The sequence below is a fragment of the Saccoglossus kowalevskii genome, chromosome 1, assembly GCF_978046115.1.
Source record: "Saccoglossus kowalevskii chromosome 1, keSacKowa6.1, whole genome shotgun sequence".
Classification (NCBI taxonomy): domain Eukaryota; kingdom Metazoa; phylum Hemichordata; class Enteropneusta; family Harrimaniidae; genus Saccoglossus; species Saccoglossus kowalevskii.
The window spans coordinates 26585475-26729653 of NC_140641.1; the positions used below are offsets into that span (position 1 = coordinate 26585475).

The 144179-nt window shown below is 36.1% G+C and overlaps 9 protein-coding genes and 3 long non-coding RNA genes across 12 annotated transcripts; 5 read left to right on the plus strand and 7 right to left on the minus strand.

The window, feature by feature from the left end:
* The first annotated feature begins 6655 nt into the window (after positions 1-6655).
* Positions 6656-15070, plus strand: LOC146750804 (uncharacterized). Its single transcript, XR_014929683.1, has 2 exons — positions 6656-7697; positions 14331-15070. It is a non-coding gene; the product is annotated as an uncharacterized LOC146750804 (long non-coding RNA).
* Positions 15071-16858: 1788 nt separating this feature from the next.
* LOC146750805 (epithelial sodium channel subunit beta-like) lies at positions 16859-24971 on the plus strand. The gene is made up of 10 exons (XM_085497395.1): positions 16859-16863; positions 19255-19358; positions 19702-19865; positions 20745-20837; positions 21255-21360; positions 21748-21820; positions 22810-22867; positions 22976-23046; positions 24523-24598; positions 24783-24971. Exons 1-10 carry the CDS (start codon positions 16859-16861, stop codon positions 24969-24971), a joined length of 939 nt encoding a protein of 312 aa, XP_085353521.1.
* A 2774-nt stretch (positions 24972-27745) lies between these two features.
* Positions 27746-40907, minus strand: LOC144351670 (uncharacterized). The gene is made up of 3 exons (XR_014931448.1): positions 40833-40907; positions 28401-28577; positions 27746-27891 (listed from the first exon to the last, which is right to left on the minus strand). It is a non-coding gene; the product is annotated as an uncharacterized LOC144351670 (long non-coding RNA).
* On the plus strand, positions 29630-34561 carry LOC146750806 (uncharacterized). The gene is made up of 3 exons (XM_085502804.1): positions 29630-29754; positions 29931-34515; positions 34541-34561. Exons 2-3 carry the CDS (start codon positions 30043-30045, stop codon positions 34559-34561), a joined length of 4494 nt encoding a protein of 1497 aa, XP_085358930.1. The 5' UTR covers positions 29630-29754; positions 29931-30042.
* LOC146750807 (uncharacterized) lies at positions 34687-36698 on the plus strand. Its single transcript, XM_085507447.1, has 2 exons — positions 34687-36471; positions 36648-36698. Exon 1 carries the CDS (start codon positions 34690-34692, stop codon positions 36139-36141), a length of 1452 nt encoding a protein of 483 aa, XP_085363573.1. The 5' UTR covers positions 34687-34689; the 3' UTR covers positions 36142-36471; positions 36648-36698.
* A 311-nt stretch (positions 40908-41218) lies between the features above and the next one.
* Positions 41219-71478, plus strand: LOC146750808 (uncharacterized). Its single transcript, XM_085507449.1, has 24 exons — positions 41219-41298; positions 48718-48983; positions 50147-50288; positions 50579-50698; positions 51627-51749; positions 51880-51999; positions 52807-53016; positions 54873-55085; positions 55235-55456; positions 55673-55885; positions 58177-58404; positions 58625-58840; positions 59162-59455; positions 59639-59788; positions 65845-66145; positions 66927-67030; positions 67213-67376; positions 68725-68826; positions 69022-69127; positions 69378-69450; positions 69786-69843; positions 69941-70011; positions 70206-70281; positions 70434-71478. Exons 2-24 carry the CDS (start codon positions 48762-48764, stop codon positions 70602-70604), a joined length of 3699 nt encoding a protein of 1232 aa, XP_085363575.1. The 5' UTR covers positions 41219-41298; positions 48718-48761; the 3' UTR covers positions 70605-71478.
* Positions 42150-45926, minus strand: LOC146750809 (uncharacterized). Its single transcript, XM_085497402.1, has one exon. It carries the CDS (start codon positions 45924-45926, stop codon positions 42150-42152), a length of 3777 nt encoding a protein of 1258 aa, XP_085353528.1.
* Positions 71479-82328: 10850 nt separating the features above from the next.
* Positions 82329-83334, minus strand: LOC146750810 (uncharacterized). Its single transcript, XM_085497409.1, has 2 exons — positions 82944-83334; positions 82329-82792 (listed from the first exon to the last, which is right to left on the minus strand). Exons 1-2 carry the CDS (start codon positions 83332-83334, stop codon positions 82329-82331), a joined length of 855 nt encoding a protein of 284 aa, XP_085353535.1.
* A 271-nt stretch (positions 83335-83605) lies between these two features.
* Positions 83606-85638, minus strand: LOC146750811 (uncharacterized). The gene is made up of 2 exons (XM_085497413.1): positions 84751-85638; positions 83606-84655 (listed from the first exon to the last, which is right to left on the minus strand). Exons 1-2 carry the CDS (start codon positions 85636-85638, stop codon positions 83606-83608), a joined length of 1938 nt encoding a protein of 645 aa, XP_085353539.1.
* Positions 85639-85674: 36 nt separating this feature from the next.
* LOC146750812 (uncharacterized) lies at positions 85675-87491 on the minus strand. The gene is made up of 2 exons (XM_085497418.1): positions 86529-87491; positions 85675-86397 (listed from the first exon to the last, which is right to left on the minus strand). Exons 1-2 carry the CDS (start codon positions 87489-87491, stop codon positions 85675-85677), a joined length of 1686 nt encoding a protein of 561 aa, XP_085353544.1.
* Positions 87492-88408: 917 nt separating this feature from the next.
* Positions 88409-88981, minus strand: LOC146750813 (uncharacterized). Its single transcript, XR_014931454.1, has 2 exons — positions 88899-88981; positions 88409-88509 (listed from the first exon to the last, which is right to left on the minus strand). It is a non-coding gene; the product is annotated as an uncharacterized LOC146750813 (long non-coding RNA).
* Positions 88982-134602: 45621 nt separating this feature from the next.
* Positions 134603-135604, minus strand: LOC102804492 (galanin receptor 2a-like). Its single transcript, XM_006811121.2, has one exon. It carries the CDS (start codon positions 135602-135604, stop codon positions 134603-134605), a length of 1002 nt encoding a protein of 333 aa, XP_006811184.2.
* Between the last annotated feature and the right edge of the window lie 8575 nt (positions 135605-144179).

The window sequence follows — 144179 nt, forward strand, 5'->3', positions numbered from 1 at the left end:
ATCCAATTAAAAAATAATAAAAAAAAAATTGATGGTAATTTATGCAAATGTATTCACGATGACCTCGACACGACCTCGTATTCACATCAATTTTATGTATGCAAATGTATTCACAATATCCCATTGTGACGTCATCCTCATTCAAATGAACCCTTTACATCCATTTATGCTAATTTATGCACGAAATCCTATTGTGACGTCATCATTTATGCTAATATATGCTTACAACCATTTATGCTAATTTATGCACGAAATCATATTGTGACGTCATCATTTATGCTAATCTATGCTTCCACCTCGGTACGACCATGAGGGCGCTGTTCATCATCGCTTCCAAGTATGACGTCACTTGTAAAAGACATGAATCAGATTTTAGACAATTTGACTATGGAAAAAAAAATATTTTGGAATACACATAAATCTCAGGATGACAAAAAAAGAAAATCATTGAAACATTGACAGGTAATTCGAACAATCCTTTAGAAATTCATAGCACAGAAACATTACATGATGCAAATAAAAGTACACATCATAAAAACAAGTTACGAACCTACAGAAAATTAAAACAGAATTTGCATATAAAAAAATATCTCACCACAATAAAAAATCTAAAACATAGTGCTGCGCTAAGGCGAAACTCGGAATAAAGGCTCATACCCTTCAAATGGAGAGGGGGTAGATATAATAACTTTATAGCTGAAGACTAAATTTGCCCAGTTTGTGACAACTAGAAAATTGAGAAAGAAAAACAACTTCTCAATTGTAATCTATACTTGGAGGAACGAAATAATCATGATTAAAATATTAAATACAATAAAATCAACTTTAGGACGGACGATGAACACCTAACAGATATACTAAGAAGTTAAAATGACAAAATAATCATTGAGCTAGGAAAATTCGTCTACATCTGTTTCAGGTTACGACAAGAAAAAAACTAAAATACCAGATGCCTAAACCAACCACAAAATAATTTTGTTTTTCTTTACATTCAAATGTTTGTGATTTTATTATTGTTACACATTGCTTATTTTTGTTACTTTATTGTATATAATCTTATAGCTGAAGACTGAATTTGCTCAGTTTGTGACAACTAGAAAATTGAGAACGAAAAAAAATATCTTCTCATTTGTAATCTATACAATAAGAAACAAAAAAAAATCATGATTAAAATATTAAATACAATAAAATCAACTTTAGGACAGATGGTGAACACCTAACAGGTATACTAAAAAGTTAAAATGACAAAACAATCATTGAGCTAGGAACATTCGTCCACATCTGATTCAGGGCACGATAAGAAAAAAAATCCTAAAATGCCAAATGCCTAAACCAACCACCAAATATTTTTTTTTTTTGCTTTACATTCACTTGTTTGTGATTTTATTATTGTTACACTTTGCTGGTTTTTTGTTGCTTCGTTGTATTTCCAACCAAGATCCCACGCATGAATACGGTTTCAATTTTAATTGTTATTGTGCAAATTAGATGGTTGGATATTGACATCATGGTCAGTTTACCACCTCAGTTATCACATCGTGCTTTGTAAATATTTGAAAAGCTCAGTGGTCACAGATAGCGTTTCAACACACGCACGCACTCTTTCGAAGGGGGAACTAGCCATGTTGTGTACGGCCGCAGTGAGTTGAATTGAAAAGCCCGCTTCAAGTTGTGTACGTAGAGTAATAGATTATTATACATTATATTAGACATAATCATAATCGCAATCAAGAAGCAGATCTTTCGTCACCGATAAAATAGCTACTTATTGCTGACCCGTGTTTACCATGTTGTTAGGACAATTTGATTCATGGCATTATTCAGGAGTTATGGAACGCGATCAGACCCCATTACAACAATATCACGCGTCGTGCGTTACTTCAATAATAACACCCAGCTGATTTGAAGACTATATAGTTGTGTCTTCAATTATTATTTCAAAGGCGAATATCTTTCACGTATACACTTATAAACATTACAAACGGTAACATCGGTGTAAAAGTATTTATTTCGAGAGCAAGTCAACACTGTTCATAATGAAAGAATCGACAAAAATGGCAAAATAAAAGAAATATCTAATCATTCGAACTACAACGTGCATACATACATACAGTATTTTGAGGATCGTCGATTGATATTACGCCATATTGCAAGTGATACTATTATGAATGAAAGTGTTGACGAAATGTAATGTGCACGCACGCATTCCTCGTCCACCGGTGCCCCAGTCACGTCAAACAGTCGATTTACGAAAGTGTAAACAATGCGGTCAGGATATTATACATGTAATTGTATAGTGGAATCCGTCTAATGGATAAGCGAGTGCTCTCTGTACATCTTGGGAATAATCAAAACTTAGCGCATTTTATTTAACATGAATTAGCATACAACGTGTATGGTATGCGTACGTGCTTACCGTCAAAGAACGAACTACGCAACATCTCTATAATATTAAACAATGTCATCCATTCTCTCCAGTATAACTAATTATTTTAAATTATTGGTGTCCCACTTTTCGACAGTCACCCTTTATGAAATCGTTGATGACCGACATGTCGTCACATCAGTTTAACGTGGAAATACACTCTTGGTCAATCCCAAGTAAAACAGCTTTTGATTGAGGGATCAAATAAGCAGTAAGTTTTGGAGTGAAAACAAGAAGTACATGTATATCGCAAAAATCCGTTTATCTGTGTGTACGAATTATTCAGAACGTGGTCAATCGAATCATGAATGATGGGCGGGGTAATGATTGGTAAAAACATAATCGAGTATAATTTATAAGCGGAGTCTGAATTTGTCAATGGTATACGTATAGTATATTATATGTACAGTGATTCAGTAGTTTGATGGTAAAAAAATAGTAAATTTAATATTAAAATATGTATAATTTCGAAATTTGGATAATATGGAGATGTCTAGTAATGCTGTTCTGATTTTTTTGGGTGAGACACAAATTCAATGGACTGATCATTATTAATTAATTAATGCATGAATACCTACTCAATGATTTTCAAATCGGAAAACCAATTCATTCATAAAAATGTGTTCTATCGACAGTTTCCAATCGTAAAGTAATTAACAGATATACTAAAATGTTGTCCTTCATCTTGTGGGTAGAAATGTCGTGTTCATGTCCACATGTTCTTGCAAGGAGCGTAGTTTAAGTATTATGTCAGGATTGTTCTTGTTGGAATTTGAGTCCACGAATTCATCAATCGGTTGTTTTGCTGAGGCGTACAGTCTCTGAGTCGATGTCTCGATGATGATCGGCTAGATGTCCCGTTTCAAAGTATTCAATTTGGCGAGCTAGTAACTTCCATTGTTTCTCTGTAGCGAAGCCTGTTACCTCAATGGTTAATTTTTTTCGTCGTTGATCGTTGATCGTGGAAATTCGAATCTGGTGGTGAGGTTAGTTGAGTGATTTCTTTTGCCAGGCTGTGAAGGATGTCATCGTAATTTGTGAAGAATCATAGTGCTTCATTTAATTTGGTTTCGAGCCATTGGAAGAGAAATTCGTTTTTTGAAGCATCCGCTATGGCTTTCAGTGTTTCGAGACTGGTTCTGTCGTTTAAATGGGTCAACACTAAAAAAGCGAAATATTGAATATGGTTGTATTTAATACATTCTGTTGCGCATTCAAGCGGGGTCAGCCCCTTGTCATTTGACCATTCAAATGTAACGTTCGTTCTTGCCTCTTCTAGAATTTCGAAATCGTGGATATTCGAAATCATGTTTAAAAAAACGACGAATGATAGTTTGCTGAGTACTGCCATTTCATTAGTGAAGAGAGAATGAACTGAATAGTCTTGATTTTCAGTCGGTTTTCCAGTCGTTGTAAAATAAACCTTCAAAAATGATACAAAAACGATCAGAGTAACTGAATGGTGTCAGGTCAGGAATCTTTAGCGCGTATGTGAAGACACTATATAACTACGCAAGACGTCACTGTGATGAGAAAAGTGATGAGAAGGAAGCGCTAATCCAAATTAACGCTAATCCAAATTAACGCTACTGTAATGAGTAAATCAATTGTAGCACTTGGATGGTAGCTGTGGAATGCCATTACACTCTGTGGGGGTGTGCCTTTTCAGAAAAGTGAATTGGTGATGGACAAGAACCATACTGATTCACGTTGACCGAATCAAGTTGACCCCGTGTTTCCAGTCCTGTTATCATTATCCCATACACGCAGGTATAGGGGTAATGCTTTCAACTTGAAACCCTATCCCTCAGGCTGTTTGCGAGTGTTCATGTTTTAGATAACATAAATATACAAATACACCAACATCTGTTGTTTATCATCTACGTGGGAGGTCTATTTCACATTAGGAACACTTATGACGAGCGATTTATAAGTAATCCTATGCGCTCACACTTAATCTTGTGATTGAGTTCAAACTGGCATTCACGGACAGTGCTTCGGAATAATACACATCGCTCGTATCAAACACCGTTGATATTCGCGGGTGGAACGCATTGGGCCACTTTCTGTCTGAAATACCCTTACCACGAAGACTATTTTGACTCGTACGGTAGTCATGTCACAGAATTTAAGAGATTTCTCGTACGTGGATCTACAATCATCAAATACTTTGATTTCAAGCAATGTGTAGCCAATACGTCATGTATGACTCGTTGTGTAGATATCCATGAGATGACCTTTCACAGAAGGTCAAACTTGGTCTACCGCCTTTGAATCTTCGGCAAGAAGGCGAGGACATATCTTCTTCGCCAAGGGAAAAACGAAAATCGCTACGTTACACCGTAAACTCATTCCGTGTGATGATTATGTATGTCAAAAGTTATTCTGTGAAATGATCAGGTAATTATATATTTTAACTCATCGTAGCGTAGTCCACCATTTTTGAAAAAAACAAACTGTACGTCGATCAACCGATTTTGCATACTTTGCATTTTAGCGGGGTTTATTACCGCAGTTTTACGGGGTGACTATTGGTTTTTAATATTATTCTCTCTCTCTCTTTTTTTCTTCTACGACAGATGAGCGATTCTGATTGGAGCGATGGAATAAAAAAAATGTACAGACTGCTTGACTCATTGAAAGGATGTAAGAAATGTAAAAATGAACATGTATATATAGAATGAATTATTATTTATTGTTCACTGTTTACTATTATTGACGTTTCCCTTTTCTGTGTTTTTAATCGAATCGTTTATGTACTCGTATTTTTTCGTGTCGTTAAAAATAATTTACTCAAACAAGATGTAGACTATAAAAAGTAGTGTTATTTTTGTGTATTGTGTTCGATGCATTTGAATAGTTACAGAAGCGCTATGAAAACAAATGGCGCCCTATATCAGTCGTTAGTGGCGTACTTTTCATTAACTGCCATTTCCGGTGAAAGTGGATCACTGTTGTATGCATCCGCCAACAGATTTTGTATCATTCAACTATAAGTTAATTGGTACATTGGTATTGTTTATTTGAAATTAAACCCTAATATCTGGTTTAGCTATAGAAAGACGTTTTAGTGCTTGCTTCGAATTAATATGTACGATTCATGGGTGGACTATTTGTGCCAACTTACTGTTGCGCCTTGATCAGTATACAAGTCCCTCGTGGAAAATTGAGATGCGTCCGAAGTGAAAAATCTGATGTCTACCTGTACTTTATTTGAAATGTCTATATAAAAAGTGCCTGTGGTGGTTCAAGACAACTGAATTGTATCAGATGAACACTTAGTGAAAGGTTTGGTTCCTGTCTGGGGAAAGCAACCCTCAGCAGAACGAACGTTCGCCGACTCTGAAGTTAGCGGGTTGCCGCGTCGGAAGATTCCAAGATGGCAACACACCAGTGATGTAATTAACCAAGGACTGACAACTCGGCGGCAAATAGGGAGCCAGCAGCAGCGGTGGTCAATCGTATGTATCAATAAAACTTCTGTTCTATGAAGTCACATTGAAGTGCATCGGACATTGCATCCATTGATAGCGGCAGTATGATAACGCCCATATCAATTTTATTCACATACTGATTTAACTTTGGGTGGTCGCTATTCGTTGATTCTGTGAAACCCACGTCATCTATTATGCTCATCGGCAGTGTTGTCGAACTATATATTACAACTTACAAGGAGAAGCTTGATATACATCTGTGACCTTATTATCACGCTGACTACCGTTAAAGAATATTACTGTTAGCAGTTACGGTGTATTGTCACACTATTGTTAAATATTACTGTTAGCAGTTACGGGGTATTGTCACACTACTGTTAAATATTACTGTTAGCAGTTACGGTGTATTGTCACACTACTGTTAAATATTACTGTTACCAGTTACGGTGTATTGTCACACTACTGTTAAATATTACTGTTAGCAGTTACGGTGTATTGTCACACTACTGTTAAATATTACTGTTACCAGTTACGGTGTATTGTCACACTACTGTTAAATATTACTGTTACCAGTTACGGTGTATTGTCACACTATTGTTAAATATTACTGTTAGCAGTTACGGGGTATTGTCACACTACTGTTAAATATTACTGTTAGCAGTTACGGTGTATTGTCACACTACTGTTAAATATTACTGTTACCAGTTACGGTGTATTGTCACACTACTGTTAAATATTACTGTTACCAGTTACGGTGTATTGTCACACTACTGTTAAATATTACTGTTACCAGTTACGGTGTATTGTCACACTATTGTTAAATATTACTGTTAGCAGTTACGGGGTATTGTCACACTACTGTTAAATATTACTGTTAGCAGTTACGGTGTATTGTCACACTACTGTTAAATATTACTGTTACCAGTTACGGTGTATTGTCACACTACTGTTAAATATTACTGTTACCAGTTACAGTGTATTGTCACACCATTGTTAAATATTATTGATAGCATTTATGATGTATTATCGTTACACTACTGTTGAACATTACTATAAGTGATTACGGTGCATTGCTTGGCCTTACTTGTGGGGATTGCTGTGCATGATAATTATTGCATTACTGTTAGTACATTTTTATTAGAACTTTGTTGGTCAGAGATTGTTACACATTGTAAGGAACTACATAATTGTTAACTTTTACTGTTGACTTACTGATTCACTTTCACTGTAATGATCAGTAATATAGTGTAGTTGTTAGGGATCATTAGTAGGTATCCAGGATTTATTTGTGCACGTGCATTAGTTAGGGAGTTTAATCTTTTGGATATATCAAGTTATGACACTTAATGAGAGGAGTGTAACTTCATTTATTGAGTATTGAATAGAAGTTCATGTTGTCTTTAAACAGATACCTGTGTTAGTGTGTTTGTTGTTCTCCCCTAAGACTCTTACTTGTACTGCGTAGGTATACCAACTACGAATTCCGCGAGCCCAGTGGAAATTGCGTGGTCAACTAGTTCGGACACTGTATTTATTTTGTGTATGGACTCGTGCCGGGTGAGTCCAGGCTACAAAAATTGGCGCCAAAACGTGGGGCTTGGAATTCTGTTTCGCTCTCGTGTGTTGGTATCGTACAAGTGGAAATTAGGGAGAGGGCAACAAGTGTGTACACATTTTGCTCTGTTCCGGGGTTAAAGGCATTTGCGATCTGGCGGTGGACGGTACTGGAGCTGCATGGTGCTTATGTTGGCAGACTTCCTGCAAACCAAGTGCTTCTTTATTTGAAGAAAGCGAATTTCAAGAGTAGCAGTGGTGATTGGTTCAGCATATTAATTAAGGTAGGAACAATTACAGAAATTTGTGTGTGTGAGAGGGAGATTGCTCCTTCACTGTGTGTATGTGTAGTATTATGGCTGAGCACGTGGATGATAGCATGCCAGAGATTAGTGGGCCAATGGTCACTCCTACAAGTGGGGCAGTTCCAAAGCGTGCAGAAGGGGTCTGGTCAGAGCCTACTGGGGTTTTTCCCTCAAGAAAAGGTAGAGGGCGTGGTCAGTACTGGGCAACTTTAGATAGATGGGGAACTACTGAGCCCCTGGGGGTCTTGAGAGACGTTCAGCTCCCATCTATGCATCCGGAACATGCAACCCGTGCCGCTGATGAAAGCCACAAAACCGGTTTTGATGTTCGTGTGACACCTAAGACGTATCGCGGTCGTTCTTTTTCTCCATCGAGCAGTTCTAGATCTCGTAGTCGGTCTCGGGAATTGGGCGATAGGCGAAATACTAGTGAGGATGGGTTGAAGGACACTCCTCATATTCCCCAGAACCCATCAGTCATAGGCAGAGAAGCTAATGCGTCATTATACAGGGGAACGCAGAGACCATGCAGTGAGAATGGCAATGAATATTACACTGCCAGGGACAACTTGCATGGCCCAGCAAATTACGGCTATGATCAAAACGTTATGCAATTGCATCCAGGTTGGGCTGCAGGCATGTACCAGTCTCCAAGGTTGGATACATTTTCAGGAGACCCATCTAGAAAAGGGGATGCTGAATTTGAGATATGGAAAGACCATGTGGAGGTCTTGTTGGAATCGGGAACATACCCTCACAGCATACTTCTGCCAGCAGTAAGACGGTCATTGAAGGGGCGTGCAGCATGGAAACTTGAAACACTACCACGTGATGCATCCGTAAAAGAAATCATAAATAAACTTGAGAGCAGTTTTGGGGAGATGGAAAAAGGCCCTGTTTTATTAGAACGCTTTTATCGAGACAGTCGCCAGAAAGAGGGAGAGACTATAGCAGAATTTGCTGACAGACTTGAAAGGAGCATCCATATTGTTAAAAGGCGGGGAGGTATAAAAGAATCAGCAGTTGATGAAGCCCTGAGGACTGTATTCTGGCAAAATATTCGAGAGGACAGAGTTGTTGATATCGCTCGACCAATGAAAGCACTGTGTACTACATTTGAAGAAATGAAGAGGCATGTAATGAGTGCTGAACAGGAGGTGAAAGATAGAACAACAATGAGTAGTACGTATAAAAGGTCAGCCACTGGACGAGCACTAACAGTACTTCCTGATGAAGAGACCAATACTGGACCAGACACAGAGGTAATGAAAATGATGAAACTGTGTGTTGAGGGTATGGTAACAGTTACAGAAACCCTGAAGAAACTGGAACTGGAGAGTCGTCGACAAAACGAACAGATTCAGAAACTAGAACAGACTGGAGCAGGCGTGACCCCAAGTGAGATTGATCACTCACAATCACATGATGATCACAAGACTAGGTCATGGAGATGCTACAATTGTGGACTCGAAGGCCACATCGCACGCGAGTGTTCTGAGCCCAAGAAAGCCCCCATTCGCTGCTACAATTGCAAGGAAGAAGGCCATAAGTCAAATAAATGTCCAAAACCCAAACAAAACACAAAAGAAAGATCTCAGGACCAATCGAGGTCTGCCCAATCAAGAAAGCAAGTCAAGAATGAAAATCGATGTGTCATGGTACAAACGCGCAGAGGACATTTGGTTGGAGATCCAGAAGAAGAGGAAATGTTTGTAGAAGGTATAACTTGCTGTTGTCTGGTCGATACAGGTTCACAGGTTACAACCATTTGCAAGAACTTTTATGATCAGCACTTGTCAAAACTGCCAATCCGGGCCATAGAAGAACAATTAACTGTGACAGGAGCCAATGGACAGCCAGTGCCTTTCCTTGGGTTTATTGAAGTGCGAATGTCATTCCCTAGACATGTCTTTGGAGATACACAAGAAAGTATCATTCCAGCGTTGGTGGTGGGAAATGATGACTATAACAGAGAGGTACCAGTGACGGTGGGAACCAATTTATTGGGTCTATACAAAGCTAAGCCATATACTGGAGGAAAAGGGAAAGCACGTTATATGCGCATTTCAGCCGTGATGCAGAAAGCTTTTCAAAGACTGGATGATCGTGACAAGTTTGTTGGCGTTCGAGGTGACATTGGTAATGTGCATGCTATGACAAAACATCCTGTTCAAATGGAACCACAGCATGCTATGATTATGTGGGGTCGTACTAAAAAGGGTCCGCCTGGTGATCAATTTGTTGTGGCCGTAGAACCTCGTCCAATGAAGACTGGCGGTGTTGTGATTAAACCAACAACAGCAGTGTTGAAGTGTATGCAAGGCAAATCTCGAGTGCCAGTCTGTCTCCATAATACGTCCACGCGACGAATCACAATCAGACCCGGACAGTTGTTAGCAAGGGCATATGCAGTCACATGGATTGGAAAACCTGATGAACTGGATTCAGAATTGCAAAAACAACTACAGAACCAACCACCAGTGACGCTGCGAGCAACCAGAAGGATATCAATCCATCCCGGGATTGAGTTTGATATGTCAGAATCACCCATAACAGAAACACAAATGCAGCAGGTTCATCAGCTACTGGAAAACAAATCATCTGTCTTTTCTAGACATGACAATGATTTGGGACATTGTACAGAAGAACAACATCACATTAGGTTGATGAGCAATGAACCGATCAGAGAGCGACACCGGAGGATTCCACCTGGAATGTATGAGGAAGCTCGACAGGTCTTGCGTGGTATGTTAGAGAGTAATGTGATCAGAGAATCACATAGCCCTTGGGCTGCACCAGTTGTTCTTGTCCGCAAACGTGACAATAAGCTGAGATTGTGCATCGATTATCGAAAGTTAAATGAGAGAACAATCAGAGATTCTTATCCGCTCCCTCGTATCGAAGAGAGTTTGGATGTGCTTAATGGTGCTCGATGGTTTTCATCCATTGACCTAAAGGCGGGGTACTGGCAATTGGATATGGCACCCGAAGATATTGAAAAGACGGCATTTGTAACCCCACTAGGACATTATGAGTGTCTGCGTATGAGTATGGGATTGACTGGTAGCCCTGCCACTTTCCAAAGGTGTATGGAGAAGTGTTTGGGGGACTTAAATTTCAACATTTGTTTGGTATATCTTGACGATATAATTGTGTTTAGCAAGACCTTTGATGAACATCTGAAAAGATTGAAGATGGTACTTGACAGATTGGAAGAGAAGGGGCTTAAGATTAAAGCTAGTAAATGTCAGTTGTTGCAACAACAGGTTAAGTATTTGGGCCATATAGTTTCAGAAGATGGGGTTGGCACAGACCCAGAGAAGACAAGAGCGCTCAAGGAATGGCGAATACCTACAAATATTAGGGAAGTCCGTAGGTTTCTTGGTTTTGCTGGGTATTTTCGACGTTTTGTGAAAGGGTATGCGGGAATTGTCAAACCGCTCACTGACTTAACTGCTGGGTTGCCGACAAGAAGACGAAGGAGTAGTAAGAAAGCCCAGAAGGTTAAGCTGCCGGAATTTGTGTGGACTGAAGCCTGTCAAACAGCTTTTGATACCATAATTGACAAGTTAACTAGTGCCCCAATCCTGGCCTATGCGGATTACACTCAGCCTTTCGAGTTGCATACAGATGCTAGCTTTATAGGGTTGGGGGCTGTATTGTACCAGGGACATGGTAAAGACAAGAAGGTGATCATGTATGCTAGTCGTGCACTATCGCGCAGTGAGCAAAATTATCCTGCTCATAAGCTTGAATTTTTGGCCTTAAAATGGGCAGTTACTCAAAAGATGCACGATTATTTGTATGGGAATGAGTTTGTTGTATTAACAGACAACAACCCCCTTACATATGTAAACACCACTGCCAAATTGGACGCCACTGGACATAGGTGGTTGGCTGCTTTGAGTGCATATAATTTCAAGTTGGTTTATAGATCTGGTAAAAAGAACGGAGATGCTGATGGCCTCTCAAGGATGCCTCACGCTGTTGACCAGGGTATTATTGAAGAGACTAGAGGGGAAGTACAGATGTCAGCTGGGGACATGCAGGCATTTTGCCAAGCTCACAAAGTTGCTGGTAATCCATGGGTTGAGGCTATGAGCCACGCCATAACTGCTGTGCCTGAATGTCTGGATGAACCTCCAATATGGCCTGAGAAGCATGCATTGCCTCCAGTGACTATGCAGGAATGGAAATTCTTGCAGGAACGCGATCCTGAGATAGAAAGATTAAGGTGGTATGCAAAACAAAATGAAGCACCGCGCCCGGAAACCACCAAACATGAGACACCGTCTGTCAGAAAAGGACTGCGGGAATGGAAACGTCTATGTTTTCGATGGAACGTATTGCATCGTACCAGACTAGATAAAGATGGTAACACTTATTACCAACTGGTTGTACCTTCGGAATACCGTGGTGTAGCATTAAAGGGAACACATGATGATGTTGGCCACCTAGGTAAAGACAGGGTGTTGGAATTATTGCAATCAAGGTTTTATTGGCCAGATATGTATCGTGATGTGCAACAAAAGATAGAAACCTGTCCAAGATGTAATGCACGAAAACTACACACTGAACAACAAGTCAAAGCCCCGTTAGTAAATATCAAAACTACACAACCACTGGAGTTGGTATGTATTGATTATCTTTCCATAGAAGACTATAAGAAAGGTGGTGCTAATAGTGTTCTTGTTATAACAGATCACTTTACCCGATATGCTGTTGCTATTGTGACTACTTCTCAGAAGGCCAAACAGACAGCTGATCATTTGTTAAATCACTTTCTAGTTCATTATGGCTTTCCGGAAAAGTTGCATTCAGATCAGGGCAGGGAGTTTGAATCTAAATTAATCAAGCGTCTATGTCAACATGTTGGTGTACAGAAAACGAGAAGCTCTCCCTACCACCCACAGGGCAACGGGAAATGTGAACGGTTTAATCGCACCTTGTTAGACATGTTGGGCACTCTTCCTCCAGAGAAGAAGGCTGATTGGAAGAAGTATGTCGCACCACTTGTACATGCGTACAATTGCACTGAGAATAGTAGCACTGGGTATACTCCTTATTTCCTTATGTATGGAAGGCAACCAAGGTTACCAATTGACATTTACTTAGGTTTACAACCAGAAAAAACAATTACAAGTAGCTACAGTGAATACGCTGACAAATTGAGGGAAAGATTAGCCACAGCATATGAGTTAGCTAGCGCTAAGTCCACACAAAAGGCTGCACAGAACAAGAAAAGATATGATCGCGGAGCTAAGGATGCTGTCCTTAGACCTGGTGACAGAGTGTTGGTTAAGAATGTTAGTGTGCGTGGAAAACATAAAATCGCGGATCGCTGGGATCCTCAACCTTACCGGGTAGAGAGGAGACTCAATCCCGATGTTCCTGTATATGTGGTTGTATCAGAAGGACGTGGCGGGAGGAGGACACTTCACCGCAACTTATTGTTGCCATGTAGTACACTGCCAATTCCATATCTGGCCCATCAAAGAGAAATTCCTCGGGTACAACATCCACAAAGGGCAACAATGCCAGACACTGTTGATATGGTTGAGGATGACTCGCATTCAGTCTCTGACTCTGATGAAGAAGATGATGGGATATTTGTTGCAGAACCGGTCGTACATGGAACTCATCCTGTGACGGTAACCCATTCTGAATCTCTACAGGTGGAAGACGTATTGAGTATAGAATCTTCTGAAAAAGCCCACGGAAGCAAGAATTCATTATTGGAAATTTCTAGTCCTATTATAGATGACTCGTCTGACGTTCCTTCTAGGGGGGAAACCTTGAGTCTTGATTCCCCCTTGGCCATAGATGAGTCAGTGTCTCCAAATCAGCAGGAGGACACTGAAGCATCAGAAGGAGATGTATCTGCCAGTAATGTAGGTGACAAAGAAACAGTTGATGGAAGTGAACGGTCAGCTAACACACCAGAAAACTTCAGTAGAAATCCGGAAGTGAATGAGGATGAAATTACAGAAGAAAACCTGATAGAAAGTGATCAGAGTAGTAATGAAGCAATTTGCGAAGAAACTGATATGCCAAGAAGATCAACACGAACTCGGAGACCCCCACTCCGTTATGGGTATGATCAATACTGTTTTGCGAAGAAGGTTTCACTGAATAGAGACCAGGAGATATCAAGTGCGATCATAACCTTAATCAGGAATAAGAATGAAGAGAAAATGAACAAGATTAGCTGCAATGCATAACTCGTGCAGCTCACCAATTACCTTCTATACTGTATCCAGATGAAATCGGAAATGGTACCAGGGATTGCGCAACACTGATTAGAAGCACATTGCTTATCTTGTGGAAGTGAATATTTGTACCTTCTTTCCAGTGTTGAATTGGTTACAGATGACTAGAATATATGATCTTGTTTTTCAATAAACTATATATGACTAAGTATTTAGGGTACAAAACACCTGTCTCAACCTTGACAGACATATGTTATGAAATGGGATTTGAATGAATTTGTTGAAGGATTGTATGTTGGGTTGTATGAATATAATCAGTGGAGTGTATCAGTATACGATAGGTGTGTGAGAGAGTACTAACGGGGACAGTTGTCGTTCCCTTCTTTTCTTCTTATTGCTGCAGGAGATGCTACATGAGCTGCCTTGTTGTGAACTCATACTGGACAAGACCGTCTACTGTAGCTTGGCATCTATGTGGCAACAGTCGCTGGCATCCCGCTTTGGTGCAAGTGGTGTGGCTGCTGGGTCAGAGCTTAATGTGACACAATATTTCATGTGAACTGGAACTGTGAGGTACTTGGTTTACCCCACAGCGAAGGTGACGCATGTAAGGATGGTACTGTTTTGATGAACTATTTGTATTGTTATCCAATTGTCACACATTTGTATGTGGTGTTACGGCTGAGGCAGCCTTCTCTGTGCCAGGGGAAAGATGTAGACTATAAAAAGTAGTGTTATTTTTGTGTATTGTGTTCGATGCATTTGAATAGTTACAGAAGCGCTATGAAAACAAATGGCGCCCTATATCAGTCGTTAGTGGCGTACTTTTCATTAACTGCCATTTCCGGTGAAAGTGGATCACTGTTGTATGCATCCGCCAACAGATTTTGTATCATTCAACTATAAGTTAATTGGTACATTGGTATTGTTTATTTGAAATTAAACCCTAATATCTGGTTTAGCTATAGAAAGACGTTTTAGTGCTTGCTTCGAATTAATATGTACGATTCATGGGTGGACTATTTGTGCCAACTTACTGTTGCGCCTTGATCAGTATACAAGTCCCTCGTGGAAAATTGAGATGCGTCCGAAGTGAAAAATCTGATGTCTACCTGTACTTTATTTGAAATGTCTATATAAAAAGTGCCTGTGGTGGTTCAAGACAACTGAATTGTATCAGATGAACACTTAGTGAAAGGTTTGGTTCCTGTCTGGGGAAAGCAACCCTCAGCAGAACGAACGTTCGCCGACTCTGAAGTTAGCGGGTTGCCGCGTCGGAAGATTCCAAGATGGCAACACACCAGTGATGTAATTAACCAAGGACTGACAACTCGGCGGCAAATAGGGAGCCAGCAGCAGCGGTGGTCAATCGTATGTATCAATAAAACTTCTGTTCTATGAAGTCACATTGAAGTGCATCGGACATTGCATCCATTGATAGCGGCAGTATGATAACGCCCATATCAATTTTATTCACATACTGATTTAACTTTGGGTGGTCGCTATTCGTTGATTCTGTGAAACCCACGTCATCTATTATGCTCATCGGCAGTGTTGTCGAACTATATATTACAACTTACAAGGAGAAGCTTGATATACATCTGTGACCTTATTATCACGCTGACTACCGTTAAAGAATATTACTGTTAGCAGTTACGGTGTATTGTCACACTATTGTTAAATATTACTGTTAGCAGTTACGGGGTATTGTCACACTACTGTTAAATATTACTGTTAGCAGTTACGGTGTATTGTCACACTACTGTTAAATATTACTGTTACCAGTTACGGTGTATTGTCACACTACTGTTAAATATTACTGTTAGCAGTTACGGTGTATTGTCACACTACTGTTAAATATTACTGTTACCAGTTACGGTGTATTGTCACACTACTGTTAAATATTACTGTTACCAGTTACGGTGTATTGTCACACTATTGTTAAATATTACTGTTAGCAGTTACGGGGTATTGTCACACTACTGTTAAATATTACTGTTAGCAGTTACGGTGTATTGTCACACTACTGTTAAATATTACTGTTACCAGTTACGGTGTATTGTCACACTACTGTTAAATATTACTGTTACCAGTTACGGTGTATTGTCACACTACTGTTAAATATTACTGTTACCAGTTACGGTGTATTGTCACACTATTGTTAAATATTACTGTTAGCAGTTACGGGGTATTGTCACACTACTGTTAAATATTACTGTTAGCAGTTACGGTGTATTGTCACACTACTGTTAAATATTACTGTTACCAGTTACGGTGTATTGTCACACTACTGTTAAATATTACTGTTACCAGTTACAGTGTATTGTCACACCATTGTTAAATATTATTGATAGCATTTATGATGTATTATCGTTACACTACTGTTGAACATTACTATAAGTGATTACGGTGCATTGCTTGGCCTTACTTGTGGGGATTGCTGTGCATGATAATTATTGCATTACTGTTAGTACATTATTATTAGAACTTTGTTGGTCAGAGATTGTTACACATTGTAAGGAACTACATAATTGTTAACTTTTACTGTTGACTTACTGATTCACTTTCACTGTAATGATCAGTAATATAGTGTAGTTGTTAGGGATCATTAGTAGGTATCCAGGATTTATTTGTGCACGTGCATTAGTTAGGGAGTTTAATCTTTTGGATATATCAAGTTATGACACTTAATGAGAGGAGTGTAACTTCATTTATTGAGTATTGAATAGAAGTTCATGTTGTCTTTAAACAGATACCTGTGTTAGTGTGTTTGTTGTTCTCCCCTAAGACTCTTACTTGTACTGCGTAGGTATACCAACTACGAATTCCGCGAGCCCAGTGGAAATTGCGTGGTCAACTAGTTCGGACACTGTATTTATTTTGTGTATGGACTCGTGCCGGGTGAGTCCAGGCTACAAAAACAAAGCAAATATGAGGTAAGAAAATATAAACGATGAACAACATATGTATATATAGAATGAATTATTTTTATTGTTCACTGTTTACTGTATAATTATTGACTTTTCACTCTTCCGTGTATTTAATCGAATCGTTTATGTACTCGTATTTCTCGTGACGTGAAAAATGAATTTAACCACGCCGCACATTTACATGTATGTACGTATTTTTCGAGGTGTTAAGAAATATTTTATCATGCTAAACATTTATACGCTACGCAACTATTTTCCTTACTCACATCGTATGTTTTTTTCGTGGCGTTAAAAAAAATACTCAACCACGCCATGAATGTATACTCCATGTCAATATTTCATTCTTGTTTACTTCTTTTGTGCAATAAACTCCGTTAGTTTTCAAAAATGCCGTGTATTTATTAGTGTGTGTGTGTGAGAGAGAGCGCCCTCTATGACACATTCTGAAAAATCTTTCGTCCACGCCTGTCCAATTAAAAAAAAATAATTAAAAATAATTAAAAAAAAAATAATTAAAAAAATGATGGTAATTTATGCAAATGTATTCACGATGACCTCGACACGACCTCGTATTCACATCAATTTTATGTATGCAAATGTATTCACAATATCCCATTGTGACGTCATCCTCATTCAAATGATCCCCTTTACGGCATTGGTCCTCATTTATGCTAATTTATATTTATGCAAATGTATTCACGATGACCTCGACACGACCTCGTATTCTCATCTATTTTATGTATGCAAATGTATGCACAATTTCCCATTGTGACGTCATCCTCATTCAAATGATCCCTTTTACGGCCATGGTCCTCATTTATGCTAATTTATGCACGAATTCCCATTGTGACGTCATTATTTATGCTAAGCTATGCACGGCCTCCCATTGTGACGTCATCCCTCCCCGTATGACGTCATCGCATCCGAGTTTGAACAGCGCCCTCATGGTCGTACCTATTTACATCCATTTATGCTAATTTATGCACGAAATCCTATTGTGACGTCATCATTTATGCTAATCTATGCTTCCACCTCGGATACACTATGGGTACGACCATGAGGGCGCTGTTCATTATGACGTCATCGCATCGCAATGTGAACAGCGCCCTCATGGTCGTCCCTATAGTGTCGCCTAAACTACTTCGGTTGACCACCTTAGTAGTTCGAATTCCGTTTGTGTGTATATTCTGAGCCAACACTGTGATGAAGTAATTGATAGCAGTAAAATCTGGATTGAAACTATTACTTGAACGAGTTCGTAACAAATTTTTGGCTAATCAAATTTGGTTATATTGCATTGCAGGTGTATATTTTTATTTTTGACGGATCCGATTCAGGATTGGTGTATTTTTCCTATGTCCCTTTTTCACACAGGCAATTATGTTAAAAAAACTATGCCATGAGACACAAATACATGTAATTATGATTTGTGATTTAGTCTAATTTTCTTAACCTACTCCAATTCGAATTACTAAATGCTATTCTGGCTACCATTTCTGTTATTTTAACTATACTCCTGCCTGTCAAGGTTAATAGCGTGAATTCGTATAGAATGTTATCGTTATGCAAAGCTTCTCGAAATAATGTGTTTATAATCAATGCTGGCTATTCAATTATAACGCTAAACAATAATGTGATGTTACCGTGTACGTATTAGCTAACAAACAAATACACATGTACATACACAAGTTGATTATTAAATGATTATATATGTTATTTTCAAATACAAACTTTGGACATTAAATCAATATAAACTTGTAATTTGCAGAGTCACATGAACTAGAACATGAACAAATGTCAGTATGGAAAGACGTTTTCAAAGACATCACACAAAATATACACGTGTATCAACACTTTTTTCAAAGTATATATCAAGACAGTCTATTTTACCGTGTCAAAGGCGAAGATCCCCCCGATTGGACGCGATTTAAGACGTTCAGCAAAACACCTGATCATAGTGACTTGCGAGCAGTTCTGAAATTAACTGAGGCAGAAATTTCCGCATACGGTCATCAAATCGACGACTTCATTCTGCAGTGCACTTTTACGTCAGAGGAATGTAAACTGAGGTAATGTTAATTAGGATTACACAGCTAAAGCAATGTCGAAATTCGGAATCCATAAAAAGGAAAATAGAACACAAACCAAACGTACGATTAGTAGTACAATACATGACCAAATTAGAAATACATACAAACTTCATGGCATATGCAAAGAAGTAAAGAGTGAACACATCCTAATTTATTCAACGTTGAACATATTTCGTTTGTATAATCAATATTTATACCATATGTGGTATAATATTTCTAAAAGCTCTTTCTACAGATGAAAATTGCTGACCACCAGTTTATACGTTTCAAAATTAACTACAACTAAAATTTGTATTAATATTTTCAGTGATTTCGTGACATTCCAAGATGATTTCTATGGAAACTGCTTCCAGTTTAATGTGGAAGGTATTGAGGAACAGAAGATAGCAATGGGAACCGGATCTTCATATGGTAAAATTATGAGAAAATAAAGTTGACAGCGAGAGCAAGATCTCCATACACTAAACGTTGACCAAATGAATAGTCCACACCATAAATCGAAGTTGCAGCTTCAGTGATTGATTCCAAAATAAATGACTAATCAGTGAACCCAACCCACGAGTTGTAATGTTTGGTAAAAATTATGAGAAAATAAAGTTGATAGCGAGAGCAAGATCTCCATATACTAAACGTTGACCAAATGAATAGTCCACACCATAAATCGAAGTTGCAGCTTCAGTGATTGATTCCAAAATAAACGACTAATCAGTGAACCCAACCCACGAGTTGTAATGTTTGGTGTTATTTATTTCAGGTTTACAACTAACCCTTTTCACGGAGCAAGAGGAGTATCTAAGTATATATGGACAAGATTCTGGTGCCAGGGTCGCAATCCTTCCACGTGACATTTTGTCTTTTCCAGTTGATGAGGGTATTACTGTGAAACCTGGAACGATCACTTCCATAGCTCTGAAAGAGGTATGATTAGCTACTACTCAGTAACTAATTAGGTTAACAATAAGACAACAAAATAAGGAAAATTCATTTTCTTCAAATCTTTTTGATTATGTAACAATTGTAGTCAGTTCTAATTTACTAGATGTAATGCATTTCAGTTTATTTTCAATATCCCTGCTGAGGGTAAACATTCCTCCTCCGTTACGCAGTAAAAACAATGTATTTAATTTGCATGCTTAATTAGGTTTTTTTGCATAATAAACAGTATTAAATTATTTACTGTCGATTTTTACATTTGCTGGGAAAACAATTTCACTACAGTCCTCTGATACTTGTTTGAAAAATATGATCGCAATTGCTATACATTATAAAATGATTGTACCTCGCGGTAAAATACTGCATTTGAAACTTCTATTTACCGGAAATTAAATGACGCTTCTTAGACGTATTCGTGAGCTTTGATTTTGACAACAAGATCACGAACACGCCAATACAATTATATATTGTATTAAAAAAAGAATTGTGTGTTTTGGTATATTTCTGATCCACAATGTATTTAGCAATTTTTACTTGTATGTTTTCACTAAAAAGAGCGAAGAGATATAATTTCAAATGTGAACAGAATATCAGCAGTCCAGAATAAAGAAACGCGGCGGTCGTCATTGTATCAGCAAAACATTTTCCGGTGATGAAACGTCATTCCCCTCTATACACATTAGATGTCAGAAATGTACAACATTGGTTTTACAATGAGGATGTAGATTAATGTGTTATGAATTTTGTGATATTTTACCAATGTATTCACAGTTAAAATATATGATACAAGAAATCCAGGTAGAAATACATATAACTATTTGCTACATAACAACAAAATTATTGTGGTTATTAACAATATTTCAGAAAGTTAATGTTCGCATGCCATGGCCATATGGCAGCTGTACAGATGGACAGACTGAACAGACGGTAAATAGTAATGATTCATACTCTTTACTTGTAAGTATTATCAGTTACATTGTGTTCAATTACCATCCTTTATTAGATACATATTAAATTGAGTACAGATATTTGCACATATGGTGTTCTAGAATGCACCCCCTGGGAAATATAGGATCGGTATGTAAAATGCAGATACCCCAAATTTACCACTAACGTTCACCAGTAGATGGTTTAGTAGAGATACTCCAGAGAGCGTTGAATGGCATAAACATGAAGTGATATGTACATTATGTTAATGTATATTTATTACGTTTCGGGGTGTTATTTTTGGTCGTTATCAAAATAAAATCGTCAGTTATCACGCTAGATAAAGAAAAAAAAACATAAAAAGACACAGAATACAGTAGTTTTGCTGAACATCTGTTATATCTTCAATCGATTTATTAATTTAACGTTAGTTTTTTTTTATTATAGTCATGTGAGAAGGCATGCTCAGAAAACGCATTAATACACTATTGTGGATGTGCTGAGTATTTATTTACCGACGCACCACGATGTCAACTTTTAAACGAAACGCAAGGTATGTTATTGGAAGCTATTATTATGTCCCAACCAATTGCCATCAACATACTACAAGACTTATGGTTGTGAACTTGTGTAAAATGTGCGTCATCACAACAAAAAGCAATAGTTGACAATTTGTCTACGGAACACAGCATTGAGAAATTTGACGTTAATAATGCATCATTATTGAATCATAAAATTGAGTCATGAACTTTTAAAGGGCGGCGATAGTCGTGCCGCGTCATGGTGGATATGGGGCTCATAGCGACGTACACAACGCGTGTAAAATACATTGTTTATTTACATGAAATTCGAACACGCGCTGCGCGACGACCACCGCGCTTTAAGCTTGATTTGTCTGTGTATCGATTTAATATATTATATATATGTTTCAATTACACAGATTTGTGTCGGCAGTTAACCAAATATTTGTATAACATCGGTAAGATAAAATGCAGCTGCCCTTCCCCGTGCAAGTAAGTATTACAATTTTCAAGAAGTAACAATTCCAGAAAATACCTAATTATTATACCACTGACTCCTTAACTACATATATACATCATGCACTCACTGGGTATTTGCATCCTATCTTATTACGAAATTATAACACGTTTTTCTCAACAGGAAAGTAATAGGCTCGTATTATTTTACACCGAATTTTGAAATATAAATCGCTCGTCTTAAAATATCGCGATTTTCTCTATTTTCACTGTGTTATCGATGTACAAAAGAACATCCAAAACAAATTTTATCACACGTTAGACATACACCGGTATTTACTATATAAGGGCAGCTATCTTAAACAAGACATGAAACCAAATAAAGAAACGGGAAACGGTTCCCTACAAATCCGGGAAGAAATATCGAACTTTCACAGCCGAACGATACGTTGGGTTAACATTAGGCCCGCCGCTAAAAAAAATCACCGAATTCTTCTTTATTGTGTGGAACATCCTTTGCATACGAACACTCCATCACAAAAAGAACATGGAACACTTCCCTGGGTATTTGAAACCGTTTAAGGCATAGTTGAAGTATCGTTATGTATTTTTGAAGCAAAACTGAAATAAATATTCGCCTGAAACATACAAAGGCTGTAAGAGGTATTAATGGAAGCGTTATAACTGCTTTGTAAAGTGGTTACAGAACCAAGTTTTTATTTGAGTTAATATGAATTTTAAACTGCAAACAAGAATGTTTCTAAAATTGAATCATCGTAATTTAACGACACTATATTCATACATATTTGCCAAATTAGCATACAAATACTGTCGTGTACAGATGTGGTGTGTACTACATAGTAACAAAATATCCAATTTATATTATCGCGAGTGGCCTGTCAAAAGTCCTAATACTTGTAGTATATTCCATAAATAACCTCCAAGCATTACACCCGCTGCGTAGTTTATATCAGTCTATTTTTTAATTTTTAATTTGTCTTAACCAATAACGTGTATTTTTTTAGAGAAACAAACTATGATATGACATTATCACAGTCACTGTGGCCATCAGATGTATATCTGGTATGTATTTGATAATTATTTGACAATATTATCAAGTGAAATTTCTATTTCTCATTATGTGAATGCTTATGTATTTATATAACTATGAATGGTATATATTTTATGTAGAATAAGCTTCTAAAGACGTTGAAATGGCAACATTCCAAGTTAAAGAACGTTAACGACATGCAGTCAGCTAGGTAATATGCATGTATCATATGACGTATAAATACTATACTATGTTTGCATGACACACTAACCAAATTAATCATATACTGATTCATAAGATGTCATAAACGGCGTTAGTGTGGATCAGGGATACACATCTCTCAAAACTGCGAGTTTTGCGATAAAGTCATACCAAATAATTCCATGATGAACAATCTTTACATAGAACACAAACATGGTACGCTATCAAATAATCATCATTAAACATTATCGAAATAAACTTTCGTCTTCTAATGCGTTGAATGCAAAAATGATGGCGACAATGAGACATTTTGGCAATTCATCAGTGTAATTTTACTTTTCGGCGCTTTTACTTCATGCTCAGACAATTGAGTGTAGTTTTTTTTTTTTTAATTGGGAGTATATTACAAAAATCATATTTTTATTTCATTATTCATTACCACGTACCTCGTTCTACTACTCCAACGCCGTAATTCACATCTTTGCTCTATTTCTCTTTTTATAAAACTCAAACTAGTTTTTTTTTCTCCATATTATTAAAACCAAGACATACTTGCAGTACCAAGGAATAATGAAACAATTAAATATGGCTAGACTAATAAGTTCACCTAAATTCCCATTGTGTTTGAGAGTCTTCAGGTACCTCGTTAATATCCACTAATTTTCTTCACAAATCAAATTGAATGATGGTTGGGAAGGTGATGAAAACTAAACCTAGACAAGCTAATAATCAAACATATTTCCCTCTAGTATTTCACTAAGTAAATATATTAACCATGAATGTCCAGGCGGGTTATTACATATTTTGTGAGATTGTAGGAGAAAAGGGGGAAGATGGTTGCTATGCAGCCATTTTAGAAGCCCGTTAATGTGAAGAGATATGAGCTGACTATACATTCGCACAGGTCACCAGACTTGATCATCTTTTTATTATGCTTCAATGTGAGGTTGACACAAGCTAGCTTGAAGGGGCCTACTTGGATAAGTATAAGTGGAGTTGAGAGCAACTGGTAAACAGTTTCTAGGTGTCCCTGGTAGCATTCTCATTAGGGAGGAAATAGTATTTGTCAGCTCTAATCCCATACCAAGTTCACTGTTGACAATGCTGTAGAGGCGGAAACATGAAGCTGTCCTGTCCTGAGCTAATAAGTACACCCATCAAGCGATGTGCCATATTCTACAAAAAAAATATATTATCGGATCTTTGCGATTCTCTCAAACATTCATTATTTTGAAAAAAATACTTTATGATTATCTTAGTTCTAATATTATGTCTAGGTTGTATGACTTAAGTACCAATGATATATTCTCGTTTATATGTATGTTGTATTGTTGGTAGTTTCATATTTAGTCACCACCAATTCATAGATAGTAAACTGCAACCATTAATTGTTCACGCTCTGTATATGTAACTTTTATTGTTGGTTGTCAATGCGCTATATATACAAAATAATTCACATACAGTTGTTATTATTGCTATAATCTAGGTCAAACCTGGTGCGACTAGAAATATACTTTGAAACACTGAACTACCAGTTGGTGAACGAACAAGCTGCATATGAGGTAGTAATTGAAACCTATATATGTATTTAAACCTGTATATGGTCTTCTGTTATGCTAGCTGCTCAACATATTTCGAGATGATACATTCATTGTATTTGATTTTGTTACTTGCAGTACAAAACCCGAATGAAAGGAAATATTTTTCATGAACTACTTCTTATTTTATTACTTATTATCATTTCAGTGGGAAGACGTCCTAAGTGACATCGGAGGGACATTGGGACTTTATGCAGGTATATCACTCATATCGGTTTGTGAATTTGTGAATTTTTTTGTTTTACTTTGTCGAAAATATCGGAAGGAGAGAAAGAACAAAGTTGGTCAATGGGCTTGGAGACCGTCACGTGTTGGGGAACAACCAGTAGTAACATAATTTAAATCAAAATTGATACACCATAATTCAACTAAATTTAGAAAAGCAGTAAATACATTGTTTTTTTAATATTGTACACATTAAAAAAAACAAGTATTAAAACTAATAAAATACTGTTTTTTATTTCGATTACCCACTTCAAAAATTCATGAATCACATATCCATTTTACATAACTTCATATTTGAGGTGAACGGCATTTCTGATTCAACATTGAATCAAAACCTCACAGTTTACCTAATTGTATCACTCATGTTATTTCATAATCTAGATTTTAGCAAATAATACATATTATGCAATATAAGAACTTTTTTATATATATCAACACCATATGACCTTATGTATAAATTGTTATCTATGTTTGTTTAAGCAGTTTATAATGTACAATTTAAGAAATTAATTTGAAGTCTGTAATTTATTATTATTACCAATTATATCAATGTTACAGTAAAAATTATGTCATATTCCAATGAAAAATGTATTAATTAACTAGTTCAAACTGAACATGTCAGATAAATGTTATGACGGCAAATTTATTTTATGTGACTAAGTTATACTACTGACCTCGGTACAACTTTTAAACCGTCAGGTCATTTTTTCCATTGAATTCCGTGTGTTTAAATTCGATTTTAATATAATGATATTGATATTTTTAATATTTTTGCGCATGGGTAGTTTATTTAAATTCAATTCAAATAAATTTATTATTATTAAATTTACTATTATTATTAATATAAAATTTATTATTATTATTATTATTATTATTATTATTATTTGTATTCGTATTTGATGGCTAGCTTAATAGTGTCACATTTGCAGTATAGATAGATATGAATCATAATATACCATGTTTTATCTATTATATTGTTATTAAAAATATAGGTATTATCTTCAACACATTTGGTGTGATTATTAATATTAGGAGAATTGGTATGATGTATCATATTATATGAATGATGTATGTAGTTGAAGTTATCTGTAAGTAATAATCAACTATGATATATTGTATTGTACAGTACATCATTAGTGTGTGTATTTTCTAGATATCATGTATGCTCAATCTTTTCAAAATTTGAACTTGTGAATATAGAATACATTAATTAAACGTTAACTCTGTTATAATGATAAGATTTCATTATAAACAACAACCTTCAGACGTTGTAATTACGTAATATGATATTGAAAGAAATGAGGCATTGTATTATTTACAGAGTGTCGAAACGTCTATTCACGTGGTTGCTGCGTTACGCGATACATACGGCAAAATAAATCTCAGTCATAATCAACGTTTGCAACTATATGAGCCGGTATCCCTTTGATATATGGCGTCCAGTTTCGAGATAACCTTGGAGCGCCGCAAATATGGGTATTGCCTGAATAGCTAAGTCGAGGTCTGTGAGTTTCGCGTAAATTTATATATGAATAAATTATTTTGGTTTAAGTGATGACACCGATCGAACACTGGTATATTATGTTGGGGAGACATCCAGTTATACATACTATTAGATAGCATTGGACGCGAATATCTAGTGTTTGCAGAATGTTAAACAAAAACTGGCACTGATAAAAACCTTCGCTATAACAAAAAAGTCGACCCAAAGATGCGGAACGCAAATGGATCGGCCCGTGGAATTCCGAAACAAGAGGAACTGTGGTAAAGGTAATTGACAGGTCATACTTGCTTTCAACTCTGGAAGGACAGTTGCAATATACCGGGTGTGCTTGTGATTGACATAACAAAGGGTGTTTACACTTTTGAGAGGACAATTGGAATCTACCAGGTGTGCTGCTATTTGAATAACAAAAGATGTTGTTTATGATCTTCTGGCTTGCCTACGTGACACATTCTGACCACATTCTGATTGGCTCATGTGGAAACCCAGGTAGTGTCACTGAATCTGGACCATTTATGCCTATAAATTGGGTGGACTGAGAACAATTGTTGTTCATCATTTTACTGTGTATCCTGTGTGTAGCTACTGCGATCTTGTGAGACAAGTGATACACGCTTCAACCATCATTCTGTGTGACTTGTAAGAACTGCTCTGCGATCTCTTGCTGTCAGCGGTGCCATCCAGAATAACAACGTTCCCATGTAAGCAAGACTCCTGTATTTCTTCGTTATTTTGTTGAACCCATTTCTACATCCTGGAACTATGAGTTATAACCAATGCACACTTTTAGTGAATTTATTCCTTGTATTTTTCTATGCTTTGTTTCGTGTAACAATTTTGAGAGGCATTAAAGCCAGGAGCTTTAACTCGATATTTCGGTGTATGTGTATTTCATTTCCAGTACTATTGTCTTGTCTACCACATTCCAGCAGTGAAAAAAAAACCTGTCCAGTGTGAGTTATGTGGGTAGTCCTCTCAATTGATATAAGCAGGCCTTACACTGTGACAATGACCATTTAAATTTAAAAAATAATAATTTACTATTTGATGGTGATGAGTTTCTACCAATCTGATTAAAATCTGATGTAGTGTACGGGCTTCAATTATTTTGGCTATAAACTTATTTTAATTTTATTTTTTATTATATTTTTTTATTAATGCCCTTTTATTTTATTATTTAACTTTGATTTTGATTTTTTTTTAATTCCGCCCTACCTACATCTGATCCGACGCCTATGTAAGTCCCGTTCAAATCTCGCGTAAGTAACAGCCAATCACAGCCCCCCTTTTATACAGGCTGTCGGTTGCTTACTTTTCAGTGTATACGGGCAATCTTTCTGTACATTATATTTTGCCCACTTGAATAAAGCATTAATAGAAAATTGCTAGTATATTTTTATTTACAAAAGAAATTCCACTGCATTTTACAATTTTTGTCATTACATTGAATATTTCCAGATACATCTTCGCCAGCCAAGGTTCGTTCATTCAGTCATCGCTTCAATTTTACATCACTGAGCATAATTATCTAGAATGGAAATAAGAATAAGAAATATAAGAATAAGAATAAGAAATAAGTAAATCGTAATGATTAGAACACTGTAAACAGCTATAGTAAACAATGCAAACTGATTTTAAATTGTATAACGGTCACCGGCCCACGGCATCGACACAGAAAATTGGAGCAAACAAATATTTCCTGATCAATTGCGATGTGTTCCAATAAAAAATATTGTATTCCAGTCCAAATCAGCTCAATTACTTTAATAAAGAGTTATTGTATAATGTACAAAATGTTGATGCAATTTGATGAATATTTACAGCTTCAATACCGTAGACGATTTTGGCCCGATCGTCAACAAAACATCAGCCGTCTCCAGGGCAGGCGACTGGAAAAAGACACTGGTGTTCGGTCGAACCGGTGGAAACAAAATCGTCACTCCCAGAATAACTATGCGAAATAACGATCTAAAGTCGAACCATTCGAGCCAAAATATTAACATAAAAACGACTTTCGTTTGACAATGATAAACTTACCGAAAAGCCGTGTTATTCACGGTCGCTAACGTCGGTATAATCCGCCATTTTATTTGAGTGTGTTTGCCACCTGACTCTGCCCGGTGACGTCATCATGTGCGCTATAGAAGGAGGTCTGTGATTCGTTGACTAACATCGTCGATAGTGGGTCTTGTTGAAATCTCGTTACATAGGCATCTGGTCAGATGTAGGTAGGGCGGAATTAAAAAAATCACAAAATCAAAATCAAAGTAAAATAATGAAATAAAAGGGCATCAATAACAAAAGTAATAAAAAATAAAATTAAAATAAGTTTATAGTCAAAATAACCAGCGGGAGCAATACAATCGCGCGAATTGGAAACAAACCTGTATGGCCACCACCTCTTACGGTTATCCAAAACATCTGCTTTACGCATCATGAATGACGATTTTCACCAATTAGTTTGTATTCTACATGTTTGAAACAAATGGCGACCACAACCAATGCGTAATCACAGTGAGATCAAAAGAAATTTACGCATTATGTAAGTGATGTTCAGCACCGTCAATGAGGTTTGTCAGTTAAACCGCATTGATGGTGCTGAACGTTGTGTTTGTATTCGAAGCCCACACACAAGCGACGCTACAAGATGTATACACAAGATAACAAGGCACGCCAGCCCAGCGAATGTATGCTCAACAAAAGATTTGTGAACACTTACCCATGTCCAACCATGTCATGAGGTTATATTGTTTAAATAAACAAGATTTATTTATACAATGAAACACAGTTAGTAATTAAAATGATATATATATTAGTTAATATTGTTAATTGTTTACAATTCATATTTGAAGTTTTGAAAACAATATTATAGCTATGAAATCATCATCATTAAAATTGAGGATTACATGAACCCCCCCCCCTCCCCTCACCCTGATATTTTGTGCATGTGCTAGGAGTTTGCATACAGCATTGACAACATTAAAACAACATGGCCGCCGTTAGGAACTATCCATCTCAGTCGGAGTCTGTTATTTATGTTTCTGCTCAAAATGGTTAATTGTGCTAGCTAAACATTAAAATGGTACCTTGACTTAATCAGTAAGGAAATAAATAGCTGATTAGGAAAATATGTTTCTGGTAACAGAGGTTTGATTTACCGATAAGCGGTAACCACGGTCAACATGGAGGTCGGTCATGGATGTAGTCATATCTCTGGCACTCTCGGGTATCACTTATACTGTTGCTACCGTCGTACGGTAAATCTAGGAATTCCTCTACAGCGCCCTCTATTGCAATTGTTTGTTTGTTATGCACTGGAGTAGAAATGCCGTCAACGTAAATATGGCAGCCATTTAAAGACCGGGCTCCATCAGTTTGCCCCGAAATCTAGGTGAATACTTAATTTAAATGTATTTTCTAGTAGCGATAGAAATGATTAATATCTATTGGTGCCGACATTACAATTGTGTTTGATTCTTTGTATTTTATGGATTTGTATTTGATGATTCAAAATGTGCATGTTCATTACGACGTTGCTCAAGTTTTATATGTACTTTTGTACTGTAGTTTACCTGGATGGTATAGACAGCAAAAATAAAGTTCGTGAAGACTACGAAATTACAGCTATTATCATTCTGAGTAAAGAATTAAGGGTAGCGCCCGCAACAGTAAACTAGAAATGTCCGAGGACACAGAAGTTCAGCTTGAAGGTCAATCTCCAGTCGATGAAGACAGAGATCAAGCAGCAAGTGTCAATGGGACGCGAACGCGGACTTTAACACTGAAAGGTAAGGAGCTCAGATTCAACATTCTTAGAAGAGATTTGAAAGCAAAGAAATCTGAACTTAGTAAAGCCAAAAGAAATGCCATTATGCAAAAAGGATTTGAAGATACCCGAGCACTTAAACAAAAGCTGTTAGTTGCACAGATAGCATGGCAAGACATAAGTGAACTTTATGATGAACTTGCTGAATTGTTGGAAAAGCAGGAAGAAATTGCTGCATTCACAAAACAGAAACAACAAGATATTTTGGAATGGCATAAATTTGAGGATGACATCAAAGTAGAAATTCAACATCGTATTGATATGGAAATGCTAAACCCTGAATCACTCAAATCAAGTTCACAGAAAACTAAAATTAGTAGCCATAGCAACCGTACAACTTCCAGTGTCAGGTCAATGAAACTGGAACTTAAGAAACAGGAAGCTGCATTGAGAGTACAGCTAGCGTTTGCACAAAAGGAAAAACAGCTAGAAAGAGAGGAGCTAGAACATAGAAGGAGGATTGAAGAATTAAAGTTACATAAGAAACTTGCTGAAAATCAGGCACAGCAAGAAGTGATATATGAAGTAGACAGATCTGATGAAGGAAGTCAGAATTTGAGTGGCATACTGCCAGCCAATAAGGATGAAGATATGTACAGATTTTTAAATTCACAACCAGAGATGGATGAACAACACTCACAATCAAATAATACAGAAGCACAAAGGGCTATGCAAACTACTAGTTGTACAGCCAGCAGTGTTGATTACAGCCATGTTCCTTCAGTACACGATCAGAACTGTGCATTAATTTTGTCACCAAAAATGGAAGCAAAGGTAAACAAGAAAGTAGAAAACAAGGATGCCAGGGCCAAGGTGAGCAGTGTTCCAAACCCACTTGCGAATGAAGTCACTGATGCTATGAAACAGTTGGTGGACTCATTTAGGCTTCCTCAAGTCAAATTAGAAATTTTCAGTGGAAACCCACTCCAGTTTCCATCATGGGAGTCCTCTTTCAAGTCTCTGATTGAGTCAAAGGCCCCCTCAGTGGTTGAAAGATTAAATTTGTTGAGCCAACATCTGTCTGGTGAGCCCAAAGCAATGGTTAATAGCTACCTCTTGCTCCAAACTGAAGAGGCATTTGTACAAGCCAAAGCTGAGTTGAAGGACAGGTATGGTAACAATACAGTGATTGCCAAGGCATTCATAGATAAGCTTGCATCATCACCAAGGATCCAACCACGTGACTCCATTGGACTCCGAAGATTTTCTGATATGTTAAATGAAGTTGTTGCAGCAAAGCGAACAATACATGATCTTGGTGTCTTGGATTACCCACAAGAAAATGCAAAGCTGGTAGCTAAAATTCCAACTTATATAGAAAACCAATGGAGACGTATTACACATGCCAGTGTTAGCAGTGGATGTTTTCCAACCTTTGAGCGGTTTGCATTATTTGTGAAAGAAAAGGCAAAAGAAGCAAACATACCTGCTTTTGAACCTGAAGTGAAAGACTGGAAGGAATCTTCTGTTTTCAATAGAGAAAGCAAAAACACCAGCAGGGGAGGGAACCAAGTGAAAGCTAGAACATTTACCACAAATGTAATCAGTGGTAATGAAGATCTGAAGTGCCCTTTTTGCAAAGAACAGCACCATATTGATGACTGTGACAAACTGATGAATCTTCACAGAAGAGAACGGAAGCAATTCTTCAAGACAGAAGGTCTGTGCTATGCTTGTGGGATGACTAAAGAACACAATGGGAGAGCATGTACATCCAGAGTTGATTGTAAGAAATGTTCAAAAAAACATTTGACAGCTCTCCACTATGATGAAAACCGTACTACCAGTGTAAGTCATTGCATTTCTGTATGTAACAGAGAAGGACAGACAACTGACAACTCCATGATTGTACCTGTATGGGTACGAAGCAAAGTTAATCCCAACAGAGAAATCTTACAATATTGTGTTCTAGATCCACAGAGCAATACCTGTTTCATCTCAAAAGAACTTCAGAAACAACTTAGAATCATAGGGCATGATACTGAACTGACACTGTCAACAATGCAAATGAATGGTGCAGTTGTTTCAGCTAAGAGGATAAGGGATTTAGAGATTCTTAGTTACGACAGAAAAGTTGTAATACCAGTGCCAACATCCTACACCAGAGACCATGTTCCAGCAGAGAGACACCAAATCCCAAGTTCAGAGGTGGCAATGAAGTGGAACCATCTACAAAGAATTGCTGATAAGATACCTCCAATCATGCCTCAAGTTAAGGTTGGAATATTAATAGGTAACAATGTTCCATCGGCTGTAAGACCTAGAGATATCATAGCTGGCGATGAAGATCATCCATATGGCCAAAGGTCTCTACTAGGATGGGGAATAGTTGGAACAATTTGTTCAAATTCAGAAAACAATGTTGTGTCAAACCGCATTGTGACCACAGAAACAAATGCAGCGAATCAGCTTACAGCCATGCCTGCAAATAAGCCGAAATTAGTTAACAGATTGGTAGTTCAGTCAACCTCAAAGGAAATAGTGAGTACACAACAGATTCAACAGATGTTTGAACGGGACTTTATTGAACATAAACACAAACAAGATTCTCTGTCAGTTAATGATCATAAGTTCATCAGGTGCCTCTCTGACAATATCATCAAGAGAGAGGATGGTCACTATGAGATGCCCCTTCCACTGAAGTACAATAATCTTCGACTTCCAAACAACAAACCATTAGCTGTAAAAAGAACATTACAACTCAAAAGACGATTGCAAAGAAATCAGAAATACAAGAAAGATTACTTCACATTTATGGAAGATATCCTAACCAACTGTGCTGAAGAAGTTCCTGAAGATCAACAGAATGTAGATGGCAGGGTGAATTATGTACCACATACAGGTGTGTATCACCCCAAAAAACCTGATAAGATCCGTGTGGTTTTTGATTGCTCTGCAAGATATGAGGGCATATCTCTTAATGACTGTCTCCTCCAAGGACCTGATCTTACCAATGGTCTAGTTGGGGTCTTAAGTCGCTTCAGAAAAGAAGAGGTGGCAGTGATGGCGGACATCCAGGGTATGTTCCACCAGTTTCATGTCACTCCAAATGATAGGGATCTGTTACGCTTCTTATGGTGGAAAGATGGTGACTTGGACAAGGAATTGTCTGAGTACAGAATGACTGTACACTTATTTGGTGCAGCCAGTTCACCAGGATGTGCCAACTTTGGTCTGAAGAGAGCAGCAGATGATGGAGAGGAGGAATTTGGTGAAGAAGCAGCTAGTTTTATCAGAGATGACTTTTATGTAGACGATGGGTTAAAGTCAGTTTCAGATGTAAGCAAAGCCATCACCCTTGTTAACAATAGTATTGATATTTGTGCTAAAGCTGGGTTGAAACTGCACAAGTGGATCTCAAACAAGAGAGAAGTGTTGGATGCAATACCTCCTGAAGCTCGTGCGTCAAGTTTGATGGAAGTAAACCTTCAAACAGACCTCTTACCTGTAGAAAGAGCATTAGGAGTGACATGGGTCGTGGAGGGTGACTTTTTCCAATTTAGAATATTATTGCGCGACTTACCACTTACTCGCAGAGGTATTCTTGCTACCATCTGCTCAGTGTATGATCCTTTAGGTTTTGCAGCCCCAGTAATCCTAACTGGAAAGATCATCTTGCAAGAATTATGTAGAAATAATGTTGATTGGGATGATCCCATCACTGAAGACCTCAGAATGAAATGGATACAGTGGAGAACTGACATTCTTGAGTTACAGAGTTTGAAGGTAAACCGTTGCTATAAACCTAACAACTTTGGTGAAGTCAAGAGAATAGAGCTTCATTACTTCTCTGATGCCAGTGAAACAGGTTATGGACAGAGCACATATTTGAGACAAATCAACCAGGATGACGAAGTATACTGTTCTTTCGTCATAGGAAAGGCCAGAGTCACACCACTCAACAAACAAATCACCATCCCTCGCCTTGAGCTGACAGCAGCAGTTTTATCTGCAAGAATGAGTCACTACATCACCACAGCACTACAGTTTAAAGATGTGAAAGAGTATTTTTGGGTAGATAGTAAAGTTGTTCTTGGATACATAAATAATGAATCCAAACGTTTTCACACCTATGTCGCCAACAGGGTCCAGCAGATACGAGAGTTGACTTCTCCAGATGCATGGAAGTATGTTAACACTGCCTCAAACCCAAGTGATGACGCTAGCAGAGGGATAACTGCCAGGCAACTTATCGAAGATTCTAACTGGTTAACTGGACCAGATTTTCTATGGAATGATAAGTCCCTATCTGCAACAGAATTTCGATATGAGTGTACCAGTGACACAGAAGAAGAGATGAGGAGAGAAATGAAGAGAACTTCCACGGTATTGAAGACTAATTCACTCACAGCTTGTTCAGATGGTCAATTGATCAACCGCTTTGATCAGTACTCATCATGGAACGCATCTAAACGAGCAGCCGCTAATTGTCTACGTCTTAAGGCAAAAATGTTGAGAGCCACCAAAACCATAAATAGAAAGTTAGATCTCACAGATGTCATGTCAGAAACTAATACACCCTTAACTGTACAGGATCTCGCAGAAGGTGAAAAAGCCATAATACGAGAGGTCCAAAGTAGAGCCTTTCAGAAAGAAATACAGATACTGAAGGAAATGAAGCTAGTGGGTAACCCACAATCTAGAAACCAACTAAAGGCACGAAATATACAGTTCAGAAAATCCAGCACTATATATAAACTGAATCCATTCATAGATGACCAGGGTTTGCTGAGAGTTGGAGGTAGAATACAGAAATCCTGCCAGCTTTTTGAAATTAAACATCCAGTCATCTTACCCAAGAATATTCACATAACAACACTAATAGTGCGACACTTCCATGAACAAATCAATCATATGGGAAGAGGCTGTACTCACAACTACATCCGACAGCATGGATATTGGATCATCAGTGGCTCATATACAGTGTCTAAATTGATCAATCAGTGTGTCACATGTAGGAAGTTCAGAAGAGCACCCCAAACTCAGAAAATGGGAGACCTTCCAAGTGACCGCATAAAGGAAGCCCCACCATTCACATATTCAGGTGTAGATCTTTTTGGACCATTCTTAATCAAGGAGAGGAGGAGCCAGTTGAAGAGATATGGTGTAGTTTTTGTGTGCATGGCATCCAAGGCAATTCATCTGGAGACTGTCAACTCTCTAGATACCAATTCTTTCATCAATGCGGTGAGAAGATTTGTTAGCATCCGTGGACCTATTAGGCAGCTGAGAGCAGATTGTGGCACTAACATCGTTGGAACACACAATGAAATGATTAAGGGCCTGAAAGAGATTGATCAGAAGAAAATGGCTGATTTCTTGATAGGTCAGAGGTGTGATTGGATTGAGTTTAAATTCAATGTTCCCAGCAGTAGTCACATGGGAGGAATTTGGGAGAGACAAATAAGGACTGTTCGAAGTGTTCTGGAACCCCTCATCTATCAGGCAGGTCCACAGCTGGATGATGAGTCCTTTCGCACATTTATGGCCGAAGTGCAGAACATCGTAAATTCAAGACCAATTACTCTCAATCAGCTGAGTGAATCCGATTCTCCAGAACCTCTGACACCAAACCATTTGTTAACGATGAAGACCAGAATACTTCTTCCCCCACCAGGCAACTTCCAGAAGGCTGATATGTACTCAACACGTAGATGGAGAAGAGTACAGCACTTAACCAATGAATTTTGGAACCGATGGAGAAAAGAATTTCTGCATACGCTACAGCAAAGGCCAAAGTGGACCACATCACAGTACAATCTGAAATTGGGTGACATAGTCATTATCAAGGAAGATAATGTACCACGTAACTTCTGGCGTCTTGGCAGAGTGACAGCAGTGTATCCTGGGAAAGATGGTTTGGTACGCAAAGTACAGCTTACTACTGCCAGTTCCATAGTGGACAGACCAATCCACAAGCTTGTACTGCTCCTTGCTGTTGATGAAGACTAATTGGGACTATGAATAACATTGAGTACAGTTAAATTGTTACCTTTATTGTTGATGTTATTTTGTGAACTCTTACTTGAATTTCAAGAGCAATTATTATTATAGACATAGTTTGATATAGATATTAGAAAGTTTGGCATGAGTGCAAATGTACGATAAATTACCCATTTGCAGAGAGGAGTGTTGCTACCGTCGTACGGTAAATCTAGGAATTCCTCTACAGCGCCCTCTATTGCAATTGTTTGTTTGTTATGCACTGGAGTAGAAATGCCGTCAACGTAAATATGGCAGCCATTTAAAGACCGGGCTCCATCAGTTTGCCCCGAAATCTAGGTGAATACTTAATTTAAATGTATTTTCTAGTAGCGATAGAAATGATTAATATCTATTGGTGCCGACATTACAATTGTGTTTGATTCTTTGTATTTTATGGATTTGTATTTGATGATTCAAAATGTGCATGTTCATTACGACGTTGCTCAAGTTTTATATGTACTTTTGTACTGTAGTTTACCTGGATGGTATAGACAGCAAAAATAAAGTTCGTGAAGACTACGAAATTACAGCTATTATCATTCTGAGTAAAGAATTAAGGGTAGCGCCCGCAACATATACTTCAAAGTTAATTTAAAAGTGACGATAAATTCATTAATAGTGAATTATAGTTTCTTTTTGCCGAACTTGACTTGTGTTTTCTCGATTATTCTAGTCTAGTAAGTTGTCACGTTTATTTGCTTTCTACATTTGAACGCAAGAGAAATAATAAACAATCAGAGGCGCCCCCAAATTATTTTTCGAGCGGACGAACCCTCTGCCAAACCCGCCACTGACAATGGTAAAGAAGCAGAAATCAGGTATGGCAGTAATGATTTTGAGCGTGGCGGTGTCTGGCATGCGTGACAGTCCTCAGAGAAGCGTTTGTGTCCTGGGGAGAACACTGCAAGCCTTCTAAATGGCGAGGAAAACTTTCAATTTACACAAAACAAAATCTGTTCTTACAATAATAGAAAGTTATTACTAGGTTTATCACGACCACCAAAGCTGGGACACAACGAGAAACGATAATTCAAAGTCTACAGTTTCTTAACTTTCAAATTGACTAAATAAAATGTTTTCGCAATATGAGCGTTGCGCAAAGAAAGGTGCAATCCCGGTATTCGATATTCATACGTTATGACAGTTGTCGTGAAAACTCGGATATTTTTCGGGTAATTTCCGATCTTTTCGCTAGTATAACGTTAAAAATCAAAGAAAAACACATTGTAATTTTGGCGAATCAAAAAAATTAGACAGAGCGTATCGAAGAGCGGTGAAAGACGGACGGACGGACAGAAGTCAAAGCACCAGCCTTCGACGGACTTCGTCCGCGCAGGCTAATAACACATATTGACCCAGAGTTAGCTGGACAAGCGCAATATAAACGTGACATTGAAAATGGGATTGTGTTTTCTAGAATGTTCAAATTATAGAAGCTGGCATTTTTTGACTAACGTTATGTAATTGAAACACAAGTCAAAAGTATTAGATGGCTTACAAAAGAGGCTATAGTTAATATGGGCAAATGTTTTGCTGGAGCCATTGGTAAATTTATGGAATTGATTTTGCTGTGATAATGTATACATGTATGAACAATTATGTGAATATTGTGTTATGTGTTATAGGAAGTAGGTGATGTCTTAAGTCTTTTGGTTATTTCATTTAAATCAAGAGGGGGGGGGGGTAAAATACTTGATCGGAAAGAATGATTATATTTGTTCGTTGGAAGTGATTGTTTTATTTGTACTTGACTGTGACCCACCCACCACTCGATTGTAATTTGACCAGTATACTGGCATAGTCGGGACTTCTTTTTTGTTTTACAAAAATAAATAATTAATTGTTCTTTTAGTCCTTTTAGCGTGATCGCGAAAACTAACCTGACAGCTAAAGAAATCCAGACTAGACGCATTTGCGGGCATTTGACTGCTATAAATTATTCATGATGTCATTGATTATTCATGAGTGGGTGTGTGAATGTAAACAAGACCGATTGATCGCAGAGATAGATACTTTATCCATGTTTACAGAAAACATGTCGATTTAAATGTCCAATGTATATATAAGTAGTCTTTCAAAATCGCCGGGACCTCATAAGTGAAGGGTCGCGTACATTATTAATAGCTGCACTCTGATTCGTTGTCAATGCTAGTCAACATCTGTTAATTAGCATAATCACCGGAGTGATTCCGCCGCAGGGGGTCACCTGCAAATGCGTCCAGTCGGGATTTCTTTTGCAGTCACGCTAGATTTCGCGATCACGTTATAAAAAGCTAAATTGATAATTAATAAAATTGTATGTAAAACAAAAAAGTCCCGACTTTGCCAGTCTATTTGGCCAGTTGTTATTAGCATGACTAGTTGGGAGACAACTATATAAAAATAGTGTGAATAGAATACACGTCTGTAATGAAGAAGGAAATAATAAAGTTTTTTTTTATCTTAACCAACAATAAACAACAAATTTACCAAAAACATTCGAGTAAGAAAATAAAAAAACAAGTGGTAAGGATTATATAAAGGTAATGAATGATTTGGGTAAGGTATTACGTAGAGGAATGTTCAAGAAGATAATGAAATAGATAATGCTTTGGAAATGATAGGACTTTCCATTATTAATAAGTCTTGAGGCACATTTTAAATAACTGTCGAGAGGATGCTGAAAGCACTACCGTATTTTCAAGCATTCTCTCAATGAAAGGAGACACACGGTATGCACATTTACATTATAATGAGATAACAGAGTGTTATGATTAAATCTGGTATGATGCGCATGAAACGACTCATGGTGAAAAAGTGTTGACGGAAGTGTCATGAATTGATTTGCGTGTATCTGTTGTCCGACTTATTTAGTTGATTACTAGTGAATGGCTGTGTTATGTCTGTCATCGTTTAGGCTCATGCGAGGTCCTGGACGGAACTTGACACAGTGATTTGAAACTAATTACAATATAACCGTTGCCATCCGGACCGCTATTTCTGACAGTTGGTATTCGCAGTTAGTAATATAGTGAACGATTAATCAAAAGATATGACGTGTTCAGTACTTAGTGTGATTGGCTGTATGTGTGAAGGCCACGCCTTAGAGTCTTTATACTGCTTTGTAATTGGTTAAGGTTTTGAAAGTGAATAAAGTTAGTTTTAGTTGGTCTTGGCGAGAACACCAGGAGAGACGCAGTCTAGTCTTGGGTCAGCCTTGCGATAGTCTTGGGGACTTTTCCCCAGGGCGCTGTGTCTTATAGAGTGCTCGACTAACCGACTAAAGACGAGAGTTGATACGTATTTCGTTGTGTGTGTCTATTTGACTGTAAGGCTTAAGTGACTTTCCCGATCCCGTACCTGAAGGGGACGCGATAGAGAGACAAGACGAGATTTCCCCCTGACATGTGTGGAGAACCCCGAGGCCGAAGAATTTCCCCCTGATAGAAGACCCAAATAGGATAGGTATCACCACCGACAACCAATTTGGTAGTAGTCATATTACCGAAAATACTATATCTTGTTGTTTTCAAGTATATGTGCAGCAACAATAAACTGTACAAAACCAGTAGTTAACTGTTTACAACATTGTACAAGACAGTATTATAGACCTATATCATGCAAAGTTACAGGGTGTCGTACAAAAATACCCCTTTATTTTTAGGTTATTGTATGTTCATCCAACTGTCAATTCAGAACGAATAGGAAATAAAGTAGGTGCAAAGAGTCTATATGAAATGTAATTGTACTTCATAGGAATATCACTGCCTCATATGAAGGATATCAATCCCATCAGACTGATAGAAACCGTAAAAGTCACGAATTTTACGCATGGCAATGGCAATGTGCCATCTGACATATAATCTGAGTGAATTGACCAAGTGCAATGCCAGCATTGTTGGTTTGCATAAGACATCCCGCACACATGCTATAGGAAATAAAAATCCCGGTATCACCAATGACAGGGCTGTAAATGAGTCAACATCAAACCAGAAACATAGAATGTAAATGCATGGACCTGTTTGTACAGAATACCAGTTCATTCCTCATCATTTAATGTGGACCATGTTAAAAACATCTCAAACCATTATGAGGCCAATGAAAACAAATTCGGTGTTCCCAGTATAAAGGTATTTAGGCAGGAATTTTATTATTATTTTAGATTTATTTTTTCTCCAACATGTTCAGTCTACATCAAACACATGTCATTGTCTCAGGTTGAGGTGAGTGACAAGAACTGTTGATCGGTGGCACCATTTCAAAAATAGCAGCTGGCGACAGCAAAACTTTCACTTATGTGCATGTGTATGTATATCAGCACAAGGAATTGGCCCCTATTAGTTTCAGCCTAATACATGACAGTTATATACATTTCTGGTGTGGCCATTTACCTACAATAGCAATATCACGAGCATGATAAGAGCATTTCTGATGTACACATTGCAGCCCTTGTTGTTTCTTGGAGATGACTAAAATCACAAAACAATTGTAATTTTTGGCCATTAGATTCCCTGATTCATGGCATCATGTGCCAATAAATCCTGAAAATCGGCTTTGTTAAGCGATGAAGTCGATTAGTTCAAAGCACTGTATAATCATAGCATGGTGTGCAGAGTTTTAGAAGTAAAGCAATTGTTAAGAATATATTTGAATTTGTGGAAAAGGGCACGAGTTCTTACCTAAAATAAAATGTCTGTACGGCGTCTTCGGCTAACTGGGAAAAATAATCTACGTCATAGAAAGGTGCGTGTTTGTGTACTGTGGACAATTTCCATGATGCTGCATTGCATGCATGGAATCGACGTCACGAGTTTTGCGTGTAAATTTATTTCCGCTTTTTTCAACAAATAATTCACTTTTTTCTCCCGGGAAAATGTCGTCAATCTTATTTTATTAACCTGAACTTTGTCTTGACAGCGCAAATTACACATAAATAAACGTCTTTAGTTGATTTCTGGCATTCAAAATTGATTCTCGAATCAGCCTTAATTGCGCGTTTAAGAATGACCTGGTGATCCTAATTTGACCTCGCGTGAATATACTGCCGCATACGGCGGGTCCCGGGATCATTGCGTCTAGGGAGTATGGATTGACTCATTATTTCTTAGCTTAGGGGTCTTTCTGGCTTTGAAAGGAGTCCGATGTGTAAGTATCTCTGTTCTTATTGTTGTTTTCCCAAACAAGAACCATAGTAAACAAAGATAGATACGATTGAAATACCAATTTATGATGTAAGTTGAAAATGTAGGCAAGCGTATTGCAAAATATCCGAGGTAAGAATCAAATACAGCACAACAGATGTTATTAACATCCACTAAAATCGCTGACACCAACGCACTAATATGGAATCTATATAGGTATAATCTACCTCTAATGCTAGCCGACGTCATTTTAATCTCACTGTATTCTATTTGTATGCTAGTCCACTAGTTCTACTGGTAATTTTACTACCAGTATTAGATATTCGAGACCTGATAAATAACATGTGAGAATCAATTGATTCATAACAGTTGGTGCAATTTACATGACATTTAGAACAAAGTATTATAGCTTTTTTCAAAGTGTCTTTTTCGGGTGTGTGTTTAATCACGTGTTTTGGCGGCAATCTTTTGATTTTGTAATTAACAGAAATTTAAGCGCCAGTATGGACACAGACCTGTTGTATACAGAGCTTGGACTACAACCAGACACTTCAGTTGGAGCGCTAACGAGCGAGTAACTCCGTTTATTTCTCAACGGGAAAACAGAACCAACATGGCGGGGAAAACATAACGAGAGAACAGAGCATGCGTAGCAAAATGTAAAGCGAACACAAGGGGGCGTTAACATGATTGTAAATACAATAAACACACATAGTGGCGTAACCACTTATTGTCTTTAACTTACATCATTTTCGAAAAGACTAAAGAAAACGCATGAGGAAAAATGACAGGCTACATGATAATTCAAAATTGTTGTTGGAAAGACACAAAAAATAATCTAAACTGAATACAGACTTAAAAGTCCATGACATAGTCTTTTAGATGTTCCGGAAGCCGGCGGTTACGGCTTGATCGTCTATGTTGAACGGGCTGCATGACTTTTGGATTATCATCAGCCAGGGATGTTGGTGTCGGGTCTCCAGGAGTCAACAATATTGGGTTTATTGAGCCAATACTTTGCGACTCAGTTTCTAAAGGAGTGTCAGTGCAACCTGTTGCCGGTGTTAGATCGGAAGGTATACTTGGTGGTATTGGTGGATGTGTTGGAGATAGTGGAGTTTTGTCTTCGTTCGGATGATATGACATAGGGTTTTGATCGGTGTCTTTCGGAGAAGGTACGATATAACATTCCGACTCTTTGACACGGTATGACGTTTGCCTGAGTTGACTACCGCGGAACTTGCGGATGTTGCGCCATTGACCATCGATACCAGTCACTAAGTAGCGATCACGGGCACTAGACTTATTGCGGTCACAGTGCAGATAGACGAGGTCCCCAACTTCAAGTTTGGGTGCACTGGTGGTTTTTACTGTAGGAGCTTTTGACTTCTTGCTAGCTTTATGGTTAGCCAAACGTTTCGTGTGTTGGTCTAAAATAAGTTTACGGTCGCTAATAGGAAGCTGGTAATTGGTAAATTGGTCCCTTTGGGTCCACATTTCACGTGCCGATAAGCCACTTGAACGTATGCGAGAGTTAACATGAGCGATTGCTATGGAGAGGGAGAGTGGCGTAATAGTTGCGCACAGTGGATCCTGGCGGAGAATCTCATCCTCAACTTCCTGTATTGCTCTATCTGCGACAGGGTTTTTGTTGCGATTCTTGATGCGGCCGACCTCAATATTCAGACGGTATTTTCGAAGAAGGCTGTCTTTTGATAGGGCTACAAAACCTGGAGCTGGGTCTGTTCGTATAACTGCGGGTGGACCATCAAGGGGGCTCAGGTCAATGCAAAGTCGCAGTAAGGCGTTGCGCAATGTTTCACTGCGTTCGTCTTCTATGAGGCACGCTGTGGTGTATGACGTGACGCATTCTCTGACGACTAGGACTAATTGTCTTTCACGTTTAATTACATCTGCTGCATATAAACTGCCCACAGATTCTGGTGGATCTGAAGTTGATTGCTTAACAATTGTGTGAGGTACTTTGTTAAGTGAGGCACACTGGTGACAAGAGGTGGATACGTGTTGGATTGCCTTGTCCATGTCCAGTGCGAAAAAATAACGATGGAGGACCTGCTTCATTTGGTAACAAGACGGGTGACTGAGACGAATATGAATTGCTGTCAGGAGGCCATCTAACACCTGTCGAGGTACAACAATGCACTCGCGAGATGGAGCGAATGGATCAGTACGCTTGACTACAAGTAGACCATCTTTGGCAATAGTGACGATGTTGAGGTAGCGTTTGACGTCTTTGATGTTAGTTAGCTTTTTAGATGGACGAGTCCCCTGGGTGAGATGAGAATGTGTGCGTCTTAAATCAGCGCATTCTAACTGGATAGTTTGCCACGCTGCCCTATTGGTGAATGGTAGGCGTTTATTTCCTGATGATATGTCTTCAACGGATGTGTTCATGACAACCGAGTCTTCCACACGTTCTACAAACGAACATATCTGACAGGTAGGGGTGGTACACTCTGCGGCATTGCGGCTGGCAAAGTCTGATGGAATATTGTCCTTGCTCGCCAGGTGGCGCACGTTGGCCTGGTAACGACTAACAGAAGAGAGGAATGTTGTTACGCGTGGGCTTGCTGAGAACTCACCCCGACAAAGTTTTTCGTACGCTTGCACACATGGCTTACTGTCGGTAAGAATACACGGTTTATGGTGGGACTGAATGATGTATGGCCCAAAGTGCCTTGTTGCGATGGCAATAGAAAGGACCTCAATTTCACATGGAAGCCATGTTGCCTGACGGCCTCGAAGCTTGGCACTGAAGAAACCTGCGAGGTGGAGCTTGTCACCACGCGAGACATACATGGTGGACCCAACACTGTGTTTTTTAATGGCTGCATCAGTGACGATCCATATCTGATCTGTGCGTCTGGGGAGTGTGATCGTGTGATTTGATGATAATGCTGCCTGAGCAACACGAAAGGAATCGCGAAGCTCATCCGACCATTGAATTTTATCTTGGGATTGTTGTCCAATAGTCGCATCTTCTAGTGGAGCAACAAGAGAAGCACAGCCTGGTAGCACTCTAGCTAGGACCTTATATGCACCTATAAATGATCGTAGGTTGCATATCTTTTCCGGTGGAGAACATGACGACAATGTAGAGATACGGTGTTGGCTTGCGCGGATGGTTCCCTCATTCCATACCCAACCGAGAATTGTGACTGTTGCCGGGCAGATGACAGTTTTCGATGGTGACAGTCTTAAGTCATTGGCTGCTAACTTACACAGGAGACGTCTCCAGTTTACAAGAAGGTCCTCGATTGTATTTGCACCGCAGTACAGATCATCTGCGAGTTTGGCAATGCTACCATCCTCAAGCATGTCACCAAGTACGCGACACATTAACTCCTCCAACGCTGTCTCAGAGCCTGGCATTCCCATGGCTGAACGCACGTATACGCGGACACCTTTGAATGGGGTTACAATGCCACAGTATTTTTGTGACTCGTGTGACAGGGGAATCTGGTAGAAGGCCTTAGTGAGATCGGTGGTGATGATATACTTCCATTGTGCAATTTGGCGTAGTGTGCTGTCGATGTCTGGCATGAGGGCGGGTTGTGGCTTACTGTAGCGGCCAACGTCTGCAAAAGCGGTGACAAGACGGAATTCACCGTTTGGTTTTTTGACTAAGAATGAGGGGTTCACATATTCCACATTGACATGTACATTCTCCGGGCGAGCAAAAACACCGAGCTCTTCAAGTTCGTCAAACTTTTGTTGTAACTCGGCCAACTTGTCACGGGAGTATTGGGGAACACAGCCCTTGCGCTGCGGTGGTTGAACAGGACCCATGTTGACGACTGCTTGAAATGGGCCAGAAGCACCGTTATAACCCTTGATTGCAGTGTTGAAGACATCATTATATTCATGGTGTAATGTTGCGAACTTTGCTCGGTGAGACGGAGAGAGGAGTTGGTCGGGGTCAATTTTAACCGAATCTGAGTAGCTCTTTTCTGGAAGAACTGATTTGTGTGGTGATGTTACATGAAGTGTAGTGTCTATGCTGTCTTTGTTTGTCGGTGGTACGAAGACAGGACATATTTGGCAAAAATGTTCATTGCGTTTCAAATTTTGGGGTGTGTTGGTCTGGTTCGGAATCCGAATTTTACCCGATATGGTTGAATAAATGTTTGGAGCAGGCCATGGCTTGTCAGATGATATGACTGAGAGCGAGCGAGATTCTACTCGTGGTTCAAGTGCAAATGCCTCGCTTGAGTCTTTGATTTCTGTAGGCAAGTCAAGTTCAATGAAATCACCGGGCCAAATTGTTGTTGACTTTGGTGGTGCGCGTAGTATGAGTGTCCGGCGAATGCGATGACTGCCCTTTGGCGATGAACTGTATGTATATGTAGTGTTGTCTCCCACAGTGACTTGGTGCTTGGCTGGACGAACACTTATATCATTAGCCTCCATGAAAGGGGTACCTGCGAGTATTTCAACATCGAGATTCTCGACAACGAGGCCTTCAAACTTGAAATTCGTATCATCGCGACTCACTGCGAATTTGGTCTCACCCACAACTTTTAGGGGAGATGAACCATCTGCTTGACGTGGTGATTGAGAACTAGACTTTAGTGGGACGCCGAGACGTTTTGCGGTGGCCAGTAGAATCATATTGCCAGTGGCACCACTGTCAATGGTAAGACGTGTAACCTGGTGGCCATAAAATGTATCAATATATGGTGACTGACGAACTTGTATTCTAAGGGCAGTAGGGACGTTCGCAGTGTCGGAGTCACTGAGATCATCATCGCCCTGTTGGGTGTCCTGGGAACGTCATCGAGTATATTAACAATCTGTCGGGCCTTGGTCATGAACTTACGATCTTGGTCCGGCAGGAAGTCACACTCGCTGAGGAAATGGTTGTCTGGACGGCTGGCCTGCTTACATAATGGGCATGAGCGGATTTTGCGTTCCCTGGGCCGAGCCTTTTGATATCTCACTGGTTTTGGTGTGATGCGTCCCCTCTGAGGCCTTGAAGAAGAAGAGAGCATGACAGTGGCGTCCTCAGTCATGTGGATTTCATCTAAAAGTGAGCTCAATGCTTGCGAGATCTCGGGCTTTATAGAAGCTAGAGTCCGTGTCCGCAGCTCAGTCCCATACCGCTGTTTAACCAGTTTGGGGAGGTCACTATGAATTAGTTGTAACCAAGTGAGTACAATGTAGTTCTCAAGTGAAGGGGAAATTTCCTCATCGTCAGTTATTGTTTCACCGTGGTGTGAAATACCATTGTTGCTGCGTAACAGGTTATCATCAACAAATGCTGTTAAGCGTTGGAAGAGATCTTCTGGGCGTTCATCTGGTTCAAGGTGTATATTACAAAAATCTAGCAGGTGTGCACCAGTGGACTGGAACCCAAAATGGAGACGGATTACCTGCCAAATATTGCTCATGGATGTCGAATTTTTGACTATCATGTTGCGAGATATGATTGGGCAGAAGTTGGCTATTTGCCCCAACATTAGTTCTAGGGCACTGACCTTCTGCTGGGCAGTTTGTCGTCTGCCGGCCTGGATGTCTTCTCCATCATCTGTGAAACCTCTCAGCGGTGTAGCCTTGGTTCGCTTTGTCCACTGTACGCCCTCACCAAGGAACTGTGCAAAATTTGAGTCTAATGAGAGTGTGTAGACCAGGTTCTGACGCCAGCTTTCAAACGAAGTAATTGTTTCTGGTTTTGACAGACACCACTGCTTGGGCGCCCGTTGTTGGTTGGCCATAATGATTAGTATTGCTTAACGAAATCAACGTCGGTATTATCCAGTCGATATATTGACTGACTGGCTGTACACAATATGCGTGTGTAAAGTCCGTACGTGTATAGCAGGCTTGTGAGTTAACGATGTCCGTATTACCTTTCAATGACGTGTAGATCCGAAGGACGCTGCCACCACGCCAGTATGGACACAGACATGTTGTATACAGAGCTTGGACTACAACCAGACACTTCAGTTGGAGCGCTAACGAGCGAGTAACTCCGTTTATTTCTCAACGGGAAAACAGAACCAACATGGCGGGGAAAACACAACGAGAGAACAGAGCATGCGTAGCAAAATGTAAAGCGAACACAAGGGGGCGTTAACATGATTGTAAATACAATAAACACACATAGTGGCGAAGATGTATTTGTCCCTTCGATGTAACATTTGTGTCGTCTACTACACATGCCCAGTCTATAATTTGAAATTCATGTTCCCATCACGTTCTACTGCCATTGCCTATTTTTAATTTAAAACATTCATTTTGCTGGCCATTAAACTCTCTTCACAAAACCAAGCCGTTCTGGAGAAATTATAGTTTTCCCAATACATTAATTGTAATTTTGGATTTCTTAAGGATAAATAGTAACCGACAATAATTGCTGTAATTGGGCGTCATGTGACACTATTATTATGCATATTTACAATATTTCTAGCACTGTTACATACGTAACCAATGGTATATTTAAGGCATTGGGGTATAACCAACATGTGGCTATATGGCCATATTATGACATCAGCACAACATGATTTTTGTCAAATACATCCTGACCAACAAAACCCGATTGAACAAAAACAAAATGCCAATGGCCAGTTATTCTCGGTTCATTGTGATTCGACTTGTGTTGGCATTGAATAGTTTGACATGCGATCGGTCGATACTCCTGCTGTACTGTCTTCGTGCATACTTTGAGGAATTCTCGTAATAACTGTGCGCATGGGCACGTGAGTTGAGTCGGTTGCGGGTAGAAACCCGGAATAGAGAGATCTAGAAGACAAGTTTACCGTGCGGTAACAATAACTCAACTGTTTATTCGTTTCACGCGATTACATGCAAGTTACAATGAAATAACAAACAAACTACTAATAGTAACACCGGGATGTGATTGGTTGAAATAACTGTGGGTGTGGCAACAGCAGTGGGTGTCTAATTAGGTCAGACTAACAGTCACCACAGTAACCTCATAATCTTCTTGGTGTTGGCAATGTTGATCAAGCCTTAGAGAACGTACCGTGAATGTCATGGAGTTATTTCAGCCACGTAAAAGACGACGACGAAGCCATTGCCACAAACACGGTGAAATAACAAAATACCACATTCCAGTTCAGTGAGTTATTTGCTATGCCCGACCAATCGCTAGGTGCTCATAAAATCATAACTACGCTGTTGGGAATTTTGTTATGCCATTTAAAATTACTATATTTGAATGTTAAGAGCATGACTATCATATCTTCAATCATACTAAACATTGCCATTTTTTGTTTTTTCGAACGTGGTATAAAGGATGAACAGTGAGGGTTAAATGTCTGTATTACTAACATGTTAACAAACTATTATATGTACATGGCATTACTGGTGCAGACATTGATTATATTGAAATAATACATACACATTTAACATTTATATAATACATGTCTATTTATTGAAGGTATGATTTAAATCCGCGAAGATACACGATCAACAGAGCCAAAGATGAAAGAGCCGGGAAGTCATGACACAGAAAAACCTTTGAAAGACATCACTAAAGATTATGGAAAGCATACCACGGCCCACGGTGTTTCCCATATCTTTTCAGCCACACATCCCTGTACCCGATTCACTTGGATGGCTATAGTGCTCCTGGCACTTGTCATTCTTGTAGTACAAGTGGGTCTATTGATCAGTCAATTTCTTGAATACAATGTTAATGTCCAGGTGAGTAAATTGATATTCACACTATTTATTGTACTGCTATTGTATTGAGATGAACCCACGTCAAATCACATTAAAGAAAACAGGCCTATATATTATTGGATGTGCCATACATAGCAAACCCGAATCACGCATTGTTCATATAAGGATATGGACATTCGTCAACCTAACGATTACATAGTTACGGATTTATATGTATTTCAGAAGCAATCATTTACAGCCAAACAATCCGCTGGGTAATATTAAGTCGTTAAAACGAATTTGTTGTCTTTGTGTGGAAAAATTCCTTGCATACGAACATCTAATTACACAACGAACATAGAACACTTCTCAGCAGCCAATCAGCGACGGCCTTATAGTTTGATGACAATTTCGGTTTCTATGTTCTTAGTGTAATTAGGTCCAAATAACTATTCGTGTTTTTGCATCCAAAATGCAACAAGGTACAATTCAAATAACTTCAAAAATATTCATCTGAATTGTTTTGACATTTTCAGAATTTTCAGTATTTTGGGTCATTACATCAAAATAGCCATAATTGATTGCAGTATCATAGTAATATTACAGATTCTGGTCACAGAATATCCAACTGACCCTTCGTTGGTTCAATTATAGACGTTTAAATAGGTTGTTAACTTGGCGAGTTATACAATTTTGGCTTTCTCATCATGTGACACAAAATGTGAATAATGTATATTTATTTTCATTTTATCAACGTTTGCGTGCACGAATGTGGGTGGTATTACATTTTGTTTCTCACATGCTCTCCCATGGAAATAATGGGATAACATTCCACTAGCTAAGTAACGCGCATTTCTGTACCGAAATAAAATGTTCATTACCTGTTAAGGTTGAGTCCAACTTGTTGAAGCTAGTAGTCACGCCCTCACTAGAACATTACGTGTTGTTCAGTTCAAACTTCTACATAAATGGAGGAAATAAACTGTTTTTAGATAAACAACCAGTTTAGTATTACCAGCATCAATATTGATGCAACATTGATCAGTTACCAGCCAACGTAACTCCAGTCCCACAGTAGATGTTCTTGAAGTGAGTTCTTACACAGGGAGATGATAATAGTTAAGAACAAGTTGTACATGGTTTGATTAGACGTGTCATATACAGTGCACAACTCTTTAAAACTTACATATATGTCTGTATTACAGATAGCCGTTGTTTCACCTAATCAACTGCTGTTTCCAAGTGTCACAATTTGTAATACCAACAAACTACGACGATCTAGCGTACGGAATTCGATTTACAGTGATTTGCTGGTTGTGGATACTGACTTCGTTCTACCATACTATGGTAGGTAGTGTGCAATGTGTACTAGTAAGACTACGCATCGAATAGAAAACAAACTATTTGATAATGATTATCGTGATTGTTTAAATAGTTAGGCTGGATGTGCTGAAATTTGTAGTCAATGTTATACAATTTGCCGTAAGTGTTACAGAAAGTTGTAGAGCCTTGTTATCAATATATGCATTCCTCTGGCTGTATCAAATTGTTTGAGCCCTTGATGTTGTTTAATTAAAAATCGATGTCTGGTTGTATGAATTCAATAAATGTATTGATTAATTCACTTTACTCTACAGTGCCCTGTATGGATGGCGACTTCAACTGTACCAATGGTATACACTGTATCAAACCATATCTTGTGTGTGATGGAATAATTCATTGTGAAGATAAAAGTGATGAACGTGATTGTTTTTATGGTAAGGCAAAACGGGATTAATCAAAATCAACTCAGCGCAAGTTTTTTTCGAAGATTTAGGTTTTCAATTACAGTATTACAGACAAAAATATACTGGTCTCAGTACGGTATGTTATTTAGAAAGATAATGTTGATACTGTTGAATATAATTAACATTTGGGGATTGGCGTCGTGTTCGCTGTCTGCCAATGTATCTTGATAACAGCACGTGAAGATATATCCTCAATTACAATTTAATGACAGTCCTGCGCAAGTACATTTGACTTCAAGGTTTAAGTTTAGAAGCAAATATATCAGGGTATAATAATTCAATTAATCTACCGATATTTACTATATGGGCAGCCATCTTGAATAGGAATATAGAGATAAATATAGAGACAAGTTGAGAAACGTGTTTTTCAGATTCCTATAAATCAGGAAACAAATATCTACTTTCACAGCAAAACGATCCGTTTGGCAACATAAAGCCAACTGCTAACGAAATTCGGCCGAATGCCACTTTTTTGTGTGCAATATTGACCAGCATACGAACATCCATTAACACGAAGAACATAGAACACTTTTCTTGGGTTTTAGAATCCGATATCGCCATCTAACTGTAAGTTCGTCAATGATTGGCACCTGAGTTCACTTATTTTTCCCTACCATTCGGAAGTAATGTACATGGTTCGGCATTTGTCGTATCACCCTTATACACATTCTCATTGATAACAATTTTGCTTTACGACATATTGTGCTCATTATAACCACATAAAACGTTTGATGAATATACATTTATTTATAACAAACATATTGATCGTTTGAAAGCTTGTATCTGGTAATAGGCAGATCATATGTTTCACTACACATCGTTATTTGTGGTGTACATGCTACATTTAAAAAATATTAACAAATACATTTAAAAAAAGAAACATGCTTTGATTTTTTAGAGGAGTGTGGAGATGATGAATTTCATTGTGAAAATGGCAGTGAACGAGGGAGGTGTATACCCTCGAATTTGGTTTGTGATAAAACTCTCGACTGCTACGATGGTCAAGACGAAGATAATTGTGGTATGATTTGATTTTAACTACTTAAAACAAACACTGGTGAAATTCTGATTGTGTAATAAACAATATATATACATATTATAATACACTATAGGAGCTGCAAACTTACAAATCATTTTATTCATATTTTTAGAATGTGACGTAACAAAAGATCATAGATGTATCATTTCATTGGAGTGCATTGCCAAGGTCAAAACATGCGATGGTGAATACGATTGTCGAGATGGCAGTGATGAAAGCAATATAGTCTGTGGTAAGCATGTATTGTTTTAATTCAAATTAACCGCGAGTGATATTTTATGCAAAATACATAGGGCATATGTAGATATATATCATTATTCATGTTTCACTTAACTCAGGCTTGCACGCAAATCAAATTATCTTAGTAAAGTGGGTAAAAGAGTATAGCAGTTTAAATTTCTAATCCACCAAAAAACCCATCAAAAGTTGCCTTATAAACAGGCATTTATGTCATTATTAATAGACCACCCAAATTTCCTTTCACCAATATCATTTCCATATATACAAATGCTCCAGCCAATGTAAGATTTGACTTCCTTAACTAAACGTGTAGCATTAGAAATGAGTGTCCAACTTCATTGAGCAATACCATCGGCTAAATTACCATCAGAAACGACCATACGTGAATACCCGTATGTACGAGGCCCGTGGATTCAAGTAAAGAAAACTGCATACAGTATATAATTACGAATGGGCAGAAAACATTCTCTTAGAGCACTGTTTGTTACAATTGCCTCACTCTCTGTACTGATGCTTGATAGTCAAGGAAGAAATTGACTGAAGCATTCCAAAGTACTAAGTTGTTGTCGACAAGCTGCAATGTCCTGAACAGCGATTAAGACTTAACTCACAAATTCACGAGGACACATATACAAACGATATGCAAAAAACAAGCAATGGCCACAAACATATTTGAAAAGTTGAAGACATTACAAAAAAATACAGGCATATAAATATTAACTTTGTGGGACCTTTATTTGCAAAAAGTAATCCACAGTTGACAGATAATAATAAAATAAAACTGTTTCCTTTTCAACAGAGATCCCCTTGATGAATATTGCACCAATAGCCCCAGCCACGATGCAAAGTGGCACATACGCAAACGGTACAGACCCTGACCAGGCACGTGACGGCGATCTCGACACATGCTCTGTGACGTATAATATTTATCAACCATATTGGACAATTGATTTGGGTTCAACAGTCTTGGTACATGAAGTAACTATAACGCATGATGGGAACTATGTATGTAAGTCGAATTGTTTATACATTGATGGATTGTTTAAACTATGTAGATGAAAAACGTAATTGTTTGATTGATGGATTGTTTAAACAACTTAGATAAACAACGTAAGATCTTAGACTGATTTACATATTCACATTACATGCCTCTCGTTCTACGTGAATATAGCATGATTAATATCTGATGACCCTTACCACGCGCACTAGTTTTAGCAGTTAAACATTTGTTCCATACCAATTCCATTAACAACGGTGCAATACAATACGATGATGTATGAAAGTGACAAACTACGAAACAGAATGCAAATACAAACAATGTAGTCAACTAAATACTACTCACATCATACAAGCAAATAAACAGCGAATACACTTAAAATAATATAAATAAATTGAGTTAATGGATAATTACAAGGTAAATACATACTTCATCAAATTTATAATTCAAATTACGAGTTAAACAAACAAACAAAACGATTTCAATTTGCACATGGCAATATAGCATGATGAGTGTACAACAAAGATGACAAATCAGCACAAAGATGGTAAGTATTTCTATTCGGACTCAAATATGTCGAATAACATAGCACATAAATGACCGCGAATAAGCTGACAATATAGTGCAACAACTTAATAACACAAAACCAAAGCACAATAACTCAGTACGCAATCCTATCTTCACAAATGAACTGGTAAATACGCAATGAAATACAAATGAGTTGTGCACACCTCCAAGTTCAGTAGTACACTTATTAAATCCGACCACACCTAACCAGCATGACAATTAGCATAACAAGGATCATTATGCCAGTAAGCAGAAACATACGAATATATGTTCCCCGGGTGAATGAGGGAATTTGCCAATCACAGCTCTTACATAGAAATGCTGGATTTGCAGTCACGGATTCAGACTGTTAATGTTCTATTGCAATTGGAATATGTTTATGTCTTATATACAAACTTAAATGACTCCTTTAATTATGGCCGACTGGATTTAGAATATGTGTTGTATTAACGAGTTACTTATTAAAGAAGTTGTCCTTACTGATAGTTAAAGTAGTGCTACGAGGACGCTAGTGGTAGTTAATAGCCCGGATAATTGTCCAATATTTTGTTTTCTGGACTTTGTTTATGCAAGAAAACCCTATTTATGAAATAAACGAAATCAAAAATAATCCATGAAATATACATACAATCCATAGATTGCATTGAATATCTAAGCTCCATAACGAACCATACAAATCTAGATTTATTGGTGGATCATTTAAATGTTCAACCAAAGAGTTATCAGTAAACTATTACCATCTACTTTGCCTACTATTAAAGAGAGACTTAAAATACTGTTTCATATTTCTAGAAGTGGTATAAATCATAAGATTAAGTATACGATACCTTTCAATTGAATTTAATTTTGTTTCCTTGTATACCAATCTACCATATGATAAATTAAAATTAAACATGGTTGTCGAGTTTGGAGAATATATTTTCCAAACATTTATCAGCATCCCAATAAAACCATTCCAATGTGATCCTTTTATTGGCTATCAGACGCTAATAATGCGATAAAAACTAGTTTTACAACCGTTATTTCATTGACTGTCAGTTACAATTCTGTTTTGGCAACAACTAACACAATCAATATTGTGTATTGAGAATATGCTTGCTGTAGCACGAATATAATACGTTAGTTGGTTATTTGTGTAAATATTGTATTACTAGTTATTATACATACAGTGGTGTCAGTGTTGTGTGTAGGGCACTTGTCTCTTAAATTTCTAAGCCGAGACTTGATTTACTACGAATACGGTATGTATATAGGTATATTGTGACACATACGTACATACATGGCATCATTATATATTCAAGATGCAAGTCTCACTGGCGCTGAAATAAGAGTTGGCGGAAACAACTATTTCCTAAACAATGAATTGTGTGCGGCGAGACTGCTACCAACTCAGACATCTAGTTTGACATTCACCGTAGAATGCGACAACCCATTATATGGACGGTATTTAAGTATCCAGGTTATGGAATCGTCACAAGTTTTAATATTATGTGAAGTGGAAATTATGGTGGTGGGTGAGTTTAGAGTTTTCATATATTTAAATGATACTGAAAATGAATAGGAAATATGTTGTCATTTGTTTATTTACTTACTTGATTGCTTTATAACGAATATCCACATATCGCTAAACACCAATGCAAAGAAATCCTCTTATCGACTTCAGAAAATGCTTTATCGAATGTGGCGTATGGCAAAGAGGCCGAACAAAGTAGTCAGTATAAAGATGGAAGCGCCATTAAAGCTGTAGACGGTGATACAAGCAGTGATTACTCTCATCATAGTTGTATGCATACCCAGTTAGAATATGAGCCGTGGTGGAGAGTTGATACTGAATGTGAGTGTGGAATAGAATATATTGTGATCACCAACAGACAAGATTGCTGCAGTGAGTACATAGCAACATGATATATCATTTTGAGTTTTGTGATGGAAATTTACGCAAATTCCATCAGAATAACGTAGTCGACCTTTTTGTAGATTTAAAACTATTTATAATGAACTATATGTATTAGCCGCTTAACCGTTATTTTAACATCATAGCTAAGTATTTTCGTTGTGTGAAAAATGTTGCGCTTATGAACAAATGTTTCGTATATTTTAGGCGATCGTTTAATTGGAGCGGAAGTAAGAATTGGATATAGTAGGTTTCTTAATGAAAGTAATACATTATGTGGTATAGTAACACGTGAGAACATCGAGGAAGTTGACATTGTCATTAACTGTGGCGATACCATTGTAGGAAGATATATTAGTATTCAGATATTTAACAGAACAGACTACCTCCATGTCTGTGAAGTGAAAGCATTCGGCAAAGGTATTTTATTTTATTTATTTATTAAAAATTTTCGGTAACAACTATTTCCTAAACTATGAATTATGTGCGGCGAGACTGCTGTCAACTCAGACTTCGAGTTTGACATTCATAGTCGGTTCTTTGGATATTTGTTCATTTATTTATTTTTTCAACCATATCTACAAAAAACTTTTTTTTTTAATTTAACTAATTTACAGTCTTCAACTTTTGTTATTATTATACTTGTTATTGTAATTTTTGTTTGGATATAAATACATTTTGTCTTACTTGCTGTAATTAAGTTTTTTTTAAGTATGGATGTCATAGTAACGTGATATGTGAAGTCAAAATGTTGACCTGATTGATGACGTCGCCCCGCTGCGACCTCTGGTGGTCATATAGCATACCTATTTATGAAAATGATAGCACGTCGTCTATATCATAGAAGTTACGTTTTTATCTCCATAACATGGCTGTAAATTAGTAACGATGTTTTATCCATTAAGTAATTATTCTTCAAATTATGAATATGTTAATGCAATAATTTATTTCTAAATTTGCAAGTAATGAAGTTTAAATAACAACTAACTCAGTGTTCAATCGAACTGATTGTAAAACTATGTATACATTCAATTTAGTGCATTTTGCATGTACTTTGTATATTTTTGTTAGGCGCGTAAAAGATTAACCCAATCTTACTAACTTAATTAGGTGAGCATCTCTGACTTTTTTTCTAAATAATAGGTAAGCTGTTGACAAGGTAAGCTGTTGACTTGAAATTATGGCTTCGATACAACCAACGAAAATATTGCAAGATGCTACTGCAAAATAACGCTGATACAATTTACAATATTTGAATATTACAATATCATCAAGTACGGGTATCTCATTTACTTTGTTTAGTGATTATTGATTTCAGATATCTACATTAATATGAAACGGTTTATTTAGTGCAGGAATGCACTGATCAGCAAAACAAATGCAGTCTTCAAATCACCTGTGTCTACCTTTTGTATGTCTACGTTCATTCTGAGACCGCAAACTAACAATAATGAAAAAAACTTGGAGTTGACATAATAAGCTTATAACCATGTTGGCGGTGATAACAATTGTTCAGGGTTGACCAACTCTTACAGCGAATGACGAAAGTAGATTGAGACACGACTCTCAACACAGACTGTGAGCCAGACGAGGTCAGTGGACGATTAATTATTCATTGTAGTGTCCCTTGACATCCAAAATGTTGTTTGAGGTTGAAAATGTCCTACGAAAATTATTAAATGTTAGTTTAGACAACGAATCAGGGTAATAACTTGTTTTGGTAGCTATACGTTCATCGCCGCTAGCTGAGTTTTTTTTTTTTTTTTTTTTTTTTTTTTGTATTTATAAACTTTTAGTGGAGTTTGCACTGAAATTAACATCTTACATACCGGGTTTTTACATTACAAGTTGCAATTAATCTACATATTGTGAAGTGGATTGGGTAACATTTTTCATAAAATATCCCCATTTCTTGTTATGAGAAGTCAACCTATTCCGTCGGACAGCAATGAAGTACTCCAGGAAATATTTGACATATCTTTTGTATGGCATGAATTCTGGCTTTTGATTTTTATGTCTACACAAGTAAATTTAGTTTTTGCTACCAGAAAGAGGAAGTTGACTAAACATGTAAAGTTTTCATCCTCAAGAAGGATTTGTTGTGCTTTCGGGTATACCCTCAGGCCAAGCTACCCCCTCAAAGCATGTATAGTGTTTCCCAAAAATATTGGGTGCATTGACATTGGTAAAACAAATGGATAAGAGATTCAGAGCATGAACAGAAAGTACAAAGATCAGACTCCACAATGGGAGGGTTGATCTTGAATAATGTTTTGTTTGTGGTCAGAATAATATGAATTATTTTGAGTTGAAATTCTCTGAGGCCTAGCTGAGTTTTCGGTAAGTGCCTTATGTTGTTTGTTATTTCTCTCCGTGTAAGATTTTAAAGAGTTTATAACTCGTGCTCTGATTGGTTGAATCACGCGAGTCAGATGTAGTTCATACGATTGAGATACATTATGTAAAAACAAACTTATGACGGCAATTAAAGCACAAATATATGCATATATAAACAAAAAACAATAACAATAATAGTAAAATAAAATAATTGGAATTTTTTAATCAGATTGCTTGGTATAAAACTGATTACATTCAAGGCAGATATTGATCGAATAAATAATGTATACATATATTTATTTGTATTTTTATTTATTTATCGTTTTATCTTTAATAAGATGTGTCTATATTGTTTTTTAACTGTCACTCTCCAGTTGTGGATGATTCGCTTGCAAATGTAGCATTCAATAAGTCTGCATATATGAGTAGTGTTTGGTTTGGCAATACAGCTGATAAAGCCGTGGATGGCGACACCTACCCTGTACTTAATTCAGGAACGTGTATCCACAGTGCTGAAGAAAGTGAACCATGGTGGAGAGTTGATCTTGGTGGTATTTACTTTGTGTACAAAGTGACTATATACAATAGACAGGACTGTTGCGGTATGTAATTTTATGTTGAAAATATTGTGAATGGCCTGGAAATGTGTAAGCTATTTGATTGTAATGAAATAATTTTTGAACCATATGATTCTTTCAAAGGACATCGGGTAATACATAAGTAAATATAAAATAATGTGTTAGTAGTGAACATATGCATAGTGTTGTTATTCGTATGACATTTGATATGTGTATAAAATAGTGCCTTACTGTCCCTTCGCAGCACAACGATTGGCTGGAGCTGCTGTTCGTGTTGGCTACTATGAAGATGCAAAACAAAACCTCAGATGCGGTCAACAAATAATCCCTCAGATTTCGGGTTGGTGGAGAATAAATAGGAAATGTTCAGTTCCTATTTTGGGCAGATTCGTCAGTGTACAGTTAGAGGGAGTTGATAATGGATTTCTCCATGTATGTGAGGTGCAGGTATTTGCAGATGGTAAGTAAACACAACAATGATGTATTTGTTCGGCTACAGAAGAATGTAGATATGATTATTTGATAGTGCATATGCATATGCTAGCAGTATGTGACGTAAATTTGTTAGGCAATTCAAATATATCTGCAAAAAACTTGAAAATACATCCTCTTCCTACATATTACATATGGTCTGCCGAATTTGATTTTGTCATGTCTCTACAGTTACCATGTTTCATGAACTAATACGGTATTACATTACATTACCAAATGTTACTGATGGATATCCAACACGTAAATGTGTATTATTATGCAATGAATTGTTGATTTAATATTTTTTCAGAGCTGGTGATCAATCCCGTTGAAAAAATAAAACAGCGGGCACTATTTGCATTGTTTGACAAACAAAAATTTAAACGTCTTATGTTGGATGAAGGCAAAGACAAAGTTTACAGTGGCGTGTCGCTTGAAACGTGTCTAGATAAATGTTACTTTCAGAAAACATTTGTTTGTAAATCGTTTGACTACAGGCAATATGTTCATGAGTGTACTATTTATAGCGTCGACGCCAATGACAAGAACACTAGCTTGATGGTTGACGAAAATTTCAATTATTACCAACGACTTGTACACGGAGGTATGTACATCAGTTCTCAAAATTATATTATTTGATGAAGGGCGGTGGTCGTTGCGCAGCGTCATGTTCGATGTGAGACCTATAACGATGTATACAACGTTTGTGATATAAAAAACACAAACATTGACATTATAAAGGAGGTGAGCGATCAAAATGTATGCACTTTCTTTTGTTCGTTTGTAGTTTTCATTGCATCGGGTAACTCATCTGATTGTCCATCTGGTATGTGGCAATGTGGTTCCGGCGAATGTTTACATACATACAGAGTATGTGATGTCATCAACGATTGTCTAGACTCATCCGATGAAGAAGATTGTATATTCAAGGAAAGTGGTGGGTATCATCCTTCTGGTAAATGACATCTCAAAAAAATATGAATATGAATATAGAGTTATATGATAGTTGTTGTTTGTACATTGAATTGATAGTTCTATTGCGTAATATCCTTCCTTTAGGGCTTTTTCTTTCCCATTTGGCAGACCCTACTAGCATTCCCTATGCTACCCTTAGCTCAGCATCTCCGTAACTCACTGTGAGTATGCCTGGGATACTTATATGTGAAATACATAATCAAGGTCAAAACCTGTGTGCATGGCAAACAGTTGTATTGGTATTTACTATAAGGTCCACCTGTTGGTGGTGTATATACTCATCAAATGTGGTGACTTTTAACAGTGTTTCCCCTAGAAGTATGAGGATAATAGCCAAGTGGCTATTGCAACCTCCAAAACATTAGCCAAAAATAATTTTCTATAGCCAGTTCCTGTTACATGGAAGCTGACAAATGAAAACCAGGCTTTTAAAAAAAAAATTAATTTAACTATAAAAAAAAAGAGTGGGACCCCAGAAGGGAGTACAATTTAAGCATGAAATATAATGCTTATATGAAACACACAACTTTGTGATGTAACTGACTTTTATTAACATGTTCAAGTTATAAAAGTGAACATTTGTATAACAATGTTGTATAACAATATTCTGCAATACAGAAAAAACAAACACAATACAATGTTTAATTAACACCATATAATTCTGATTCACTTAACTTTCAGTGTCTGACACTTGGTCTAGACAATCAGAACTATAGTCTAGTTGCTCATCAATTTCACTTAGAGTGTGTTGTAATTGTCTTACATTGGTGGCCATACTCTACACATTATTGAACACCTCAGTTGTTGGGACACTACCGGTACTATGAATTCTCCTTTGTTTTTGACTGCACCAAACAGCATAAGCAGAATGAAAATCAAAATTTGTAAGTGTTGGACCATTTAGTCTAATGTTCATTAAAACACTTACATTTTCCACCTTGAGCCTATTTCTAAGTTTAGTTTTGCACAAATTATATGCACTGTAGCCTCGTTCACATTCAGCAGTTGACATAGGAATGGTTAGACCAATCTGCACCAATTTTGCAAGGTTTGGATAAATTTGTTTATAATTTGTGAGCAAATACTTTCCAAATTGTTCAAAGTTCATGCCTTTGCAGCCAGGTAATAAAGTCCTTAGATTGATCCATTTATTCCTTGTATCTACTGGATGAATTAGTGGGGCAAAAACAGTACCAGATTGCAATACCTTCTCAGTACCATAATGCTCTACTAATATATCAATTTCAGAAAAACCAAAATCTAAAAGTTTCTCCTTATTGTTAGGGAGAGTATCTGGTTCAAAAATACTGAATGCTTTAAGAATACCAGTATCTGGAAACCTAGTGGCAATATTATCTGCCAATTTCACAATAAATTGGGTTCGTACTGAATTAAAATCATTTCTCTGTTTCTTACTGTCTTGAATTGTATGACTCTTATAAAGAAATGAATCACCCTCACTTGTTGTTGGAATTGCCTCAAATAAAGTTTTCAAATTACTTCCATCAATAGACTTCAGGGCAACAATAGAATCTATAGTTGACTGTATATCGCTTGAAACTGATGAAAATGTAACATTTCTGCTCTGAAATTTTAGAGATAAAAGCTTGATAAAATACAGTGCATCAGAAAGAAAACAAGATGTGGCTAGAAATTTGTAGTTAGACACTGACTTTAAAAGCCCTGATGCACATGGATCACCCTTTTCACTTTGTTCTATAAAGCATGTTATCAGTGAATCAAAACATATCACTATAGCATCAACAGCCCCACTAAATGAAAGCCAACGTGGATCAAATACTTGCTTAAATCTTCTTTTGGCATCTCCCAGTATGTGCTGTATTTTCTTTAGTTTGCTCATATGGTTTGGCGAATAATGAAAATATTTAAAAATGGCATTTATTATTTCTTGGTATTTTTTAAGGTATGGTATAGATTTTGCAGCTTGGGATGCAGCCAAGGCTAAGCGATGGGCTACACAATGTACAGACACTATAAAAGGATTTTGCTCTTTTACTCGTGCAGCAACTCCAAACTTTTTGCCTGTAAACACTGATGCACCATCACTACCTAGTGAAATAAAATGTTCAACTGTAAATCCTTTCATTTTAATGATTTTCAAAAGTTTCTCTGTTATTGTTTCAGCATCACCACTGTCTAACTCTACAACTGTTAAAAAGTTAGTTTTGGCCTCCCCTTGCTTATCAACAAAACGTATATAAACAATCAGGGTTTTATCAACCGAAACATCTGTAGACTCATCAGACAAAATAGCATAAAACTCAGCCTCCTTAACATCTTCTCCCATCTTGTTATTTATTACATCAGCAATAGATGCTTGAAAACCTTCTATACTACTGGAGTGCTCATATGTTGTTCGGTCATCACACTTCAAATTCTGGACGGATTCAACTCCCTAAAAAATTTAAAATTTAAAAAAAATCATTTTAGTTTTGTTTTAAAATTGACAAATTATCAACAAAAAATTACTAAATAAACTAGGTAATGGCGAGTGAAGAGATAAAACATTCTTAGTAATATATTACGTACCTGTTCCTTCAAAAACTGATTCATAGATGTCAATTTTACATTGGCGATATTTTCCTTCGCGAACCAGTACACGCTGCGTAGGGCTGCCAATACAGCAGGCTCCGCTTAGGCAAACGAATTTGTCATTGCATGCTTCATATCCTGTGATGAAAATTTATCTTGCATTGCTTGTTTATGATCCCTTGTCGATGCATGTTTCTTCACATTGTCAAGTTTCAGTTTATCGCATCCATTAGTAAAGATATTTCGTTTACTTGTTTCTTTACAAAATTTACAAAACATCAAGTTCTTCATGTAATCAAGTTCTAGCCACGGGTATGATTTAACCCAGTCATCACGCATACCTCGGTTGACGCGACTTCCCATTTTCTTGGTACTTTCGGGACCTTGATTTTTCTTCGGTTTATCATCCGTTGTGACATTTATTTGAACTTCGTGATCACCCTCAGACTTGTCTTTTTTCGAAGGAGGTGGTTTTACTTGTCCTTCTACGAAACTGTCAAGCGTACCCTGATAAATTCGTTTGCTACGAGCGGAGCCTTGCATATTGGCAGCCATTTTAAAGAATGTTATGATGACGTCATTTATATAATACAGCGCACGCTATTGGATAACAAACGGAATGAGGTCACAAGATACCCAATTGGAATCAGCCTTACAAAATAGAGTTGTTTTATGATAATTAGACAAGTGTTTACGTGTTTCGATTTTTTTCACGTGGAAATCTTTCTGGGCAGGCAAATAGAAAAAGTTCACACATTTTCGTTATAATTTTAGCAATCGCCAAATGACGAATTGGGGAAACTTTTTATTAGCCATTCTGATTTTTTTTTCGCCACTTGGCGATTTGGCGAACGGTAGCGGAAACACTGCTTTTAATGTATACACTGATCAACTGTTAGTCCAATGGAAAGCACTGAAGTCAGTCATGGGTGTCATTTACAACATCCTTGAATAATCAATCCCAGAAGCAAAGAGGAAGCACTTGCTTGCTTTTGCTGTTTGGGAGATATCAACCTCCCCTTTCTTGAGGTCCAGCTGAGGATAGCATTTCTCTGCCAAACCAAGAGGACGACCAGGAAAAGTAGAGAGGGTGTTTGTGCTCAAGACATTCTAAGACTTCTTGACAGTACGAAAGGTCACTTCTCTATTCAGGGCCATAGCAACAGCAGGCAGTCAAAAGACTGATCCCGTGGTGAAAATCACATCTTCTGGCATATTTGTACCAAGACAACCATTCAGCTGGAGCACATTTAGAGTGCTCCCTGGTTCTGATGGATGCCCATATGACTGCGTCTGATAGAACAGTTGTTAACATCTTGTAGGTCATCAGGCCTGTCACAACCATCCCTATAACAATGAAATCAACCTCAAATTCTTGCTGGTCAATGAAAGATGTATGATAGTCGGAAAGTTGAGGCTCGGGTACTTGACTGATCAAAATGGCCGTTATACCTGCAATCTGATAATACCAACTGCTGCATCAATGCTCTGAAAACGTGTAAAACATGGCTTTGCTGGCGAAGGTCAGCATTAATCCGATCATAACGTTCGGACCATTTTCGGTAGCACAAAGCCTGTGCAGCTAAATCATGATGGTTATGCTTCTCAGCGATGTTCGAATTTTACAGTTTCGAGTTCATCCATTGAAGCCAGAGCCATGCCATGGAAGCCGTCACTTCGTATATTAGATGGCAGTATAATTAATCACCTTTATATTTGAGGCAATAATTCCAATAAACATTTTTTTCCAGGCGCTAAAAGCATATGGCCACACACACACAATCCTATGGTATCATGTATTGACAAGCTTTTTGTATCAGCAGTATACATCACTTCATATGAAAAAGATCTATATTTGTGCTTATCAGGATGTGGTCCTAACACTGCAGATGATATTCAATTATGCACCTGGCCAACATAGTGAAAGAAGACAATACCTGCTAAAGCAAGCCTTTCATGAGTCATGAAGCCTCTGTTGTATTCTAATTTGGAATGCTTTGCAGCAGTAGGGACTTTATCCTTATCATGTGTGATACAGCTTTCTGTAAAGATATGCATATGATCTTTAATTTTCCCTTGCTTGCACAAGCTTGCCCTGCAGCCACCTTTCAGAGAATCTTGTGTGGGCTGAACATTAGCAGTCTGAGGTTGCTTCATCAATACTGGGTTTGTAACAGATATCATTGTGACTCTCTCTGTTGTTATCAGCTCCTTTACGTCCTAACATCGTATACAGGCACCCATGTCCAAATTGACAATATCTAGCTAAATACATAAATACAGTGATACAGCACACAGGTAGCTTTGCTTAATACCTGCCTCCAACCTCGGCAAATAGTGAAGCTTTCAGGTCTCAAATGAGCTGTGCTGGCTAAGCGGATCCGCACGCTCTTCTGGGAGCAAGGCATCAGCATTGCAAAACATCCTTACAGCGTTTGGTCTGGCCATATTTACCCCGGTGTTGGCTTTCACAGGTGGGGGGGGGGCCCAGCCTCAACGCCATATTTGTCAGACAAAAGGTCAAAAACGCCTAAGGCGCATTCTGGCCAAGCTGAGAAGCCAGCTGCAGCCTTACCTCACAAAAACAGCAGGATGGCTCTCTGACCCTCATGAGTGTCATTTTTCATCTTCATGCTCAACAGTGATTGTGCCAAACTCTGTTGGCTTTCCCTCTGTATCTTGTGGAGTTGTCTTATTTATATCCTGCAGGGATGGCATTGGTTTGGTGTTTATTGTGCTATCCACGCCCATAGTTTGATTTAAGGTGGAAATGCTGATTTCAATGTTGTAGTCGGCCATCTGGCCAATGCACAAAATTCGCTTGAAGCCCTACATAACCCAAACCCAATGTTTACTTTTGAGGTGTAAGACATATGTAGGACATCTTGGAATTGATACCTGTTTAGAGATCTACTGGGGCATCTATGGCGTCTTACATGACATGAAAACGCTTATGGACTGACGTCCGAGTGCAATTTATGAGGCCTGAAAACTAAATCGCAGTCTACACTCACTAGATCTGTTGAAGAACATATAGATACAGTTTTCTAAACTTCAATTACTTACACTTGATGAACCTGCACTTAAAATCATAGATGCAGGCAGGAAAATTATATGGAAAGTTATTTAATTGTAAACGGAGGGCACAGGGTAGGCTATCAATGTAGTGTAATAGACGCAATCAATGGATAATTTATATAAGGTCATACAATAATAACAACGAAAGACACGTGAAGTAACTTCTGAAAACTGAATGTCCTTTGCAACCTTCGTATATGGGGTTGCGGTTATTAATATAGTTGTCTTCACTTTCATGTCTTACCATTGTAACACTCGTAAAATTATTGTTTTTTTTTAGCGGAGCGGATCGCCAGTCAGCCTACCGGCTTGTATATACTACTAATGGACTAATGGATTAAAGCGCGTAATTGAGACATAATGGAAATATATACTTTTAAATTGCAGAGATACGAGGACTAGAACATGAAAGTCTGTCATTATGGATGAACGTTTTTAAAGACGTCACACAGGACGTGACTGTATATCAGCACTTTTTCCAAAGTATATATCAAGACAGTCTATTTTACCGAGTCAAAGGTGAAGATCCTCCCGACTGGACCCGATTCAAGACATTTAGCAGCACACCAGATCACAGTGACCTTGCACAAGTTCTGAAACTGACCGAGGCCGAGATGTCTGCACATGGTCATCAGATCGAGGATTTCATTCTGCAATGTACTTTTGCATCTGAGAAATGTGGACCGAGGTACTGTAAATGTGTGATTTTACACATTGTAAAATGCACATTGTATACATCGCTATGATTAACACCTTTTAAACATATGTTTTTACATCAATAACACTTGGATTCGAAAAATCATTGCCCCCGGGTTGTAAAGCACAAAATGTCATTAAATATATAATACGAGTAATGAAGTGCCTTAACATCTTGGTCCTTCTTTTCAAGATATACAAAATTTGATCATAGAAGTGTAGAAATTGTCAATTAATTATTATGTCTCAATATATAGCCGTTTTTTGTGCTTCACAAAGAAGAGGCCACTGAGCTTCGAATACTACACAACTGTGTTTATACTCGTCTATACATCACACCGTGACACCAGGAACACAACACAGCGACTATGAATGGCGTACATATAAAGCTACACAGAAAACAATCTTTCAGAGGTTTTGATGGTCGAGCACTCATAGTTTCTTCGTTCGAACCATTTAAATTCGTGAGAGTGAAGCATCACCATCAGGCTTAGAAAATTAGCACAGATACTACAGCGACACATGTAATGTTGTCTTAGTAATTAGTAATTGACGTGAAAACATTTCCATTGTGAAAATTTACTCGAAGAACAAAAATAACGCGAATCGCGTTCATATTTTGAGTGTGGCTTACCAGCTGTTTGTTTTTGCTTATTCCTTGTTATATGCTTAGAGATTGTAGAAGTGATGTTAACAGTGTTGATTCTCTGAGGTCATATATCGCTAATGGTAATTTCAAACTTCACCAATCAAATTCTTATTCATAATTGCAGTGACTTTTTAACGTTTCAAGATGATTTCTATGGAAACTGCTTTCAATTTAATACAGGAAGCAATGAAAAACAACAATGGGCAATGCGAACAGGGTCACAATATGGTAAGTAATGAAAAAGTAACCGAATCCAAACTACTTGTACATTCAACCCATAAGTTCAGTCACCTTAACCAAAGAACAAGTCCTAAGACCCTGGTTCTGACAATTAACCTTAGACTAATTATCAAGCCACTGTGTCGACTAGTCCATTCACTAAATAAAAATCAATTTGTTGTTTATTTCAGGTCTACAACTAACTCTTTTCACCGAACAAGAAGAGTATCTCAGTATATATGGACAGGATTCTGGTGCTAAGGTTACAATCCTTCCACGTGGCATTGTATCTTTTCCAGTTGATGAGGGTATTACTGTGAAACCTGGAACGATCACTTCCATAGCTCTTCACAAGGTGAAAGTCTTGAACAATGAATGACTCTTGTCACTTAATATTATTTTGTAAGCAACACCATTATTTGCAAGGGTCCATGGCTGATTAGTTCGTATCTTATGTCTTCTCTGTTGAATGGCCAGTGTCCTCAATATATCATCATTCCTTTTGAGGTCAGTTGGTAATATAAAATGTTTACAGTGAGTCACACGTAGATCATTTTTATATTTGAAACGGGATTAATCTGTTGTTCATAAGTGAAAGCAGCAACACTCACGTTCTTAAATTAGATGTGGAGTGGTGTAGTTGTGGGAGTGCCCTAGTATTTATTTTTTTATGAGTAAAAAAACGTGCCCTCATTGTTCTCTCTGGTCATTTTTGGTCATAATCTTATGCTAGAGATAGAAGCCATCTGAAGATTTGCAATGGCAATATCGCTCAGAATATGGATCGGGATTTCTGTTGCAATCATGGCTATCTAGTTAACATCTATTTCCGATTCCGAGGTTTGGCATGATGTTTAAATTTTCGTTTACACGCAATAGTATTGTCAACTCACCCTTGAGATCAGCTGCCAGTAATATTGTTATATGCACAATAAGTTAAAACTCGTTTTTTGGTAAAGTAGTCATGGCTTATAGCATCGCCATATGATAGTGAGATTGGTACCGATTATGCCATATGGATGCAACAGCTTTGGTACACCACCAGAGACGTGGTGTGGTCTACCAGAATGAGATGGATGGATTGTTCAAACGAATAGATGCGAATGCGGATTAGTATCCTTTGTGGAAGTGTACCAAATTGCTAAACAAACACTCACAACAAGGACAGAAATTCCCCGTCCTATATCTAGTTTGATACAAACGATCAATCTCGACCTCCAGTAGTTAATCAAGCAAACTTTCAGTTGAGTAAACAAGGTTAACTTTCATCAGACGATTTCTTATATTTAAATTCTGTATTCCAAAGAATAAATCAGTGGACACGAACATATTGATTAGTGTTATACCCACACATGTTTAGAGATATATTTAGAGTATATTGCGTTTGGACAATATTACTTTGCTCTCCATGCTAAGAACTATTTTAATTTGCCTGAAGTTCAGACACTGGTTAGGGTATCATAAAATGTGTGAAGCTATTTATGACTGGGTTACATTAGTGAACTGGCTAACCAGCTAACCAGTAGTTATTACAACTTTATTCAGGTTGCAGAAATGTTAATGTTGAGTATGTCTTTATGTTGATGTGTGATTTTTAACCAGGTATTTATCTAAGAATATGTTATTTCTTATCCCCCATAATGAATAGGCAATATATTGTTCTTTGCGTCTCATATATTTTATATTAATATCAATTTATTTAGAAAGATACAGATCGAAAACCATGGCCATATGGAAATTGTACCCATGGACAGACCGAACCCACAGTATCTGGCCAGCAGCATAATACTTCATACTCTATACTTGTAAGAATTATCACTTACCATGTGTTCAATTCCTGTTCTGACTGTTTTATTTGTAACATTTTCATACACTATAAAATATATTAATTTTACACTGTGCGATTTGTATATATGTTTATTGTTTATATTAAACAATTAAACATATTATGTATATATATATATATAAATTTAATTTGTTGTTTTTTGTCCTTATTATAGTCATGTGAGAAGGCATGCTCAGAAAATGCATTAATACACTACTGTGGTTGTGCTGAGTATTTATTTACCGACGCACCACGATGTCAACTTTTAAACGAAACACAAGGTATACTATGTGTAGCTAGCGCACATGTTATGTCGTGCGTGTATTATGGGGGTTTGACAAAACAATAAAATACGCATATGTGTTTGAATATATGCACAAATTCTAACACAACAAGCAAAGTAGAATATTTTTTAAATTTATGTTCTATACACTAGATAATTTAATTTATGCAAATAATAAGTGCAAATTCATTATCATCATATACATTTGTTCACGAGTTATAATGCCGTATCATGTTGTACTTAAACAGATTTATGTCGGCAATTAACCAGATATTTAACTAATATTGGTGAGATTAATTGTAAATGCCCTTCGCCATGCAAGTGAGTATCACAATCTAAACGCTTATATACGTGGCCGCATGAAGGCAGTATTCGCCATTCAATGTTAAACATGCTTGCGTTAATTGGCATGTGTTTTGCATGCGATTAATTGGATGTTTTACTTGTTTAACAATACAAAATCAAACCAAATGACCCACTTTCACAATATCATGCAAACATATAATTTGCCAAAATATCAGTGATTTTACATTACTAATGCTATCTGATAATGTATATTGCACAGAGACGTTACATGTTTAATGTTAGCCGAATACGATGCTACGCTTTGGTTGTTTTTTAAAAGCAAATAACGTATGTTTACATTACTTTTTCAGAGAAACCAATTATGGTATGACCTTATCCCAGTCCCAATGGCCTTCTGATGTATATCTTGTAGGTTATCTTATATAATTATGTACATACTAATAATTATCATGTGAATGATTATGTATGTAACTATATAAAGAACGCATTTTGTTATTTTGTACAGAACAAGCTTCTAAAAATGTTAAAATGGAAGAATTTCAAGTTGAAGAATGTTAACGACATGCAATCTGCTAGGTAATAAACGTTTACTATGATACATCAACATAATCAAGTTGCATAATGTTATATAGTATTGATGTGACATAACGATGATGGAGTTCATTATACAGTAACATTTGTAAATTCTGCTTTTATTAATTTGGTATTTAATCATTATTAATTGCGCCATGATATGTGTAAATGATACTAACATATATTACGTCCCGCAGATCAAACCTGGTGAGATTAGAAATATACTTTGAAACACTAAACTATGAATCAGTATACGAACAACCTGCGTATAAGGTAATATTTTTATATAATATGACCATCGAACTTGCTGTATTTCCTAACTAACTGTCCGGATTACGTGTGAATGGACACGTGATTTCAGTGTTGTTTGCTATGCACAAACAATTAATTATCGCCAGTGATTAATTCATATACTCATATTTCAGTGGGAAGACATTCTCAGTGACATTGGAGGGACAATGGGGCTTTATATCGGCATATCAATTATATCCATCTGTGAATTTGTGAGTTTTATCGTATTACTTTGCTGGAAATTTCCCAAGAAGGAAACTGTACAACCACGCGCTGGGGAAAAAGAACAATTAATACCACATTAACAGTAACAACAAATAAGACTTGTGCAGTGTATCATAGTTATCTTCTGAAAACAACATGATTAATTCAATTTAGTGATGTAATTTATTAGGACTAAGCTACTTTACATTTACATAGTGGACTGCCTAGTATATAATTTACATAACTATGCATAACATATTAGTATAAATGTTGCAAACTATGAAGTTATAAAAGTTTGAAATGTATGCGTTCAATAATTAGCACGTTCAACTTCAACTTCAGATTTTGTTCTTTTGTCTGAAATAAAAATAACAATACATTGACGTGACTTTGGAAAGATGCATCAATATTTGTTGTCTGGTCTGTCGGGAGATTATCAACAAATACTGAATTGTACTAGAACTAAAATTCCAGTATTTAGTCAATATCATTATATTACATATTATAACACATAGAGATTATTATGTTTTAATCAAAACCTGTTCTTATCAACTTGTGTCATTTATTGATTTTAGTCCAGCAGCCAAATAGAATATTTCAGCCCAACCTGGAATTTTCTGATATATATATTTTTCTGTGATGATTTTAGTGTCAATGTAATGATATTTAGGTAGGTGTGAATTTGACACGGAAAAGCATTTTAATAAATCTAAGATGGCGTCTAAAATGACCACCGAATCAGAAAAAGTATATTATTTTATTAGTCTGTATTAAATCTGTGGATATGTGTTTTGGGTATCAGGGAATACATATGGGAGAACGAGCTATAGATAAATTCACTAATAGTAGAGAACAATGGGAGAACATTTAATATATTCATGACTGAAAACCAAGACAAGTGCTCCAGTAAAAGTGTAATTCATAGTGTAATTGATATGTATTATATAATATAAACATCTTCTAGATTAATATAAATATGTGTTAATTATATTATTGTCTTCTACATAACATACATACATTTATGATGTTTGTTTGGTATCCATCTTTATTACCATCATTTTATAAAATATAGCAAAATAAATTTCAGAATGTATACAGTGACCATCATTCTTATGTCATCTGCATTAGAATTCAGCTCACGCAAAATCGAAACTATGACAACTCCATCGCTGTGTGCTACATAAAACCTTACTCACACATGAGCATATAATCAATTTAAGTAACTCCACAGGGGTTAGTATTTAGATATCCAGTTGAGAAATTCCACTATTTTAACGAAACGTTTTTTAGCAATGTCTGCACGCGCAGACTTAATGTCTGACAAAAAAATGATGAAGCAAGGCCAAAAAGGATGAACAAACACTTACAACTTGTTTGTGATCAGTGACGAAGAAACAGTGTATTTTACAGCTGCCGTATAACTCGCCTACAAATCAGGTTAGCCAAATGAATACCAGCAGCTTGGATTTGGGAATTTCTACAGAATAAAGAGAACGGCCATTGTCTAAAGCAAGTAATGATATCTATAAATATTACACTATCACACCTTCTCGTGGCTTTCGTTGCGTATGGAAGTTATTTTCACACGCGACGAAAACCACGGAAATGGTGTAGGGTTCTGTCACATTACTACGTTATTTCAATATCTGAATTTAATACCAGACCAATTTCAGCAAAATGTGAGCGGGGGTATTTTATTGTTGGAAAGGCTAACTGTTCAAATTAGTGAAAAATGTCTACTTCTGCAGTAATTACTAACCGCTGCACTGTAAATCTATGTGTTTTAAAATAGGACACACTTTTGTCCCCACTTTAAAATCACTTTCAAGTGATTTATAATTAAACACATTAAGTTTGTTTCTTACAATCGCAAATGAGTTATTTTACAACACTACTGTTTTAAAATTAAACATTTTTTGTGATAAAACATTTAAAGTGTTTATAAGCTTGTTCCTACTTTAAAAAAAAGTGTTTATATCTGCATAATTGCGAGAAGTGTATATTGCTTTTAGTGGAACATTTCAGGGATGTGTTTGCCCATTACACATTAGAAACACGTTTTTAAAAGTGTTTCCATAAAACATGTATATAAAGTGCTTATTATCACAACACTTTTAATAGTGTTTTTACTGGTCACACATTTCTAAAGTGTTTTCACCAGGAACATGTATAAAACGTGTTTATTATCACAACACTTTTTAAAGCGTTTTTACTAGACACATATTTTGTAAAGTGTTTCCACCAGGAACATGTATAAAAAATGTTTATAATCACGACACGTAGAAAAATGTCTCAACCGAAGACATGTTTTAATAAAGTGATTTCACTGGCCAAACATTGAAAAGAATTTTCACCAGAAATATGTATTGGAAAAAAGTGTTTATCATCGCAACACTTTGAACAGTAAAACACGATATTGACAAGTGCTCGTAACAGAGACACATTAACAATATAGAGCAAATGATGCGTTTCATGATGAGGCACTTTACACTATTGTACAGTAATCATACGAAACGATAAACAAACCACATAATCAAGTAAGAATGTATTCATAAATATAAACATTAATGAAGAATGTTCGAGTGTAACATTTAAGAAAAACAGACATGTCATCTTGTTCGCTCCGATCGCTTCTCTTAAAATCTGAAAAGTATAACATTATCAAAATGCAGTGAGTAATGTTCAAATAATTATAATTATTACATATGTACTGCAGTTTATTTTGATTCGTCCCTGAAATCAAAATCGGTATTTCCACACCTCATATGCAAATGAGTTTGAAAGCAAACAAAGTAGTCTCTTTAGGAGTACCGTTTTTCGAAACATAGCAGAAATAAACAATATTTAAGAAGTGCGATATTTTTCTCTTGGGGTACATGAATATAAATTGCCGAGTGAAATGAAATTTGAACAACAGTAATGGTACTTTTAGGCAGTCACTTAATTTGAATCAAACTAATTTGCATATCGCCCATGTAATAATGTTTTCGGTATTTTCACGGTCGATATGCAAATGAACATGGTATTTCCATTGGCTACCGAACTATTTTTATTTTGTAAACACATTTTCGTCTCTATTTTTGTAAGATTCAAATAGTTCAGCAACGTTTTTGGCATGTCAGGTGTAAATCACATAAAATACTACGATTGGGAAAACTCAATGTATGTTGATCACCTGGAAATTGAGTTATATAAACCTTGAAGGGCTCTCGAAAGACCCACCCGCAATAAAATCAGCGATTACTATAGAGCCGCAACCGTTGAACATCGAGATACCAGGAGGTTTCTGCTGGCGACGTTGCGGCGTTACTGAGTTCCAAATAAAGATTATTAACGCCAAATGAGCAACATTTTAACCGGTAACCAAGACTTATTCAATCCACGACCAGCAAGCAATATCACAAAAGAACTTGTAACTTGCAGCTCAGCGACGACCGCTGTCGACGAAAGTCATCCCGTCTGTGGAGTACCGCAGTTGCACGGCTTGATTGCCAATGCACAATTCTGTGGAGGAATTTTTAACTTCAACATAAACTGTGTATCATAATCGTCCAGTTCTAGTTCTGGCTCTGTCGTGGCCCGACTAAACGTCCACGAGTAATTTATTCGGACAGTGATTCAGATTAGATGTATGATTATTTTATTTCCACACAGACAGTGACACGCGTTCTACACTGGCACGCGTTGCTAGGGCGTAACACTATCTTGGAACATATTAATGGGCAATGGGGTTCCCCGATCTAAATTCCATCCGATTTGTTGCACGTTCTTTCTTTAATATAAAATAATCAAATATGGAACATATGTAATAATAACAGAATCCCACACCCTCCACGTGGCTTTCGTGGCGTATGGAAGTTATTTTCACTCGAGATGCGGTGTATTCTGCTGTACTTTCACTCGCTTCGCTCGTGAAAGTACGGCCGCAGGATACACCGCATCACTCGTTAAAATAACTTCCATACGCAACGAAAGCCACGGGGAGGGTGTGGGGTTCTGTAATATTATTGTTTTAAACAATGCGGTATAAGATGAAAATATTATTGTTATAAACTAACGCGCATGTAATGAGAAGACACAAACAAACTGAACTGCAATTTCCTGTTAAATTCTGCAACATTTCATGAACTTGAGTTTAAGCAGTTATCCCGCACATACGTCGTGCTTTATTGTAAGAAACTAGCACGAGTCTCTGTCATGTAGACATGTTTGTATTCAAACTGCGCGAACGCGAGGGACATCGCCGAAGAATTTGATTGATCAATATGTTCACTGCGGCTATTCAATTGTAATACCCAAATCCCAGGGTAATACTTTAAAAAAACAATATTCTACTTTCTTGTGGTATTGTTAGGCAAATTAATACATTACATATTATCACGTATTGTATGAACGCAAAATAAATTATTCCAGTTTAAGTGTTATCCGTGTACCGTATTCATCAACCCTGAGAGATTGTACACTTCGACAGTACACTGGTACCCTCCCCCCAACACACACACACACACACACACACACACACACACACACACACACACACAATAATGTTGCCAGATAGTTTTATACGTACGATATTATACCATTGTTTCAAAAGATCATAATGCTATTTTTCTACAACACCGTGTAGACACTGCTGAAAATCGCGTCGATGGCAGGTCCGATTATGTAGCGCAATTACCTGGATGTTAATAAGACGTAGACTGTAGTTATATTTAGACTTAATTTAGACTTATTTATATCGATGATTTACAATTCGTGTTGAAATCCGGGAAACGTGACATAAACAACGATGTTTTACGTGTTCAATGCTGCTGTATTGGGATTCGTGTATGCTCAATAACAATTATATCACTAGTACATCCCACATATTTTCAGAGGTCGACCTATAACATGTTTTTACAACATTCACAGACTGTTGCCATAAGTTTATATTATATCATTGTTTCAGAAGGTCATGACGCTATTTTTGCACACCACCATGTAGAATGTGTTAACAATCACGTCGATGGCAGATTCGATTATATAGCACAATTACCTAGAAGATAATAATGATTTGTGATGACTGTAATTATATATTTAGACTTCTCTTGTTGGATGCGATGGTTTACGATTCGTGTTCGAATCCGGGCAACCTGGCATAAACAACGATTTTAGCGTATTCAGTGCTGCTGTCTTGAAATAAATTGATTGGAATGTTTGTGAGCTCAATGATAATTATATCAACGGTACATAAACATCCTACACGTTTTCAGAAGTCGAGTTCTTCAGTTCTTTTTTTTTTGTTACTTTGGTCAAGTGTTTTAACTTTGAGCAGGGCTTTGTGATTGTTGTACAACGCTTTTGTCACTTTGTTATGATTATTTTCATCAACACCACTTGCAGATAGATATCGCAATTCATAAACTTGGCTTTGGCATTGCAGTTTTCGGATTATTGTTTAAATCATCAGAAGTATAAAAGTAGCCAAAGATTCAATGTTATGAAGCAACACCGGGGGGGGGACAGTTAAACATTACTAATAATAACATGTTATTTCCACACAAGTCAATTATTATCGTATTACATGTCCTGTTGAATGTTAATATTTGTTCCGCGAAATAAAACACAATAAGATTAGTACATTATACGCACTTCACATATTTTAAATCATTTTAAATGAACTGATTATGTAATTATGACAAGGTAACGTCGTCACTCCATGTGACTAGAATAGTATTGCATAATATTATAATTTGATCTGTGATATTTATATGTTTATATGGTATTCCACGTTAGCATATAAATCATACACCATGAAAATATTGTTCATGCGACATGGATTTTTTTCTATATTTCTAGCATTTCTGAGCTATTTTCGTTCTGTACTGTAGAAACTGTGTGGTGTTTTCAAATTAATATCGCTGATACAGTTCAAATACAATTGACAATACTGACGCCTGGTCCTGCTGTCTGGTCTACCCGATCAAGTCCTTTACGATTTCATGTCCGATTTTCATAACACAAAGCCCTCAATATTTCAATTGTGCTGGCTGATTCTCAAAAATAAATAAAGCGAGTAATAAGCCTATACATTTTTTTTTCTATAAATATCACTCACCATGATTAGAACGTTTCCGAAATGTCCATGTTTTACATATAGCTAATATTGTAAACAATCGTGTATATATATATATATATATATATATATATATATATATATATATATATATATATATATATATATATATATATATATATATATATATACAGTCATTACCATTATACATTCTATTCCAAACACATTCAATTCATCAACACATTACCAACCCCAACCATTTTTGCCAGATGCCCGAGGTAAAGGTCACGAGCATAAGGCCTTTCAAAGTCGAATATTTTCATTTGAAATTACTTGAATAAAATTGTATTTGAAAGGACTCGGTGGTAAAATATAGGACAAGATAAAATAATATGCAAAACATTCGTAATTAATGTTTTCAATTTTGTAAAAAAAAGATAATTCAGTCGTACGTCAAGCAAATGCTGTATGTACCACTGTTAACATTTTGCACTTTTAAGTCAGAAATTTTCAAGTGAGTTGTTATCAGCATACTGGTAGTGGTGTAAACGTTGTACCATTTCTGAGACTACTATGATGGTTACGAGTTATTGATTTTAGAGCAATACTGCTGATAACACGTTTATCAAGTGTTTGAAAATGCTCTGTAATATTTTTCATTTTAAAAGTAATAATTATGAATCCCTCTACGGTTAATCTACGACTAAATTGATATGTCGGCTTGGTTTAGTGATTTTGTTTAACAGTAACATACCGTCACTAATTCGAGAAAACAATCCTGGACCACCGGCGCCGACATTGTTACATTGTATCAAAGTAATTTCAACGCAACTTTGAACTTTGAATGAAATGTAAATGCTGTCTCCAATCTAGAAACTATTATCGCAAAACGGTTGGAAAAATATTAAATTTAACAGCAGAATACGTCATAGCAATAAAATAAAGTGACTTCTAAAGACTGAATTTTTTTTTTTTGCGAACTTCGTATACGGTGCCCGGTTTTAGTTATAAAACGACGTTAGCTTCACGTTCATGTCCTACATTGGCAACAGCAGATAACAAATTGCTTGTTTTTTGAGCGAAGTGAATCGCCAACCAGCCACCAATTGTTTTCATTGGTTACCGAACTATTTTTATTTTGTAAACAAATTTTCGTCTGCTAATTTTATCCAATTCAAATCGTTTAGCAACATTGTTGGCACATTAGGTGTACATCACATGGAATACTACGATTGAGAGAACTTGATGTATGTTGGCTGAGTTTTATAAACACTGAAGGACTCTTGGAAGATCCACCTGCAGTAAAATTAGCGATTACCATTGAGGCGCGACCATCAACATCAAAGTATCAGGAGGTTTCTGCTGGCGACGTTGCGACGTTACCCAGTTTCAAATAAAGATTACTAACGCCAAATGAGCAACATTTTAACCGGTAATCAAGATTCATTTAATCTACGCCTAACAAGCAACATCACAAGCGAAGTTGTAGCGTGCAGCTCAGCGACGACCGCTGACGACACAAGTTATCCCCGTCAGTGGAGTACCGCAGTAGCACGGCATATTTGCCTTCACCATTGTATTCAAACGAATCACGTGATGTGTCGTTCTCCTTCAAACCCGAGATTGGATCAATAGGAGAGTTTCAGTAAAAAAAAACATAGTAAATCATGCAAATTCAACATTTTCAAACCAGTATACTAAAACAGAAATGCTCAGCGATGCAAACAAAGGATAGATATTTCTTTTATACACATATGTGTTGATACTATCCCTCACATAATCTACTCCCAATTACTCCTGCGTAAAATGGACTAGCCCTTTTCATGTTGACATTCAGAGTAAAATCATGTGACAGGCTATTAAAATTGGTTGTTGCATACACTTTCGTCGGTCTGGAAAATGTGTTTAATTAGCTTCCATTCAAGCAAAAATGCAGATTTTCCAGTGGGAGTGAAACTATTCGAGTCTGCCATTGAAAAATATGGGTGTTTCCAGAAAAAAACGAATAACCCTGGAATGCACACAACACACTGGATTTTGGAACAAATCGTGTATTATTTACAGCAGCGGAATACCACAGAAATATCAGACGAAACATGAAAACACTATATATTGTATTTCAGCCTCTCTATTGCAATTCCAGGAATTAACCCCGTATGTGCATCCATTTTCCACCTTGGTATCACCCACCCCTGAAAACAAACTCTTAATACCACGCTGAAGCGTTTGGTAACAATTCGGTATATTTACATCATCAGAATATCAACGGATGACCTGTCTTAATTTCATACTTTTCCATTAATTAGTTTTAAAATAATTTTCGATGTCCCTATTGTGTGTACAAGTTCTTAAATACTAAAGTACGTCAATTATACAATGCAAAGCAACAACAACAACTTGACAGTTATCAAGAGCAATAAAAAACTAGAATACGTAGCTCAACGTAATATCGACTTATTATTAACAGATGTGCCATTGCTGGCATCACCTGTAATCCTCGAGATATTTAAATTAAATTATAATGCAATCAGACTGAAGTGTGATAAAGGGCGTGCACAACTTCTAGTTAGCGATGTGAAAATAATGTGTATCATTTGTTATTTCGAAGTCAAAGACTCTATAATATGCGTCGGGCGTGGATACATATAAAGCTGTCATCATGTTTCATAATGTGTTTCTTCATACATTGTTTATTATGTAAACGTGTCTAAAATACTATGTCACTATGTGATTTTATTATTTCTATGAAAATAAATGAAACTTATTTACGCTAACTTAGTAAAGTCCCACGGGATACCATAAAAAATGACGAGGGAACACTGAATTTAGGTGCATAAGGCATACCGAATTAGATAAAGAATAAGATGTATTCATGATGTCATAAATAGGACACCGAAGAGGCCTATCAGAAAGATGGTGAACCAGAGACTTCCCCCAAGGGATGCTGGTACGATACAAGATTGTACTAGTAGAATTTTGAGGCGATAACGAATAATAAGACCTCGTAACAATTGTAAAAGTATAAATCATTGATGGTGTAAACCATTACTACATACTAATCCTGCGGAGATGGCCTCCTGATAGCCGAGAAAATATTATCAGTATAATATGACCTGTTAAATACTGTAACCATTCATCGATGTGAACCTCTCATTAATGAGACAATGTTCAACATATTATGACCGTGTGATACCATTCATGACTGTACATAGCATACATGCTCGTTTGCCTACGAGCCTGTCAACCGACGATGGCGCTGTAGGTTATACCCTTCAAATTGAGATGACAAACGTGTATCAAAAGTAAAAGGAATATTCGAAGATACGTTCACAACAAATCATTGTTGACACAAACGGTTTTCGGCCAAAATGTAAAACTCGGTTGACTTATCGTTGTAACCTATTTATCCTTTCTTTTGTTAATTCATAAATTAATTCGTTTCATCGTTCCATTCATTTACAATTTATCTTTTTACGTCGTGCATTATTGTAAGAAACTAGCACGAGTCTTTGACATGTAGACATGTTTGTATCCAGACTGTGCGAACGCGAGGTAGATCGCCGAAGAATTTGATTGATCAATATGTTCACTGCTATTCAATTGTAATACCCGAATCCCGGGGTAATCCTTTAAAAAAACAATATTCTACTTTCTATCGGTATTGTTAGGCAAAGTATTACATTACATGTAATTTGATCACGTATTGTATGAACGCAAAATAAATTATTCCAGTTTAAGTGTTATCCGTGTACCGTATTCATCAACCATGCAAGATTTTACACGGCGACAGTACACTGGTACCCCCCCCCCCCACACACACACACACAATAATGTTGCCAGAAAGTTTTATACGTATGATATTATACCATTGTTTCAAAAGATCATAATGCTATTTTCACCGTGTAAACACTGCTGAAAATCGCGTCGATGGCAGGTCCGATTATGTAGCGCAATTACCTGGATGTTAATAAGAGGTGGTGTAGACTGTAGTTATATTTAGACTTAATTTAGACTTATTTATATCGATGATTTACAATTCGTGTTCGAATCCGGGAAACCTGGCATAAACAACGATGTTTTACGTGTTCAGTGCTGCTGTCTTGGGATGCTTGGGATGTGTATGCTCAATAACAATTATATCACTAGTACATCAAACACATTTTCAGAAGTCGACCTATAACATGTTTTTACAACATTCACAGACTTGAGTTATTTTTTTATTTTTTGACGTCGGTTAAGTGATATTGACTTTGACTAATATGAGCAGACCTTCACGATTATTGCGTTTGGAACAAAGCTTTTGTCAATTTGCCAGGATTAACTTCAACAACACGTGCTGATATGAATACTGTAATTGATGAACTTGGCTTTGGTATCGCAGTTTTCAGATACATGTTTAAATCATCAATCATTGTGTTGCCCTAAATTACAATTTATATTATATCATTGTTTCAGAAGGTCCTGATGCTATTTGTGTACACCACCATGTATAATGTGTTAACAATCACGTTGATGGCAGATTCGATTGTATAGCACAATTACCTAGAAGATAATAATGATTTGTGTTGACTGTAATTGTAGTGGCTGGATGCTATATCTATTAAGTAAGGTGTCTTATAACATCAACCATCCTGGTATCCCTGGGTAGTGCTCATCGTCAATAAGGCTACAACCAATTGAACTTAAACAATGTGGATCTGTTATTCAATCCTAATCTATATAACTCATCACATCAATAATTCAACATACAATTGGCAACGGCCCATTAGCCCATTAACTGTAAGAAACAAATACAGGATTTTTAATATAATGTCATGTTCGTTGACGTTCATTAAACTAACTAAAGCAGACAACTTCACAATGTTGTCTCTAAATATTTGGCAAACAACAAAATTCAATAAACATAACATGTTTCACGTATACTAAATAACAAACCATATTATCTACTTCGTATCTACCTCAGGGCCAGCATTAATGCTGTTTAATACGTTAACTCCCATAATATCCTTTGTCAATCATAGAAATGATAAAACTATCGTAAATTCATGTACAAAAATACGTGTCTCATTGATAAGTGTTGCGTAGTATCTAAAAATAGACTGCAAAAACACATGGTTTTCTCACTGAAAAAGTGTCAATACAAACATAAAATATTTCTAATCTTACCAAACTGATCGGCTAACCCGGGGAATTACACTGATTCTTGGAACTCAATTGCTTCTATTTGTGTCACTTTAACGCTGAGATTCCATCTATTTGAGTCAAAAATACATCAACCTTCGACAGCGTTGTCTTTCCAATGATAACTCTTCAAATCTAAGATGGGCGACAAAAACGAAAGTATTGCCACTAGACGGCGCAAGTCACAGAACTGGTTATACAATACGTTTACGTGAGATTTGGATAAAGCATATGACCATCTCGCATTTGGCCACTACATACCGGCCCTCTAATTGTTGAAAATCAAATTTGAAACAATTACCAACACCTTATATAACAAGGACAAATGCTTACAACATATCTAACATGCCATAGTTACTGCATGCAAAAAACTTTAACAATATTTAGCTGTCATCAGCTTCAAGAATCATACAAAGTTTATCTACTGGTCTTACAAAAGTATTAAATCTTGTTTTAACCTTAACCACTCTAACTATCCCTTTATAATCTCTCATAATCTCAATGACCTTTGCTAAAGGCCAGGAATTTCTTGGCTGTTTGCCATCTATGATCAAAACAATATCTCCAATTTTTAAGTTTCGCTGAGGCTTCATCCATGTTTGCCTCTCTTGGAGCATGGGTAAATACTCTCTTGTCCAACGTCGCCAAAATATATTAGCCAAATATTGGACTTGTTTCCAACGTTACTGACCATAATTGTCTGTCTCATTGAAGACACCTGGAGACATCCGTCTGTCTGTAGCTTCAACATATGATTTTGGGTTAATGCTAACAGATCATTAGGATCCTCTGAAACCTTGGTAATAGGTCTACTATTTATTATATCCTCTATTTCACAGAATAGCGTATGTAACGCTTTATCGTCTAAATGAATGGTCTGTTCATTCAACAATGAGAATAGAATCTTGCGTATAGTACGGATCTGGCGTTCCCATACACCGCCGAAGTGAGAAGCAAAAGGTGGATTGTACTGCCAGATTATGTTCTTCTGCCTCACTGCTTGTTCTATTTTGGTATGGTTCCAATCATTAATTGCTTGACGAAGTTCTCGTTCTGCACCAATAAAATTTGTACCATTATCTGAGCGTAAAACCTTGGCGCTACCTCTTCTTGCTTTTCACTGCATTTATGCACGAGTCAGTGTCTAAAGACTGCGCTACTTCTATATGTATAGCCCTTATGTTCAAGCATGTAAATATTACACCATCACGTTTAATTATAGATCTACATCGTTTCACTAAGATAGGTCCAATGTAGTCTACTCCTGTGTTCGTAAATGGTGGTTCATCAGCTGTGAGTCGCTCTCTTGGCAGATATGCCATCATTGGTTCACCTGTTTTTGCTCTGTAATGTCGACAAATAACACATTTAGATATGATCTGTCTTGCAGCAGCATTAGCTTGAAGAATACAATACCTTTGTCTTAAAGTAGCTAACATGAGATTTCTCCCCATATGTCCTACATCTTTATGTATTTGTTGTAGAATCAGATTCGATACAGGCGACTCTTTAGGAAGGACTACTGGATGTTTGACATCATATAAAAGTTCAGCTTTACCTAAATGATCTCCGATTCTCAAAAGTCCACCACTCATCACTGGATTCAATTTGCAAAGTTTACTAGACTTGCTAACCACTTGATTCTTTTGCAAAGCGATGATCTCTCTAGAGAAATGCTGTTGCTGAACGTATGATCACGGCTCTCTCTCTGCCAATTCCATAGTATCTACAGGCAATACTTCATGTTTCAATTTTTCTTTAGATTGAGACCTAGCCTTCAACTTCAATTCTTTCATTCTTTCCTCAACTGAAATCTTTCCTTTGTTTGTACCTCCCTGTCTCAAACTCTCTTCTAGGCTTTTGCGCTCAAGAGACCCATGACTGCAGGTTCTTAATACCAATCAAAACCCATCCTACTATTTTCTTCAATTTCTCCCAACTAGATGCATATGACAAACACCTATCCATAATATCTGCTGAGCCTTGGCATGTCACTGCTGCAACTGGATTTCTTTTGACTTCAGGGTCATCTTCCGCAATATTCCAAGAGTATTCATTACTTGGGCATTCCTGTTCAGGCTTCCACAGAAACTCAGGTCCATAAATCCATCTCTTATTCTCTAAGAATTCGTTAACAGTCATGCCATGTGACGCATCGTCAGCCGGATTTGACTTAGTATCAATATATCTCCATTGGGCTTTCTCTGAACCTTCATGGATTACAGTCATCCTGTCGGCGACAAAAGTATGAAAGCGTGTTGTTTCATTACTAAGGTACCTCAGTACCGACGTACTGTCTGTCCAAAAATATGTGTTTTCTATTGGATAATCTAACTCCTCTTGTAGTTGTTTGTTGAACTTTACTGCCACTGTTGCCGCAGTAAGCTCCATTCTAGGAATCATTACCTTCTTTAGAGGTGCAACTCGTGATTTTGCCATAATTAAAAAACAGTGGTTTTGATTCGTATCATTAGTTATACGTAAATATGATGTCACACCATATCCTTTCTCACTTGAATCACAGAAGTTGTGGATCTGGTATAACTTCACTTCACCAAATTCAGGCGGTTTGAGACACCTTGGTACTGTGAAATGCCTCAGCTGGGTTAAGTCAGACAACCATCTCTTCCATATCTTTGCATCTGTTTGGGATATCTCTTCATACCATCCTATGTTACGGTAACATAAATCTTGCACCAATATCTTTGCTGGCAATACAAAAGGTCCCACTAATCCAAGTGGGTCATAGACTGAGCTTACGATTGACAAAATTCCTCTTCTATTAAAAGGACGTTCTTGTATTACTGTTTTATATGACAACGTGTCTTGTTCTGCTGACCAATGAACTCCTAGAGCCCTTTCCACAGTCAGGTCATCATAATCCAAGTTGAGCTGTTTCACATCTTCAGCTCTTTCCTTTTGTGGTATAGATTCAACACTTCACGGCTGTTACTTGTCCATTTTGTGAGATGAAATCCTCCTCTTTGACAAGCTTCGATTAAATCATGAACCAAAGTCACTGCTTTACTTTCAGAGCTTGTGGACAGTAGACAATCATCAACATAGAAATGTCTCATCACAGCTTCAACTACTTCTGGTGTTAGTTGATCCTTGTTGTCGAGCACTGTTTTGCATAAAGTCATATTTGCGCAGCTCGGAGAGGATACCGCACCATACAAGTGGACAACCATTTTGTACACCTCAGGTTCACCATCTATGTTCCCATTGGGCCACCAATAAAATCGAAAGCATTCACTATCCTTGGGGGGAACTTTAACCTGATGAAACATCGCAGCAATGTCCGACATCAATGCCACTCTTTCCTGTCTAAACCTCAAGAGAACACCTATCAAATTATTTGTGAGATCAGGACCTTGTAACAATAAATCATTTAGGGATACCCCCATGTATTTCGCCGAACAATCAAATACTACCCTAATTTTGTTGGGCTTTTTGGGATGATACACCCCGTGGTGTGGAATGTACCAGACCTTTCCCTTGTGCAAATCTGGTGCTTCATTGGACACTTTAATAGCATATCCTTTGTCTATTATATCGTTCATGTATGACTTGTAATGTTCGTAGAATACAGGATCTTTCCTAATTCTGTTTTCTGTACACTTTAAGCGCTGTAAAGCTTGTCTTTTATTATCTGGCAAACTCACACTATCTTCACGGAAAGGTAAACCTATCTGTGAACTTTCTGCCTTATGCATGAATTTTTTGTTCTCTTGGGACATTTCTTTCTTGTCATCTATGACTCTTTCGGGGAAATCAAGATTAATAGATTGTTTCACCAATACTTCTAGATTCTTGAGTTCTTCTATTTCTTGCACTGCTGTCACCTCTGTTCTATATACATCAAATTCCTTCTGTTCATCGTGTGTTCTTCTCACCATATTCCAAACTGCCCATCCTAAACGGGTGCGGGTTGCTTAGGGTGAACCACTAGGACCAGTCAATGTTTCTTGTGGAGTGTATGCGTCGGCCACTGCATTTCCAATCATCAACCCAATCTCAGCGTCAATCTGTGGTATATTCACAGCATTCAAATGAGGCCACTGATTAACATCACTCTGAGTAGGAATATGTCGTTTGGTTACAGGGATGCTACCTTTGGTATATGCTACTGGAATACTAACAATGTTCTGACCTTTTAAATCACTAACTTCCAACCCCTTTACAATACAAGTATTCATTGTGTATGGCAAACCCATGGTGTTCAAAGTGATCTGAGCTCTTTTCCCATTAACACCAAGTTGATTCATTACACTTTCAGTACAGAAACTAATTGTACTTCCCGGATCAAGAAAAGCATATGTCTGTATAGCATGTGAGCCATTCTTTGACCTTACAATAGTTGGAATAATGGCAGCTGTACAACAATAATGGCTTCCGGCCCCAATATGGCTATGTATCTGAGTACTGACCTGAAAACCTAGTTCTCCCTTACTATTATTTACATTTGATGTGTCACTCACTTTACCTTCTGTTTTCACAGAACCATATTCATTACTATGTAATACATTTGGATGTTTCTTTGAACATTTGTTACAAAACAAAGGAAATTTACATTCAAATTTTAAGTGACCATGTCTCAGGCAACTAAAACATAAGCCTTTAGACTTCAAAAACTGATATCTTTCTTTAAGTGGTTTCTTAACAATAAAATCACAAGTTTCAAGAGAATGATTAGATCCCTCACAATACAAACAAGGTTTTTCCCCTGGTTTTTACTAGCATTTGTGTCCACATTAGACGTTTCTGTATTTCTATTCTGACCCATTACCGGTATGTCATGTCCTTGAGGAGACTGATTGTTCTGAACACTAGAGATCTCTGTTGCATAACTTCCTCTATTTATTGTCTTTGGATGTTTTTGGTAAGTTTTGAGTTTCTCGTTATTTCCTGTTTTCATCGCAGATTTTCCATATAGTGGATGATTCACACTCTCTGCTTCTTCCTTTACAAACTTCACCAGTTCTGTAAACTTTACTCGCTGTTTGGTATCCATCATTCTCTTTACCGTTCTTCTCCACTTATCATGCATGTGGTATGGTAGTTTAGACACCAGCATTTTCATATTTTCTGAATAGTCTAGAATTTGCATGGACTCCATACTATTGATCGCGTATTCACATTCCGTAGGAAAAATGGAGAATTTATCTAAACCCTTAGGATCGTCTGCTCTAATATTAGGCCAGTTTTGAGCTTTCTTTATATATTCTGATGCTATGAGCTCTTCATTACCATAGCGTTGATCAAGCTCTTTCATTGCAGCTGCATACCCCTTTTCTGCATCCAAATAACTATAGCCCTTAACAATCTCATGAGCTTCTCCACTAGTGTATTGTTCTAAATAATTAATGCGTTCATCATCATTGTCTGTGTGCATGACGATTCTTGTCTTGAATTGTCTCTTGAACTTCTTGTACTCAAGGGGATCACCAGAAAAACATTTTAGGTCTGCTTGGGGCTTCTTAATTTCATGTACTACAGACTTGATTACTTCTCCTGATGATCTTTCCTGACAGGAATTATCAAACATGTCTTTACCCTCTTGGTTGAAATTGCTGTCAGTATTTGTTGCATGATTTACACCTTTAGGGGAAAATAACTCATGAACTTCTGGTGTTGTCACTGATTTAATGTCTATCTGTGAATGAGGAAGAGTGTTATCATTATTCATATTGTCTTGCATTACATCACTCTTCTGTTGGTTTCTCTTTGCTGAGCTTTGATTATTATCCATTTGTGGACATAGGGCATTTATAAATGACTGACCTTGGTCTACATCATATCTAGCAAGGACGGCAATTCGAGCATCGGCCACAGCTGTTCCTGTAATTCCATCTGCTCTTGTGCATGCTACAATTCTTGCCGTTTCTTTGCTAGAGCTTGTCTTTTCTTCACTGATTCACCTTTGACTGGCAGCTATGCTTTCCTTTGTTCTTCCTTTATTCTAGCCATTGATACAGTACTACTAAAAGATGTAGAACTCGAACGAGATCGACCAGACCCTCTTGATGTAATTGAACCTATCTGGGACACACTATCTTCTGGCTTTACATCCAAAAACAGATGCCTTTCTGCTAAAGGTGGTCTTAATTTACACATGTGTTGTTCTACTTGTTGCTGGAATACCTTACAAATGGAATTGTATTTCCCAAACCAATCAGCATAATCACTTTCCTTCTCATGTTCAGAAAGCAGGTCATAATATGAATTATTACAAGCAATAAATTCATCATATAATTTCAACCAGTCGCCATATTGTAACTTAATTGTCTGCACATCTTCACCTATTTCTATCATATGAGAAATCTGTTCTAATTTCTTATCTAGCTGCACTGATAACAGTCTTCTGTTCTTTGACTTAATGTCTCTATTATATTCCATTCCTTTACTTGTATACCTTTGTTCTGATTTACCTTTATCCTCGAGCATGCCACTACTCACTCCTTCGTCTTGAGGGGTAGTCATCTTTGTAAATCTCAGTTATTGTCTTCTATCAAATGTTGATACACATCAATCCAACTTAGGCACCAAAGCCAGTTTGTTAATGCAAATGTAGTGGCTGGATGCTATATCTATTAAGTAAGGTGTTATTTAACATCAACCATCCTGGTATCCCTGGGTAGTGCTCATCGTCAATAAGGCTACAACCAATTGAACTTAAACAATGTGGATCTTTTATTCAATCCTAATCTATATAACTCATCACATCAATAATTCAACATACAATTGGCAACGGCCCATTAGCCCATTAACTGTAAGAAACAAATACAGGATTTTTAATATAATGTCATGTTCGTTGACGTTCATTAAACTAACTAAAGCAGACAACTTCACAATGTTGTCTCTAAATATTTGGCAAACAACAAAATTCAATAAACATAACATGTTTCACGTATACTAAATAACAAACCATATTATCTACTTCGTATCTACCTCAGGGCCAGCATTAATGCTGTTTAATACGTTAACTCCCATAATATCCTTTGTCAATCATAGAAATGATAAAACTATCGTAAATTCATGTACAAAAATACGTGTCTCATTGATAAGTGTTGCGTAGTATCTAAAAATAGACTGCAAAAACACATGGTTTTCTCACTGAAAAAGTGTCAATACAAACATAAAATATTTCTAATCTTACCAAACTGATCGGCTAACCCAGGGAATTACACTGATTCTTGGAACTCAATCGCTTTTATTTGTGTCACTTTAACGCTGAGATTCCATCTATTTGAGTCAAAAATACATAACCTTCGACAGCGTTGTCTTTTCAATGATAACTCTTCAAATCTAAGATGGCCGACAAAAACGAAAGTATTGCCACTAGACGGCGCAAGTCACAGAACTGGTTATACAATACGTTTACGTGAGATTTGGATAAAGCATATGACCATCTCGCATTTGGCCACTACAGTAATTATATATATAGACTTCTCGTGTTGGATGCGATGGTTTACGATTCGTGTTCGAATCCGGGCAACCTGGCATAAAAAAAACGATTTTAACGTGTTCAGTGCTGCTGTCTTGAAATAAACTGATTGGAATTTTTGTGAGGTCAATAATAATTATATCAACGGTACATAAACATCCTACACGTTTTTCAGAAGTCGAGTTCTTCAGTTCTTTTTTTGTTACTTTGATCAAGTGTTTTGACTTTGAGCAGGGCTTTGCGAGTGTTGTACAACGCTTTTGTCAATTTGCTATGATTATTTTCATCAACACCACGTGCAGATAAATATCGTAATTCATAAACTTGTTTTTTGCATTGTAGTTTGATTGATGTTTAAATCATCAAATGTATAAAAGTAGCCAAAGATTCAATGTTATGAAGCAACACCGGGGGGGAGCAGTTAAACATTACTAATAATAACATGTTATTTCCATGTTATTACATGTCCTGACGAATGTTATTATTTGTTCCGCGAAATAAAACACAATATGATTACTACATTATACGCACTTCACATATTTTAAATCATTTTAAATGAACTGATTTTGTAATTATGACAACGTAACGTCGTCGCTCCATGTGACTAGAATAGTATTGCATAATATTATAACTTGAACTGTGATATTTATATATTCATATAGTATTCCACGTGAGCATATAAATCATACACCATGAAAATATTGTTCATTCGACATGTTTTTTTATATATTTCTAGCATTTCTGAGCTATTTTCGTTCTGTACTGTAGAAACTGTGTGGTGTTTTCAAATTAATATCGCTGACACAGTTCAAATACAATTGACAATACTGACGCCTGGTCCTGCTGCCTGGTCTACCCGATCAAGTCCTTTACGATTTCATATCCGATTTTCATAACACAAAGCCCTCAATATTTCATTTGCGCTGGCTGATTCTCAAAAAATGAATAAAACGAGTAATAAGCCTATACATTTTTTTCTATAAATATCACTCACCATGATTACAACGTTTCCGAAATGTCCATGTTTTACATATAGCTAATATTGTAAACAATCGTATATATATATATATATATACAGTCATTACCATGATACATTATATTCCAAACACATTCAATTCATCAACACATTACCAACCCCAACCATTGTTGCCAGATGCCCTAGGTAAAGGTCATGAACATAAGGCCTTTTAAAGTCGAGTATTTTCATTGAAAATTACTTGAATAAAATTGTATTTGAAAGGATTCGGGGGTAAAATATAGGACAAGGTAATATAATATGCAAAATATTAGTAATTAATGTTTTAAAATTTTGTAAAAAAAGATAATTCAGTCGTAAGTCAAGCAAATATACCACTGTTAACATTTTGCACGTTTAAGTCAGAAATGTTCAAGTGAGTTGTAATCAGCATACTGGTAGTGGTGTAAACGTTGTACCATTTCTGAGACTACTATGATGGTTACGGGTTATTGATTTTAGGCCAATACTGCTGATAACACGTTTATCAAGTGTTTGAAAATTCTCTGTAATATCTTTCATTTTAAAAGTAATAATTATGGTTAATCTACGACTAAATTGATACATCGGCTTGGTTTGGTGATTTTGTTAAATAGTTATCGTTTTTAAGTTTAATCTCACTTTTCCATCAAACTAAGAACATACGGGTAAGAATCACTCCCAGGTGTGCTTTCATTATGGTTCCTGTAGATACAAGATATTCGGACTAGTGACGATGTTCCTATAAATACGGTAATTTAACATCCGTTAAACGCAGAACAACGAGTGATATCTTATTCGTACTCGCAAAAATAAATTCGATAGCACACTTCTTTATTTTTTTCATTACATTACATTGAATTACAAGAGATGATACGTAACCCAGAAAATAATAACATAAATGATGTATTCTGTGTGTATCAAATCCTATGGTTAGCCGTGATGCTCATCGATGGTGAATAACTCGAATGGAGATCACATCAAATAAATCGGCACTTTCTAAAATACAAAGAAATTGAGGTTGTTTTCGATTGGACACATCTGATATATACAAATGAAAATACCCGTATTATTATCTAGTGAAAATATATATCTAACAAGTTTGGTATATTTACATCATCAGAATATTTATTGATAATAGGTAATAGTAATGTACCATGTCTAGCGACCACGTGCACAATACGCGGATGTAGTCGGAACTATAATATTTCTATAAGTTTAACTCAACGGATGACCCGTCTTAACTTCGTGTTTTTCCAATAATTAGTTTTAAAATAATTTTTGATGTCCCTGTTGTGTGTACGAGTTCTTAAGTACTAAAATACAACATCAACTTGACAGTTATCAAGAGCAATGAAAAACTAGAATACTTAGTTTAACGTAATATCGACTCATTATTAACAGATGTGTCAAGGCTGGCATCACCTATAATCTTTCGGGATATTTCAATTAAATTATAATGCAATCAGACCGAAGTGTGATAAGGGGCGTGCACAACTTCTGGTAAGCGATGTGAAAATAATGTGTATCACTTCTTATTTCGAAGTCAAAGACTATATAAAATGCATCGGGCGTGACTACATATAAAGCTGCCATCACGTTTCATAATGTGTTTCTTCATACATTGTTTATTATGTAAACGTGTCTAAAATACTATGTCACTATGTGATTTTATTATATCTATGAAAATAAATGAAACTTATTTACGCTAACTTAGTAAAGTCCCACGGGATACGATAAAAAATGAAGAGAGAACACATAACATGATGTCATAAATAGGACACCGAAGAGGCCTATCAGAAAGATGATGAACCAGAGACTTCACCCCAGGGATGCTGGTATGATACAAGATTGTAATAGCAGAATTGTGGGGCGATAAAGAATAATAAGACCTCGTAACAATTGTAAAAGTATAAATCATTGATGGGTGTAAACCAATACTACAATACTAATCCTGCGGAGATGGCCTTCCGATAGTCAGTCAATAAAGACACATTCACGGATCTGGGAAAATTCCAATCCACTGTAAGATAACAAAACAGGCATATCAAAGATAGGAATGAAACGTGGGCATCGCAAATCGAAACATTTCCAGTATTCCCTTTTTATTATTGTTAATAAGACAATAAGATGAATATATCATACAATATATCCGAGAATATATTATCAGTATAATGTTTACCGTATGATCTGTTAAATACTGCAACCATTTATCGATGTGCACCTCTCATTAATGAGACAATGTTCAACCTATTATGACCGTGTGATACCATTCATTACTGGACATAGCATACATGCTCCTTTGCCTCCGAGCCTGTAAACCGGCGAGGGCGCAGTAGGTCATACCCTTCAAATTGAGATGACAATAGTGTATCAAAAGTAAAAGGAACATTCGAAGATACGTTCACAACAAATCATTGTTGACACAATCGGTTTCCGGCCAACATGTAAAACTCGGTTGACTTATCGTTGTAACCTATTTATCATTTATTTTGTTAATTCATAAATTAATTCGTTTCATTGTTCCATTCATTTACAATTTATATGCTTCACTGTAAGAAACTAGCACATGTAGACATGTTTGTATTCAGACTGTGCGAAAGCCGAAGAATTTGTATGATCAATATGTTCACAGCGAAGGCTATTCATTTGTACTACCCAAATTCCGGGGGTAACCTTTAAGAAACAAACAATATTCTACTTTCTTGCGGTATTGGTAGGCAAAGTATTACATTATATGTAATTGGATCACGTATTGTATGAACGCAAAAAAAATTATTCCAGTTTAAGTGTTATCCATGTACCATATTTATCAACCCTGCGAGATTGTACACTGTGACAGTACACTGGTAAATCCCAAGTTGAAAAGGATAGCCTAACACGGAGAACAAGTTATACAACGGAATATATATACTCGCTTAGTATTAACCCTCTCAGCCCCCCCCCCCACACACACACAATAATGTTGCCAGAAAGTTCTATACGTATGATATTATACCATTGTTTCAGAAGATCATAATGCTATTTTTGTACAACACCGTGTAGACTGTGCTGAAAATCACGTCGATGGCACGTCCAATTTCGTAGCGCAATTACATGTTAATAAAACGTTGTGTAGACTGTAGTTATATTTAGACTTAATTTAGACTTATTTATATCGATGATTTACAATTCGTGTTCGAATCCGGGAAACCTGACATAAACAACGATGTTTTACGTGTTCGGTGCTGCTGTCTTGGGATTTGTGTATGCTCAACCGACCTATAACATGTTTTTACAACATTCACAGACTTGAGTTTTTTTGGGTTTTTTTTGACATCGGTTAAGTGATATTGACTTTGACTAATATGAGCAGTCCTTTACGATTGCGTTTTGAACAAAGCTTTTTTCAATTTGCTAGGATTAACTTCAACATCACGTACTGATATGAATATGGTAATCGATGAAATTGGCTTTGACATTGCAGTTTTCAGATACATTTTTAAATCATCAATAGTATAAACAAATTCAATGGTATGAAATTACACCGGTGATGGCAGTTCAACAATACTAATAATAACATGTTATGTTCAAACAAGTCAATTATTATCGTATTACATGCCCTGATGAATGTTATATTTGTTCCGCTAAATAAAACACAATATGATTAGTACACTATACGCACTTATCTTAAATCATTTTTTTTCACCATAATTTGAATTAATTAATATAAAAGTTACCATATTAAACGCGGTTTAAATGAACTGATTTTGTAATTATGACAACGTAACGTCGTCATTCTATGTGACCAGAATAATATTTCATAATATTATAATTTGAACTGTGATACTTGTGTGTGTATACTGTACGTGAACATATAAATCATACATCGTGAAAATATTGTTCACACGACACTGGTGTTTTCTTTATTTCTACCATCTTTGAACTATTTTCGTTCTGTGCTTTAGAAACAATGTGGTGTTTCCGAATTAATATGACACCGTTCAAATACAATTAACAACACTGGCTGCCTAGCCTACCGAATTTGTATACATAGTTACCCAATCAAGTCTCTTAAGATGTCATGACCGATTTTTCATAACACAAAACATCTGTTAACATATATTAAACACAGGACAGCAAATGATAACTTATTCGTACGCGTCAAAAATAAATACGATTGTAAACGTTCTTGTTTCTTCATTGCAAATCACGTGATAGTTAAAGCGTGATATAAATGTAAACCTGACATGACACGTGTCCCAGCCCGTATTAAAATAGATGCTCAATTACTTTGAATAACTCCGACGGAGATCACATCAAATAAATCGGCACATCCTAGAATACAAAGCAATTGGTATTGTTTTCCATTTCAAATCAAACACATCTGATCTATACAAATGGAAATATCATCTCTTTATCTGAAGAAATATCTAAAACCTGGGTATATCTACATCATCAGGATATCAATTGATCATAGGTAATAGTAATTTACCAGGTCTTGCAACCACAATACGCGAATTTAATCGGAGCTATAATAGTTCTTTTAGTGTATTCCAATACAGATGACCTGTCTTTAATTCCTACTTTTCCATTCTTTCTTTCACTATGTCGCTTTTTTGTGTACGAGATCATATGCACTGAAGGTACGTACAGTATTCAGAGAGCAACAACAACAATTCGACCAGTTATCGAAATAGCCATGAACAACTAGAATACGCAGTTTAAGGTAAAATCGACTCACTGTAAATAGATGTGTTACGCATCTCAGAAAATGTGAATGTACTGGTCACAAAAACATAACTTAGCATATTGTATACCAAATTAACAAATGAATAAACTTGTTCAGGAAAGTGACTAAACTAAATGAACTATTTTCCGACACATGTCCATTTATAATTTTCACATGTCTGGTGTAATAATATGTCAATTTCTTTAATGTGGGAATTTCGCTTCTATGGATATTAATTAAATATTTTGACGTGTTATTCCGTTTTCTCATCGAAGTCTGTCTGTCTGTAATACGAGCTGCGTTTTTAAAAGATATATTTAATCATGTAATATTGAACCAAAAGTCATGCAACATGCGGCGTATATATATGCTAATTGCATGAAAATAGCTCTAAAATAAAAAAATAGTAAAAGAGTCAGACGTTGGTTTTAAAAACCCAAACATAAAACTTATAAAACATAACTCATGCACACTTTTTACTTCACTGGGTGGCATTAATTGCCTTGGTTCTCAGTTGGTTCCATGTGTAAATAATTAAATTAAGTACGACCTTTTAAACGTTGGTTTGTTACCTTGTTCACTTTCATCTTGTTGTTCTTGCCACGCACGTCTTTTTGTATATATAATTTCGAGTAGAACGCAAGACGTAACGACGAGTGAATTAAAACGTCAAACGTTCTTATAACGCTGAAGTTGGTTTCAGGTATTGTCAATACTTGCTTATATGTTATGTTGATTCACTCAAAGTCTCTGTTTATTTTACGGAGTGATCTCATTAACTACTTTTGTTTTATGAAATAACTTATTTAACAATATTATTCTCTATTTGGCCAATTTGATTTTATTTTAATTCCATTTTAAAGGGTGTTTATTGCGGTTTTGTGAATGCTTATTATGTCTAATCTTCTTTATAATTTATTGAATCATCGGTATTCCTAATATGATTTTCGATATCATTATTTACAACTTGTCTTAAATATCTGTTAAATATTTTGTATAATTTGTAACAGTAAATTAAAAACAACCGCGGTTGCGGACTGACGTTCACACTAGTATCACACATAAAATGAGCGATGTCACTTCTTGATGTGGCAATAACCATTGCTATACTCTAAAGGTTACATAATGATTAATTCAGACAGCGTCCAATAAATCTACGATGCAGTGCAGGTCTCAGGAGAGTGCCAGCTTGGCAGATGTTGGTCAATAGTGTGACCTTTATACACCGATATGTTTGCATTTGGTGATATTGAGCATTTGAATATTGTGACATAATGTTATGTTTTGACCCAGTGTAGCACATGTGGCAGATGTGACAAATTTTAGCGTTTCTGACAATGCTATGTGTTGCACTGAAATCCGACCTTTTGTAAACTTCAATAATGTCATACACAAATGTTTTCCGGTATTTCCCCCGTATCTTTTGTATAATGTATGGACCACAATGGGTCTTGGGGCGGTTTATTTAAATACGGTGTATCGGAACGTAGTTAGTTGTTTATTATCTTACCAAACCTGAACCCTGTTATGCATTGCTGCAACAAATATCAGCGCTAAACTCAACTAAGTTACAAGTTAGATATAACGATGCATGTAAGCTAGAAAGTAAATATACACTAAACTTCAACATTTCGAAAGAAATCAGCATGAATCTCTTTACACTATGTCGAGATTATGCAGTCAATAACGGCATGCAAACGAGTTGTTAAATAGTTATAGAAACCTGTGAGAAACTATTGTTGACAGTGCTCAAATGTATGTATAAAAGGGTGATTCAAATCAAATCCCAATTTTACAGAGAGATTTGGTTAACTATTGGAATTGGACACGCTTAGGATTAGCATTATCGTCTAGAAATGCTTGGTACAAAGCGGTGGATATATAGCTGTACGATAAATGGTTTGAAATGTAAAGTTGGATCATCAAATGTAAATGTATATTTAAAGCTATTTGAAAGCTTTATTATTCCGATACTATTTTATGGGTCAGATTTGTGAGACTTTAAACAATATGTTTAAGCAGGGAGCGTTCAACTTACGTTATGTATGTAATTCGTAAATTGGGAGCAAAATACTTCAACAGATTGAAGCTGTTTTGGGGGAAATGTGACAGAACATCCATTTGTTGACTAGATGTGTTAACAACTCGTGGCACATTACTAAACTGTAAGATAACAGAGTGACAAAACACGCATATAAAAAGATGAAAATTAAACGTGGGCATCTCAAACGAAACATTGTCACTATTCTCTTATTTATATTGCTAAATAATACAATAAGATGAATACATGATACAACACATCCGATAAAATATTATTAGTATAATGTTTACCAGATGATCTGTATAATACTGTAAGCATTGATTGATCTCCACCTCTCATTATTGAGTCAATTTTAAACCTAGTATGACCGTGTGGTTCCATTCATGGTTGTACATAGCATACATTCTCCTTTGCCTACGAGCCTGTCAAGCGGCGAGGGCGCAGTAACTCTTACCCATCAAATTCAGATGACAAACTTGTATCAAAAGAGAAAAAGCAGACAAAGATACGTTCACAACAGCAAACGATTTCCGGCCAAGATGTAAAAGTCATTAAATATTTTAACAACCCTCGTAAGTATCACTTATTCAATAATAAAACAATGTCCGTTGTGCGACTCTGATAAAAGCATCGATCTTAGTGCACACCGTCGAATACATATTAAAAATAGATGCACAAATAAAGTAAAAGAACATGTAAGATAGATTATCTTGAAAAGTATAATTGTTTTTTTTGTCTTTTAAATGGAATTTACAATATTCGCTGTCTAGAAAGTAATATGCATAGTTTTTCCAATTTATATAGTTCAGAGTAGATTCTTACATGTCACTCTCACTAACTCAGCGCCAATATTCATTATCTGAAACTGATTCACAACAAAATGGATAATATGCAGAACAAACACATTGTTATATTAATCCGCAAAATTAAAACGCTGTACGTTGGAAGGCGCGATTTGGACCTTGTGAAATTGATCGAGCCATTCATAGGAAAGACATATATATTTACCTAATTGCAAAATACCCAGGATTTTGAAATAATTTTCCTTTAAATTTTTTATTTATTTGAAAACGAAGTTCGTGTAACAACCACTGGAAATAAGCACAGTAAAATAGATATGATATTTTATTGTAAAAATTGGTCCCGCTCGTTTACTTGACATTATAATACATTTGTCAAGTACATGTGCAGTTTAGATTCAATCAGGACGAGTTCTTATTCTGTTCTGTGCATGTAAGAGCGATTTCAACAGAAATAATGTGCACGTTTTACATGAAAAATTGAAGGGAATACACGCTAATGTTACTAACTAATATTTGAACCGTTGTATTTAGAGAAAATTGTTCAGATTTGCGGTTTCCAAGTCGCTTACAAGAAATGAGACATCTGATTTAGAATTAATATGTGAAATGCAAGGTATATATCGGTGTAGGTATTCGCAAACTGCTTGTAATGCCAAACTGATAGCACAGGATGGCACAACGTCAGAGCCGAGAATAGTCAACAAAATACAACAGAATAAAAAGGTGAATTGCGTATAAAAAATGTTTCGTGCCAAACGTACCTTAAACAATATCACATCACAATTGTATCTCGATTCAATTAATAGGTTATAGATGGAATTATCACGTGGTGTAATTCTGTATACATGTCACGGCGTTTTCATTAACACCGATTTGTCCTCTCGATGTTCTCTAATATTCCCCATTAGTTTATTTATAGTTAATTAAAAAATTATGTGATTCGGACTTTCAACTCGGTTGATTTATCGCTGTGACTTATTTATGGTATCTTTCCTTTATTCATAAATTACTTTGCTTATTGTGAGAAACTAGCACACATCTCTGTCATGTAGACATATTTGTATTCAGATTGCGCGAACAAGAGTAAGATCGCCGGTGAATTTATTTGGTCAATCCGTACACTCTAGGGGTTTTTCAGTTGTTACGCCCAAAATCCGAAGTAAGCCTTTAAAAGTGACCAATATGCTAATTTTGCCGGGTATTGTTCGGCTAATTGGGAAACTATTCTATGAACGCGTAATAAAGTGTTCGAATTTGAGTGTAATCTGTGTATTCAACTCGTTAAATTATTCATTGTGAAAGTACTGTGGTAAATCCCAATTTTAAAAAGTCCACCTTACAAGGGGCTCAAGTAATAGGACGGTCGATATTACCCGCTCAGCACAAACTCAACCCACCCCACCCACACACTTTAGTTTTGCCAAAAAGTACTATACATGTGATATTACATCATTGTTTTAGAGGATAACTATGTCATTTGTGTATAGCACCATGTAGAATGCGTTGAAAATCGCGTCGATGGCAGGTCCGATTATGTAGAGCAATTACCTAGATGTTAATAAAATGTGTGTAGGTAGTAGTTATATATAGACTTCTTGATGATTTACAATTCGTGTTCGAACCCGGCAATCCCGACATAAACAACAATTTTACGAGTATACTTTATCAGAAGTCGGCCAATAACCTTATTTTTATTTTATTTTTATAGTTATTTTTGACGTTGGTTAAATGGTTTTGCAATTGTTGCGTTTGTACAACGCTTTTGTCAATTTTCTAGGATTATTTTCAACAAAACATGTATATGATATGAATATCGTAAGTGATGAAATTGGTTTTGGCATCGCAGTTTTGAGATGCATGTTTAAATCATCAAGAATATATAAATAGCCAAAAATTCAATGTTATGAAACAACGCCGGTGGGCGTGGGGGGGGGGCAGTTCAACATTACTAATAATAACATGTCAATTATTATCGTATTACATGCCCTGGTGAATGTTAGTATTTGTATTACTACATTATACGCGCTTCACATATTGTGAATAATTTGTTTTATCATAATTTGAATAAATGAATATCAATATTACCATGGTAAAAAAATATTGAATGCGGTTTAAATGATCTGATTTTGTAATTGTGACAACGTAACGTCGTCACTCCAAGTTATTAGAATAGTATTGCCTATTATAATAATTCGAACTGTGATATTTGTGTGTGTATATGGTACTCCACGTGAACATATAAATCATATATCTATTTTCGGGGGGCAGTTAAACATTACTAATAATAACATGTTATTTCCACACAAGTCAATTATTATCGTATTACATACCCTGACGAATGTTATTATTTGTTCCGCGAAATAAAACACAATAAGATTAGTACATTATATGCACTTCACATATTTTAAATCATTTTAAATGAACTGATTTTGTAATTATGACAACGAAACGTCGTCACTCATGTGACTAGAATAGTATTGCATAATATTATAATTTGAACTGTGATATTTATATGTTTGTTTTTTTATATATTTCTAGCATTTCTGAGCTATTTTCGTTCTGTACTGTAGAAACTGTGTGGTGTTTTCAAATAAATATTGCCGACACCGTTCAAATACAATTAACAACACTGACGTCTGGTCGTGCTGCCTGGTCCACGGAATTTTCTACACAGTTATCTGGCTTAGTCTCTTAAAATGTCATGACCGAGTTTTCAGGAAACAAAGCCCTCAATATTCCATTCGTGTCGTCTGATTCCCAAAAATGAATAATGAATAGTGAAAATATTGTTCACGCGACACTGGTGTTTTCTTTATTTCTACCATCATCTCTGAGCTATTTTTTGTTCTGTACTGCAGAAACAGTGTGGTGTTTCCGACACCGTACAAATACAAATGTCAACTCTGGCGCCTTGTCCTGCGGCATTGTCTACCGAATTTTCTACATACTTGCCCGGTCGAGTCATGACCAATTTTTCATAACACGAAGCCCTCAATATTCCATTCGTGTCGGCTGATTCTCAAAAATGAACATTTTAAGTAATAATACGTTTCTTTTCCACCATGACTAGAACGTTTCATAAATGTTCATGTCTTATATATAGCTATTATTCCTATTATTCCTGTACATAATTACAGTCATTCCAAAATGTATACCAATCCACACATTACCAGCCGTAACTAGTATTGCCAAATGCCACAAGTAAAGCTTATGAACACAGGGGACCTTCAAAGTCAAAATGTATTATTTTAAAAATTAGTGTATGAAAAAAAAATGGTGGTAAAATATATGACAAGCTAATAGTATAGAAAATGCAAAATGTCAAAGTTGGATTAGGAATATTATTAATTTTTTTTTTATAATTTCATTAAAAAGCGTAATTCAGCCATATTCTACCGCTTTTAACATGTTGTATCATTTCTGAGACTGGTATGGTTGTTACGTGTTTATAAGGACAATACTGATGTTTTTATTAAATGCTATTTAAAATCTTTGATTTTACAAGTAATAATTTTGGATCCCCTAACGGTTGATTTACGGCCAAATTAATACATCGACTATGGTTGGTTTCGGTGATACTGGTTTTCTCGTCGAGAAACACTCTTGTAGACTATACAATAAGTACTATTATTAATAATAATTTGAAAAGAAATATTTTGCTCATGTACATTGGCAGTTCAATATCAGAAAATTATCATCATTAGCTATTCAAACAAGTGACGATATTTTTATGATTGCGGTATGTTAGTATCCATTAAACAAAGGACAAAGATTGATATATTATTCGTACTCGTAAAAATAAATGTGACCGTACACTTCTCGTTTTTTCATTATAAATCACGTGACTGTGAAAGCAGAACATATTAGATGTTGTGTTTGTCAAATCCCACGTTTAGCCATGATGCTAAATAATTATGAATAACTACAATGGAGGTCACGTCAAATAAATCAGCTCCTTTCAAATGAACACATCTGATATATACAAATAAAAATACCCGTATTATTGAAAACATTCATCTCTTTATAGGACAAATATCTAAAAAGTTTGGTATATTTACATGATCATTGAGTCATTTGATCATAGTTAATAGTAATGTACCATGTCTTGCGACCACATTACGCGTGTGTAGTCGGAACTATAATATTTCTCAGTGTATTCCTGCTGGTGACTTCTCCTTACGTCTTAATTCCGTCTCTCGTTTTTATGGATGAGCTTCCAAATCATTCTTTATGTCGATTTGGTGTTTAGAAATTTATGAGTACTAAAAATATGTCAATCATTTAGTGCACAAAAACAACAACAAACCGACGAGTTATCGAAATAGCCATGGACAACTTTTCTAGAATACGTAGTTTATAGTAATATCGACTCATTTTTTATTGATGTGTTATGTGTGACATCACCTGTAATCGTTCGAGATATTCTTATTCATAACGCAATCAGACTTTCGGATCAGACTAATCTGTGATAATGACAACTTATGGTCAGTGACGTGAAAATAACCACTTTTTATTTCGAAGTCGAAGACTAAATAAAATGTGTCTGGCACAATTACCACGTGACGACGGTGAATATTAAACTGCCATCATGTTTCAAGATGAAAATACATTATATCTATGAAAATGAAACATAATTACAATAACCGATTAAAATCCCACGGGGTATGATAAACAAAAATGAAAAATCACTCAAAGCACTGAATATAGGTACATACGTAATGCACACCGAATTAGATACATGATGAGATCTATTAATATTATGATTAACCAGAGATTCCACCACAAGCATGCTACAAGATTGCAATAATAGAATTGTTGAGCGATGAATAATTGATGGTGTAAGCCCATAATTCTAATTTTGCGGAGATGGACTAATGATAATCATGTTAAGACACTTTAACGCATTTCAGAAAATGTAAATGTACTGGTTATTGTTGACAATTCAACTTATTCGCGTGCAGCCATCATTGTTGTATCACATCTTTGCCACCATTGGTCTTTTTAACTGTACATAATTGTGTTGGTTGTATACTGACTTTGTAAGAACGAACAAAACATAAATTGGTGTTTCTTATACCAAATGAACAAATGAATGAACATGTTCAGAAAAGTGACTAAACTAAATTAAACTAAACTGATTTTTCGACACATATCCTTTTTTCATAATCAGTTTGCATATGCACGCATGGGCTCTCGTAGTCAATCAGTTATATCCACGAGTTTTCCCCAAATGCACATATTCAACCTTGAGTATTTTGATTTATGACCAAATTATAATCTACATTCATCTTTAACGCGTACTAAGATAAATCACGCACATCTCTCTGAACAAAAAATAATAATCTTTAGATTGTTCTACATTCCTCGTCAGATTAGGCTACAATTATTAGAAATAAAACAACAATCATACTACAACACCTGAGTTGTGCTTGGTGTACGTTGCATTATGTGTTAAATGTCGTCATTCAGGATATGAATAAATTGAAATATAGCGTGAAAGTCATTCAGGTCAGTTAAAACCACGCAGCCATAACGTGACGTATAGTAGCTTCAAGCAATTTCAATTAACATACCTTGCTTAGCGCTCAATTTGTGCGCAATTCGTCATCTATTCGAATAAGAAATAACAACGAGACAATGTTTGCACTGTGCAGCAATACTATAATAGGTGTCTGTGTCCACTTATGTTCAAAATCGACCGAATTTGTCCAAATATCAAATAACGTGTCGATAATAAATACGAACCATCGTGTAAAATATTGTTTTAAATATACATATTCTAATTCAACTTGTTATTTATAAAAACCGCCATGTTACTTAAATTTTAGCGGTTAAAATCGGTATCTAGCCAACTAAAACTAGCCGTTATTAAAGAATCCTCCAACACCATAGTATCGTTCCTATTATACATATATTTTCATAAAGTAATGATTTTGAGTTAAATTAGAACATGTATTATGGATTTTAAATGGGCATAGTGACACTTCATAGTTAATATAGTTTTGGACAAATGATAATGTGCGTATTAGTATGCAACACATAATTAAAATACTTACATGCCTCAGCACCAAATTCCAATAAGTACTTATATAATATGTCTAATTATCATAACTTCCGGTAATTAAATTTGTTTTTTCAGCATAAAACATAATTAAATAATTAATTTAATGTCTGGTGTAATAACATGCTCTGTAAAATACTATTAATTTCTATAATGTAGGAGTGTTGCTTGTATGGATAATAATTGTGGTTTGCTATAGTCTTGTTATTGCACATATTATAGTTATTACACATATTCTGTTTTCTCAACGAAGTCTGTCTGTGTTACACTAAAATTGCCCACGCTGTGTGTTTACCGATTTTTATTTGCGATACTAGATGCGTCGAATCCATTATAAAATAAGTGTTTCCACATGCAATATGCCTTGGTTCTTAGTTGATTCCCTCTGTGAATAGTTAAGTCTTACCTTCAAACTTGGGTTTGTTATCTTGCTCACTTCGATCTTCTTTGATAGTACGTGTCGTTACTCGTGTTGTTGTCAGCTTGATTCGTTAGGGACCCCATTTGATTCTTTGAACTGATGTAGTGTTTGTGATTTGATTTCTCTCATGACAATATTACATGCTATTGATTCATTGTATGTATGTGACGACTGTATCGAATAACAGTCGGGATATATACTTGAGTTCTACCCAAAACAGCTATTTTGATTGATTTACACAGTCCCATTAGATAATTCCTGAATAAATTGAATTAGTCTTTGAACAGTGGCATTGACGTTGTTTAGACATAAATTACATGTTGAGTACATAGTGGAGAAGTTCAGTCGCTACATTAGAATATCTGTGGCTGTTTTGTACCCTACCTATACCCACATAGTGTGTATGTATTCGCAAGCTGTTTAAGATGACGAACTGATAGCACAGGAGGGCACATCGTCAGACCCGAGAACGCATAACACTGCGGAATAAGAAAGTATGTTGCGTATAAACAATGTTTCGTGCCAAACGTTTCTCAAATAATATTACATCACCATTGTATCTCGAGCCAATTAATTGATAATAGATGGAATTATCGCATGGCGTACTTCTATATACATTGACACGGCGCCTTCATTTACACCTCACGATGTTCTCTAATATTCCCCATTAATTTATTTATAGTTATTTAGGAAATTCGAACTTGCAACTCGGTTGACCTAATGTTGTGACATATTTATTGCCGGGGAATTTGTTTAGTCAATCCGAAAACTGTGCGGGCTTTTTAACACACCAAATCCGAGGTAATCCCTTATAAAGCGAACAGTATGCTATTTTCGCTTGGTATTGTTTGGCTAAGTATTACATTACATGTAATTGGATCACGTACTGTATAAGCTCGTAATAGTGTTCGAATTTGAGTGTGATCCGTGTATCGTGTTTATCAACCCGCGTTATTTTTCACTGTGACACCACCATACAGACAGTGTTGAAAATCGCGTCGATGACAGGTCCGAATATGTAGCGTAATTATATTGTTTTAATAAGATTTGTGTAGACTGTAGTTATATATCTAGACTTATCGATGATTTACAATTCGTGTTTCAATCCGGGCATCTGATATAACCAACGATTTTACGAGTTAAGCGCTGCTGTCTCGGGATTTAAACTTTTGCTCAATAAGAATTATATCACCCTTACATAAACGTCCTACACTATTTCAGAAGTTGATCAATAAGTTTTTTTACAGCATTTCACTGACTTGAATTATTTTTGGTTTGACGTCCGTTGAGTGTTTTGACTGTGACTAATATAAGCAGGTTTATGCGATTGTTGCGTCTTAAACAAAGCTTTTGTCAATTTTCTAGGATTATTTTTAACAACACACGCTTATATGAATATCGTAAGTGATGGACTTTGCTTTGGCATCGCAGTTTTCGGAAACATGTTTAAATCATCAAGAGTATAAAAGTAGTCAGAGATTCAATGTTATAAAGAATGAAGCAATACGAAGGGGGAACAGTTCAACAATACTAATAATACATGTTATTTCCATACAAGTCAATTATTGTCGTATTACATGCCCTGGCGAGTGTTATTATTTCTTCCGCTAAATAAAACACAATATGATTACTACATTATACACACTCCACATATTTTAAATATTTTTCCTTTATAATTGGAATAAATGAATATCAATATCACCATGGTAACAAAATATTAAACGCGGTTTAAATGAACTGATTTTGTAATTATGACAACGTAACGTCGTCACGCCATGTCATACACCGTAGAAATATTGTTCACACGACACTGGTGTTTTATTTCTACCATCTCTGAGCTATTTTCGTTCTGCACTGTAGAAACTGTGTAGTTTTATCGATTAAATGTTGCTGACATCGTTCAAATATAAGTGACAACACTGATGCCTGTTTCTGCTGCCTGGTCTACAGAATTTTCTACATAGTTACTCGGTCTAGGTCCTTAAGATATCATGAACACAATGACCTAAATGTCATATTCGTGCGAGCACCATTTCTAACAAAATATTAATTCAGGTAATAAGGCTATACTTTTTTTATACTTATCACTCACCATGATTACAGTGTTTAATAAATGGCATGTCTTATATATAGCTATTAATGTAAAAATTCTTGTATTATATATCATCTATATGATACATTCTATTTTAAATTATATTTTCATCAACACATTACCAACCCCAACCATTGTTGCCCGATGCCCCAAGTAAAGGTCATAGACACAAGGGTCTTTTAAAGCCAAGAATTTTCATTTCAATAATTACTTGAATAAAATTATGTATGAAAATATTTGGTGGTAAATTTAGGACAAGGCAATAGTATATAAAATACAAAATATCAATGTTGAATTAGCAATATTAGTAATTACTGTTTCACAATTCCGGGGGGGGGTTAATTCAGTCATACGCCAAGTACATGCTGTACAGCTGTTAACATTTTGCACTCTCATGTCAAAAATGTTTTAGTGAGTTATTATCAACATACTGGAAGTGGTGTAAACGTTGTATCATTTCTGAGACTAGTGTGATTATTACTGGTTAATAAGGACGATACTCATGTTCTTTACGTTTATCAAGTGTCCAAAAATGTCCTGTAATGTCTTTAATACTGAAAGTAATAATTATGGATGTTACGGTTCAATTAATGCATCGACCCTGCCCGGTTTGGTGATTTTGTCTAACATGCAGTTAAAGTTTCATTTTCATATTTTCATATGACTAGTGGTGTTGTGAAGGTAAGATTAAGAATCACTCCCAGATGTGCTTGCATTATGGTATACAATATATACTATTATTAAAAATATTAATATCGAATTTGACCATGGTCATTGGCAGTTCAATATCAGAAAATTATTATAATTAGATATTGGGACTAGTGACGATGGTTATTTTATGATTGCGGTATGTTAACATCCATTAAACACATGGCAACGAGTGGTATCTTATTTTTTCATTACAAATCACGTGACAGTGAAAAAATATCTACATGACATGACACGTAACCTAGAAAATTAACATAGATGTTGTATTCTGTGTGTATCAAAAACAATGTTCAGCTACGATTCCCATTAATGGTGTATAATCCCAACGGCGATCACATCAAATAGATCAACTCTTTCGAGAATACAAAGCAATTGGTGTTGTATAAAAATTCGTCGGGCACAATGACTACGTGACGCAGGTACATATTATCCGTGTCTAAAATAATCACTATGTAATTGTATTATGTCTATGAAAATAAATGAAACATAATTCCGTCAACTGAGTAAAGTCCCACGGGGTACGATGAACAAAATGAAAAGATATCACATAGCACTGAATTTAGATACATAATGCACATCGAATGTCAGTCTACTGGTTGTTCTTAACATTTCAAGCGTGACAGAAAGTCTAAATTCTTCTATATCCACATTTAAGCTTTTGGCGGCTGTAATTAAATTAATTGGTTACTGTTCTCATCAATGTTGTATACCGTCTTTGTCATTATTAGTCTTTGTAACTGTACATCTTAGTTGCATACTGAATTTTAAACTAAACTAAACTAAACTAAACTGATTTGTACTAAACTGATTTGTCGACACATATCTTTTTCATGATCAGTTTGCATATACATGCATGGGTTCTCATAGTCAATCAGTTGTATTCATAAATATTCATCAAATGCACACAATGATAGTCAAGGTATAAAGTATGCCATTAGTGTGCTTCAACGTTCGGGATTTTGATTAATGACCAAATTATAATCATCTTGAACGCGCACTTAGATAAATCGCGCACATCACTCTGAACAAAAATAATAATCCTTGGATTGTTCTACATTCCTCGTCTGATAAAGATACAATTATTAGGAATCAATCAGCATTCATGCCACAATCTTATTTAATCAGTATTTGAGCAGTATTCTAAGCAACACTGTCTGAGCTGTGCTTGGCGTATAACCTGTTTGCTCATACGCTGTGACCAAGCTATATGTTAAATATTGTACTTCAGCATATGAATAAGTTGAATGACCGCGCGAATGCCATTCACGTCAGTTGATATTAAAACAAAACCACGCAGCAATACCTATCGATTTATTACACGTACTAGTTGTCATTGTTACGAGTTAAACGTAATGTATAGTAGTTTCAAACAATTCAAATCAACATGTCCTGATGAAGTGATCATTCCGTGCGCAATTCATCATCTATTCGAACATAACAACCAAATAATGTTTTTACTGTGCAGCAATATTATAATACCATGGGTATCTCTACTCACTTGTGTTCAACAACGAACACATTTATCCAAATATCAAATATCGTATATTGTTCTCATTATACATACATTGTCGTAAAATAATGATTTTTTAGTTAAATTAGAACAGCTACTATGAGATTTAATTGGGAATAGCGACACATCTACATTAATATGATTTTGGACAAATGTGTATCTGTATTCAATAAATAACTAAGATACTTAAAATAATCTCGACTTATTACATGTCTTAACTTACAAATGTACATTCAACATGCACATTTTATAATTTGTCTAATTATCATATTTTTTTCAGCATAAAACTTTATTTAACCTATTTTCAAATAATTAGTTTGATGCCTGGTGTAATAATATGTCACGCTATGTAAAATATTGTTCATGTTTTTAATGTAGAAGTATTGCTTCTATTGATAATAATTCTGCTTACAATTATGCGAATTTGTGCGCAAACAATTTGCTATAGACTTGTTATTACACATATGATAGTCATTACACATATTCCGTTTGCCAAAGAAGTCTGTTTGTATGAGACTACAATTACACGAGCTGCGTTTTTTTACCGATTTTTATTTGCGATACTAGATGCGCCGAATCCATTATACTCACTGGAATTGGTGTTCCCATATGGGCATGCCTTGGTTTTATGATGATTCCCTGTGTGAATAATTATGACTGGCCTTTCAAACTTTGGATTGTTATCTTGTTCACTTTGATCTTGTTTGATAATACGTGTCGTTACTCGCGTTCTTGTCAGCTTGACTCACTTTCTGTTAAGATGGGGGTTGGTCAAATTGTAGTCAGTTCTTAATAATTACATTTATACGAGTTTTGGATTCGTTAGGGACCCCATTATTGTTTTTGAAATGACGTGATGTCTTTGATCTGATTTTATGACAGCATTACCCATTCATTTTTTTTTATTCATATAAGTATGTGATGACTGTGTCAAATAACAGTCGAAATAAATACTTGACTTCTCCCCAAAACAATTATTTCGATTGGTTTACTTAGTCCCATTTGATATTTCTTTAATACATTGTGCATTGCTCTGTATTGCATGGGCAATGCCAGCTAGTGTCCGCCAAGTTTTAATTTAATTTCAATCTATCCGATTTCTTGTGTATTTTAGTTGTATCGTTTTCGTCTTAGTTTTTTGACGGTTACTTTATGAGATACCAATAACGTCCGCTGTTTTTTGTATTGCCCGGTTAATTTTCTTGGGTTTGTTAGTTGGTTCGGCGATGTGGCTAGTAGTCTATCAGTAAAAGCACGCAGCTTAATATCATTCATAATGCATATTCAGTATCCTTATCAGTTATTGAATCATTGGTATTCCAAATATGATGTTCTATGTACCTACCGTTTAGGTTCATTATTTAAACATATCTTAAATATTTGTTTAATTGTGTCATTTGGCATTCCTTGTGGACTGACAATTATTCTGTACAATCAGCCGTTGAATTGACATGTTATAATCATTGTAAACATGATTCTAACAACACACTGTGTTTTCTGGCACTAACTTGATAGTATTACTCATAGAATAAGTAATGTCATTGCTTGAAGAGAACAGTAATTTTTTATGACCAAGGTTACAAAATGTTTAATTCAGACAGCGTTCAATAAATCGGCAATGCAGTGAGGGTCTCAGGAACTTGGTAGATGTTGGACCATTATAAACCAACATTTTGGGATGTTGGGCGTTTGGATATTGTGACATGACAGTGGGAAACTATTGTTGACAGTGCTCAAATGTTATTACGCAAAAGGAGGGTGATATAAATCAAACACAAATTTCACAGAGAGATTTGGTTAACTATTTATTTTCGTAGTCTGTCATTCAAAATAGTACAAATATATTGTTATGCCTGTTGACTCCGTGGTGGCTTTACAGTGTTGTATTGATATATATTTGTATGATGAGTAGAAACTATCGCTCTCAAAGGACGATGAAATGGATGTAACAAAGCTAAAAATGGAGTGTTGGGAAAGGAATTAGAATTGTAAACCCACAGGATTAACTTCATCGTACGGAAACGCGTGCTATGAAGTGGTGGACAATTTAGCTGTACAACCATAGAAGGCGATGTTTTCAATAATTGGTTTGAAATGTAAAGGTGGATCATCAAATTAAAATGTATATTTACAGCTTTATTTTGCCGATCCGATTTTATGGGTCAGATGTGCGAGACTCTTTAGCAATATGTCCAGTTCAAGCAGGGAGAGTTCAACTAACGTTCTGTATGTAATTCGTTGGAAAATAGAAAATAACATTCGAAGATACGTTCACGACTAGTCATTGTCGACACAATCAGTTTCCGGCCAACATGTAAAAGTCGTTATTTCAATAACCCTCGGGAGTATCACTTATTCAATATTAATAAGACGATGTCCGTTTTGGAATCTGATAAAAGCATCGATCTTGGTACACACCGTCGAGTACATATTAAAAATTCATGCACAAATAATACAGTAAGAAAAATCACCTAAATTAAAATAATTGTTTTTTGATTGTCAAAATGTATCTACATGGTTACATGATTACCGCTAACTTTTGTTGGCTCAATGATTCGCTCTGACTGAGTTGCTAACACTTAACGGTTATAATTTCACCTTGACACTCTTTTTTTATAGATAATTACGATCCATTCAATGTTTTTTGGACAACGAAACCTATAAAAACACGTCTTTCATGGAGATACGCATTTTCCTTATTTATCCAAATCCAAAACAGTACTCGCTCTCTAGAAAGTAATTTGTATAGTTTTCCCCAAATTCAATTCGAAAAAAAAACCGCTCACTTTATATTGTGACCAAATATTGTACAAATAAAAAGAACGGTCAATATAAGCCCAAAAATAATTTTATGAACTTCATAATAAGGCGCGTCACCGTACCATTTTACATCTTAGGGCTAGAAACGCCACCAACTACCATCGGTTTTTACAGTAATTGATGCTGTACTTTCAGTAAATGTGTACTGCATGTGTATCATCCACATGTTTTAAAATAAAACACACGACACGAATGACGTCTGGTTGTTTTTTTCAAAAAACAAGGCTGAAGAAACCTCACATCATATGTGACATAAAAGGGATATTCCAAAAAATAGGGGTAGTATTACATGTAAATAGTCACGTACATATATGCAAGATAATATAATTAATATTGTTACGCTTTCATTCGGTTACATGGGATGTACATTGAAAATGACCTACGACGTACACTATTCTGGGGAATGTCATATAAAATTATCAAACTTAATTAATACAATTACTCTCTCTCTCTCTGTTACATCATCAATATTGTCTGCTAATTAGATAACAAAAAATCTTTGCATTGGAAGGCTCGATTTGGTCTTTGTGAGAAATTGTTGGTGTAACAACCACTTGAAATAAACACAATAAATAAATTACACGTTTCAGATAAAATATAAAGAGAAGATACGTCAGTGTTGCTAATATTTGGATAGTGGTATTCCGAGAAATATGTTCAGATTTGTGGTTTTCAAATTGATTTACAAGGAATGTAAAGACTGTCCATCTATGGCACGCAAGGTATATATCGGTGTATGTGTTTATAAACTGTTTATGATGCCGAACTATTAAGGAATAGTCACAGAACACCACGGAATAAAAAAGTGTATTATAAACAAAGTTTCGTGGCAGAATGATCATAAATAATATCATATCACGATTGTATTTCGCACCAATTAATGGGTAATACGTGATGTAATTCTGTATACATTTTCACGGCGCCTTCATTAACACCGATTAGTCTTCTCGATGTTCTCTAGTTTGTAGTTAATTAGGAAATTGAAATCGGTTGACTTATCGTTGTGACTTATTTATTGTACCTTTACTTAATTCATAGATTACAATTTCTCGCTTTATCGTGCTTTATCGTGAGAAACTAGCACGAGTCTATGTCATGTAGACATGTTTGTATTCAGACTGTGCGATCATGAGTAAGATCGACGGAGAATTTGCTTGGTCAATCCGTACACTGTGTGGGCTTTAAATATTTAAATTGTTGCACCCAAAATCCGGAGTAACCCCTTACAGTCGAACAATATCCTACTTTCGCGCGTTATACGGCTCAGTATTTCATTAAATGTAATTAGATCACGTATTGTATAAAGGCGGTATAAAGTATTCGAATATTAAGTGTTATCCGTGTATCGTGTATCAACCCGGGAAATTGTTCACGATGACAGTTGAAAATGTCTAACCTAGCACGGAAAGTTATAGGACGGAATGCATATACTCGTCCAGCAGAGGCGATTATGTAGCGCAATTACCTAGATGAAAATAAAGACTGTAGTTAGATATAGACTTCTCGATGATTTACAATTCGCATTCGAATCCGGGCATCCTGACATAAACACCGATTTTACGTGTTCAGTGCTGCTGTCCTGAAATAAACTGATATGAATTTGTATATGCTCAATAACTATTATATCACCGGTACATAAACATCCTACACTTCCTATACAATAACTTGTTTTTACAACACTTCACAGAATTGAGTTTTTTTGCCAAGGGTTTTTGACTTTGACTAATATGAGCAGCGCTTTTCGATTGTTGCGTCTTGAACAACGCTTTTGTCAACTTTGTCAACTCGCAAGATTATTGTCAACAACACGTGCCAAAGTGCCAAAGTAGCCAAAGATTCAATGTTATGAAGCAACACCAGGGGGGCAGTTAAATATTACTAATAATAACATGTTATTTCAACACAAGTCAATTATTATCGTATTACATGCCCTGACGAATGTTAATATCTGTTCCGCGAAATAAAACACGATATGATTACTACATTATACACACTTCACATATTTTAAACCATGTTTCATTATAATTGAAATAAATTATTATCAATATTACCATGGTAACAAAATATTAAACGCGGTTTGAATGAACTGATTTTGTAATTATGACAACGTAACGTCGTCAGGCCATGTGACTAGATGATATTGCATAATATTATAATTTGAACTGTGTTATTTGGGTGTGTATATGGTACTCCACGTGAACATATAAATCATACACCGTGAAAATATTGTTCACGCAACACTGGTGTTTTCTATATTTCTACCATCTCTGAGCTATTTTCGTTCTGTACTGTAGAAACTGTGTGGTGTTTCCGATTTATTATTGACACCGTTCAAATACAAGTAACAACACTGACGCCTGGTCGTGCTGCCTGGTCTGCCGAATTTTATACATCTTTACCCGGTCGAGGTCCCTTAAGATGTAATGATCGATTTTCCAGAACACCAAGCCCTTAATATTCGTGTCTCATAAATGCCGATGTCTCATTTCAATCAATGTCAATGTCAATTCTCATCAACACATTACCAACCCCAGCCATTGTTGCCAGATGACCCAAGTAAATGTCATGAACACAAAATCCATTTAAAGTCAGACAATTTCATTTAAAAAAATAATTGAATAAATTTTATTTCAAGTATTTCGTGGTAAAATATAGGACAAGTTAATAATATAGAAAATGCTAAATATCAAAGTTGAATTAGGAATATTACTGTAATTACTCTTTTACACTTTCGGGAAATAATGTAATTCAGTCATACGCCATACAAATGTTATACAGCTGTTAACATTTTGCACTCTCATGTCAGAAATGTGTGAGTGAGTTGTTATCATAATACTGGTAGTGGTGTAAACGTTGTACCATTTATTTCTGAGACTACTAGGATTGTTACTGGTTAATAATCTTAGGCCAATACTGTCGTTATCACGTTTATCGTGTGTTTGAAAATGCTCTGTAATATCTTTGATTTTAAAAGGTAATAATTAATTATCTCTCTTCGGTTGATCTACAGCTAAACTATTACATTGACTCTGTTCATCAGTCATCGTCTTGTTCGTGAACTTGAACGAAATTTCTTTTTACTTTTCCATCAGAATAGGGGTAGTTACAGGTAAGAATCAAGTGTGCTTGCATTATGGTATTATTATTAATATTTTAAGATCAAATACTTTGGTCATGGTCATTGTCAGTTCAATATCGGAATATTGTCATAATTAGATATTGGGACTAGTGACGATAATTTTATGATTGCGGTATGTTAACATCCATTAAACACAAGACAACGAGTGATGTCTTATTCGTAATCGTAATGGACGAATTGTATCTTGATTTTCATCATAAATAAATATTTCATCATCAATTTTAATCTTATCATATAACAACTTCACTGCTTCATCAGCATGCTTGAATTCGACAGTACACTTTCTCGTTTTCTCATTACAAATCACGTGGCAGTGAAAGCACGATATGAAAATATATATCTACGTGACATGACGCTTAACCCAGATCAAAACATGTTGTATTCTGTATGTATCTAATTCCACGTTTAGTCATGATGCTCAATGATGGTGAATAACTACAACGGAGGTCACATCAAATAAACTAACTCCTTCTAGAATACAAACTTAAGCAATTGGTATTGTTTTCCATTTCAAATGTACACATCTGATATATACAAATGAACTTACGCGTATTATTGATAACAGTAGTCTCTTTACGTGGAGAAATGTCTAAAAAGGTCGGTATATTTACATCATTATAATGTCATGTGATCAGAGGTAATAGTAATGTACCATGTTTGCGACCACAATACGCCTGTGGAGTCGGAACTATAATATTTTTATTCCAACTGTGCATTCCAACTGATGACATGTCTTTACTTCTTTCTTTTCCATCAATGACCTTTAAAATCCTTCTTTATGTTGCTTTTTTTGTTCGTACTAAAATATACGTAAATTATTCAATGCAAAATAACAACAAACGTATCGAAAGAATCATGAACAACTACAATACGCAGTTTCAGGTAGTGTCGAATCGTTATTAATAGATGTGTTATGGCTGGCATCACCTGTAATCTTTCGAGATATTCTAAAACATTTATAATGCAATCAGGCTAACTGTGATAATTAGCGTGGTTAGCGATGTAGAAATAATCTGTATCACTCCTTATTTCGAAGTCAAAGACTATATAAAATGCGTCGGGCGCAATGATCACGTGACGTTGGTACATATTAGGCCGCCATCATGTTTCATGATGTGTTCCTTCAGACGTTGTTATCTGTTTATTATGTAACCGTGTACAAAATAATCACTGTGGTATTTCATTATGTCTATACAAAATAAATGAAACATAATTAAGTTAACTAAATAAGTCCCATGGGGCACGATAAACAAACTGAAGTGATATCACCTAATACTGAATTTAAGTACATAATGTGTACCGAATTAGATACAGGATAAATTTTATTCATGATGTCATAAATAGGGCACAGAAAATAGGTCTATCTGAATGATGATTAACTAGATACTTCACCCAAGGATGATGGTAAGATACAAGATTGTAATAGTAGAATCGCGGGCGATAAATAAATAATAGATCTCGTAACAATCGTAGAAGTAAAAATCAGTTGATGGGTGTGAGCCCATAATACATACTAATTATGTGGAAACGTCCTACCGATACGCAATCAATAAAGACACACACGCATCTGGGGAATTTTAAATCTTCTGGTTTAACTTATGTATGTGCAGCGCGACAGACAGCATGAAGTCTCCAATGTATACATTTAAGCTTATGGCAGCTGTAGTCAAACATTGAAAAAATATTGGTGCTTACTGATCTCTACTCCTGCCTCTTTGTAGCCATGAATGTTGTTTCACATCATTTTCATTATTGAACTCTTTGTATCTGTACATCATTTTCTTTGGTTGTACGCTGAATTTGTAAGAACAAACTAAGCTAAACTAAACTAAACTAAACTAAACTAAACTAAATTAAACTACTTTTTCATAATCAGATTGCATCTGTATACATGGGCTCTCCCAGTCAATCACCAATATTATCAAATGTACACAATGATAGTCAAAATATAAATTATTCCATTAGTGTGATTCAATCTTGAGGGTTTTGATTTATGCCTACAATTAATACCAGCATCTTAATAAGTCAGTATTTGAACAGTAGTTTAAGCAACACAGGCTGGACTGTGCTTGGCGTATAACCTGTTTGCTCATACGTTGTTAGCGAACTATATGTTAAACGTTGTACTTCAGCATATGAATAAGTTGAATGACCGCGTGAAAGCCATTCACGTCAGTTAAGATGAGAACAAAACCACGCAGCAATAATTATCGATGTATTACACGTACTAGTTGTCATTGTTACGAGTTGAACGTAATGTCTAGTAATTTCAAACAATTTCAATGTCGTGCTGAGCGCTCATTCTGTGCGCAATTCGTCATCTATTCGAACATAACAATCAAATAATGTTTTCACTGCACAGCAATATTATAATACCATAGGTATCTGTACTCACTTGTGTCAACGACGACCAAATTTATCCAAATGTTAAATAATGTCACGATAATAAATACGTAGTGAAAAATTCTAATGGTTATTTATAAATACCGCAAATATTAATGAATACTTTTTTAATTTGTCTAATTATACTAATGCCCCGGAATTAAATTTGTTTTCTCAGCATAAAACATAATTAAATTTATTTTTAATGTTCACATGTCTGGTGTAATAATATGTCACACTTCGTAAAATATTTCTAATTTCCTTAATGTAGGAATATGTTTTTTATAGATACAATTATGCGAATTATTACGCACACAATTTGCTCTAGTCTTGTTGTTACACATATGATAGTTATTACCCATATTCCGTTTTATCAACGCAGTCGTTTTTTACGCATTTTTAATCATGTAATGATGAACCAAATTGCAGATAACATGTTAGGCGGTATTTAGAATATATCTGGTAATGTTTGGGGGGCTAAGCACGTCTTTTGATATATAATTTCGAGTAGAAACTCAAGACGTAGTGACAAGAGAAGTATAAGATTCGAAGTGCTTATTAAGCTAGGCTTGTTGTCAAAACTATTGTCAGTACGTATTTATATGTTTTGTTAATTTACTAGATTCATTTCACTAAGGGGACCTCATTAACTAAGGATGTTGTTCAAATTTCCATAAAAAAGCTATTATGTCAAAGGTCAATATTTATTTTTATTTCGCCAATTAAAAAAAACTAATTATATGCAGACAAAAATATACTATTTTCCAATTCCAATTATAAAAGGTGTTAATCGCTTTTTCATAAGCTTGATTCACTTTTGGTAAGATATGGGTGGTTGCTTAACCCAACTTTTGTCAGTTTTTGGTAATATTCAATTGCAATCATTCGAGTTTTGGAACCGTTAGGTGTCGGTTATCTGATTTCATTTATGACAGCATTGCCCATTCCATTTTATTGATTCGTATAAGTATGTGACGACAATATCGAATAGTAGTAGGGATAAACATTTGGCTTCTACCAACGACGATTATTTCGATTGCTTTACACAGTCCCATTGGATAATTCCTGAATACATTTTCCATTGCCCTGTTTTGCGTGGACAATCGCTATTATTGTCCGTCTGTATTAATATATCCGATGTTATGAGTGTTAGAGTTCTTTTGTCTTAGTTTTTTCGACGGTTGCTTTAGTAGGTACCAATACTACTGCTTTTTTATTGCCTGATAGATTGTCATGAGCCTAGCTGATAGTTGGTTCGGCGATGTGGCTAATAGTCTATCAATAAATGCATACAACTTAATATAAATGTTATTGTCAGATGTCTAATCTTTCTTTTTATCAGTTATTGGATCATTGGTATGCCATATATGATGGTCGATGTGCCTAATTAATTATTTATTGTCTTAAATATTTGTTAAATATTTTGTGTAATTTGCCATTGGTCAATTCAAAACAACCGAGGATGTTGACAATTATTCTGTACGATGAGCTGTAGTATTGACACGTAATAATAATTGTAGCACAACATAGTGTTTAATGGCAATGAGCGATGTCACTTCTTGAAGTGAGCAATAACAATGTTTATGACTATGGCTATATTCGTTTGACTGCTTTATAAAGGTTATATGATAATCATGATTAATTCAGACAGCGTCCAATAAATCTACGATGCAGTGCAGGTCTCAGGAGAGTGCCAGCTTGGCAGATGTTGGTCAATAGTGTGACCTTTATAAACCGACATGTTGACATTTGGAGATATTGAGCATTTGGCTATTGTGACACAATGTTAAGGGTTGACCCGCTGTAGCGCATATGGCAGCTGTGAAATATTTTAACATTTCTGATAATTCTGTGGGTTACATTAAAATCCGACCTTTTGTAAACTTCAATAATATCATCCACAAATGTTTTTTGGTACCCCCCGTATTGTTTGTGTAATGTATATGGACCACGACGAGCCTATAGTTACGGTTTATCGAAACGTGGTTTGCTTACATTACATACAAACACGTTGTTAAATACTTATAGAAACCCGTGGGAAACTATATTTGTTGACAGTGTCCAAATATCAGTACGTATAAGAAGGGTAATATAAACCCCAATTTCAAAGAGAGGTTTGGTTAACTATTTCTTTGCGTAGTCTATCACCTACAATAGTACAAGAATATAGTCATGTTTGTTGACTCTGCTGTGACTTTACAACGGAATTATCGCCCTCAAAAATTTCCTTTAGAAGTAGATGTCACAATGCTAGAAATGAAAAACCGTATGGTAATGGAAACAAATTGGAATTATAAACGCTTAGGATAAACATTATCGCGCTGAAACACGTGCTCAGAAGCGGTGGACAATTTAGCTGTACAACCAATTAGTTTCAAATTTAACGTTGGATCATCAAATTAAAATGTATATTTTGAGCTCAATTTTGCCGATCCTATTTTATGGTTCATATTTATGAGACATTATGTTATGTTCAAGCGGGGAAAGTTCAACTTAGTGTTGAGCAAAATACTTAAACAGAAGATATTTTGAGGATATGACAAAACATCCATTTATATTTGTTGACTAGATGTGTTAAAAACTATTTGCACATTACTAAACTGCATGATAACCTGGAGCGTGGAAATGGCAAATCTAAAATATATCATGTTTATATGGGTTTCTCATTGTGTCAGAATCACACGGAGTTGGCGATAAAACTCCGTTTCTCGACATAATACAGTCAATCTGTAACAAACATTTCTCAACAGGGTGCAGTAAAATTTGTGCTCGAGATAAATTAAGAATTATTTTACAATAAGTGAAGTATATCTAGAATAATATTTAACCAAAGTTACTGAAGTGAAGCACAGATACACTTTAGCACGTGGTAGCCTGATATTCTAACCATAGACTCAGAATTGTGAAAGGTAGATTCACTAATACACTGTAGATCAAAGAATGTGTGAAAAGATACATGTACAGTGAATGCACGAATTCTTATGGAAATTGATTTCCGTTCACTATAAGATCATCTTCCAATCAATCAATCAATCAATCAATACTGTAATTATTACATTTTGTGTGTGTGGTGCAAATTAATTCAAATAGTGCATCCAATAAAATACATTAGCTCTTAACACATCTACTACAAGAATGAATCGTCGAATGACCAACTTATTTGATGTCAGAAATATATATCTCCATAACTGCTATTGTTAATTAAATTATTGTCACCGCGATGATGGTTTTTAATAAGATTCTAGACGCGGGAATACCGCAGGGTATGCACATTGCTACGCGTCGGTCGATACGATCTACGTACTCTCTTCGTGCATACTTTGCGGTATCCTCGTACGCGTCGATCGATACGATCTACGTACTTCCTTCGTGCATACTTTCCGATATCCTCGTACGCGTCGGTCGATACGATTTCCGAGCTTCCTTCGCGCATACTTTGGGATATTCTCGTACGCGCTAGTCGATACGATCTACGTACTTCCTTCGTGCATACTTTGTGGTATCCTCGTACGCGTCGGTCGATACGATCTACGTACTTCCTTCGTGCATACTTTGCGGTATTTTCGTACGCGTCGGTCGATACGATCTACGTACTTCCTTCGTGCATACTTTGCGGTATCCTCGTACACGTCGGTCGACACAATCAACGTTCTCGTAATAACCTTATAGTATGAGTGAATGAGTTAACGAATTAAATGCAATCAGAATTATATTTCAAAATTTCATATATGATCATTGGCTCTGGTACCGGAGTGCGTTCAATCAAGCACAAAGAAGTGAGTTAATCCTGTTTCAATGTCATGATTTATCTGACCTCCGCCTTAATTGGCGTAATATTCAACTATATTTGACAAAGGTATAGATAAGCCTATTTGATATCAGGATCCAGATAAATCGGCTGCCATGGCAACTGACTTCCTCTCCCTCCCTCTCGCTACATTTAAATCGAAATATTTTCATAGAAATAAAATAAGTAGTGTTTTGAAGGTGACGAGTGATTTATTTTGTAATTATACTATTTTGTATTATTAAACTTCGTCACAATCGTGAACAATGACTTAATTTAGGACGAGACCCTGGACGATGTCACTTATTTTCAAACTTATTTTTTGCAACGAAGATGGCATTTGACTATACACATGATACATATGATACTTTCTTGACCATGAGTAAGGTTATAGTGCACAGATAGTAAACGTCTGCGCTTATTTTTTGTTTATGTGTTTATTCCGTAATCCAAACTGTGTTAGGTAAAAGAAACAGTTCATTCAAACATTTCATTCACTCGTGTCACGATTATGTGATTTGAAATCAGAGTGTCTCTGTTTATTGGGAAATATAACGAGACATTCACTTAGGATTTATCATACTTGACAATGATGTTTACATAACAAGCACCCTTTTCATTGTTGAATAAATTTAAACTAATTTGGATAGTGAGTGTTTGTGATGCTATGGTTCAACATATAGTGCAATCCCGGTCTTTATTATATGTAAGCAAATTCATGTTTTTTCATTAAATATATGTGTTCCACTCAAAATAGACACAAAATCAGGCAGTAGTTGCGCATTGTATACATATATGTTTGAATCTGCTGATGAACAACAACTGTTACAGCTTAGCAAACTCGGAAACAATCGTGACCGGCTTTTTACCTCTGAGTGGCTTTGTTATCTTAGTGTTAATTTGGGAATAAATTATTATTAGTGTTTTTCATGTTAGGGTTACTTCGGTTTTGCTGATTTTTCACAAAACCCGAAATGTTAAGTTATTGCTGTGATATACATTTGCAAGCATTTGGAATATACGGTTGCGTGGGAACATGCAAAACTTTGTTTAAGTTGTGCACATAGTACCAAAAACAAAGATGTAAATGGGACATATAAGTTATTTCTTGTTTCATTCCTTATTCTTTAATATTAGTTACCTGACACCATCTTAAACATTACAGTCCAGTGCTAAATTTCACATGGGTGTTATGTGTATAATACAAACATACTTCGGGAATTCAGTTACATTGAGTCCACTGTTTATTGAGAATGCCGGGCAACATTCTTATCTTATTATTAGTGTAAACGAAGAATCCATTTTAAGGCTATTAATTATTGCGTAGCTAATAAAATGTGCTTAACATGCTATGTACACTATTATAACAATTAACAAACAAACATTCGTACTCCAACTTTTAATTATTTTTTAACATTTTTAAATATAATTCCAGATCATGTTTTACTGCATCGTTGTGCTAATCATGAGTTTGTGAAATCTCTTCAAATCAAAAAATGGCCAAAAATAAGCCACGAACCCGGGTCTCTTTCTTAGATGTGCAATGTATTCAACACATGCAACACACCCATCTTGGTTCATGAACTGTTGACATAAATAAAACCACGCGCACACATACGCGTAAAGAAATAGTGCTGATTTGCCTCATAAACTGGATTCAATGATTACAAGCTGGGGCTTTTTCGATCAATGATTATTCTAGATCAATAATCTCTAAACATATTCTGACTCGTCAGTTCGACGATTACAAATATGCTGCTCAAAGAACACCGCACAGAGCAAGTGGAGCGTATAAGGCCATTGTGATCATTTTCACTGTCGTATTATAACAAGCCTGTTCGCGAGATGCTCTTTTCCTGTGCTACCACGCGCAATGTCTGTCAACTGAAACGAAGATAATTCAAATTGGTTTTAAAGTTTGCTATCTGAATTGGTTGAGCTAATTGGTGTTCAATAATTGGATGTAACTTTCTAGAAAGTTGTGAAAATTAAAAGAAAAACTAATGATCATCAATTGGAGTTCTGCTATGATTTGATGAAACAACAAATGAACCATTTAGTGAAGGTTTGCTATTTGGTTTGCTTTTTCTTCTGTTCAATATAGGTTTAGCAAAGATGTGTTCACCATTTTCACAGTGCCACAGTGACAGTGCCATCCAAAAGAAAACATGTGGGTGAAGGTTTGAATTACATAATACAAATAATTGATCTATTTTATCAGGCATACATGCAGATACGATAACATTTCACCTGAATGTGGGCAACATAGTAAATTGCTCTCTTGGGGACAACTGCTACAAAGAGACTATGCCCGCAAGCATAATACAGAGTATAATGAGTAAAATAATATACTGTGCTTTCAAATATTCTCACATTCTGGCAGTTTTTTTTATTTCAAATACTGTAATCATTTGAAATGCATCTGTAGGCAATTCTAATCAAATGCTTAACACGAATTATAAAGTAAACAAAAGCTGTCCATTACAAACTTTATTCAAACATACTAAACATACTTCATATCTCCATAACTTGAACACACATGTGCGCATTGAAACAAAGACACTGGAGTAAGCATCGTTGATCTAAACAAACTGGAACTATATGTTTACTGAGTATGAAAATTTGGCCAGTTTATGAGTTTATAAATAAAGGTAATTGAAACGAGTCTCATACTTTTTGATGAATGAATCCATTTGAATATAAGTTGGGATGTAAGTGTTCTGAACAACAAGATGGGTACACACCGGCTGTTTTAAGTGTAAGAAAAACCGCGAAACAGGTAGGTGTTGTGAGGGTTTAGCCGTGAACGACTCCCCGATGCCCTAGTACTAGGAAAGGTTGACATAATATTCCCAACAATAAATAATTTTCCACCATATGTAGTCACTGACCACTCAGAAGCCAGGATCACAACTGCTTCACGACTTCACTGTTTAAAATAACCCCGACCTTTCAACAACACACTGTAGCTGCGATAAATTATGGCCAGTAACACAATGGCTTATGTCTCATTAATGCAATAAATCGCCGTCTTCACATTGCTTTTCGGGAATGTTCGCAATCCATTTTTTTTCAATCAAAATGGGATGTTGGAAAAATTACCATAACTAGCCAGAATACTTTCACAATTAACGAGAACGCCATACAGTCCATTAAATAGGGGAAGGGACGCACAATGATGCCACTGGTTTGACACTGTATTAGTAATCAGTGCATGTAACTCATATTGACAACTTAATTCTGACTTTGATTGAGTATTACATTTCTGTATTATATGTGTCGTTGTTATTTCTTCTAAAGTAAAAAGTGCAACAAAATGTTGCGCTCGGTGAAATAACGAACTAAGCAAATGCGCATGCGCTTAACACTTGATGGCATATTCTTTTGATATATGCATACAATCTGTCAGCTGCATTCAATACATGAATTCATTTTGATGGCTTCTCAGCAAACAACACGCGTTTCATATTTATAATGAAAATCGCGTTTTTATCAAAATAATTCTCACCTACGCGTTGAAATCCCCTGTTTAATATTTTTATATTGTGTTAATATATTATTAATCTGTTTAGAAAATATCCTTTTAACATGTATGTTGTATTAAGAATAACATGTCATTAAAAAAAACGAGATAGTTATTCAGATGTAGTAATCAATTAAAAGACTTAGTAAAAACATGTTATAAACATCGATAAATTGTCGATGTAATCCTTTGTGTGATTAAACGTTAATTCAAATGTGGAGCTTTTAATGCAGTGGATAGTTAGTATTTTTTATCTTACTATAATCTTGACATGAATTGAGCTTAAGATAAAAAATAAATATGGATTTCGTTCATTTATGTGCATACTTAATGTTTTACAAGGTTTATTTCTTGATTGTTACTGAATGTTTAGATCGACGCCATGTTCGTTATTATATTTTATGCGAGAGACAATTTAAACACGAATGAGATGTGAGTGCTGACATGTTCAAACCAAACACAGAAATAAATACTAGGACATTCTTGAACCACGCTATATATTATGATATTTCTGCCCGAGAATCGCTGGACTAAGATTGATATTATCGTCTCCGTGTCTAAACTTATCCAGTATGTTGACCTGACAATACAGTTTTTTTAACTTGACAAGGTTTACACTGTACTGCTTGTGGATACTTATAGGAACAATACCGATGACATAATTACCTCACAAGTTAGTCAAGGTGTAGCCAACATGTCTATAGAACCGTAAATATTTTAGGCTTCAATGTTAATATTAGTGAAGTGAAGACGTAAAGAACAGATGATTTAAGCAACATCGTTCGTGGGTAAATTTGCTTTGAATTTTAGTGTCAGATAAATTGCTTTTTGGATGAATGCTACAGTATACATAATTTGTTTATTCTACGAAAACAATTACAAATACTTAGTAATCCTAAAACAGATATGTGTAGAACATTCGAAGTGGAAGCTGATAGTGATAGTGATAGTACATAATATACGAAATTATCCGGGATTCAGTATTATAAAGAAAACTATTAGAAAGAAATACAAATAAACGGTAGCTTGTATGGAAGTGCTGTGACATCAAAAATAGATAAACTGGCCTATTGTTATAGCCAGTTAGTCAGTCAGTCACAGATTAGACTTTGTTAATGAAAAATCAAGACAGTCGCACAATAGTACACTGTCGCCGCTGCATTTGTTGACATTTTGAATGAATAGTTTGGCTGCATGCAATCGAACCCGTAGAGCTTGATGAACGTGTAACAAGTCGGAATTCACTCAAAAGCTAACATTGCTTTCTGATGTACAAGGAACTGTCTGCGCCGTGTATGTCGATGGTTGAATAGTGAGTCTATTAGCATACTACTAGTACCAGGAGACTTGTTAGTATACTGTCATTTGCATCCACCACCCGCCACGAATTGCTACATTCAGCAATCTCACATCCTGATAAAGGCATAGCTTCTACACATCTATAGCCTCAATAAGTACGTGAAAAAGCAATATGTATTCAAAACAGCGGGCTACTTATTAAATTATCATTTGATTTATATATATAAGTATACGTAATTTCCGTCTGTATTCATTGCTGGCTTCTTTTTGTTGCTGCTAGATCGTTGAAATGAATATTGTTAGTGCAGAATTATTGACGTTTTTTACGTTTATATATTTGTATTCACCATTTTTGTGGGTGGTACAATCAGGGATAATGTAAAAAAGTACTGTAGAATTCAATTAGCATATAATGTATAATTATTAGAACTGCTGATTTATTTGAATAAACAAAATCTGAACAGAAATGTGGATAAAGCAGAAACATTCACCTTGTATATAAGATAGAACAATAGCAAAGAAGGTTTAGGTCAATTATATATACCTATGACTAACCCCGAGGACTGAATTACACCGTTGTTTTATAGATTGGTTCTGGGTCGCTACCGCCCCACCCCATAGCAATGGTTGTAGAGGTGATAGTATGTCGATGCCCGAATAAAGACAATGCACATGTGTTTAAGACTCACATAGATTCCACTACATTCAGACAACTTGAAAATTACGCTATTTTGTCATACTGTTCCCAAAGTGACGTCATTTTTGGGAACATTTTGACCAATCAAGTGACGGAATCTGGATGTGGTGTTTTAGCAGTTTTGTTGACCCAAACAGAAAGTTATTGATCAAGACTCAGTTACTTGAAAAGAAACACTTTGGATGTGTCATCCAATATTATGACAGCATGAGGCTAATGGCGTGACTAACTGTCATCGTCACCTGTCGTCAACTTTTATATTAGCAAATGCTTGTTTGAAACTGTCGTAGGCAATCAGACTAGTTTTTCATATATTCCAGAAAGATGTCATAGGTCGACCACTTTCACATTTTCTCATTGGAGGATGATATCGTCGATTTTTGAAGATTATTTGTCTAGACGTTTTCTGTCAACATGTCAGATTACTTAATAGCTTGAAGTTTTTGAATATTCTTGAATAATAACATATTCTTAGACTGAATCTAAACTTGACTGAACGAGATATAATGTAACTGGTCATTTCCCCAAATCGCTAAGATTTGTAAGGGAATCAAAATATATATCCACGTGATGAGAACAATAAAGATGTATATATGTGTTGGGGAATACGATTTTATAAATAGGATTGAATTTAAGCTGTGTGTGGTATATTACATGATTGGAAGCCAATATATCCGCCTTAATAAAAACATCTGAAAAGTGCTAATTATGCAGTTTTAGAAAGTGAAAAGTTGAATGAAATTGGGATCATGTCACTTGCAACGTAATGGGTTGTCCTTTGTAATGGGCCATTGCTGCCTATTCTCTACAGATTGCAGTACAATACGCAGGTTCAAAGTACTAAATAACATTGTCTATTTGTACATTGTTGATCCAAACTTCCGGTTAATTGCCTAGTGCGAAAAGAACAATAACACTTCATATAATTTATTTTAATTGATGGTTTAATTATTATTGTTTGATTTACTATTATATTTCTATTTTACTTGGAACATGCGCAATCTATTTCAGATTAATTGTTTTTGACGTGTTGAGATTCGTTTAGGAATAAGCAATGGTTTGAAATTGAATGCCACTGGTGTTTGTGATATGCCATGCAGTATCCAGTTTCATTCGTTGAAGTGATGTGCGAGAGTTTACTGTACGAGACTTTATAGACTGTTTAAATAGTACTATCGACTATGATATATGTCAATTAAATAGTCACGTGATTATGGCTCATAACGGCTATTGTTACACTACTCAGTAATTGGCTTATTAGCAATCGTATAACTGTCACTAAATTGATACAGATCATTTATGACTTCCCGAAACATCCCAAAACCTATTCTCGACCACCGAAATCGAAATTGACAGTAAATCGTTACTCACAAATAAAAAAAAGATTAAAAAATCACTTAAAAATGAAGCTGATATTGATTTTCTTTGCAGGCATCCGAAAAGAGGAACTGTCAAGTATTGATATGAAGTCTGCCAAAAACGAAGGTTAGATTAAAATATACAACTGTCATTTATCGACCTTAACTGAAATTGTGGCAAATAAACACTGAATTCGGTTTTTCGCAAAGCTGAAAAATAGAAGGATTGATCAAAGTTTGAAAACAGTATGTACTTAGCTAAACTGTTGATGCAATTTTTGACATAAAAAACATATGTGGATGGAGATGGAGTAGTTGATTTCTGTGCAGTGTCATCCATGCATTTACCGTAATTCATTGTTTTACCCACTAACTTAAATGTGAATCACTGGTATTACTAACAATTGACTACACATTGTTTATACCACTATTAAAAATGTGACCTAGTGTTCTGGATGTATGAGTACTATTGTATAGTATATTTATGTAAATAGTATTTTATATGTAAATTGCCCATTGGTTAGCATAGGTATAGAAACTGCATGGCATTAAGTGAATGAATGGATTAATGAATGAATGAATTAATTAATTAATTAATCAATTAATGAGCGCATTGCCGTTACTGTAACGTACATCTTCTTGCTGACAATAGTGTACACTTCGCCTCCAAGCTTGTAGAATGTACGAATATTTGAGAACCAGGATTATCATTATATCTGACATGCTTTATACTTACCCGAGTATGTTTTTTTAAATAAACCAACACCATTGCAACGTGTACTCATTTATTGCATATTACGAGTGCACGTATAACTTCCATTATAGTGGTTTGCATATACATCTTTGATAGTATGGGGTTTAAATAATATACGCGTACGCGTGAAAATTTGATTGTTGTCAAATTCAACAGTAGCATACTTTAAATATATGAAGACTATTCTTGACGTAAAAGAGTTTGAAAAATATTATATTTTTTTGTGAAACAGCCATAGTAAACTTGTCGAAGTCTTACCCATTCTTAAACCCACTCTATGTGCGTAACATAATCACCTTTCCATGATCATCATCGACGTAAATTTAGTCCCCTGAATATTACGCTGGGTGGTTATATAAAATCACAGCATCACTGTGGCGAATCCGTCAGTCCGCCATCAAGTAGTTCAGTTGCATAATTTACCCCTTAGTTATTTAATATCAATTCAACCAATTTTGATTCGGTTATTATATTTTGTAATAACTCAAAATAATAATTGTAATAACAATCCTGCGTAACGAGGTATAAATATATGCTCCAGGGTATTAATTACTAAATTGGGGTGAGTATGTTATGTAGCCAGTATTATAATGAGTTCATTGTGAGTGATTGTTGCATTTCCTTATTTTCATTTCAGATAAGTTTGACGTACGACATATGTACGCAACGTGTATATCAATGTGTTGAACACGTCGGAAGTAGCAGAGAGTGGTAATACATCACGTGATTTGTGCGAGGTGTGTTCACTTTCCATATCCACGGAATGGCATGGGCCTTCTTGATATAACTGCAAATCACCTCAATAATAGTACCTTTCACTTGACCTATGAAATTTCCCAAGAAATCACCTTCAAATGTGACTTCAATTAACACTATTGATTCTTTTGTCTTATACCATACTGACGCATTCAGAATATCAAGATATTTTTTATGAACACAAATGGATATAGTCGCTTTAAATATATATTGTTAAGACTGATGTGACACCTTTTCAACAAGCTATTGATACTGCAATTGGAGGAAATTGTTCACTCTTGCTGGCTGATTTATTTGTTTACTTCTACAGAAATCAGACAGAAGCAAACTGTGCAAAAAAAGATTTGTTAACTTCACATTCAGAAATATCAAGGATGTACTTTTCCATCGACAATCTTGAATTTAGTGATTTTATTCCAATTATGTATCCAGCTGAACTCGGGATTAATCGACTACTGCATCTCATTTTCCCGCTTCATACTTAAATGTATCCTGAAATATGACGGGCGAGCTTTCTACCAGACTATCGAAGTGAATGACCAATTGTCCGTACCATTATAACGATGCTCCAGTACATAATCTGGGGACATCAAAATCTGTTTTGTGGTGATAACAAAGAAAATACATAAATAATAATATGATATGCAATTATCTCTAGTGTTATGTCATATACTGTAAACAAAACACGTGTAATATCGACACATTTTTCATTCTCTTCTTTAGGTCAACAGACCAGTTTAAACCTCTTAGAAATGGCAATTATTTCCTAACTAACCACCTGTACCTGATATACGACTCGCGTCAGTTCAACAAATCTGACAAGTATCTCTCGGTAAATAGCACTATCATTGATTAAATGTAACGTCTAGGGATTGCCAAACTACACAAAATCGGAAATTGAAGCGATCTAATTTACGTAAGACATTACCCACCTGCAATTATTGAATAATTTAGAGGGGCATCGCAGGCTTTTCCTTGTGATCTACAGTTCACACGATGTGTTGCTAGTAAAATTAATCGGTTTAAACAAATGACGAAGAATTTGTACCATCCAATTTTATCATGAAACATTGACAAAATATCTGAATCTATATATATATATATATATATATATATATATATATATATATATATATATATATATATATATATATATATATATATATATATATATATATATATATATTGGTCAGGTAGTTTTATTTATATTGTATCTTCCTTCTACCGTCACTTAAACAGTCGCAGTAGTTTGCACCCTTACTGCTGTAAATAATCGATTTTGTTCTTTATTATGTTAGATTATATTACTATCATATGTGTGACATTTCTTTCAGAAATAAATTGCCTATTTATCTTCGCTTACGACCGCGATCAAACATGACAAGTAAATAGAGTAAACAAGCCGGTAGGCTGGTTGGCGATCCGCTCCGCTCAAAAACAAGCACATGTTTTGGCTGTTTCCATAGTGTGACATAAACGACCGGCATAAACGTGAATCTAACGTCAGTTAGATGGGCCCCGTATACGAAGTTCGCAAAAACCATTCAGTCTTTAGAAGTCACTCAGTTTATTTCTGCTGTTAAATTTATTATTTCTAACTGTTTTGCGATAGTATTTTCTAGGATGAAGGCAGCATTTACAGTTCATTCTAAGTTGCGTTGGGATTACGTTGATACAGTGTAACAATGTCGGCGCCGGTGATCTCCTCCCAGTGCGCAACGTAACCAAAATAAAAAGCATGATCATTTGAACACTGTTTAAAAGCCGTTGCTGGTGAAAAGTTACCCCAACTTTGGGGTCAAATTTCTCGGTAATGAAAAAAGATATAACAAATTCAAATAGTAACATTGTGCCCACCCTCATGCTGAGTAGAATGAGCTATGTCTGAAGTGTTTTATCTTAAATTTGTAGGAGGAGATACATTTGGTGCGAAGCTGTCCAAAAATCAGTTTTTTGACTGTTGCTATGGCAACGGTGGGCCAAAACATGTTTTCATATTTTTCCTAATAACTAGGGTGAAGGTTTGACCTACCTGCCAAGTTTGAAAGAAATCGGCCAAGCTAAAAAAATTACAGAATAAATCATACGTGAAATCACTGGAAATCACAGACACACACACAAAACGACAAAAGTGAATATAAGGGCAATCCTAGCGTAGCGGATCGCCAATAGTGTGGGGGCCGGCGCTATAGACATAAAGTATAACACACAATAACAACGATTACAGGAAGTAGTTTCAGCACAGAGAGAGATGTGCACGTCAGATGTAAATACGGCTACGTAAGAATACATTAGATGAAAATTGAGCTAATCAATGCATTCGATGGAGAATAGGGGCTTACCAATGCAATTGATGAAAAAACGATCAATTTATACATTTGTTCATTCAGATACCATACGTACAATACCGTATTTCATAATCGCAAACTACCATCTGAGGAAGATCTTTGTTTCACTTATTTAAACCCGGTGAAAATAAATATTCATTTCTTTTCGGTTGCATTCGCAATATCAAATAGGCAAAATAGTATTGACAATCTGTTGTACTGCAAACGATTCGCGGAAATGAACTGCATGGACAATTGAATTCTATGAATTGACGCCAGTATTACACTAAAATTGGCTACAGTACAAATTTGATTTGAGCAATTGATATCTTTACCTACAAATAAAGCCACGAAGATTGGGTTAACCTGCGACTGATTCTGATGCATTTAAATCAGTAAATTCAATAAAGTCGGCGGAGAATGACCCACGCAAAATAAGTCACAAATACAAATCAATTTTATTATAATAATGAATATTTCACATCATAAAAAACAACACAATTTATATTTTGAAATATATTATCTGTTACATACAACGCAGTAAGTAAATTACAATTACATAAAATATTCTACAAATATATTAACATTTTGTCTGTTTATATAAATACGATAGTGTGAATGTCAATACGATGTATGTAATATTATAATATTGTACTTATGTAATAATTCGTGCTTGACACGCGATAGGAACGTATTATCGACCTTTCTAGAGTTTATTTATATAAAATATAACTTTAAAGATTTTCTTTTTACACATTAAATGTCTATATACAATGTGTACTTAATATTGCGTACGTTTGATTAACTAATAAATGTTGGATTCGAATTGACGTGAGCGAAAGAGTATCATTAAGGTGAAGGCAAAGGTGATCGGTTTACCAAATCAGCCGTGTACTATAAACATCAACAAATAAAAGATTATTCAGTTTTATGCATGTTTGACTATTCATTTAGCGTATACAAGACGTAAATGCTAAATGCCACATATGAATGAATAGACGTGCCAGCTTTCTCTTTAGAGTTCTACTTGTTATTTCTACTACATTTTACATTCACCCCTGCCGCCTTCTTAGTAGTAATAGTGTGAATTTTCAGCGGCTGTAGTGGCCTTTTCATAACTCTCGACTACGTTGAGTGATGTACTTCTAGATATACCACGATTTTATTAATTTCCGATAATTCCACTCAGAATAAAACAACACTACATTATTCTGATAAAACTTGACAAAAGGTTTACTATTATTTTTTCGGAGATGATTGATGAGCACTCCGAAGGAGATAATGTTACGAATGATATGATGTTCTCTTCCTATAGCGTTCGAGCTTTCATTTAGTTCTGCATGCGAAACTATGATTTATTATAGTAATTTAAAATAAGTTAATTAAGCGCAGGTACGTTTGTCCCTAATGATGATTTAACGAGTACCAGGATGATTGGCAGTGTATCACTAAGTGGGAAAAAATCTATTGAGCACGAGCCGTTCTCGTGGCGAACCCACTGTAAATAACCGTATCGTTATATCTTAATGAACTGAGACTGGGTTTTTGGGGCAATTTGAGATAATGAGCGTACTTACACTGTGTTGCATATTAGTAAAAAAAAAACATATACATGCAGGGTTTTTTTCCATCGTCGTTACAGAGGTCGAGTAGTAACATTTGTGTAATTATGGTGAAATGTGTCAATATTGAATGTGATTTGAAACGTTGCCATGTCAATTAGGTGCAAATCTGATGGAAAGTTTAGACACGTCATTAGAAAGGCAAAATCATGTATGTGTTAAATCCGGTTCCCTCCTTCATCGTCGGAGTTGATTCACATTAACTACTACTGTTGTGTGGCAATGTGAATAATTTGGGGAACTCGTACAATATAAGCTTCGCGTGTTCCGTATGAATGCTCCGCGAACTACTACATGGAGTGGCAAGTAGTAAAATTTAAAATGCCCCAGGACTTAAATAATTAAGTCTTGCCTGTTCCGCTTTTATTTCTGGTTTTCGATAGTTTCACGGATTCCCAGGGTTAGTGGTATTGCCGCAATCCGTCATTGTGAAACTGCATTGTGATTGTTCATGACGACAGGCGTGCGATGCAAGGTATTCGCAATAAACAACGTCGTTATAAAGATCGGAAGTAGCGCGTGATTGTCGATCATATTTATGTGTAATGTCACGTGATCTACCAGGCCGGCTGGTAAATTATCACTCCTCCTCGATTACTCGATTAATTGTTTTCACTGTTCACCCAAGCATCAACGAAATTCTGTTCCGAAGGCAAATCTTTCTAACGATGAAAAAACGCATCTCAATTTTAAATCATCCAATCAAACTACGTATATCGGAGTAATATTAAACATGCTCAACAAACATAATTACGTCAACAAAAACGTGTTCAGTGTAACTGAGTTATATGAATAATTGGTTAGAAAACATGTACTGATCACGGACGCTGTTCTGCGAGTATTGTAAGTTATTTACTTACAATTGTACATTAAGCACAGTTTAAAGTAGTACTAAACATACTCACATTTCTAGCTATATTATTTTGCTGAAAAAGCTTTTTCTGATATTTATATATACACACGCACAATATATGTATTACTGTTTCTAACCGGAACAAGATAACTGCATACGTATTTTTTTTTAAACATTAACCATATACATATATTTAATCTAATTTTCAACATAGCTGCAAAACATTTTAAATATTATATCATGTATCAGATGGAAACAAATAATATGTTTACAAGAAGTCGTTTCCATTGCCAAATCTTCATTTTACAATCATTATATTGTGTAAGTATGACGTAAATGAACTGAAATAAACTGAAATATTTAAGATTTAAACACATTTTTTGTATTTTTTTCTTTAAAGCATGCATTAATTTTATATATGATTAGTTTTGTATCTTAATATCTCCCGTGTAACAGCTGCCGTGAGTAAGTACTGTATATAACAATGATTGCAACATTATCTTATGAAAAAATTGTCTGGTATTTCTCTTGATAAGATTACGAATTGTTAGTGCATACACGTATGTTATCTCCTCGGGCATACATGGCACACACTTCAAGATATCGTTATTTGCTGTAGCGCTGTTGAAACTGGGCTCATCAATAACCCAGAACAGGTCACGGCAATACTGTGTCTTAGATCATAAACACTAGTGTACAATCCCAGAAATTGTTTCGTTCAAGCAGAATTTGCTCTCAGACTATTGAAAAACCCATATTCAATCATTAGAACTATGGTGGGCGTGTGTGCTATTGAACGGACTGACCTTGTTGTCTTTTCGACAAAATAATACTAAAAATCCATCGCGAAATTGACGGTTCCTCAATGCATATATGAATGGATTGATGCATGAGTTGCTGAATGCTAGAACAGTGAACACTCTGTAGACAGCGTCCTCTTGGTATATGGGTGCGCCAAATCCGAAACTGGCCAGGAACATGATCTGACTCGGCGTCCAGCACACGAAGAACGTTACCACAACAATACAAAGCATTTTGATGACTCTCCGCCGCGCTACAAGCATTTCTAAGTCACGTTCCTTGTTAACGTCAGTGGAACGTTGCAGGTTTGAGGTGTCGCGTTTCAGGGACGAGATAATGCGTAGATATGCGTACGTCATGAAACACAAAGGTGCGATGTAGGTGCACATGAACCATACGAGACAATTGACTGCTGCTCCCGTTGCAGTGGACCAGTATATCGTACAGTACTCACCGTCGTAATCATATATAACGAAGGAAAATATTTGTAGACATAGTGAGAAAGACCAGGACAAAACAATGATAATAATTGCTTTTTCTGCGGAGAAATAGGCTTGATAGCGAAAGGGGTATACGATAGCAAGGTAACGCTCGAGTGTGACACCGACTAGGTTGAATGTTGAGGCCGCAACGCTGATCCAAAAGAAAACCTCGGAATAAATAAATTTGCAAAACAATATTCCGCCAACCCCGGGTGGTACTGGTAGCATCAGTAGTGCACGTTGTGAAACTAGGGTGAGAGAAGCCATAAGATCAGCCATTGCCAAGCTGATGATAAAGTAATTCGTGACAATCTTACGCAGACGGCGGAGACCAAGAAACACCAGACACACAGTCGCGTTACCCAGAATACCAATAACACCGAAAGCGATAATTGAAGCGTCAACAACATCCCATGTTACCGTACTGCCGGTTACCTCCTGATTCAGGGTAGTATTAGACGTTACATTGAAAGCCATGCCGTAAACGAATCTATCTGTCTGTCTGTAAAATAATTTTGAATCTGTTCAATGAGAAATAATTAAGAACTTTAACGCAGTATATCAAATCAAGTCGTATCGTCCGATATGTTAAGTAGCTCTATAAAAGATGTCAAGTCCAACTGTTACAGAAAATGTTTAGATATTTCCACTACGTAACTGTACGGAGTTTCGCGCATAATCGACAGGCATGCGTGCATCAGTGAAACTGTCGTGTTTGCCAAGATATGACGCCGGAAACAGTCCTCACCACATTCCGAAGAGAAATAACATCAGTGCTAGGAAGGAAAAATGATGATACAAGCGCGTAACCAGAGAAACGAAAAGCTACAATAGACGATGCTGACACGTGATATGCTATCGCGAATCATGGAATCATGGACAACGCCCCCATATGTGACGTCATGATTGAAAGCTTGCTTCTCCGATAAAAATATTACATATCCTCGTACATGACAAACACAACTGTCGATAGAAGTGAAAGATTTGGAATATTTAATAATGAGTTTAGCAAATTCCTTACTATGGCTGTCACGACGAATTATCGACGTTAAACATAATAGTACTAGAACCATGCCAGTTCCTTGGCGACACTGCATCAAGGAAATGGTGCTTGCCAATGAATTTTTTTTTTCAAATATTAACTGACATGTCATGTCTAACTCAATAACTATCAGGCAACACACAAAATCAACAAATGTTGACCCCACTTTGACAGACCCCGATTCATAGTGCATTAGCGAATTAAAAAATAAAGGTGTGTGCCTCTAATATCTCGCTATTCTCGGGGGAAAACAAACAAACAAACAAAAGTTAACCATTCAAGTCAATCCCGAACATAAAGGGTACACCTTAATTAGTTTTCTTTCCAAATAAACATGTGAGGAAATATAGTTTAGTTCAAACAAAACGGGTGGCAAATGTGGCGCACAGTCAAGGGATATGTATTCAGGTTTCGTTTTGATTAACATCACAACATTCAATTAAAGGTCGATAGTTGGTTTTCGCGCTGTTAATGAAAAATTCAAAACTGCATTGAATAGTTGTGCTATGATGGGTAAAATAACTTGTAAGGCTAATCATACCAATAGCAAGCCAATCAGAGTTCCATCAATGCCTAACTACTCACGGGATTTCCTGTTCCCAAAACTCCCAGCATATATAGACAACGCCGTTTTGTATGTGCTGCATTAAAATGCCCCAACAAACGCTCGACTTTTAGTTGTTAGCTATCTGGGCTTCTTTTAAATTAGATATACCGTAAGTGGCTTTCCGTCGTGATCCGCTGGCTATAGATTAGATCGAAATGAACGATGATGTGACATATATGTGGTCCGCGTGATAGTGTAAGCATGTTGAGTTGGAATTGTTTCAGTATGAATGACTCACTCGTTTATAGTCCCGATGACACGTTAATGGACATTTCTCAATTTGTTTCAGATTAATGAATATCCCAATACAGGTGTCGTATATTTCGATATACGTGTTGTCTCCGTATGGCTAGCCACATGCATTATTCACAGCCACATACCTTGATAGACACATAGGGGGTTAATTGGAATTTCTTGGGCTATACTACAAGTTGATCGATCGTTTAAGATTCAGTATGGAGTTTTAGAAGCATAGAGTCTCGATCAATCCGAGCTAAATGCATGCCACTAGGTTTTATACAAGAAGACAATTCATGACGCAAGGATCGATGATGTCGATATAATAACATTGCGCGCGTGTAGACGCGTATCGTAAATTTCTTTGCATTCATTCCTCCTGGGACCATTAAAAAATAAGACTATTGCAATTATTGATAGTATATTACAATTGTCGTGTAATTGATTAAAATTCATTTGTGTCATTATCGACACAGTGCTGGGAATACTGATGCGGCTCTCTATGCCAGATAATGGATTCGGTTAATGCGTATGCAGAGAAGAAACGCTCGAGCATCTGGTATGTCAAATTGTGATGCATTAAGCAGTAACTGTTTTGTGGTACTGCACTCTAATCAATAATTCAGCTGTGGATAAGCATTATTGCAACTGTTTGAATCACTATTCACGTTTTGGATTCTGAATAGCATTTTTCAATCGACATACATGAATTATTGACAGAGATGATTAATTAGCATGGTACATCATTCAACAAAAAACTAAAAGTACCAACCATTACAAAGAAAACAAAGTCAGCGAAGTTTAGATTGCGCATTTACTGAAGTCAAGGGTCAAGGTTTATAAGAGGCACGTTTTCGATAAATTGGGGGTTATTCGCGGAAACTAGCAGACTGATCTATTTATTTGTGTTTAGTACGATAAAACACATTCAATTAATATCCGCGAGTGTGTGTATTACGAGGCAACTGCCGTATACATTATGTATGTATATACTCGAACTAGTTACAATGTGTTTATGATAATAAACGCCATAGTTACGGACCGCATTTTGTTAAGAGACCGAAGGGTGCTTATGATAGGCTGTTTATGAGACGCTGACTTTCGATTGAGATGTTGATATGACCGACTTATACCACGACAAAAGCGGTACAACAATCAGCTACTTTGTCCCATAAGGATTAATTAACACACACTTAGAATGTATGTTTAACGCGCTGTCGTCTGCTCATTACGTATTCAATGCATACCACGTGACATTGAGAAGACCTTTCCAATGAGTCTATAGTATCGAGAAACCCCGAACGGCCAATCCTCAAAAGCTCTAAATGATGAGGTTGGTACTGGCAGTTTGAACGCCAACCAATTATTTAAACTTCCAATAATTGAGAAACAAACATCTCCTTTTCGTCTACTGTTGACAATTAGTGCAGTAGTACCCAATGTGCATGCTCTGATTTACAATAACAGCTCATAGGTTTATATGTACAGAAAAAATACAATGCATTTTTATAAGTTATGTAGCGATTACACTGTATGGAAACATGTATCATTCTGTTATACATAATTTGTGTGAATGCTCCGAGTCTGACCATTTCCTCTAGTATAGCACATTTCTCTACTACTGTACACATTGGCTTATGTATGTGTGTAAATGTACTTTGTCTCATGAATACTGTTATATGTCCACTATACTTTAATGAAATCCATAATGACTATTGATTTTCGATTAGTCGATGGGCACGTTAAACATTAAACGTTAAACATGACAGAACAGCTTCGGTGTGATAGTTATTTTAAAAAAAATTATGAAAATCGATAATGTACAATGTTTGTTTATCCGAATCATGTATTTCCAAAGCTAATATCATTTATTGTATAGGTTAATCAATAAACAGTTAGTCTGCTGAAAATGGAATGCTCAAACAAATCACTGGTTAATATTTATTATTTCTAAATTTGCGTTATGTGTGCAACATCATGTCAGTTATTGCGAATAAATCACAGATCTCTGGCATCAACTTTTCTTTTGAATAAATACAAAATGTGACGATGTGATTCACATGAAACGTGACTAACAACTCAAATGAACCAAATACTATTGCATAATTGGCTATTTAATTTTGTTTACAAGTAATGAAAAAAAGCTATGAAGATCATTCTATAATTTTTGAAAACACGCCATCAGCAACTTGTCATTATTAATTAAAACAACTGAATAGCCGTTGTATGTGAGTTCAACGGAAAGTATAGTTTAAGTGACATGTTTTTAAATTGATGACTTACGATAAATATATGTTGGAGTACGCCGTCTTGTTTATACAAATGATTATAAATATTAAAGTACCTGATGTGTTCCCAGACACATGAAAATCTGAGAGGATGTAGTAGAGGTTAATGTGTTAGCTTGAATACAATACATAGATATAATAGTATACTGCATGCTTAATTGGACATTACTAGTAAGTCTGACTTCCATGTGTGTCATTCAATATGTAGCATTGACATTTAATCTGTGACATTAACCGACGTGTGTACGTGTAGTATTTTAGAGTGCTCCAACGGTTCTTTGTTGTAGTGGGACATATAAACAATACATACAATGGCAATCCGAGGGGGAGTGGTTGAATCGACAACCATGCAGAAGATAGATCAAATTATCATCAGATAATGACTGAATTATACGGAAAGCTACGTATACAAACTAATGTAAGCTATTACGTAGAGAGAAACTGAAACAATTCATAATCTTGTGAATATATTGTCCAGCAAAAACGACTTCATTCCATAAAGCGATTTAAGACTGGCATTGCAGTATTGTTGTGATATATAAATCAGTTATCGCGAAATAAATATCGAATCTGTATGCTAACTGTCGCAGTAATATGCCAGAAACTGCCATTATGCAAATTCCCGATTACTGCACAATCTAATGCTTTGCAAAGTTTCCATTTCAGCGAGTATTGCATAGTGATACTGATTGCATAATTGATACATACATATTGCTGACAAGGCGAAGACAATATTTCATACATTTTAAAAATGGTTGATTTGTGAATAATTGGAGCATATTTTTTTTTTACAAATAAGTGGAACGTACATTCACATATTGCGAATGAGCCACAGATAACAATAACGGTATCGATCTGGCAGTGAGCAAGAAATAAGACCCCCGTCATTAAACTGTATCATAATTTTAGTTTTACATGGATAAACACTTTGCTGGCATTGGCAACCTCTGTGACAGTAGTTAAGACTATTTATTAAACGCATCGTTGAATGCGTTGAAGAATATGTAGCTCGATATCAACATTAACCACACTTTTCATCACACTTGAATAACGATGAATGAATTATTGACGAACACAACATAATTTAATAGGTAATAGTTATGTTTAAAGGATTATTTTAATCGATAAAATCATGAGAAAAAACAGCTGAGTGTATCTATTCAAACGAACAAATTAATGCTATAAAGAATACAATAATATTACTACATAATAAAGAGGTCATACATAACGTCTAAGTATTAACGTAAATTATATATACAACTTTATATTGATGATTAGAGCCACCCGAACCAATGTATTGAGAGATGATTGTGTTTACGGATGAATGTCAGTCATTTGTTTGCAGTAACTAGATAACAAAGCAAACATCTTTGAATTTGTCATTGTAAAATGCGTTAAGAATTGTGTGACATGAGAATAACGTATAAATATACATGTGAATTCACATTATGTTGGGAAAGATTGTCCAATTTCCTCACTACTCCGTGTATATTATTTATAGAAACAGCACAAAGAATCGATAATTGCATATCCTTTGCAGAATGCGATATTCAGATCTTCCTTTTATTCATACATGTGTATCTGTTCTACGTCAATTGGAGTGTTGAAAATACAAACACCGCAGGAGCGCGATTTAAATACGTACCCCGTCGCTTATGAACTTCTTGCAAACTATATGTATTTTTATTTTTATTTAACTCGGTAGTATTCAATTATACATGTCAAGGTCAAACAAAACTGGAAGGCGGTTAATTTGGGGATAACAATCGTACACCCAATTTCCTAACACAACATTATTGTGTAGAAATTCTAAAGGTCAAAACATATTCCCAAAAGTAACCTCAATCATGCGTAAATTTAACAAGTAAAAATACATATGCATTCAACCACCTAATTATACCACATAACCTAATCTGAGCCGACGCCTAATCCTAGCACAAGTGTTCATTCTTTCATTTATTTTCACGTCTATTTGGCAATAATTGCAGCTTTTGTGTAAGTTGTTGCTTGTAATAATAGGTGTTTATTGCAATCCTATCTGAATCGGTGTAGGAATATATATATATCGTTAGAAATAAACTTCATGAAAACAGGTCTGCGTTGGCATGTTCTATAGTCTATGACGTGAACCTTTGTCCCATTTGGCATTTACTAATGTATTTATATGCATGGTGTGATATTGCTTGTGTTTCTCCTATAGCATGCAACATCTCTTACTTCTGAACATATCCGGTTCCAAGATAAAGACATTGTAGTTCATATCTGTCATCTAAACACAATACATCTGTTAAAAATGTTTAACTTAAATTCATGTATATTTTTCAATAGGTTCAGCCGGACGAGGTAAACCTTATAAAGTTATACGATCTGTCGGCTAATCGTATCATGAATGATCATTCTATTCACATGTCATGAGATCGGCCAGCCTAATTGGCATTAATTACTGTTTATGTGAGGTGCTTCTGTTAATAACAGGTTTTAGACCGTGGGATTTAGTATAAATCTTTCCAAATCAATGAAAGATAGAAAACCGTGAATAGTAGCGATAATCTGAGAATGGGTCAATTGGGATCGGGGTCAATAATCACTCTCGTGTTTTCTATCGAGCTGTAGCATAAACTTTTCTTTTTTTCGGAAATTGCATTTACTTCGGATCCCCTGTTAATTAACCCATGTTACTTCAGTGACACCATGTGTGCGATGCATATATAACGGATCAGCACATTCGTTTCTACGTACATACACCTTGCATACGGTTCTACCTTCATATATATACAAATGGAAAATACACATGTTTTTACTACTAGCAGCAAGCAACACTATTAATGTTACACTGATCATGGAGATATAAACAGAAGGAATCACAACTGGTTTACGATCAAAGGTTCCATGATCATTTCCGCCGTTTACTCAGTAATTATAATGTTTGCTTGTTAATCTAGCAGCAAACAAGAAGTTATCAAAATAACATACTGTAGGACGGGGAATTTTCACGCAATGACATTTTTGCGTGAATGAAAAATGCGTCTAATTTGCGTTTTCTTTGTAGATGAGTTATTTCAACTTTATTATTCAATGCCTGTTACTAATTCCATGGTGGTTTATAGTTCCATGCTAATTCACACATTAAAAACTAGTGTTACACTTCCACTAGCCAACACACGTCCGAGGATTATCGCTAAATTGTTACTGCAGTTCACACTCACCGCGGCAACCATTTTGTCAAATAACAAATACGGAAAACACTGCATCGTTTTTTAGACACTCGTCACGTCAGAAACTGCGATTACCCGAAAAACAAAAAAGCTCTGGCAATATTTGATGTATCCAGAGCACATCGATGTGGAGATTTTTTTTAAAAAACTACACGACAACAACATCGCGACTGTGTTTGTTCCGGCATGCTGTACCGATCGGTTGCAACCCCTTAGGCTTATCGTCAACAAACCTTTCAAAGACTCGCTGAAATCTAACTTTCAATCGTTGTACACCGTATTTTGAAGGGACTGCAGACGGGGGCTGATATTTCCGATGTAAGCATTACGGACGTACTTCGGGAGTCCTCGGTAATATTCGAAAACCTTCTGGCCGAAGGTCATTGTTTAAAAAGGCGTCACTGAAACACGTTCACGAAGGCGAAGTCGATGATTCTTTCAATTCAGCTGAAGTGAATGAAATTGAAAAAGTCGTGATTGAAGAGAATATATTTTGTCTCAAAACAGCGACGCCTGGATAATAGTGAAAGATGTACCCGGAAGTTTTGCAATACCGTTAGCGAAAAAAAAACTCGAAACAGTTCAAGTTTCTGTCGTTTACTGCATGCGCGGAATACTCCGAAGAGACATAGTTTTAACACCATTGCAAAGATTGTAAAGTAGGCATCAACTTTAACAAAAATATAAGTGGGCCAACTTGCTGCAACTCTGCCAAAACAGCCGTTGAAATGACCAATAAAAATTCCACGAAAAAACGGAAAAACAACGTAACTTACTGATAGATCGGCCGATTTTAAAAATTCAAACATGAATAAACTTGTCATAACAATGGCATTCATTTTAGACGCATCGCGCAGGTAAATTTACTCATATTCTCGTAAAACAACGCATAGCAACCGAGAAATAGATTATTCATCAGTCAAGTGATTAACGACAACCTGCTGTTATAGTGACACACGGAAATTTGTTAAATGAACCCCGAGAATACTTGTGAATTGGTTTTCAAGACACGTATTAACGGCGAGACATACTGTGTACGAGTTGGATTATCGCAGGGTTGATGCACCGTAACACATCAAGGTAAAAAAAATAAAGGTTTGCATATACGTGTCACTATATCACGTGACAATGGTACATGTCATTCACAGTAGTGATGTTTAGTATTGATATGGTATCGTGCCATTTTTATTTCGGCGATAGGATATTTTCAGACTGGGTAACAACACTTCCTGGAATGATGCAATAATACTAGCTTGTGTTAATCGACGGAAAGTTTATTCGAAAAAGTATATCGATAGATAGGGTTACATTACTTCCGAATAGTAATACTCGTCAGCGTCAAGCCTTATTATATTATCCCAACATTTCAATTGCCCGAATTCGTCGTTCCGATTGGCCGAGAGCGTTCTTTGTTTAAATATGCGTACCGCGGATTACTGTGTTTAGAAGTAGGCCCCACACGCGAATGACACACGGAATGGTTAAAACCTTCCGTTAACTAAATCGACAATCGGCACGTAATCACAACTCTCAGGTTCAAGAGAAAGGTATGGGAAACACAATGTTTCAGAATTACGCAAGCGGCGACAAAAAAATCGTTGTCTTCTGCATGCGCAGTGGCTGGCTTGAGAACCCGGAAGTTTTGCTACGCGCGTGTTTATAT

What these genes read in the sequence shown, in the direction of transcription:
- LOC146750808 (XM_085507449.1), top strand. Translation starts at nt 48,762, where the DNA reads ATGAAAGAGCCGGGAAGTCATGACACAGAAAAACCTTTGAAAGACATC. An exon ending in CTTCGTTCTACCATACTATG is followed by an intron (nt 50,289 to 50,578) that starts GTAGGTAGTGTG and finishes TTTACTCTACAG; the next exon opens with TGCCCTGTATGGATGGCGAC. An exon ending in CAACAGACAAGATTGCTGCA is followed by an intron (nt 55,457 to 55,672) that starts GTGAGTACATAG and finishes CGTATATTTTAG; the next exon opens with GCGATCGTTTAATTGGAGCG.
- LOC146750805 (XM_085497395.1), top strand. An exon ending in GGGAACCGGATCTTCATATG is followed by an intron (nt 19,359 to 19,701) that starts GTAAAATTATGA and finishes TATTTATTTCAG; the next exon opens with GTTTACAACTAACCCTTTTC. An exon ending in ACGAACAAGCTGCATATGAG is followed by an intron (nt 24,599 to 24,782) that starts GTAGTAATTGAA and finishes TTATCATTTCAG; the next exon opens with TGGGAAGACGTCCTAAGTGA.
- LOC146750806 (XM_085502804.1), top strand. Translation starts at nt 30,043, where the DNA reads ATGTCCGAGGACACAGAAGTTCAGCTTGAAGGTCAATCTCCAGTCGAT. An exon ending in AAATGAAGAGAACTTCCACG is followed by an intron (nt 34,516 to 34,540) that starts GTATTGAAGACT and finishes ATTCACTCACAG; the next exon opens with CTTGTTCAGATGGTCAATTG.
- LOC146750810 (XM_085497409.1), bottom strand. Translation starts at nt 83,334, where the DNA reads ATGAGTGGTGGACTTTTGAGAATCGGAGATCATTTAGGTAAAGCTGAA. An exon ending in ATCTATAATTAAACGTGATG is followed by an intron (nt 82,793 to 82,943) that starts GTGTAATATTTA and finishes TTATTGGTGCAG; the next exon opens with AACGAGAACTTCGTCAAGCA.
- LOC146750809 (XM_085497402.1), bottom strand. Translation starts at nt 45,926, where the DNA reads ATGATTCTACTGGCCACCGCAAAACGTCTCGGCGTCCCACTAAAGTCT.
- LOC146750807 (XM_085507447.1), top strand. Translation starts at nt 34,690, where the DNA reads ATGTCAGAAACTAATACACCCTTAACTGTACAGGATCTCGCAGAAGGT.
- LOC146750812 (XM_085497418.1), bottom strand. Translation starts at nt 87,491, where the DNA reads ATGGATAATAATCAAAGCTCAGCAAAGAGAAACCAACAGAAGAGTGAT. An exon ending in CTCAAGGACATGACATACCG is followed by an intron (nt 86,398 to 86,528) that starts GTAATGGGTCAG and finishes TTTATTGTTAAG; the next exon opens with AAACCACTTAAAGAAAGATA.
- LOC102804492 (XM_006811121.2), bottom strand. Translation starts at nt 135,604, where the DNA reads ATGGCTTTCAATGTAACGTCTAATACTACCCTGAATCAGGAGGTAACC.
- LOC146750811 (XM_085497413.1), bottom strand. Translation starts at nt 85,638, where the DNA reads ATGGTGAGAAGAACACACGATGAACAGAAGGAATTTGATGTATATAGA. An exon ending in AAAGTAAAGCAGTGACTTTG is followed by an intron (nt 84,656 to 84,750) that starts GTTCATGATTTA and finishes ATACCACAAAAG; the next exon opens with GAAAGAGCTGAAGATGTGAA.